A 110,310-nucleotide genomic window follows, 5' to 3' on the forward strand; every position below is an offset into this window, starting at 1 on the left:
CCTATGAAATTTACGATAAATTACTTTTGTAAAGTGGGTAAATGCTTAACCTGACCCAAGCCAAGACACAGAGCTATAATTTAATCAGATTTCCAAAATACTACAGGGGAGCCACAATGAATGGTACTAAATGTTCAGCTGTTCATAAGAGTGACTTAGATGAAACAACAGTCCTTTTTCAATCTATCCAAACCGAAAGGTGGCAAGATAAAGTATAATATTGGGTAATTTGAAATTATTCAATCTGGTACAGAGAATGGGCTTAAAATGAAGGAATTTAATGCAAATATTAACCTAATTATTATAAATTAATTTGCTAACAACCAATGTCAAATAAGCATGTTAAATTGCTAATACCATAATACCACCATCAGCAATTAGTATTAAAAACCTCAGACATTCATTAAAAACGGGCAACTCGGCATTGCTAACCTCTCCCAGTAGTTCAACACGGAGGTCTTTGACAGTGATGTTCCCATCCATCTGTTCCTCCCTCTCCAGGAGCAACATAAACAAACGTCCCTCCATATCGCCCAACAGGTACCGAGAACCATTGGGATCCACGCGATTATGACAAACAATTGTGCTTTGCTGACAATAAAGGAGAGAAAATATATTTGCATTCAAAGGTAAACCTTCTTTAAGAAACTAGGTTTGTTAGCAGCAATGCATGTCCAGTTATAATTGAACAGCTTTTAATTAAAGGGAAATACCAAGAGCTATGACACTGTTTTATTTATATAAAGATTATTCTACATTCAGATTGTTTCATTTCAAATTTCCAGAAACTGCAGGGATTTTTTTTGCTTTGAGTTAATTATGCACAATCCTTCTTCTGGCAGTTCAACTTTGCCACAATGAAAATTCAGCCAAAAACTCTGTCCGCTTTCCTTATGAATTATTTTTAAATGAAAACGGGAAACAGAATGGATAAGATAAATTAAGCCATGGTAAAAATTTCAAATAATCCAAACACATTACAAACGATGTTTTTCAAGGTCTTCAATTACTTCACAAGAATTTCTATAATCCCTTCCGATGTTTCCTACCTTGATAGCAGGCGGTGCAATTGCCAGGTATTTGTCTCCATTGTGGTACGTGATGGATTCTTGGCCTATGATTAATGCTCCTCCAAATGGTTCTGGAACTGAACAAAATGACTGAATAATTTATAAATATTCGCAAGGCACAGGAACAAAATCCATATTTCTCTCAAAATGGTGCTTGGGTATCTTATCCATCTATCCCAAGCAGCAGCATGGGCCTTAATTTCATATACATTTGAAAGGCAGTACATCCTCCGTCTGGCACTGAGGTGTCAACTGAAATTTATGTGCTCAATTCTCTGACGTGAGACATGAACCCAATCACTGATTCCAAGCCCAGAGTGTTAACAATTGAGTCAAAGCCACTTTAGATTACAAGAGATGCCAATGACTTTGAAATTGAAAACACCTTCTGGTTTAATAAGCCTTTGGATCAGAAGGATTTCATGTTCAATTCCAATGATTTTGTTTGACAATGGCAATGGACCTGGCAAAAATAGAGCTGCTTTACATCCAGCTGAAGAGGGGAAATTGTCAAGCAGGATCACCATTCCTAAGTAATTAGTGACAACTATGAGAAAGCATGGGGGCATAAAATTTAGTTTAAATTTTAAAATAGGCTAATATCACTTGTGAATAGCTAGCCTATGAATACAATTTGTTGAGGTCACAATATGACAAATTACCACTTACTTCAGGCAACTAATGGCTGCCAGCACTTTGGAAATAAAGAAATGCGTCATCACCTTTATGCAAGCAGTCCGAAAGGCAAGAATGTGAACTAACCATTTCTGATTTTGTGCAGGAAACATTAATTCAGACCACACATCCTGCAGTTGTTTCCAATTGATTTTTCTTTAAGAGATATCACTCATTTACATAAACTCCAGGAAATCAGTGGCTGAAATGAACAACTCATCACTGTCTTTTTTTAAAAAGTGGCAATATCAACCTGCAATGACCATTGATGCTTCAGCTTCCACATTTTCTTGCTTCCAAGGTCCCTTGTTGAATTCTTTTTCTCTCAAAGATACTTCATAGGTCTTTACATGACGGCCCTGGGGATCCTAAGAAGGAAAGAAAACAACGTGGAAGACATATAATGCATTGAGCATGAGGTCAACTGGTCATCACACACTGATGTTCCATTAATTTATAAAAATATGTAGGGAGGAATCTCGGGAAATCAAACACACTACAGTGCGGGGTACCAGTGGGATCAAATGGATGAGCATGATGTTCATCTTTTTGTGAAGCATAATGGGATACTGGACCAATCAATGAACATTCAATGAAACGAACTTGATGAAAGTATCAAGCTTCTACATGAAACATTGAATGTCGCTCAAGATGAATGTCAGTCACAGTGCAAGGAAATGCCACATCTCAACCCAAGGACAGCACCCCTTACAGGACATACAAGGCAGTTCTTCCATCTAAACATCAGTGTGTGAATGCCAGCCAGAATTAAATTATGAGCAGTTTTGTGCTATGTGGCCTTCCGGATTATCTCAGAGTTTGTAGTTGGAGTTATGAGGAACCTGTTAACATTCACCATCATTTCATTGGGAAAGAGCTATCGCAGGAATATGAACTTTCACAATTAACCACGGGAATCCAGAAATTGTAGTCATTGTGATTCCCTGCTGCCTAGCAGAATGCGTACTTTTGAAGCCTATCTCAACATAATTTTCAAAAATTCACGTTCTGGCAAAAATATTTACAGCACATTTACAATCATATTTATAGTGGGCCAGAAGGAGGGTCCTGACCCAAATGCAGGATTCCCACAGATGCTGTCCGACCCACTGAATTCCTCCAACACTTTGTGTTTTGCTCAAGAATATGTACAAACTATTTTGACAATAGTTTTTCTTTGAGGTGAAAATTAGATTTTAATGTGCACTAATATCTCTGGCCCTTACAAACCCTTTTTAAATACTTAAAATTCCAATTACCTTAGATGTTTAGAAATATTAATTAGTTATTATTTTTTACACAAATATTTCAGTTACATGAATCTTTTACAGTCTAATCTTTATTTCACACTGTACAAAATATTTAACAAACTGATTGAAAATCATGCTTTTTACTTCCCGATTTGCTGTCTGTGAGAAGTATTTGGCTGCTTAGCCAGCTTAATGACAGACTGAAAAACTAGAGACTCGATAAAAATGACTTGGTGGAAAGGTTTAGGTTTATGTTCATTATTATCACGTGTACCGACGTACAGTGAGGAGAGACACAGAATGCTAGAGTAACTCAGCGGGACAGGCAGCATCTCTGGAGCGAAGGAATGGGTGACGTTTCGGGTCGAGACCCTTCTTCAGACTGATGTCAATCATGTACATTGAAGAGCTTGGTTTTGCAGGTTATCCAATCAAATCAGATAACTGTACAAAGAGAAATCTACCAGGGATATGTAAATTCCTCGTGGACAATTTTCTTCAAGGTCAGTAACTTTGTACAATTGGCACAACAAAATAATTTCTATTACCCATTTTTCTGCCTTGAAAAAAATTCTTTGTTACAGCTTTCCTATATCATTAACCTAAAAAATACTCACTGCACTCCAGTTGCATTAGTCTTCATTTCTGGAATAAAAGTAAAAGGCCCATCCAACTTTCTGAATCACTATGTCACCTCAAAACTCTGATTTCTTACCTGATAGACGAAGCAAATGGTTGGGACCTGACTGCCATACAGAAACTTCACATCAATTACATGAAGTTCTTCTAGACGAATATTAAATGCCTTCAACTCTTTGTTGTCTCTGTCTAATGGGATCACCTTGAAGAGCCCATCATATAGTCTGAGACCTATCATGCGACATTCAGGGTCCACAATACCGATTATTCCAGTCTCAGAAGGGCGCCCAATACGATCCTGAAAGGGATATCAAAGGGATGTTAATATCATTTGCAGAATGAAATCCAAGTGTTAAATTGTGTACAGGAAGATAAAAGTGGATTGTTAAAACATCTAGTTTAGATGGTACAATAAATTCTGATTAAAAAGTCATCAACTAGAAATGTCACATATTTCTACGTGCTGTGACTGTGTTGAATAGAAATTAGTTTTACCTGTACATTTCCATGGGCCCTTGTGATGATATCAATGGTTTCTCCATTCTGTTTATATTCCAGAATGCAGGCATTGTATTTTGCAGTCAGAATGAAAAGCAGGTCCTTACCTTCTCCCTGTTTGAAGAAAAATAGAAAATAGTTTATCTATTATATATTTTCTTCATTAACCAATGCACTACAAGTATATTCTTCATGTCGTGGCATGAAGGGAGCAGAAAATTTGCTCAGATACCATTACGTTTTATGGAGTGAGCACCAAGAAATATGCAACAGGAAGAAACTATTCACTTGAAAAATTGAAAATATAACTGACTCCATTCATTTATTAGTTTATTAAGGGCCTGAAGATATACCGATTGGTAAATCAGAGATCCCAAGGCGCGATCTCAGTTGTCCCAAGTTTGTTGACTTCATTTGCGATATCAATGAAACAGTGAAAGCAACGTCATCAATAAAAACTGGTAGAGATGCGAGAGGGAACGAAAAATCAGCTGCCATTGCCTCTCCTGTTCACCATCTGATATCTCCAGTAAGAGAATGCATTTTACCATCAGTTTTGGGCCATACAGTAACGATATCTTGGTCGGTATACACAAATTGGACCTAAGGGTTTGTTTCCATGCTTTATAACTATGACTCTATATCAGGTACCAACATTTACTATTAAACAATCATGATTTAGGAATTGAAACAGGCACTTTGAGACTGTTCCAACATGTAATAAAATCTCAATTCTGCATTCCATCTTCCCATTGCAACCTTACATGCACTTGCTCACCTATAATCTACTTTTACATTGTAAATGGTCAAAATCTTTGCCTTCAATGAGTTGTATGGGAGAGTTGGAAAGATTCACAGCACTCTGAAAAAAAATTGTGCTTCACATTGCCTTCATTGGATGACCAACTAAATGTAAAATATCTAGATTCTCCCACAAGAGAACGCACCATCAAGAAGGACTTTATGTTTCTTTCAAGTAACTCTCACTCTTTCGTACTCCAGCACATACAAGCCTACCCTGTTCAACCAGTATTACAGTTACCAGTCTAGGAAATCTTCTGTGATCTGTTTCTAATGCATTAATACCCATAGTATAAGCAAATTTAACTAACAATATTTTAGTGTCTTCATTCCAAGTCACCTATGTAAACTGTAAAAGGTTGAGGCATCAGCACGCTCATTGCATCTCAATGGATAGGAAAGGTTGAGACGGATATGGGCCAAACACAGGCAAATGGGACTAGCTCTGGGAAACACCTTAAGTCACATGGACTAGTTGGGCCGAAGGGCCTATTGTAAAACTCCCTGACTCTATTCATGTCAAGACATTCAAATACGTCTCAAATTAAGCAACATATAAGAGGTGCCCTGCACTTTCATGAAGTGAGGATGGAAGAGGAAAGAATCAATATATAATTTAGAAAGAAAATACACCATACTCATCAGCAAATTACTGCTGATGTCTAATACATCATTGCACGTCATACCTTTGGTCGGAAGAGCTCCATTACAGCTATCTTGCTGTACATGCCTACTTCTTTAACAGGGCGTAAACCTTCTGGAGTCACCACATAAATCTCCAACCTTGTGTTCTTGGCAATCAGCAGGTTTAAATCATCTGCTGAGGTGAAATGACCTGTCGCAGAAAAAAAATACATTTAGACCATTTTTGGTTCAACGTAGGTCTGCACCCTCTGAACCTAATGACAGTGGGACTTCTGGAACTGTTGAAATTCATTGAGCAAAAGGTACAACATCAATAATAGGGAGATCCAGGAATTCTGACGAAGCATTCATCATCCATTTGTATTTAATTCTTCCAAACTAAAAATGGTTCGTTCAAGATGTATTTCACATCTAAAGAAAATTTTCTTTTTTTTTAATTTGGAGGAATGGGAAAAAGTATAGGAGGCCAAGAATTGTGTTTAAGGAAACTAGCATTTCACGTGAAAAAAATTCAAGAATCATCCAATTGGAAATAAATAACTAAAGAGCAACCACATAAATTAACTGAAGATAGCTTTAATAAACTCAAGTTATTAAATTCAAACTATGATGGAAATCTAAATAAATGCAGTCATACTGGCCACTCGTATGTACAAAGCGCTGAATGGAATCAATAGTTGAGTTTTGTTTCGAGATGCAACATGGCCTGTCAGCCCACTGAGTCCACGCTGACCATCGATCCATGTTATCCCACGTTCTCATTTAATTTCTACACATTAGGAGCAACTTTACAAAGACCAAATAATCTACAAACCTGCACATCTTTGGGCTGTGGGAGGAAACCAGAGTATCCAGAGGAAACCCACGTGGTCACATGAAGAATGTGCAAACTCTACACAGACCGCACCGGAGGACAGGATTAAACCTGGGTCCTTTAGTTCAGTTTAGAGATGCAGCACGGAAACGAGCCCTTTGGTCCATCGGGTCTACGCCGACCAACAATCACCCATACACTAGTTCGTTATCCCAGCTTCACATCTTGCATAATAGGGTTATTTACAGGTTAAAGCCAATGACTTTGGAATGTGGAGGAAACCGAGCACCCGGAGAAAACCCATGCAGTCACAGGAAGAATGTGCAAACTCTAGACAGCACACATAGTAAGGATTGTACCCAGGTCTCTGGCACTGTAAGATTGCAACTGTATCTTTATACCACTGTGCAACTATACTTATTTTCAGAAGTGTAAATAACCACTGGAGGAATAGGTAAAAGCTTAGTCTTCAAAAAAAGCTTTAAAATGTCAAGGATCCAATTCTCAGCTCTACTCAATGACATTTCCAAGTACCATACCCTGAATGTCATGAGACACAACAATTTAACAGCCATCCAACATTTAATAAAAATAACTGAACTAAATCTATGCAAGCTCACTGATTATTCCCATTCTCCCACTTATTTTCACTATGACCGTTTCTCCCAACAAAGCTGTCCAATAACATTGGCGTTAATGCTAAGACTAATGTCATCCAGACTTGACTATTCCATCCCTCACTGGTGGCACCTATATTATAGCCACTGCAAACTTGAGGTCATCCACAATCCATTGCCCAATAGTAATTACATTGCTGCAACTACATTAACCCTTGGTTAGAACATAGCAAATATAGAAAAATAGGTGCAGGAGAAGGCCATTCGGCCCTTCGAGCCAGCACTGCCATTCAATATGATCATGGCTGATCATCTAAAATCAGTACCCCATTCCTACTTTTTCCCCATCTACCCCTTGATTCCTTTAGCCCGAAGAGCTAACTCTAACTCTCTCTTGAAAACATCCAGTGAATTGGCCTCCACTGTCTTCTGTTGCAGAGAATTCCACAGATTCACAACTCTCTGGCTGAAAAAGTTTTTCCTCATCTCAGTCCTAAATGGCCTACGCCTTATTCCTAAACTGTGATCCCTGGTTCTGGATTCCCCCAACATCGGAAACATTTTTCCTGCATCTAGCCTATCCAATGCTTTAAGAATTTTATGTTTCTATAAGATCCCCTCTCATCCTAAATTCCAGGGAATACAAGCCCAGGCGACCCATTCTTTCATCATATGTCAGTCCCGCCATCCTGGAAATTAACCTGGTGAACCCACGCTGCACTCCCTCAATAGTAATAATGTCCTTCCTCAAATTAGAAGATCAAATTGCACTCCAAGTTCGGTCTCACCTGGGCCTGTACAACTGCAGTAGGACCTTCTTGCTCCTAAACTCAAATCTTCTAGCAATGCAGGCCAACATGCCATTAGTTTTCTTCACTGCCTGTTGTACCTGCATGCATACTTTCAGTAACTGATATACAAGCACACCCAGGTCTCGTTGCACCTCCCCTTTTCCTAATCTGACACCATTCAAATAATAATCTGCCTTCCTGTTCCTGCCACCAAAGTGGATAACCTCACATTTATCCACATTATACTGCATCTGCCCACTCACCCAACCTATCCAAGTCACCCTGCAGCTTCGTAGCATTCTCCTCGCAGCTCTTACTGCCACCCAGCTTTGTGTCATCCGCAAACTTGGAGATCTTACATTTAATTCACTCGTCCAAATTTTTGGTCAATGACCAATGGTCAATAACACATTGACCAAACATGCCTTAACATGTGCTTACTTTAGGGTGCCAAACTTTGTCTGCGATTATAAACAACATGTGACATGTTGTCATAAAAGCAAAATATTGCTGGGAATCTAAAAGCCTAAGAATGTTAAAACTATTCATGTCAGAAATGTATAGAAAGCAATGGAATCAACAACTGAAGTGATGGCCTCTTATCAGAACTTAAAAATATTTGAGCTATGAAGATGTCAAGAGAGTTGAAGAAGAAAGAACAAGAGGAAAGGTTCACAAGTATATTTGCAAAAACATAACTGGGAAAGAGAATGGATTGTGATGTTCAAAGAATGGTCCAGAAATTTGCGCTTTGTATAGTCAGCCTTCGGACAGTGTACTCATCAAATGTAATTATGTGATTCGTGTCTCTAAGCAGCCAAATTACCTAAAAGTATACTTAATTTAATAGGTGCAATTTTGATACTGATGGGGGTGACATACAGAGTAAACAGAGCTCGTGACGCGGAAGAGAGGTTGATGATGTCCGTGACTTCCCCTATAAAGTGCATCGCTTACACTCGCATTTCCAAGAACCTATGTTATTCAGCAATCATTCCAATCGAGAACCAACTGTGTTAGAAGAGTAACTTCAATCGCATTAAAAGATTCAAACTACTGAGTTCGGAAGAAAACGAACACGCCCAAGTCAAGGTAAGATCATAACACTCAAACATTAATATTCAAATTACTTTTCTTTTCTTAACACGCCCGGGTTATCTCTCTAATGAACGCTTCTAAAGGAATCTTCTCATTTTCTACTCCCCTTCGCTTTCAGATGCCGACCTGCGCCAGCTTCTTGTGTGCATCCTTCGTCCTGTGCATGGTCATCTCTCATTCCTTTGGGCTTGTTCTACCCGTGAGTTTTGTTTTTGTAGATTTCTGGTTTCCGTTTAGAGTGTCCTTTATTTCAGTGAATTTAGCCAGGGCTAAATTGAACATAGGGCTGCTAATTTACGAGTTTCTCCCGATAATGCCCAAGATTATTGAGAAAACACTAGAAGTCTGTAAGACAGGAATGTCTAATGTACAATTGTTTGAAATATTATACTGTGGGAACAAAAAAAAATGTAGTGCTGACATCGTGAAATGACACCAGAAAGTGTTCCAAGTCCTTGGCAGATTATTCAACATTTCATCATAATGATACTTTATTAGCCAAGTATGTTTTGCAGCATTCGAGGAATTTGATTTGCCATACAAGTCATACCAATAAAAAGCAACAAAACACACAAAATATATTTTAACATAAACATTCACCACAGTGACTCCTCCACATTCCTCGCTGTGATGGAAGGCGAAAAATAAGTTCAATCTCTTCCCTTCTTTGTTCTCCCGCGGTCGGGGGCCTCCAGCCTTCCGTTGACGGGATCCGGTAGCCAGCAGTCGGGCCCACCAAGTCGGGACGGTCAAGCTCCCCCATCGGGGGATCTACCAGTGCAGTGAGTCAGCTAGTTGTTTCTCAGCAATTTGTCCAATTAACTACAGGTAAAGTTAAGCTGTTGGATGGAAATGCTCATAGCAAATTTAGAACATTTAGAAATGTAGAACTTTGTACAGTATAGAAGCAGGCCACATTAAACGAATCTCCTTTGCCTGCATGTAATCCATATCCCTTCATATCCATGTGCCTATCCAAGATCCCTTTAAATGCCACTATCATATCTGCTTCCATCACCATCCTTTAACAACATGTTCCAGGCACCTGTCACTCTCTGTAAAAACATTTGCCCTACACATCTCTTTTAGATTTTTCCTCTCACACCTTAAAGCTATGCATATTTCCTATGTTTAAGAAAGGGGGACTGGAACCAGCTAGAATTCAGCCTTAGAAAGTTCTGTGTTGGATTCCACTTTCAGTCCTTTAAAACATTAGCTTTTGTGTTTTGAGTGGTTGGTGTTTAATTTTAGAAATAGATTTGTGTTATTATTTGGGGGGACTGAAGATCACTGTAAAGATAATATTTAAATATTTCTCCAACAGACAAAAGTGAAAGGGGGTTGGACACTAAACAGTGCAGGATACCTACTAGGACCAGGTGAGTATGCTGTGCAAATAGTTCAAACTCTAAACATCATTTAGTACCTATTTGAAAAATGTCAGCCTTTGTGCCCACTCCTGAGTCATAATGTACTGTCAATGAAACATCTTAGTAATTTAACAAACTGTGGTATTTTTACTTTGGAACGTGAAAAGAAATTCTTGTTAATTCTTGTAAACCTCTTTGATTTTCTTCTGCTGCTGACTCTCAAATGCAGGCTTTATAATATTGGAAACATCCAAATATACAATACCATAATTAAATTACCAAACTGGTTCTGGATCTTTGATCCAGAGACAATTATTCAAATCCCAACCTGCGAGTTGAGAAAATTAAATTCAAATATATCTGCGATTAATGCTGTAGTCTCGGAAACTGTAACAATGAAATTACATGAATTGTCTTTCACTAAATCATATCATATCATATCATATATATACAGTCGGAAACAGGCCTTTTCGGCCCTCCAAGTCCGTGCCGCCCAGCGATCCCCGCACATTAACACTATCCTACACCCACTAGGGACAATTTTTACATTTACCCAGCCAATTAACCTACATACCTGTACGTCTTTGGAGTGTGGGAGGAAACCGAAGATCTCGGAGAAAACCCACGCAGGTCACGGGGAGAACGTACAAACTCCTTACAGTGCAGCACCCGTAGTCAGGATCGAACCTGAGTCTCCGGCGCTGCATTCGCTGTAAAGCAGCAACTCTACCGCTGCGCTACCGTGCAGGGAAATCTGCCATCCTCATGGCGGGCTAATTATTGGAATCAACTCTGATGACAATGTAAACTTTCATTTGGAAATGCATGTTAATCAAGGATCATTAACATTAGTTTGGAAGGATATGCATGAATAATTGATAACAAAGAGTGTAGATGACAGCAATGTATTTGATATGATTGATCTGCATGGATTTTAGCAAGTCTTTTGACAAGGTGACATTTAGCAAGCTGGTCAAAAACAAATTCAGGAAAGCAGGAAGCAAAGGTCTGTGGATATTGATGGATACTTTAGTGTCTGAAGGGCTGTTCAATGGGGTTTCTGAATATCCAGTCCCTTACTGTTTATAGTATGCACTTTAATATTTTGAATCAAATGTGAGGAGCATGATAAAGAAGTTCATAGATGCTAAAAAATATTGGTCATGGAGTTTACAAGAGAGGAGGAAAGCTTTTGGCTATGGACACAGTCTAATCATTTAGGTGGCAAAGTGCAAATGACATCTATTCTGGAGAAGTGGATCATAATGCATTTGGGATAGTGCAACATGACAAGGGAATGCTCACTAATTAGGAGCATACTGGGAAGTGTTGAGGAACCAAGAATTTTGGAGTGTATACCTACAGATCCTTAAAGTTTGCACAGCTAAACAGCACTGTGGGATATTTTCCTGTTACCTGAGGCATAAACTATAAGAACAAAGAGATTCTGCGAGAATTGTAATCAACAACAGTTTGGCTGCAGCTTATTTTTGGTCACCATGTTACCAGGAAGATACCATTGCAGTGCAGAGGGTGTATAGCAGATTTACTAGTATGTTGCCTGGACTGAAATAAATAGGGGGAACTTAATTGAACTGTGTAAAATTATTAGAGGTCTGGAGGGAGTGAGTGAATTGTAAGGACCTATTTTACTTGACAGAAAGATCACAAACCAGGGTACAAATTCACAGGACAGAATTATAGAAATTATATGGCACAGTAGTCAGTCATCCAGTTCATTGTAACTGTGCCTCTCAAAGAACAACCTGATCCCAGCTTCAAAGCCCTTGATAGCTCTTTTCAAGAATACATCCAAGTACTTTTTAAATCTGACAATTTTTTAAATTCTACTGCTTTTTCAGGCAGTGTTCCAAAGTCGTAGTCATACAGCGTGGAAACAGGCACAACTTGCCCATACCGACCAACATGTCCCATCTACACTAGTTGCGCCTGCCTGCATTTGGCCCATATCCCTCTAAACCTATCCTATCCATATACCTGTCCAAATGTTTTTAAATGTTGAGATAGCACCTGTCTCAATTCCCTCCTCCAGCAGCTCGTTCCATATACCTACCAGCTTTTGTGTAAAAAAAGTTGCCCCTCAAATTCCTATTAAATCTTTCCCTTCTCCCCTTGAACATATATCCTCAGGTTCTTGATTCCACTGCTTATACCCAAGTAAAAGACTGTGCAATTACTTTATCTATTCCTCTCAAGATCTTATACACCTCTATAAAATCACTCTTCATCATCCTGCCTTCCAAGGAATAAAAGTGCTAGGCTGCCTCAATCTATCCCTACAGCTCAGGCCCTTGAGTCCTGGCATCATTCTTGTAAACATTGGAAATGTCATATCCCATGTATTCAATACCTTATTAAATTGTTCTTCAGAATAAATCAACAGGAAACTAAACTCCTTTCTTCAAATTTAACACCAACGGTGTTGTCTTGTTGAATATATTTTCCCCATGACAATCTCCTGTGCCATATATTTGCTATGATTCTGTCTCAAAGACGAGAACCTTTTAAAGACTTCCATCTTTAGGCACAGAGACCAAAACCATGCGAACAACTCCAAATGAGATTTGGATTCTAAATACCCTTGGCATGAAGATTAACCTACTATTTGGTTTCCTGCTTCCTTGGTGTCTCCACATGTTTGTTTTCTGAACCAACACATCAACATCTACTATTAATCACTATTTTCAAAGTATTTAATAAGTTCTGTCTACAACATGCAAAATCTTCCATTTTCTTGTGTTATATTCAAATTACCCACATTGTCTTCTCCTCAGAGCTCACATGCCGACCCACCTTTATACCATCAACATTAAGTTAACTAAATCATTAACAATCAAGGACTGATTGTTAATTAACAATCTGTCACGCTAAAATCACTAATTTATTCATATTGTATTCTGTCCTTCAACCAAAGTTGTTTCCATGCTAAAATATCACACCTGACTATGTAAGGGCATTTTTTAATGCAACATCCTTTTGTGGTACCTTAAACAAAAACAGAAATGATGGAAGAACTCGGACAGTCCAGCGGCATTCTGAGCTTCCTGTTGCAGTTTTGATTTCTTAGACATGCTGGCAGCTGTTTCATGAGTCTAGGACCTTGAACCCACACTTGAGCAGAGCTCAACCTACAGGTCTATTTCTGCTTCAGCAAATGGAGGCTGTACTGAACCACTTCACAACATAGGCTTAATGGCCACATACATATACCTTTCCTATGATTAAATATCTGGATTAAATATCAGTGCCAAGCAAATACCCAGTTATATTTGGCAATTGGATTTAGAATAAAATCTACTTGCACAACACACAAAGTTCTGAGCTACACAAGTATTTTTAGACAACATCCTCTTAGAAAGAAAGCAGAAAAAATATGGGGAAAAAAGTCTTCATGTGTTTCATTATCCAATGCATCCTAGATAATGATTTATATGGAACAACGAGCCATAATTATTATTATTTTGATGTGGCTTACTAATAACTTGGAGATGAAACACCATAATTATTTTTTTAATTCAATAGCAATAGAAATTTAGAGTTTTGAATTTTATTTATATATTTTGTGGTTCCAGAGATCATCATAAGATCATAAGTGATAGGAGCAGAATTAGGCCATTTGGCCCATCAAGTCTACTGTGCCATTCAATCATGGCTGATATATCTCTCCCTCCTAACCCCATCCTCCTGCCTTTTCCCCATAACCTCTGACACCCGTACTAATCAAGAGTCTATCTATCACTGCCTTAAATATATCCACTAACGGCCTTCTGTGGCAAAGAATTCCACATTCACCATCCTCTGACTAAAGAAACTCTTCCTCATCTCCTTCCTAGAAGAACTTCCTTTAATTCTGAGGCTATGACTTCTAGTCCTAGACTCTCCCACTAGTGGAAACATCCTCCCCACATCCACTCTAGCCAAGACTTTTACTATTCTGTACATTTCAATGAGGTCCCCCCTCATTCTTCATAACTCCAGAGAGTACAGGCCCAGTCTGTCAAACGCTCATCATATGTTAACCATATATTAAGAGGTATATTTTTAATTAATATAAGTTCTCTGTTTCACCTGATAACCCTGCTGCTCATAGATGCCTTGGATGATTACCAATTTACGAATGAAAAGCACGGCCTTGCTGGAAAACGTGATCTGCAACTTGAAAATGATATCAAACCTGGTAAGAAACTATTTCTCCTAACTAGACACAAAATGCTGGAGTAACTAAGCGGGTCTGGGTTAATACATGGTCGTAGAATTGGAGGGCAGGAGGAATCATAGAGGGGGAGCAGTGAGAGAGCATGTTGCTAAACTCTTGTCGAAGAGAAGAGGAGAATTTCTTCAAAGTAAACATACCTTGACGAGAATTCGCAGTGGAGCGGCAAGATGTGTTGGGAAAAAAACTGCAGATGCTGGTTTAAATCGAAGGTAGACAATCTGGGTTAAAACGTGGTCGTAGAGTTAGAGGGCAGGAGGAATCACAGAGGGGGAGCAGTGAGAGATCATGTTGCTAAATTCTTGATGAAGAGAGGAGGAGAACTTCTTCAAAGTAGACATACCTTGAAGAGAATAAACCAGCATCTGCAGTTTTTTTCCAACACATCTTGCCACTCCACTGCGAATTCTCCTCAAGGTATGTCTACTTTGAAGAAGTTCTCCTCTCTTTGATGAGAGTTTAGCAACATGCTCTCTCACTGCTCCCCCTCTGTGATTCCTCCTGGCCTCCAACTCTACAACCACGTTTTAACTCAGATCCGCTGAGTTACTCCAGCATTTTACGTCTACCTTCGATTTAAACCAGCATCTGCAGTTTTTTTTCCTATTTCTCCTAACTAATTGATTCAAACTACCAGTTTAATTTTCTTTTGTACTAGGTGATAATGGAATAAATAGTAGCAAGTAAATTGTATACATATAAACGACTAAAATTCTTAAACAAAATCTGTGTTTTCTATATTTTAACAATGTCTAATATTTTTATTAAATAAATTGAAATTAATATATCATTTCAATTTACAAATATAGATGTTTTCATCAGTCTCCATGTAAAAGGTTAGGTTGGATTAAGTGACTGATACATCTGATCATTAATGAATGTATTATGGATTAATGAGCTGATAATCAAAACTGATACATCAATACTAACAATTAAAAATGTAAAATTGGATATTGGGGGATTATCAGCATTGCAACTGGCTCATTATTCTAACCTAGGACCATTTGTTGTGAAGGAATATGCTACATATCTGGAGTACCATGTGCACTTTTAACCCCCATATTTATTGGTTAGCCTTGGAATCAGCACAGCATGAATTCAATAGATTGGTTTCTTGGAAAAGGAAATTGTCCTTTAAGGGAGGGTGGATAAAATTGACCTGTATTTGCTCACTGAGAAAAATGAGTTCTTTCTGAGATTTACAACATTATGAGACTGATTAACAGGATGAGACTGATTAACAGGATGAAATATTATGAGACTGATTAACTGAGAGGCTATTTATTAGTGGTTTAAGACAGAGGTCAGAAGTCGCTCGACTCAAGGTTTGTTAACCGTTGAAATTCTCTCATGAGACCTTACATTGCTCTGAGGTTGAGTGTATTCAAGGCTGAGATTGGTAGCCTTTAGCAAAGTAATGCAATCTAGGAATTATGGAGAAAAGTGGATGAGAGGATCTTACTCTTACTCGAAGGTCACATGTTCTATTCGGACTTTGATTTCTTATGTCACATTCCATTCCTCATTTTGAATATAAAATTATAAAAATACATTTAAGACTAAACAAATCTTTACAAATATTTTCCAGGTAACTTGCTACAAACCCTCACCGATGAAAGCATTGCACGTATTGCCATAGAATTTCTCATGTACCTGCACTTAAAAGGTGAGAATATTTAACACTGGAAACATGTTTAACAGGAAAATATAGAGCAAAAATCAGGAGATGTAATTAATATGTCAAGGTTTCATTGATTGATGGAAGTTTGTGAATGGTGTACTTTGATACTTCTTATTCAGATTAGGTGTCACGGTACTGCAAACTAGTTGACCTCATGGGTGATACTTACAGATTCCTGTACAGATTAAAAGGCAATTACTAGTTATATTTTCTCAAATACGTATTTCTGTATTTTTCATCTGGTAAATGAATGATATTGAATTACATTAAAAAATAAGTGGAATTTATTTTAAAAAACACTAAATTGTCACCAAATGACATCAATGGTGTCATCAATCAAGCATTTTTACTCACATGCTTACTGATTAACAATATGGGTTTTAAAGAAATCGAGAAATGTATTTCAATGTACTTTTTTTTTAAATGGAGGTCTGATACAGTTAACCAATCACGATATTTTATTAAACGAAAAGCCTGAATCTGATTCAAAGTGATAAGAGAAAAATATAGTTCTAGTCTGTTGTTTTAATTCTTTGTGAAATTAATTAGATTACACTCAAACCAGTTGCTTTCGGTAGAGGTCAATAGTTTTTTTTAAATCCCAGTTCAACTGCAAGTGATAATGATTTGTTAATCTCACTCAAAAAACAGACATTTTTAGATGATGCTAAAAATATTTTTTTAATATTAAAAAGAATAAAGTGAGCATTACTCGGGAAACAATTTAAACTATCACACATTCTCAGTAGAAATAATGCAAATACTGTGTGCTGTAAATACAAAATGTTCACTTTTTCTGTGATAAACATCTCAGTTAAGTAGAAATGCAGCGAATTGTGGATGCAGCCCAGACCATCACACAAACCAACCTCCCTTCCATTGACTTCATTTATACCTCACGCTGCCTTGGGCAAGGCCAGCAGCATAATCAATGACGAGTCGCACCCTGACCACTCCCGATTTTCCCCTCTCCTATCAGGCAAAAGATATAGAAGTATGAAACGCACACCTCCAGATTCAGGGACAGTTTCTTCCCAGCTGTTATCAGGCAAATGAATCATCCTACCACAACCAGAGAGTAGTCCTGAACTGCTCTCTACCTCATTGGTGACCCTCAGACTGTCCTTGATCGGATTTTGCCGGCTTTACCTTGCACTAAACGTTATTCCCTTATCATGTATCTATACTGTAAATGGTTCGATTGTAATCATGTATTGTCTTTCCGCTGACTGGATAGCATGCAATAAAAGCTTTTCACTGTACCTCGCTCGGTACACGTGATAATAAAGTAAACTGCACTGAAAAATTTAGCGCATGCATCTGAAGAAAGATTTGTGACCCTTGCGGGGGACTGCAATAAACACAGAGTCATAACATTTGTCCATTGTATAATCTTGACCTAATGAACACTCTTATTTGTTTCAGAAATCGGTGGTCTTGACAACTTGCAATCATTATTACCATCTGAGGTTGGACAGTCATAACCTATAGAACAGACTTTCTGGAACATGACAACATGGGATATGCAACTGCAACTTCCATGATGGTGAACAAATTAAATCGTCGCACTAAGATACATTGCAATTAGATGGTTGAAAATATTACTTTATATTAATTTTGTTGACTTTTATTGAGATTAATACTTTGTGAGATTCTTTGTTTCCTCACTGAGGAAAATGCGTAGACCATTAAAATTTGCAGCTGCAATTATTTCAAAGCTTGGAATTTTTTCACTGACATAAGATTTTCTTTGTAACATTACCTAAGTAACTACTGGGAGTCTGCCAGAATTATTGATTCAAGAATGTCCCACCAGCCTCATGAAGAAGCCAATTAGCTCTTTTTTATATCTTGAAACGTCAACATTCTGAAACATGACACAACGAAATACAACTAATTTACACTCCTATGCAAAACTACAGTAGTCAAATTTTTAATGTAATAGTCACTAACATGGGAAGCAGAGTGAAACTTAGACAACATTTATTCAAGTTTTTCATATAAGACATTTCTGTCTTTTGCCCAGGAAAAGAGTAGGCGTTTTCAAGAGTCAAGATTCAAGAGTGTTTTATTGTCATATGTCCCAGATAGAACAACGGAATTCTTACATGCAGCAGCACAACGGAATATGTAAACAAGTACACGATAAACAATATAACAAGATAAAAAAAGTTCAGTGTGTGTCTATATACACATACTCACAAATACACATATATATAAATCATATATACTCACATGCACATATATATACACACAAAAAACAAAGGTGCAATAAAAATCTTTGTAGTTCAGAGCTTATTTGAGATTGTAGTGTTTAATAGCCGAATGGCTGTATTTTCTTTAGTACTTTTGATGTTAAACAGTTGAAACTTTATTCAGATTTTTAAGACCCGCAGTGATTGAATCTAGACCATACTGGAATATACCAGACTAACAAGGCATATACCAGGGACAATGAAAAGCGGGAGATCCATATGAAAATAAGTAACAAGCATATAAAAGGAACCAATGAAGCATATCTATTTTCTGCTGGTGTTTTCATTGCGTGGAACAAAGGGAACAGTAGGCAACTGAATAATCAAGAAAAACGTCAATTGATTTCTCAGCTAATCACTTGGTACAAAATAGAAGGCAATGGTTTATAACTAACGGGCATTGGAACTAGTGCACCCAGGCCACAGGCAAGCACTTTAAAGCTCTCTTGGAATGCTTTTTGTAACACACTTCTTAAAAGTAAAAGAGCAATGCTGTCCCTCTTCAGCAGCATTTTGAAGAAGATGTGCTGGAATAAAAACAAATGAAATATAATTTTATATTAAACAATATTAATGCATCCACATTTTATATTCTCCAGTGCTGTCTGTGTGAAGCAAGCACATTCTCCCTGAGAGAGCATGGGTTTCCTCCATGGATTCTAGATTTCTCCAACATCCAGGCATGGGTTGGTAGGTCAATTGGCTGATTGGGATCGCCACCAGCCGCGGTATACTGGCCAAGGTGAAGTGAAGCAGGCTATGTTTGAGGCACCTTTTCTAGCCCCTTCCTCCAAGGAGGTGAGCAGAGCGTATCCTAAAGAGGGCTGCTCAGACACCCGGTGGGCTGCCGAACTCCACTGCTGCTTCGGTCCAGTAGAGAGCGACCCTATGCCCTGGGCCTCCTGTGTGCAGGTTTGTGACTACAGCTTCCAGTGTAGCCTGCTGCTTCGCCACTCTCCCATCGCCACAGGACTTGAGGTTGCACGGTATGGGATTGAAGTCATGACTTGCGCTTGACTTGGATTTAAGTGAGGGGGAGGTTGTGCAGATCGTCGGCCTCACTCTCTCATCCTGGCCTATCGGGTTCCAGCAGCAAGCATAGTCGGGACGGCTGGGGACAGGTCAGGATGCAGTGGATGGTCAGAAGTGTCCTACGTATCTCACTCTGCCCTGTTTGCGCTCCACGACGCTTTGCTGGGATCGTCTTTCTGCCCGTTGAACCTTTTGGTGGTTTCCTCCGCGCAATCCGCCAAACCCAGGCTTCACATACTAGGTAGACAAGCCCTAAAGCCGCTGGAACCAACGACTTGCCGACTGTACATGTGGCATGCACACAAGACAGTGGAGACATCGTGGGGGCGGGGTCGTCCAACTCCCGTACAAGTCCCATTTAGGAATTGCCCACTGCCCAGAGTTAGGGGCTAGTGGAATCAAGGGATATGGGGAGAAGGCAGGCACGGGGTATTGATTGGGGACGATCAGCCATGATCACAATGAATGGCGGTGCTGGCTCGAAGGGCCGAATTGCCTCCTCCTGCACCTATTTTCTATGGTTCTATGTTTCTATATGTTGTTCCTTGTATGCAGGTTACTGTAAAAACCTCGAATGAGTTGCTGGGAATGCGGGGAGAATAAAATGGGATTGATGGAGAACTGATAGTTTCTAGTTCATGGTTGGAGGTCACAACATGAGTTCCTACTTCAAGGAACTTGGAGGTCACAAGAAGAGGTTCTACTTCAAAGAGGTTGGATGTCCCAACAGGAGTTCCTACTTCAAGAAGCTTGGAAGTCACAAGATTAGGTTCTACTTCACGGAATTCGGATGTCACAACAGAAGTCCATACTTCAAGGAAGTCACAAAGCGTAGGTTCAAAGAGGTTGGATGTCACGACTGGAGTCCCTACTTCAAGGAGCTTGTAGGTCACAAGATGAGGTTCTACTTCAAGAAGATTGGAGGCAACAAGATGAGGTCCTATTTCAAGGAGGCTGGTGGATCACACCAGAAGTTCCTACTTCAAGGAGGTTGGAGGTGCCATCACGGACCAACTTTGACGTTTGAGATCGTGCCCACATGGTGTCAGAGTCAGAGATGACGCACTGGAGGGAGCGACCTAAGGATGGCCAGGACCCTGGCGGCAATCAGGCAGGCACATGGAAACCAGGGAACGGGTCAAATAACAGCACACAACGCCAATAGTGGTAAAACTGGAATTATTTTACATTACCTCAAGCAGCTCACATGAACGGTCGTGAGGGAGCTCGAAATTTGTCCGTTAGCGGCGCGCGCGCCGCCGTTTCCCGCCAAAAACGAGTTTAAACCATACGCCGGGGCGTCAGGTCACAATCCCGCACAACCGCACAACTTCGTGAAGCGAAAGTAATGTCAGGTAAATTTATTTATTAGAGATTTTTTATGAGGAAGGGATGCCATCCACTAGCACCCCAATGGGTGCCAGCCGCCAGCACCTCAATGGATACCAGCCGTTAGCACCCCAATAGATACCAGCCGCTAGCTCCCCGATGGGTGCCAACCACTAGCATCCAATGGATGCCAGCCACAAGCACCCCGATGGGTGCCAGCCGCTTACACCCCGATGGATTCGTGCCAATAGCGCCAAATAGATTCCAGCCACCAGCGCCCATCGGAAGCCTGCTGCCAGCATTTCAAATTCAAACTGTCTGAGGTTCAGTTTTATGCTTGCTGCGTTTTCCTGGCATCAGGCACACATCGAAATTATTATCTAAAATAACAGAAAATGCTGGAGATCCCCAGCATGACCTGCAGTATCCGTGATATCAAGCTCCAACACCCAGTTTCAGTATTTGGTCTTTTCAATGTAAGAAAATAAAACATGCCGGGGACATTGAAAGAATTGTCATTTAGTTCTTCAATAACACACTGGTGTGAACAAAAATGTGCACTGTTCATTATATTCTGAAACGGAGATAAACTGAGTGATGCCGATAATATTTTCACTGTTCACCTTTCGTAAAATAAAGCATTTAATAAATCATGCTGATCTCACATTAAAATGTTCTATCTTCCGAGAGGTGTGTTTGTCTCCATGCCACCAAATATCAAATTGACTGTGGAAATCACTGACACTAAAAAAAGTACCCATATAAATAAAATATAAATAAAATATGAGTCATTTTTATATTTCATTTAATGAGAATTCATTGCATTTGAGGCAGAGAACTAAATGCCAGGACTAAATTGTTACCAAGTTTGAAGCTGCGGTGCTTCTAACTTTCATCACATGGTGGCAGTAGAAACGTGAAAATATAGATTATGTGAAACTGAGTGCGGAAATAATTACCCTGGAACTGGTAGGTAGGGCTAATCTGGGACTTTCTTCAGGTATTTAAAAAAAGGTATGTCATGGTACACCTACAGCCAGGGTTTGTCCCTACCCCCCGAATCCACTGGTGCATAACAGAGATTGTGGGCCATGTCCCGTCCGTGGATTTATTCACTATATCCAGCTTTCAACACTGATATCTTGTTCAAAGATCCTATTATCTTTGATCTTGTTTCACCAAGCCATCTCTTGATTAGCGAAGCCCTACACAGCATAGGACCGCTTGTTAAAACTCCAAGTTCTAACCCCAGCAACTAACTAGTCAAGCCAACCCTTAAACTTACGATTTATTGAAATTGTCAAAAAATATTGTCTACTGATGACAATTACATACGTGGAAAAATATTAGTTATTAAAATTATTACCAATAAAAACTAAATTTAAAAAATAGTTCAAATACAAGCACCACTAATCACTTAAAACGATTACAGTTAATTTTTATTTAATCAGCATTTTCGCTGCAACATCATGTTTAGTTTAGAGATAGAGCACGGAAGAAGGCCCTTCCGCACACCGAGTCCGCGCCCACCAGCGATCCCCGCATATTAACACGATCATACACATACTAAGGACAATTTACACTTATACCAGATATACAAACCCGCCAATTAACCTACAAACTTGTAAGTCTTTGGAGTGTGGGAGGATACCGAAGATCCCTCGCGGTCAATTGTACTCGTGCTGATTGCACTCGTAGTCGGTGTCGAACCCTCAATCTGCTTATTTTCTCTTTTACACTATCCGATGTAATCATTAATGATATGATTTACCTGGATAGCACACAAAATAAAGTTTTCCACTGTACAGTACATGGCATCAATAAACCAACACCAACTCAATTAATCCAAAGATGTAAATCACCTAAAATGTGTCCATCTCTCCGAAACATTCACCCCCATTAAATGAATTGAGTCAATTAACATGCATCAAGTTTTTACCTGGTGCGGAATCAAAGAGCAGAATATTTACCCCAGTTGGAACAAAATTAGTCCAGCACGGGATTTGATTTGCTAAGGGCTTTCAGCCCATTTAAACTCTTTGTGAACAGGACTGGGATCAAAGCAGAGAAAGTGTTTCACACAGCAGTCAAGCAACAGCCTGATATAGTCATAGTCATTCCCATATCTATTAAACAATGAATCATTGTCCTCCATCATGCATGCCTTGTCTCACCAGCATGACAGATGCTTGAGCGGTGTGGTACATTTATATAAAAATATGATGATCCTGGGATTCCACAAAATTAACTGAGGACCTTATGATATTTCATGGCAGGTGAAGCAGGGCAATTAAATAACTTGCTAATTATCACTTAGCACCTTCCTTATGTTAAACATAGCATCGAAGAAGCATTCAGAGTGGAAAGAACAAAGAATGTATTCTATGTTAGGATTTTCATTTATATCGGCAAGAGTGGCTCAAGAGCACGACTACTAAATGAGATGAACAAATTTACCAGACAGAATCTGCAACAGGAGTGAGTGAGCCAAGAGAAAGGACATGCATATCCATCAATCCTACAGAATTATCTGTCGGAAACGGTTTTGGTGGAAATAATTTCTACACAGTCCATATGAAGACAAGTCACATATTTACACTGAACAAATCTTTGCTGTGTTATGTACCACTATCATCATGAGAACGGGACAGACTTAGAAGAGATCTAGTGACACAAAACTGGATGTCATGAAACATTGTATGCCATTAGCAGCAGCAGAATGCTATCACTAATATGTAAACTCATGGGAGTGAGTACAGGGCTTGCCAGAAGATGCATCAGGTATCTTAAAGTAGCAATGAAATCATACATTTACAGTCTAGTAATCCCATAACGAGATTAAAATAAAATTAGAATTAAAATCTCTGCAATCCTGTCACACCTAAGAAATTGGTATAGACTATGCAACCAACAATATACCTTGAGCACTAAAGCTTTTGTGCCTCAGAACTTTATCCAAGTTGATCAGATGCAGTATAAACACAGGTATCCATCTGTAAATGTGAGCATTTATTATGTATGCCTTGTCCACGAAATACAGGACAAATCCAATTAGTCTAATCACTGCTGTACCATTCTACTCCAAATCATCAATTAGAATGATCATGTTTTTAGAATGTTACTGGCAATCTGCCAGTTTACAAACATGTTCTCTTAATATCAACTGGTGTGCAATGAAACTTTTTCGTATTTATATTCTTTATATCAACATCAAGCATTCAATAAGCTTCAATAAGTTCTATTACATATTGCCAATCATCAGATTTTTCTCTCCCCGTTTTTCAGGTCGGGTGTGGAAGTCATTGACATTTGTCATTGCTCTGCCTGGTGTTGGTGTCTGCATGTTGAATTGTTTTCTAAGGAAATCAGGCAATCCTCCAGAATTTATGCCTTATGCTCATCTCCGGATCCGCACCAAGGTATGTCAAGGAAAGATATTTAAGAAATATGTATGAAAGTTATTTTGAAAGTATATTCCACTTTAGCAGAATAAAAGTATAATAGTCTGTTGAATTTCAAAATTTACATCAATAATGGAAATAAATGATTAAAAGTTCTTGCCGATTTGAGGCTGAACAATCTTCTGATTCCATACAGCAGCTATCATAATGTATAGTCTTTCTAGAAGGAATATATTGCCCAGTCTCTGCCCAAATTCTGGCCTGCATTTAGTTAACAGATCTTTTTAATCTTGAGAGGGCAGATGATAAAACATTTCTATAATGAATCTCCATTAACACTGACATTATTAAGAATCAATATGAAATAATTTGAAGGTATTAAAATCAAGATTAGTATTCAACAGGTATCACATACAGTACTAAGTTTAGTACTGCAGTACTATGTTTATTCTGTTACCCAACAGTACTAAGTTTATTTTGTTCATTGTTTTCTTTTGGAAGAATAACAAAATGTAACCACCTTATTCTCATGAAGGATACTGTAGGTTGTACAATGTTGAATTGGACTGCTGCACCATATACAGTTATTTTTAGCGTTCAGTTGAAAAATGCATGCCTTTATCCAACAACCCCAGCTGCAAATTGTGATTATGTGTTGAGATAAAATGAGTTTAGCCAAGTCAAAAATGCAGGCAAGTGCATTGTCTCTTGAACTAAAATGTATATTTCCAAGATGTGTTAGTTTTGATCACACCAGGTTAAGGGTCTCAGCATTAATAAATAGAGCACATTCAATTTTTTAGTTATCACATCTTAAACCAATGCCAGGTCAAATACAGCACAACTGGATAGAGTAAAGCTTCTGTTAGTTTTTTAAAGCTTCACCATTTGCAGCATGCAAGTTTGCTCAAGTGACCAAATTATTACTGACACAACCAGTGTGTAAAAGAACCACCAACAGATAATATATGCAAAGATTGAACAGAATTTTAACTCACTAAATTGACAGTTTCCTTGTATTTTCTCAGCCTTCCTGTTTTTGAAACTTGGGCTATAAACTACCTTTTGGAATTCCCTGATTAGTACTTTTGGTTAAGCAACACAATTTAATAATTTAATCAATGGTATTGTTTCCCTTTTAATGTAACTCCCTCAAGTCTAGCCAATTATATATTTCTAATTTTAATTGCTCCACCATGACCAGCTCAGCTTTCTGTTGCCAACGAACGAAACATCTCCTGAATCTCATTCCTCCTGTAGAAATATTCTATAAAACATGTTTATTTGAACTATGCTATCAAAGTTGTAATCAACATTCCTTCTCTGATCATTACCAAAAAAAATTTGGTTAATTCTTTAATTAGCATTAATTTGGGGTCTGGTTAGTGCTGGGAAGCTAATTTATTTATTTAGTTATGTCACAACAGACATTCAATTTAATGTATATTTGTTAAACAATTTAAAGCTGTGAAAATAAATCAATGACAGTTTGAAACTCTTCCATATCCTATTCTACCATCTCAAATTAAAATGAAATGATCAATTTTGTACTAGATTAAAAGCTACAATGTGTTTAGGGATTAGAGATGTGTTTAGGGATTGTGTCATACCAATTTCACGCAGGATCCTTGCAGTTAGATTTGCTTTTGTAGCATTTTGTGAACTATACTTTCTCAATACATAGTGGTACTAATTTAACAATATTTCTTGTTTTCAGCCTTTTCCTTGGGGCGATGGAGATCATACACTTTTTCACAATTCGCATATGAATCCGTTACCCTCTGGCTATGAAAAATAATGTTTTATTAATTACTGGAAATTACAGCCCCAATATAATTTGTAACGGTATATAATAAATGTCTACGATTGTAATCCATGTTTAATGTTGATAATAAAAGGTTGTACATAATCTAGACATTTGGTATAAACTGCCTTTGTATTTCCCAAATAAAATCTCAGTAACAAGTGAATTAGGAAATCTGATCAAAGAAATTGCTCCTGCAATTAAACATTTTTTTATGTGTCAGATAAAAAATAATTTAAAAAATGTGCAGTTACTTTGATTTGTGACTGCAAACATTTAAAAATAACCACCATGTTATTTAATAATATATAGAATAGGCTGTGGACTATAAACTGTAACTCAAGGGCGGCACGGTAGCGCAGCGGTAGAGTTGCTGCTTTACAGCGAATGCAGCGCCGGAGACTCAGGTTCGATCCTGACTACGGGTGCTGCACTGTAAGGAGTTTGTACGTTCTCCCCGTGACCTGCGTGGGTTTTCTCCGAGATCTTCGGTTTCCTCCCACACTCCAAAGACGTACAGGTATGTAGGTTAATTGGCTGGGTAAATGTAAAAATTGTCCCTAGTGGGTGTAGGATAGTGTTAATGTACGGGGATCACTGGGCGGCACGGACTTGGAGGGCCGAAAAGGCCTGTTTCCGGCTGTATATATATGATATGATATGATATGATAATGCCACATTATAACTGTATCTGGATCTTGTATTGAACTAAATGGATCTATTACTACCATGTGTACAATGCACTGAGATGATGGGTCATTGGTGATTGCCTCGAAGATGTTAGATCCATCAAAGATCCATCCCATGACAGTTATTCCAGAGGAACACAAGAATTACAGAAATCAGATTACATTATCAAGCTAGACACAAAATGCTGGAGTAACTCAGCGGGTCAGGCAGCATCGCGGGAGAAAAGGAATGGGTGACGTTTTGGGTCGAGACCCTTCTTCAGACTGATGTCAGGAGAGGAGGCGGGACAAAGATAGAATGTAGTCGGAGACAGGAAGACTAGTGGGAGAACTGGGAATGGGGGGGGGGGGAGAGAGAGGGAAAGCAGGGACTATCTGAAGTTAGAGAAGTCAATGTTCATACCGCTGGGGTGTAAATTACCCAAGCGAAATATGAGGTGCTGTTCCTCCAATTTGCGCTGGACCTCACTCTGACAATGGAGGAGGCCCAGGGCAGAAAGGTCAGATTGGGAATGGGAGGGGGAGTTGAAGTGCTGAGCCATCGGGAGATCAAGTAGAATAAGATGGACTGAGTGAAGGTGTTCCGCAAAACGATCGCCGAGCCTGTGCTTGATCTCCTTACCAAGCTCATTGGTCTTTTATACTCAAGTAGAACATGATTTCTACTTCATTCTTTGTTAAAGCAGTGATATAAATAACTTCCCCAATTACCAATGTTGGTCCTTAAAATTACATTCTAACGAAAATAATTTAAAACGAGTTCAAGCTGGAATAAGCACCCTCTGAAAAACTTTATCGTTAATTAGAATAATTATTACAAATAACGCTAAAGAAACATTTGTTTCTTTAATATGAGCTAGGTTTCCAAATACACAAGTAAAAAAAACTGCTGGAGGAATTCAGTAGGTCAGGCAGCATCTGAAAATGCGTGTGTTTGGAGATTTCCTCCTCCTTCAGGAAATGGCATGTCTCCCCCCTCCCCGCATGGGTGATTGTACCCTGAACTGCTTCTTCATTTCCTGCAAGTCTGCTCTCATCCCCCGGCTCGACTGAATAGTAAAATTCCCTTCTTCCCTTGCACCCCACCAGCCTTCGCATTCTTCATTTTCGGCAGCTACAATGCTATCCTACTGCATCTTCCCCACCTCATCCCTTTCTGCTTTTTGCAGGTTCCACACTCTCCCTGACTCCTTGGTTCACTTATTCCCCCCCACCAATATCTGCCACCTCCAGGGCACTTTCCCCAGCAACCATAGGAGGTGCAACAGCTATCCCCAAACCATCTCCCTAACCTCCATTCAGGGACCATGCCTTTCATTCTCCCATTTGATTCTAAATACCAACCCACCCCTCCTCACTTGCATCCAACCCTTACCCCCAATCTCTTTATCAACCAGTTATCAATCCTCCACTCTTTCAGTTCAGCAGAAGAGTCTCATTCAACATTGTCAACAGATGCTGCCCGACCCGCAGATGCTCCTGCGGTTTGTTTTAGCTCCAGATTCCAGTATCTGCAGAATTTTTTTTCCTCAATACATAACACCAGCTCTTAAAATAACTCGAATAGAGAATATGTTTTACATAACAGAGTTCTAAGTTTGCAGATGAGAAAACTTAAGTCCTTATTCTAATCTCCCCAAATCGAAACATTTTGCACAAACTCATGCAACCCAACCCCCCTTTATAGTCACCTCATTGCATGCATGTTTCCTTGCAACTTTCATCCCATTTCAATTATATTTGAACCTTTTTGTACTTCACCCTTCAATCAGCTTGCTGGGCATAGATTAAAAGAACACACTTTGAAACAAAAATTTATTGATGAAAATAACAAAATTCATTAATAGGTTCAAGCACAGTGCACATTTGTTCATTATTTATAAAGCAGTTTTATTTGCAGCCTACAAAAGGACACACTTTTCTGTTAAATAGCACAATGGGAATAATTAAGATTTTCTTCTGAATAATATGAAAGGAGCTCAAAATCAAAGGTAATAGCCAATCAACACGATAAAATGCACTTTCTGCACACCATCTTCACAGCGATTACCTCGGGGTTTTGGGCCTAGGTTCACAATGAACTCTAGAATCACTCGAGATTGAGAGTAACTACCAGATCATCTTTCTGTTCAATGTATGAGGTTTTTTACAAACTAAAATATCAGCCCACAAATCAGGATATGCTCTGGTTATTACTACCACCTCAATGTGAGTTGAATAGGTGGTGGATTTGTACTCACAATTCTAGTGTTTTAAAATAAATTAAATTCCAAAGCAGGCGATAGAATTCAGCCTCTTGGTTTACAAGAGTGAAGACATTCAAGTGAAGACGCAACAAAAATGCTTCTTGGTTGAGGGGAGATCATCAAAGCTGAAAATGTTAAAAATTTGCTTTTGAAGGGTCTCAATCCACCTGCTCATTTTTATTGACAAATCGGCCAAGTATCTCCAGCATTTTGATTTTAACTTAAATATTCAATTTTTTTAAAACATAAAATATGTCAGGATGTTTTTAAGAAAGGGTATACCATGTAACTGAATTGTTGGTAATCCAATCACCATTCTTTCCCTGCATACAAATGGCAGGGCTCAAAATAACACTCACAATCGGAATCAATGCAATGCGAATTTCTTTCTCATTATTACTACGTGTAATTTATTTGCATTAAGCAGCTAAGGATTGTTTCTTTACTTATATGGTCACTGTTACTTTGAGGCAATCGCAGCCTGCTTATTTCCATTAGCAGTTGAAGCCTAAATAGGCTGTTGTACGGTAGAAATTACCCCTGTTAATTCTAGCTACTTTGAACCCTGCAATTATGTTGTAATTTAATGCATAATACTTGGACTCGGCTTGATGCTTCTTAATCATGTTAATATTAACAAGAGTAATATCCATGGCATTTGTTTGATCATGGACCAAATAATGCGTATGCATTTTGTTGAATTTTCCAACAGCTGCCTCATGTCCCCCAATTATTTTCAAAGTATGGCAAGCCAATGTGAGCAAGGTTCAGCTCCGAATTCTGGTGTTGTTAGGCAAACAACTTAATTTATCATTTTTATGTATTATGTTGTTGGTTAATGCAAGGGGAATGGAATTGATTTTAAACATTCATCATCAACACCAATGTGAAGGTAGTAACACAAGTTAAATCAAAAATCAAGGTATTTCAATGCTGTCCTCAATGTGCCGTAATCTTAATTTCAGGAAAATTCCCAACACTCCACACCACTACTTAAGTGAGATTATCAGCTCGGTAACAAAGAATGCTCAGCACAGAATTCTCATGGTTCAACAATACCAGTTTAGAGTCAAATTCAATTAGTTGCTGCCAAAAGAGGAGGAAGTTTTCAATGCAAACTGGCCCTAGACTAAAATTGAGCACACTCCAAAATAATTAATTGGCTTTACTGCCTTTCTCCAAGTAGTATAATATACCATATTCATTTTACTATGAGGGATGACAGTTGGAGAAAAAAATATTACACGCCTTCTGTAGATAACTTTAGATTTAATTTTTGCTTTGTGTTATGCCTGACATTAAGGGATTTTTGTCGGTTTCCCTGGAGTTCCTATCCATATGAACAATAATGCCCTAACAGCAGCTCAGGACAGAGTGATAAAATACAGTTATGAGTGAAGAAACTTTATGTCCCAGACATTATTGGTTCATATCACAAATGCTCTGTAGCTTTTTAATTGTTTACTAAGGTTCACTGCAACCTTCCAATAATACCAGCATTATTGCTGATAAACAACACATCTTCAATGTTCAGCTAATGTATTCTGGTTAACTCTTCAACAATTTTTATCAGATCATCTACAGTTGCTTCTCTTTTCATCCCACTTCCGTCATCAATCTAGAAAAAAGAAACGCAACACATAAGACTGAAGATAGCCAAATAACCAAAGAATAAAATGTTTGAGCAATTATCGAAAGATGTTGCCTATGAAGGGAGGACCTAGGGCATCAGAAGTGGGGGAAAATAAAAATATTCAGAAGTATTGCTTTGAGAGTCAAAGGACAATAATATAGTATCTTTTTCAAAATGGTCAGTGGATACTGCAAATTATTTCCATAAAATCAAAATCTTATTCTAATTTTGATCAAAGCCTAAATTCACTGTAACTAGACTACAAGTCACTAATTTGGATTACAAATTTTAGATCACTTTCTGACTATAAATGATTGCCTTTGGTCACAGCTTATGATTGAAGTGATTTTAATGACCAATGCATTGTTCTCAAAAAATTCTTAAATGCTATTTCAATGTTTATATGAATAAATGTTTATCTTCACATACTTACTGCCAACATGTTTCTATTACATCAACGTGTTTCTATTACATAAGCACATCAATGCCTCTACTTCCGGAGATTCAGTATGTCAGAGAGGATTCTCTTGAACCTCTACAGGTGTAGAGAGCATATTGACTGGTTACATCACGGCCTGGTTCGGCAACTTGAACGCCCAGGAGCGAAAAAGACTGCAAAAAGTTTTGAACACTGACCAGTCGGTCACCGGCTCTGATCTCCCCACCATTGAAGGGATTTATCGGAATCGTTGCCTCAAAAAGGCAGCCAGCATCATCAGAGACCCACACATTCATTTCACTGCTGCCATCAGAAGGTACAGGAGCCTGAAAACTGCAACGTCCAGGTTCAGGAACAGCTTCTTTCCTACAGCCATCAGGCTATTAAACACTACAACCTCAAATAAGCTCTGAACTACAATAGACTATTATTGCACTACTATTGTTTGTTTTTTGTGTACGTGTGTATATATATATATATATATATATATATATATATATATGTATGTACTTGTATATGTGTATATATACACACACTGAACTTTTTTTCTCTTTTATTATATTGTTTACAGTGTACTATGTTTACCTATTATGTTGTGCAGCAGCAAGTAAGAATTTCATTGTTCTATCTGGGACATATGACAATAAAACACTCTTGACTCTCGTCTTATAAATTGTTACTTTAAAATCAGCAAGCTGATACGAAACATGTTCTATTTTTACAATTTATTTCACTTTGCATACTTTAATTGCTTGTACCACTCAATTGAATCTGGCATATCCAGTACACATTTTCCTGCATTGAAAAATGTCCTGGGATAATCTTGTTACATCCAGAAAAGGTGCAATGAAATAACCTGTATGCGTTTTACTGCATTTGCTGTGCAGCTATGATAACTTTTAGTGGCCTCTTGGCTCACAAAGACCAAAGCTTCAGTTCCACGGCTGGTCCTCATGTGAATCAGGCCGTCATTGTTCATTTATAATTCTGTTTTACATTTGTTTTTGTGTATGCATCAATTGAGTCTAGTCATTTTCTTTTTTCTTCAAGATAAGATTAAACCACTGTCCTAAATCATTACAATGAGAAAAGGCTTTCCTGTAGTTTTGGAGGTTGATTGTGCAAGCTTTTGTCATATTGTCTTAAGAAGGAATTTTTAGTGGCTAGGGTTACATTTGTTTGTGTGCTTCTTGGTATTGCCAAGAACTTCAGTAACTTGTCAGTTTCTTTGTTGAACTAAATTAAGGCGCATGTTGCAATCAAAAGCGCTTGAACAATTGGTTGGGCAGAAAGCCACACTGTAAGAAAGAGGACTGCGCCTCCTTTTCAAGAGCAGCCAGCTCTTGTACGGTCGGTACCAAAGCATCAACATGACCCTTATACGTGCCACCTGCCGTTGCTCTTTTCTGTCCATAAACTACTTTGCCATCAAATTCATCCACTGGAATTTTTAGGTCAGGCTCAACTTGCGAGACAATGACGTTCAAGTGCTCTTCAATTTCAGTCAACAACTGCATTTCATTGTACCATATGGTACACAGACTTTGGACTGTACATTCTGAGCCTTCACCCCCAGCACCGTCAACAGTGACAGGTTGTGTTGTCTCAGGACTGTTCAACATTTTTCTAAATGCTATTGATTTAATTTAAATAATCAAAAAAATAGTTTTGAAAATTTAAGGACATTAAACTTTTGCTAATTAACTATTAACATACAGTGAAATTAAGTGAAAAATATGGTTAGATGGGGAATGCCAGATATGTCATACAAACCTTAACTGGCCTCTCAGCTCAGTAAGTTACAGAGTGCCCCTGGACAGAAGGATAAATCTGGGCTGGAACAAGATATTCCTTTAAGTATGTTCTGCACTTCCACGTCCCAGTTTCCTGGTGCAGTAGCCTGCAGCATGCTCACACCTGTATTACACCCAGCCAGTGGCTCCATGGAATTGTCAGCTATCAGCACAATCTGGTAAAATGTCATTGCTCCTTTCAATCCTATCCCTCTGGAAATGAGGGTTAATATTTGCTATTTTAATTATCTTATTAAACAACATTCCCACACAACATATTTACAGTTACACAGCCACACATTACCTGCAAGCCTGCTGCCACCTCCTGCATTTTAGGTCGGCTCAGATCCAAGAAGCTCTCTATAAGGTCTCCATCTATGAATCCTGCAGCAGGTTCAGTCTTCCTTTCAGAGTGAAATGATCTCCAAGTAGAGAGAAGTCAAGGAAGAAACTTTTTAACAATGGTTTGTTAGCAGAAAATGGCAAAAAAATGAAAACTCAAGGAACTGCAAATGCTGGTGTACAAAAAAAGATGAAGTGCTGAAGTTACTCAGTGGGTCAGGCAGTATCTCTGGAGAACATGGATAGGTGCTGAACCTGCACCACACAGAACAAGAAACCTATCCTTCCTCTTTTCAACATTTCCCTCAGGCCTGATAGCTCCCAGTTGCCAATTTTACAACGATTCTAAGAATGCTTTTCACTGTACCTCGGTACACATGACAATAAACTAAACTACACAAACCATTGAACTGTTCTTGAAGCAGTTTTAGTTTTAATGGAAGTTCTCATAGAACACACATTTTATCATATATTCACAAGCTGACTGCACTGTAATGAATCCAAGATTAACATCATCTTAAAAGAATTACTGTGGAGAAAAAAATCAACTTTATTCTCCAGCTCTGTTTAAAAGGTCTGACAAAATAGATTCGCAGTGAGAATGCATTTGGAAAAACATTTTAAATGATATTTATGGTTTACCAAATTTTTGAATGAAAATTTCCAGTTTAGGTTTTTGATCAGACAGATATATCTATAGTTAATAATGTTATAATAATTTCATTTGGCATTTTACAAGACAATTACAAAATAGTTATATCAAACTATCAAATGTTGGTTAAACTTGGAGTACCTCAGAGTTCCGGTTCTTATAAAAAGGATATAGAAGCAAAGGAGGGGATGCAGAGACATTTAAGATGATACCAAAATTGTGAGTGTACACAAATGAGGAAAGGTGAATAAATTGGGTATATTTTCTCTTGAAAGGGTAGAGGTGTTAAAATTATGAACAATAAAACTTTTTATTTAAATTTTCCACTTTTGGGAAACAACAAAATTCACAGCCATCAATTCAAGAAATTCAATAGGAAACACAAAATAAAAGTTTACTTAATTCCGAAGAGTGGTGAAATATAGATCTAACCAGCATACGGAGAGGTTGGAGTGAATAGTTTTGATGCATTTAAGGAGAGGCTGACGTAGTACGAGGAAGAGGGGAATAAGGAGGTTAAATTGATAGATTAAGTGTGAAAAAATAAGAGGCTCAAGTGAAAAATAACCACCAACAGAGACTGATTGGACATGGTCTGTTGATGTGATGTACATCCTATGTAATTCACATGTATTTGAATTCATGGAAAAGATATAATGAATGTTCAATCTTGCCCACGCTTTTGATAACTTTATTCAGTCGATTCTGGACTTCGAAAAGGAAGTTATACCAGCTCTCAGACAATGAAGTAACCAAACCTGTAAAATAATTATCAGTGAAATGTCTAAATGTGAAATAATAACATTTTTCAAAAATGTGAATTATCATCACTTACAATGTTTTTTTTATAGGAAGCACGAGTTACAGCACCAACCCAGCTGAGACTGATGTGACTTCAGTTGCCAAATTCTAAAACTACCTTTAAACAAATCCACCTCCCATTCCTTACCTATCTTTTTGATCGTCTTTGGTCATCTGCTCAAATATCTTCTTATGGTTCTGCTTATAATTTGTTTTCCCTATATTTTACCTCCACCTCCATACTAAGGATGTCTTGCACCATCTGTTTTTTGTTTAAATCCCTTATGATCTTTCTTAAAAGATAAAATATTTGTCCCTTTTACCTACTTTATTCAATAGTCACGATTCTTACAAATTTTACCTAAATAAACTTGCAAAGCGGGCTGCCAGTTACTTCTCCGATATTGTTTAGATCTGAATTTTAAATGAATCACTACATAAATTGTTCAGTGCAGGAAAGTGAAATAATATCAATATTTTACAATTTTATTTGCACCAGTTCTTAACTATTATAAAACACACTAGATTGACACTGGAAACAAAGGCATAAATCCCGTGTACTGTCCTTCCTAAAACCATAAGGAAACCCTATTTTTAGGTGTACTGGACAGAAATAAAAGTGAGTACAGATGCTGGAAATCATGAACAAAAAGACACACTGCTGGAGTTATCAGTTCCAGGAAGGTCAGGTAGCATTTGTGGAGGGAAATAGACAGGGAATGTTTTGTATCTTCAGGTCGCACAGAGAAACTTTGTTTGTCCAATTCCCTCCTCAGATATTGCTTGACTCAAGAGTTCCTCCAGCTCTTTGGTTTTTGCTTATAAAACCCTATTACAGTTCTAATCCCTATTCATTAGTGATGAAATAATCTATTTTTTCTCCTAATGGAAAAAAAATGCTCTCACTGATTTATGACTGATTATAATCTATTTTCCTATGTATTTATTCACAAAATGCTGGAGTAACTCAGCAGGTCAGGCAGCATCACAGGAGAGAAGGAATGGGTGATGTTTCGGGTCGAGACCCTTCTTGAGACTGAATATTTTCTTATTATATGATTATCTATTTTCCTACACTTGTAGCTAGAAGTAGGAATATGTATGTGTGAACAAATGGCAAGAAACAAAAGTAGGAACTAAATATGTGGATAGAGAAATTTGTAGAATGTACAATGGTAGAGCAATTAAAAAAACACAGTATTTGCAAAAGTACATTATTCTGCCATAGATTGCGTTGTGGCTCCATCCACCAACAACTGTCCAGATAAGCTGATTCAGTACACGCTATGGATGGAATTGTCAACTTCTTAGTCCACATTTTATGAGGAGGCCAGTTGCTTCTGAATCATCAGAGAAGCTTTAAGAATAAACATGCTACGGTAGATTTTGTTGTACTAGATCACCTTCAACTTTCCTGTGCAGACTTACCAATCATGCCATTGACTGTACCAAACAGCACTGAACCCAGTGTAGGTGTTGACGTCTCACCAAGATTCTGCATTACAAGTGACCCGTGGCAAAACACATTGACAAACTCGCCGAGGTGGAATAGTCCCACTTCTTGAAGGTGTTGTCTTTCCTCATCTGTAGTAGCTGCACTGAAAACAAAAAAACACATACATGTGCAATACATGCTCTTCTCATTTCATAGCCAGAGAATGGGTAAAGCTCACAGCAGACCTAGCACATAGCCTGCACCTCTACAGTGCTCCCCACAAAAATCTCAAAACACTATAAATAATTTAGAAAATATTCACTGAATATTTTGTTTTAAGAAGAAAACAAAGAAATCCCCAATTTAATTACGTGCAGTGATCAGTGTGGCTGAAAAAAACATAGGAGGCAATCATAGCAAATGTTACTGTGAAATCCAAACATGGAGCCAGTGGAGCTTTGTTTTAGGAAGGCAAAACTATACCAGGAATGTGGACTATGGTATATCCGCAAAAATTCAAAATGAGCTACTATTTAAAGATGGTTCTGTTGGGAAGATCAAATAGAAAAGGGTTATAAAAATTGAAGCGAAAAAATTGTGCCTGTATTTGGGTGGGGGGGGTGCGTGAGGAATGGCGATGTTTGGAATGGGATGATTTATTTTAGAAACCCAAAAGCTATGGAGGAAACAGGAAATTCATCTTGAAATTGAGCTATGTACCAAATTTTAAAACATAGATTTAGTATTATTTGGGGTAGTAGTGTGGTGGGTGGAACAAAAAGATGGGAGGAGGAAGGAGATATAAAAATTGATATTATTTCACAAAATAAACTTTTAAATGGCACTAATGATTTATCAATATCTTGGTGCACACGTACTGATGGCAGGCATGATGTTGAAAAATACACAGACAATACAAAACAAAAAAGGCATCAAAAAATTAGAATGACACAAAATAATTAAAATGACCAATGTACTTAATAATTAAGAACAGAAATTATAATTTTCCTTTACTGAAAGTAAATGTTTTGACATGCCAGTGAATTTGGTTTAAAAGATAACTATCAAGGTTATAGTCTAGGAGATGATTATAAACAATGAAACATTCCAAGCATTTTCTTCCAAGCATTGCCGTATTTTAAAGACCAAGCTGGTTGTATTTTACCAGTGCTTCAAGTTGCCTGCTGCAGTTAGTCCAAATCTCACCAAATTCCGAACTCTACCCCAACTGATTCTATTTCTATGCCATAAATGCTGAGTTAAATTGCTTGGATATTGTTTGCAATCCTGATGCAGTACAACCTGTCTGTTTTTTACATCCCACCTGGCCCAGAAACAGTGCCAGTCTCAGAAATCTAAAGTTCACCCACCCTGCTCCACTTTCTTTCCAACCATACATTGTTCTGTTCTCCTATTTCTGAACTTATAATCCTATTTTCTTGCTCTCTAAAATTTGCCTGCAGAATCCTCGTCAAATGCTAGTGACATGAACGAACAACCTCTGGCTCTTCACCTCTCCCTTCAGGATTCCCTGCAGGGCTTCAGTGGCATTCTCTACCCTGGAAGCAGGGAGGTAACATACCAATCTTGTGTTAGATCAACAGCCACCAAAATAACTGTAGCCATATCTTTGGATTCAACTATCACTACTGGGGCCACATGGTCCTCATACTTACTCCACCGTTCAACATGGTCAATGCTAATTTGCCCCAGACAACATTTCCTCTTTTGCTCCAGTTCCATATTGTGCAATTCTCCAATCTGTCCAAAAATTAGTTACCATGTTTCCAGTAATCTCACCTCCACAACCCTTCAAGCAGTGCTCAGCCTCCTGGTACTGTCATAGTCAGATAGAGTTAGATAGAGCTCTAGGGGCTAGTGGAATCAAGGGATATGGGGAGAAGGCAGGCACAGGTTATTGATTGTGGACGATCAGCCATGATCACAATGAATGGCGGTGCTGGCTCAAAGGGCTGAATGGCCTCCTCCTGCACCTATGTTTCTCTAGTGAACTCCAGCTCCATGGCAGCTCCAACATCCAGACTTCAAGGTATCAGATGTAAAAATTTGCCCCTATGTCTGAAAGTCTCCATGGCTTCTCACAAGGCACATGGCGTACATACTGCATGCAGGTGAACTACCCTACCATGACTCATCGCTACAGATAACTTATAATTCCCTCTACTTGGAGGGTCATTTGTATCTCTCACCCCAAATCAGATTTCAGAGCACATATGCCATACAATGGATGAAAGATTACATAAGAGTGGAATGACTTTTACACAATTGCTCACCTGTCTTTCTGACATACAAATAAATTGAAAGAATTTTCTGCGCCCAAGAAATTATCATCATCCAGTATCTCCACAGCACTCATCCAATTAGGGTTGAAGTCTCTGGCAATCTTATGTAAAGAAATAAAGAAACCGGATTAATTTTCAAGTTTCCATTTCATTACCAAGCTAGGTAGCAGCACTGTCTGTACCATTGATTAGACATTAAACTTTGAGACTGTCCATTGGGTCCCAATCCCTGAAGGCATGCAGGTCGTCCCTGGGTTACATAAAGGTTCCATTCCTGAGAACTATCCATAAGCCAATTTTTCCATAAGTCAGAACAATTTCAATGAGGGTCAATTAAGATGAACATTTATTTACTGGTCTCACTGCATAGTTAAAATTGTAAAGAATCAAGATTTCCGCCATCTAATGTCAGCATTGATGACTTTAAAGTATCAGTGATGTTACATTTTTCGATAAAGTATTTTACAAGTGTCAACAAAAGAGATTGTCTTGAAGACGGCTCCTTCTTCAAAGTACGCATATCTTAAGGAAATTTCACAGTGGAGCAATGCCGCTATCTCATAGTTCCAGTGACCTGGTTTAAATCCTGACCTCCAGTGCTGCCCATGTGGAATTTGCACTTTTCCTGTGACTGTGTAGATATCCCCCCCAGAAGCTCCAGGTACCTCCTACATCCCAAAGATCTGCTGGGTGATAGGTTTATTGTTCACTGTAAAATTACTCCTTGTGTGGGTAGGTAACCGAATCAGTGGAGTTGATGGGCACGTGGGAGCAAATAGGTTAAAGGGAAAATGCGATCAATAAGATTGCTGAAAGTCAGCATAGACTCGATGATCTGAATGGCTCCCTATGATTAAAGCTTGGTCACAGAATGCTGTACCTTTAAGGCTTAGCCCATCAACCAGACCAGCTGAAATGGGAACAAGTAAACCAAGCACACTTTGGACTGGATGTAATAGAAAGTTGCATCCGGTCAATGTTAAGATCACTTGATAGCTTATCTGAAGGCTGCCAATGAAAGCAAGCACTAGTTAGCAGTGGTTGAGATGCGTAAACACCATGGCTATTTGGGATCTATTTAGTCTGAAGCACATCAGCTTGAAAGCTATGAGTTAACATAAGCAACTAATCAATTGTTCTAGTAATAGTAAATGTCAATAAAGGGAGCTTTTCCTCAGGCAGTGAAAATCATGTAAATCTCATCTCATTCTCACAACAACAACAAATAGCAGCATAAATATCTTTCTATTGCAATATATACAGGGGTGGGGGAGCTGATTAATTAAACATTCCCTTCCTCCAAATAAAGGCTAAATTACATCAAAATGAATCTTACATTTCATTTTGGCAGGATTCAAATTCTAATTAATAAATCTGCCAGTGGTGATAACAAGCAGTGGAGATTTATCAGATGATAAATTAGAGACATCATCATGTGCACCTGTACCAATATGTTAACCACATTTTAGCAAATAAACAGTCAAAATGGATGAGCTCCACTACAAAATCTTCACAGCCTTTTCATTGCTTCCTGGGTGGCTGTCTTAGAAGACAGTAGAGTCTGGAATGAGGAGGCTGCACACGCTAATTGTCAAACATCTGTTTCAGCAACACCAAAGCTTCCCAAGTCCCATCTGCTAGCTAAAAATCAACATCAAAGCACGCATTAAAGATACTCATGGAGAATTTTCTCGAATGCTAATGTCATATACTGGCAGAACATTTTCCATTATGTCCAGTTTTAGTTTGAAATAGAACAGACCAGACCTGGTACAATTGGATTCTCAGAAGCAACGGATTTAAAAAAAATAAAATTTACATTGAGCTACACAAATCTGATGATCTAGTTTTTGGCTCTTGTTTGGGGTCCAAATCAAGGTAAAAGTTAGAATGTCATGACTGTCCCTACCTCCAGGTTAAGAAATGGAGAAAAAATAACCTCCACTCAAAGTTTGGTGTGAATATTAAATCTCAGGGTATATACTCAGTTGCAAGAACATAACAAATTGGATGAAGAATGAATCATATATGCTGCTCTAGCCTATTTTGCTATTGAAAAGATCACAAATGAAGATTTATATTACTTCCATTGTTTTCTGTTTTCCACATGCCTCAATTCCCTTAGTAGCCAAAATTAATTGATCTCAATCTTGAATACATTTAGTGAATGAGCATCAACAGACTTGAGAAACAGAATTGCAAACTTTCACCTTGGGCGATAATTTTTTTCTTCATCTTCATCCTGAGTGGCTAACCTCTTATTCCGACCTCTCACCTCATATTCCCCAATCAGGAGAATTGGCTTGTAATCATACATTCAATCAAATTTTAAACTCTACTGCATTCGCTCCCTTCCAAATCTCTGAAAATACAGACAATTCTACTCAAATCTCTCCATATGGGATAGGCCGTATCCCGAGATTACATGTCATGATGGTCTGCAACCCTGCTAGGGTAAAGTACGTTCTCCTTCTGCAAAGAAGTCCAAAGCAAGACAGTTGTGCTTTTTTATTAAATGGACGAACATTGACAAAAACAACATTTTAAACCCTGCACACTAGAAGACAAAATGGTTGGGTCTTTCAGAGCAGCAGAAAACTTAAAATAGTAATGAAAAGTGTGATACAAATTCCACTTGTACCTCTTCAAAATTGCCTTCCATTGGTTTATATGCAAGCAGCAGCACTGAGCGCATCAAATCTCCCACAAGGATAAAATCTCCCTTCGTTTTCAAGTAAAGGGCCATGATATTATTGTAGTGGTTACACTCAGTGCGTAGCTCTTTCTCAGCAGTCCATTCATATAATCGCACCTACAATGAAAACGTTTTGCTTCATGAGATGTGACGAAATAACAATAGGTATGCTTTACAAAATGCCATACAAATGTGACACGCTTAAAGCCTAATATTTAATGGATTCAAATATTATTTATATTCTCATACTGGAAGAATTAATTGTTGACAAAAACTGCACAATTTCAGAGATGGTGGGATCAGAGTATGAAAACAAGTGAAACCGAGCCTTCTAAATCTGCTTCTTCCATTCCAGAGGAGGAAGCAGAAAAAAATTAAATACTCACATGCCAACTCAAGATTGAGGTGCATCTATAAATGCAACTATAGATTCAATGAGGGGTTATGTGCACCAACAGGATGTGTCAATTTTTAAAATGCACAGTGGAAAACAATCTTGTTGCAATTTTCACATAAATAATAACCTGCATCACAGAAAATTTTACATTGACTGTTAGACTAGTGTAAAAAGAAAAAAATCTCACCATCTCAGAAAAGGTTATAAAGTCTTACATACATTTACATACCGTGCTATTGATGCTTGCCAGCAACTTGCCATTGAACTCCACCATGGAATACACAGCACCTTTTACTTCTTTTTCTGCTACTGTTTGAAGTTTACCTGTTGAATATATCAATTAAAGAGAGTACCATTTCTTGTGGATTAAAAACTGAATCAATAGCAAATGTGGAGAGCCTAAACTGAACCAATAAATGAGTGATGCAGAGTACAACACAATCTAACTGTATCAAAAGAAAGTGCTGGAGTGGATGACGTTTCAGGTCAGGACCCTTATCCATTTTCTCCAGAGATGCTGCCTGATCTGCTGAGTTACTCCAGCATTTTGTGTCCTTTTGTATAAACCAGCATCTGCACTTCCTTGTTTCTACAACTAACTCTATCAAAGTCTGAGTCTGAAGAAGAGTTCCAACTCAAAACATCACTTTTCCATGTTGTGCAGGGATGCAGCCTCACCGATTGAGTTACTCCAGCATTTTGTGTCTCAACTGTATCAACCCTTGTGACCTGATCTTTTTAACTGCACTGGAGCAATGTGAAGGCAGAAATAGTGTATGAAATCTAATACTAGGCTTGGAACAGGGAAACCAAAGAACCAAACGTGGACTGTATCTGGATTCATTCCTAAATCTGCAGAGTTAAAAACATGGGACAGCACTGCTCATTAATAAACAGAAATAACTTTATCTGTTAACAGTGCTCAGGAAAATATATAGGAAGTTGTCGTTGATAATTCATTGCCACAGCACAGATCAAATTTGAATTCAGTAACCTCAATAACACGAGATGATAACCTATGGATTGGTACTGTTCAATGTTGGTGCCGGAGGGGCTGTGGGGTCCCCAAAAGAGACCGATGTCACAGTTTACTGGGATGGGGGTGAGGTGACCTGGGATACTGGCCAAGTTAAGTGGATTATTCAAAAATTAGTTGACATTAAACGTAAGATGAACATTTAACGTACCATCGGAATATTGGAACACAATAATTCGTCCTTGTTTTGGTTCTGCTTCTTCAGGATAAACCATTGCCGTGCCCACAACAAAGTAAGTATTGGGATCTTTACTCAATTTGCAGGACACAATACTTAGTGCATACTCATTTTGAAGAAACTGGTGAGCATGAAGAACTGAAAGCAGCAGAAAAGGCCATTGTTAAAATCATAGGGCATCCAAAATGCAATCCAAGTAAGTATACGTTCATAAAAAAATTAAGGAGACTCATAAAAGCTTTTAGTTTCAGCAAAGGTACATCCCGTGCTACAACTGGCATTATTTCTGCTCCGGAGAGAAAATAAAAACGAGTCACTGGTCTTGCCCCTTTTAACTACTCCAATGATTTAATGAAAAGTCTGCTACTTGTGCTAATCGTCATTGTCACCCGATTCATTTATACCTTCCACGATGGGCAAGTGGTTTGATGTCGGCCGAGATTTCCTGGAATCAATTGCTTTTAGACATGTTACCTTTTAAAGAAGAGGACACAAAAAACCCCAACAATTCTCGAACAATGTGCTGGAGGTTCATCTTTCCATAGATGCTGCCAGACCTGCTCCAGATGCTAGCTCCAGATTTGTTTGTTGCTCCAGATGCTAGCATCTGCAGGCTCTCGTGTCTGTCAACACTTCTCATTTTCTTTCGTCCTAAACCTCAAATTATACCTATGATAGTGCATTGCTTCTACCGTTTAGTATTTATGGCCTGATGGATGATAAAATGCAAGATATATTGTATCTATACATCCACCACCAATTTTCCTGCATCTGGCACTGTTGTACCTTTATAATCCGCATAAAATTATAAGAACGCACTTGAAAATGTGACGTCTAGGTCGGGTGAGGAGGCCGATCTCGACCTTGTCGTAATTTTTGTGCCGATCGGCAGTTCGAAATTGCCCCCCATGGTCAGGACTCTGGAATTTTAGCCCAGCTAGAGCAGGCAGATCCATTCCCATTAGCTGACTTTGCTGGCCAATATCTCGTCCCTCCCCCCCCAAGGTCGTGACCTCTGTTGTTCCGGCAAAACGGATAATACGGCAAGGTTCTGGAACTGAGGGTGCCAGAAAATCAGTGGGGGTCCTGTAGCAGAAATTTGAATACAAAATAAAAATGTGCTGAAGCCATTTTTTTTTTGCTTCCAAACAGCTAAAATTTTAAAGATTATCCTAAGCAATGGAGCACCAGACACGAGAATATCAGCTTTCTTGTACTTTTTAACCTCCTATTTATTCTCAGTTCAAATGATCAAAGCCATCAAATTGTGGATACCTCTGATTAATGTTTTTTTCTTGAGAAGAGTACAGCACAGTGCAACATAAATCATTAAACATCACATATAATTAGATCTGTTAAAAACAAATATAGACAATAAATAATTGAGAACAAGGCACTAAATTATTTGGCTACTGCTTGTAAACAACTTTGGAAAAACAAAACAGTGCAACACTTGTAATGGTTAAAATGGAAACGTACAGAGGATTGCCGAGACCATAGAAACACCAGACAAATAGCAGATTATAAGTGAGAGGTACTGTTACCTTCAAATGTATGCTGATCTATGATTAGTAAATTGTGCACTTCCACTTCATCCCCAAATGAGCTCTCATGCTGCGAAGTACTACTTGGGAAAAGTTTACTGGAGCTGACACTGGTGGAGAGAGCCTTAAAATGGAATGCAGAGAATATGCAAGTAAATCATGACTGAAGTAGCAATATATAGGCATTTTCAGGTAAGATTTTCTATTGTTATCATACCAATGCATTTCAGTTCATATTTTTGAATAATCCTATTATTACTGCTCTGGGTTCTTTGTGACTTGCCCATCCAGATCCTGGATACTCATCTTTCCTGATCCCAGTTTACTCTGTCTAGGCAATTGTTTCCTTTCAAACCGTGCCTCTCTTTCCACAAAAAAACTTGCCCTGAACATAACATCATCGTGAAATAATTTATCCTACAATTGTATATAAAACATAGAATTTCACTGTATCTAGGTACATGTGACAATAAAGTGTTATTGAACCATTATAGCTTCCGACATTCTTCCAACTCTGTACAAACCGAAGCAGACATCATTAGTATTCCCAATAATCCAGAGCCAAACACATATTGAATGCCGTTAGGGCGGCACGGTGGCACAGCGTTAGAATTGCTGCCAGACAGCGCCAGAGACCCGAGTTCCATCCTGACTATGGGTGCTGTCTGTACAGAGCTTGTACGTTCTCCCCATGACCTGCATGGGTTTTCCCTGGGATCTCCGATTTCCTCCCACACTCCAAAGACATACAGGTTAATTGGCTTTGGCAAGGATTGTAAATTGTCCCTGGTGTGTAAGATCGTGCTGGTGTACAGGGTGATCGCTAGGCAGTGCGGACTCGGTGGGCCGAAGGGCCTGTTTCCGCTCTGTATCACGAAACTAAACTAAAACCGCAATCATTTACTTCACACCCACACCCACACCCATCTTTCCCCTATTACTACACATCCCAAACTAAACTGGATAAAACTATAGCTGTCAGTTAATCAATGATTAATGTGTTTATTTTTAAAACATATTAAATGTGTATCTTCAGACTTTAATTCTCCAATGCCCTCCCAACTTGCACCATCATCCAAACTTAGCTGCATATATCCTTTACTGAACCAAACCTCATTCATTGTTCTATGCCACATAATTTACTGCAACTCCCGAAACATCCCTCCGTTCCCAACCCATTAAAGTCAAAATCTCTTAGACCAGATGAAAAAAAATCCCCAAATTGGCTCAGTTTCTACAACTATCCCTTTTATGTTCCCATTCATCTTCTGATCCATTGATTGAAGCTAAGAAGTAGAAATGGGTCATTCAGCACTCCAGTCCCATTCTAAACACTAGTTCTACGTTATCCCTCTTCCCCACTCCCTATACACTAGGGGCAATTTACAAAGGCCAATTAACCTACAAGACGTGGACTCTGTGGGCTGAAGGGCCTGTTTCCATGCTGTATCTCTAAACTAAACTAAACCATTGATTCTTTGCAACTTCTTTGCCTGATCAGCAACTACTCAGTTCCGTTAATCATTCAAGAATCGATTAATCTCATCCTTGAATATACTTAGTGACCAAACAAGGGGATTCCAAAAATTTACAAACTCACTTTGTAAAGAAATGTATATCTTCATTGTCAACGGCACAGAGGATAGCAACAAATATTCATAGTGGGGAAATCCAAGATACAAAATCAAATTCCATTAAATCTTCCTCGGGTACAAAACCCTACTTCCCCAGACTGCTTGTGTACATTCCACAGGGTCATAGAGTTGTACAGCACGAAAACAGGCTTGTCGGCCCTCTTTGTCCATCCCACTTGTTTGCATTTGGCCCATAGTCTTCTAAATCCTTCCGATCCGCATCTCTGTCCAAATGTATTTTAAAAGTCACCTTTCTTTGGCACATGGATTCCAATCTGGTTAAAACATTTGCTCTCTCCAGAGATGCTGCCCGACATGTTGAGTGATTCCTGCATTTCTGCTTTTTCCTTCAGATTTGCAGCATCTGAGGTTTTTTGACTTTCATGCCTTGACATCTTTCCTCTTGTACAAAACCAAAAGTGGCCAAAATACTCCAGCTGGTTTCTGAATATCATGCACCCTTCCCTGCAGATAGTATGACAGGTTTGGGACACAGCTTTGCACCTCTGCTCTGCAATAGCACTGAAAGCCATCACAAGTACCTCTGGTTAATACCAGAGTGGGATCATTCCTTCAGGACAGGTAAAGTGAAGCTACTGAGCGATCTCAGTGCAGCCATTGTGTACATGCTCAATCGTTCCTCACATTAAATGGCTCCCCCCCCCCAAAGAACGAGGTTCATGATCCTGTGCCTCAAGACATTGTACCACGCTGACTGTCACTCTGTTCTACTGAGAAGGTGATGCACCATTGGATATTAAAGTGAGGTGAATGTAAATACCTTGACCAACATCTTAATCAACATCACCGGTCATTACCACCTAGCTTTTATTTGTGAAATCTTGCTGTACACAAATTGTCTTACATGCTCAGCATGCAAGACTTTCAGTTACTGTAGCTCCTTATTTTAGAAACTCCTCTGCATACACATGAGTTCTCTACCTCCTTTCGAATTTATAAAGTTCAAGTGTATGGCGAAGCCCATATTCACATCATCTAACCCTCTCACAAAGGCTCTGATGTCTGCTCTTTTTTTGTCTCCATGCCGCACCTTGCGATTTTTCTACAGGGTAAAAATTAAACAGCATGAAACTGAAAAAAAAAGGACATTGGTGTCTAAAAATTAAAAAAACACAATTACTTACCTGGGTGCTGGCACTTGGTCTCAGGACAGAGGTGCCTCCACTGGGGTCTAATACTTCCACTCTACTGCTTACCAGACCAAAGCACTGTGATGCCTCTTGGTAACAGATTCTCCTGCACAAAAAGAGGAGGTAAAATAAAGCACAGAAGTAAAATAAATCAAATCTTAAGGAACCCAATATCATAATTATTAACTGACCATCTTGGACTAAGATACTACATTAATTAACAACATTGCTTCAATAACACTGCAGCAAGTTCACTGAACAAAATATCGTGCAATATTATGCCATTTTCATTGACATTTTCTGTTGATGTCCTTTATTAGCTTCTATGTATCTTTCCCCCATTACGCTCACTGCACCCTGTTATAAATGGAGTTCCCTTTTTAGTCAAAGGAATAATCGATGGACTGAATTTTTAATCTTCTCAGCACAGGTGCCATAAAACTCCCTAAATAAGTAGTAAAAAGGTAACCTTATTAAACAAAGCCATTAGTTGAACCAACATATTGTTGAAGCAGTGCAGAGCGAGTTAAAACCCGACTTAGGTTTTCACTCAGAGGGGGGTAGGTACGTGGAATGAGCTGCCAGAGAACGTAGTTGAGCAGGTAGGATAACACCATTTAAAAGAGGCAAGGATCAGAGTTTCCAGAGATCAACAGCATGGTGACAGGCCCTATGGCCCGCCACGTTTCCACTGACTATAAAGCACCTATGTATGCTAATTTTATGTTATTCCCCCAAATTCCTATCAAATCTACACCGATTCTACCGATCCCCTACACTACCAAAGTTAATTTACAGCTGTCAATTGACATACGAACCAGCTTGTCTTTGGGATGTGGAAGAAAACCAGAGCATCCAGGGAAACCCGCCTCAGAGAAAACTTGCAATCTCCACATATCAAGCCTCAAAGGTCAGGACTGAATTTGGGATCACTGGAGCTGTGAGGCAGCAGATCAACAAGGTGTGGTGAGGGGGGGTGTCTGATGCTGGGGAAGGCAGGGAGGTAGGGGCTTGGGAAGTGAAAGGATGCCGCCATCTGACAATGCTTTGAAAAAAGTGGAAGGGGTTGGTGGATTATGACCCAACATTATAAGTGGAGACCAGTCTGTAGGACAACGTAAAAGGCCTGGCCACCTGTGGCCCAATGTACATACCTCAAGATATTCATTTGCCCGGTTTCTATTTTTAAATTTAAAAACGTACTCCATCCTTTTATTGTTAGAATACACCATTAATAAGTTTAAAAAATAAAGCATGTTAATCATACACAATTAACTGCCAGACCCCAGTTTAACCAATTAAGTTCAGGATCCCTAGAGGCCTTAGTTAAACAAAAATATTTCAACTTCATGGAGCTTCAAGTATCCCAGCACTTGACTCCCTGATGAACTCAAGTTGGAGCAGTAAGCCCAAAAATAGACATAGTCACAGAGCATGGAAACAGGCCATTCATCTTAACTTGCCCATGCTGACCAAGATGCCCATCTACACGAGCCCACCTGCCTGCGTTTGACTCATACCCCTCTAAACCTTTTCTATCCATTTACCTATCCCAATGCTTTTTAAATGTTGTTATAGTACCTGCCTTAACTACCTCCACTGGCAGCTTGTTCCATATACCCACCACCCTCTGTGTGAAAAAGTTGACCCTCAGGCTCCAATTAAATCTTTTCACTCTCACCTTAAACCTAAAAGCATATTTTTAGACAAATGGGCACCACTGACATTTTATTTAAAAAATACAAGAACAGTCCTAGTTAAAATCAAAATATTTTTATTCATGGAAATCCTATTTTGTAAAGTCTCACTAGTTTTAAAACTTTGACTCAGACGAAAATTGCTTCATCTTGTAAAGATCATCACCCTTAATAGCACTTTGACACCTGCCAATTCTCTACCCTCTTTCTCATTTCATCATGCCGCCAAGTGGCATTTGACTAGTACAATTCCACAGGAAGCAATTGCCTATCAATTGCAATTTAATAATTCTTCCAAACATTACAAGGCAATTTGCACCCTGTGGACACATTAACAAGCTACTTTAGCATTGTGACGAAGGCAACCCACCTTTCTTCTAAGCCACCAGATAATCAATAGCAAATAGCAAGAAGTTTCATCTCCTGAGGCTGAGGCCAACTAGAGTTTTCCAAAGTACAGTGCATTCAGAAAGTATTCAGACCCCTTCACTTTTTCCACATTTTGTTACGTTACAGCCTTATTTAAAAATGGATTAAATTCATTTTTTTAAATCATCAATCTACACACAATACCCCAGAATGAAGAAGCGAAAACAGGTGTTTAGAAATTTTTGCAAAATAATTTAAAAGAAATAACTGAAATATCACATTTACATAAGTATTCAGACCCTTTGCTTTGACACTCAAAATTGAGCTTAGGTTCATCCTATTTCCATTGATTATCCTTGAGATGTTTCTACAACTTGATTGGAGTCCACCAGCGGTAAATTAAATTGATTGGACATGATTTGGAAAGGCACACACCTGTCTATATAAGGTCCTACAGTTGGCAGTGCATGTCAAAGTAAAAACCAAGCCATGAAGACGAAGGAATTGTTCGCAGACCATCGAGAGAGGATTGTGTCGAGACACAGATCTGGGGAAGGGTATAAAATAATTTCTGCAGCATTGCAGGTCCCGAAGAGCACAGTGGCCTCTGTCATTCTTAAATGGAAGAACTTTGGAACCACCAGGACTCTTCATAGAGCTGGCCGCCCGGCCAAACTGAGCAATCGGAGAAGGGCCTTGGGGAGGTGACCAAGTGACTTGGGGATGGTCACTCTGACAGAGCTCCAGAGTTCCTCTGTGAAGATGGGAGAACCTTCCAGAAGGACAACTATATCTGCAGCACTCCACCAATCAGGCCTTTATGGTAGAATGGCCAGACGGAAGCCACTCCTCAGTAAAAGGCACATGACAGCCCACTTGAAGTTTGCCAAAAAGCACCTAAAGGACTCCCAGACCATGAGAAACAAGATTCTCTGGTCTGATGAAACCAAGATTGCCAATACCATACCTACGATGAAGCATGGTGGTGGCAGCATCATGCTGTGGGGGTGTTTTTTAGCAGCAGGAACTGGGAGACTGGTCAGGATCGAGGGAAAGATGAACGGAGCAAACTACAGAGAGATCCTTGATGAAAACCTGCTCCAGATGTTCTGGACCTGAGACTGAGACTTGTCCTTCCAACAGGACAATGACCCTAAGCACACAGCCAAGACAACGCAGGAGTGGCTTTGTGACAAGTCTGTGAATGTCCTTGAGTGGCCCAGCCAGAGCCCGGACTTGAACCCGATCGATCATCTCTGGAGGGACCTAAAAATAGCTGTGTATCGACGCTCCCCATCCAACCTGACAGAGCTTGAGAGGATCTGCAGAGAAGAATGGGAGAAATTACCCAAATACAGGTATGCCAAGCTTGTAGCGTCACACCCAAGAAGACTTGAGGCTGTAATCGCTGCCAAAGGTGCCTCAACAAAGTACTGAGTAAAGGGTCTGAATACTTATGTAAATATGATATTTGAGTTATTTCTTTTTAGTTACTTTGGAAAAATTTCGAAACATCTTTTTTTGCTTTTTTATTATGGGGTATTGTGTGTAGATTGATGATAAACACAAAAAAAAAAATCAATTTTAAAATAAGGCTGTAACGTAACAAAATGTGGAAAAAGTGAAGGGGTCTGAATACTTTCTGAATGCACTGTAACTGCTGAAATAGAAATGGCGCTTGATTTTAAAGTGAAAACTTTTTAAGTACTAAAAGTCTGAAGACTTATTGAATAAGCACTGAACAGTGTATTTGTATATGCAGCATAGGCAAGAGTAAGCATTAGTTTTGACTGCTAGCACAGAAACACAACATGGAAAATGGATGTGAATGGATCGGATGAACAGGTTTGTTTTCCCAGAATGAACAGCAGCCCCCAATAAGTTGTATTTACATATTTTTAAATCTTGTTAAATATTTTGTTAGAGTGCACTTGAATTTTATTTTGACTTGTACAAAGATGTGCTCATTTGCTCCTGTGTAAAATGCAGGATCTCTAAAATCTTAACTCGGCACTTATAGTCGTTGCTTCAAAGCAAGCTGATTCAAAGCATGCTACAGTTAAAAACTAATCCTCAACCTAACTAGCTTTAAAGCAAAAATGATTAGAGCTGTTCCCTGTTATCTTCTCCATATAATAGAACAGCCAAGTGATCCGAGGCAACACTGGACACACAATCAACATCTTAAAACTCTTTTTGCTTCCGATCACGTGCAGTTGATAGCGAACACTTACTTTGGAGACTCGTTAAGTGGCACAGTCCGGATGTGTAATTTCTGAATCTCATCAATGGTTCCTATAGTTAAAGTGCTGTTGTTGGCCAAAGCCAAACTATAAGAACAAGAGAAAATTAAATATGGAGCACAGCAGTGAAAACACCCAGGATACAAACAGCTAGAATACAGAAATTTTATCACTCAGAAGCAGTTTTAAACAGATTTTCCAAAGTATTTCCCAGAACTTTTGTAATACGAAACCTTATGCATGATCTGTTTTCAGAATGTAAAATATGGAGATAGAATTCTTAAGAGGCAGTGGAAACATTCAATTGCAACATCTATCTATCTATCTATCTATCTATCTATCTATCTATCTATCTATCTATATCTATCTATCTATCTATCTATCTATATCTATCTATCTATATCTATATCTATCTATCTATCTATACTACTGAGTTTTAGTAGTATACTAGAAAAGAGGGCCCGTTGGGCCCGTCCCCACACCCCCCATTCTCACTCCCCCAGCCCCACTCTTACTCTCCAAGTGTGCCCGTTGGGCCCGGAAAAGAGGGCCCGTTGGGCCCGTCCCCACACCCCCCATTCTCTCCTCCCCCAGCCCCACTCTTACTCTCCAAGTGTGCCCGTTGGGCCCGTCCTCCTGATCTGTGTATGTCAAGTGACCACTATAGCCTTCATTCTTTTTTTTTTTCCCTAATCAGATGTTTGTTTGTTTTTTCCTAATCAGATGTGCAGTACTTTGGTCAACGTGGGTTGTTTTTAAATGTGCTATACAAATAAAACTGACTTGACTTGACTTGACTTGCAATAACAAAAAAGACTTCTTGGAAGCTTTTCGAAACAATGTAGCCGTCACAAGCTGAAAACTAAATCCTTGCTGAAAACTAAATCCTTTTCTGGAAACTTTTGGAAACAAATGTAGCCCCTTGAAGAAAAGGGTTAGAAATGAAAAATTTAAACTTTAATATCTCTCTAGCTTTAAAAAGGTAGCTTCAATTTGAACGAAAGTACTTACAATAGTTGCCCAGGTTAATGGTGAATACGGCGGTACAAAAATCGTAGCGCTTTGGTGTACCGTCTAGGAGGAGTAGGGTTTGTAAGTAATCTTCCGTACATACACATATACATACATACATACGGAATGTTGGACCGCAGAGTTTTAGTATTATATATAGATAGATAGACTAAAACTCAGATCTTGTGTTATATATATATATAACACTGATGTCGGCTGAATACGGCAATTCCGGCAAAACGGTGAACCGTAGCGCCACGATTTTTGTACCGCCTTAATCAGCATGCGGTTCGCTGCTGGAAAATGATATTTTTATTTAATTCGGACGCATATTTTTTAAGTTACAGAGGTTTAAAAGTGCTGCCCCCCCTGATTTATCGAAGTTTTGACAGAAGGGGGGCGCTGCGGTGCGGATTGTGATGTCACAATGCCCCTGTGAGATGGACTCGAGCTGACCCCCCTTCCCCCCCCCAGCGGTATTCAGCGTGTGACGTCACAATGCCCCTGTGCTACATTGTTGCGAAGAGCTGTCAAGTCAAGTCCATTTTATTTGTATAGCACATTTAAAAACAACCCACGTTGACCAAAGTGCTGTACATCTGATTAGGTACTAAGGAAAAAATGAAACATACAGTGGCACGCAAACAGTTCACAGCGCCTCCTCAATGAGCCTCAAACGCTAGGGAGTAGAAATAGGTTTTGAGCCTGGACTTAAAGGAGTCGATGGAGGGGGCAGTTCTGATGGGGAGAGGGATGCTCTTTCCACCCTCCCCCTCTCTCCCTCCCCCCTCCCCCCTTTCCCCCCTCCCCCCCTTTCCGCCCTCCCCTTCCACCCTCCCCTCCCCTCCCCCTCCCTCCCCCTTCCCTCCCCCCACTCCCCTTCCCCCTCCCCTCCTCCCTCCACACCTCCCTCCTCCCCCCCTCCCCCTTCCCTCCCTCCCCTTCTCCCGGTTACAATGTAAACCCTACGAGGACGGGCACAATGGGGAAAGAGGGGTACTGGGAAAAGGGGAGGTCCCCCTCCCTCCGCCCTTCCCCTCCCCCCTCCCTCCCCCTCCCCCTCTCTCCCTCCCCCTCTCTCCCTCCCCCCTTCCCCCCCTCCCCTTCCCCCCCTCCCCTCCCCTACCCCCTCCCTCCCCCTCCCCTCCTCCCTCCACACCTCTCTCTCTCCCCCTTCCCTCCCTCCCCTCCTCCCGGTTACAATGGAAACCCTACGAGGACGGGCCCAACGGGCACACTTGAGATGGGTGCTACAGTGAGAAGCACTATGTGACCGCGAATGTTTCAAAACAAGCACTTAAAAAGCACTTATCTCTTTTTAAAGTATATTTTTTTATTGCAAGTCACTTAACATACACAGATCAGCATTGGGCCCATATGCTCGTGGGCCACCGGGGCAAGTGTTTCGAAAAAAGCACTGAGAGTGTGTATGGGGAGAGAGAGAATGGGGGGGGGGTCTGTGAATGGGGACTGGGGACAACAGGGGTCGTTGCGGAGGGGGCTTGGTGGTGGGGGAAAGAGGGGTACTGGGAAAAGGGGAGGTCCCCACTTCCCCCATCAACCCCTTCCTCCCCCCTCCTTCCCACCTCCATCCCCACTCCCTCCCCCCCTCCCTCCCCCCTCAATCCCAACCTCCATCACCACTCAGCCCCTAACTCCCCCCCTCCCTCCTTCCCTCCATCCCACCCTCCCCCACTCCCTCCCCCCTCCCTCCACCATTCCATCCCTCTCCCCCTCCCCCCTCCTTCCACCATCCCTCCACCCCTCCCGGTTACAATGGAAACCCTACAGGGACGGGCCCAACGGGGAAAGAGGGGTACTGGGAAAAGGGGAGATCCCCCTCCCTCCCCCCTTCCCCCTCCCCCCTACCCCCCCTCCCCTCTCCCCCTCCCTCCCCCTACCCCTTCACTCCCCCCTTCCCCCCTCCCCTCCCTCCCCCCTCCTCCCTCCCTCCCCCTTCCCTCCCTCCCTCCCCTCCTCCCGGTTACAATGGAAACCCTACGAGGACGGGCCCAACGGGGAAAGAGGGGTACTGGGAAAAGGGGAGATCCCCCTCCCTCCCTCCCCCCTCACTCCCCCTTACCTCCCCCCTACCCCCCTCCCTCCCCTCTCCCTCCCTCCTCCCCCCTTCCCCCCCTCCCCTCCCCCTCCCCTCCCCTCCTCCCTCCACACCTCCCTCCTCCCTCCCTCCCCCTCCCCTCCCTCCCCTCCTCCCGGTTACAATGGAAACCCTACGAGCACAGGCCCAATGGGGAAAGAGGGGTACTGGGAAAAGGGGAGGTCCCCCTCCCTCCCCCCTCACTCCCTTCTCCCTCCCCCCTCCCTCCCCCTCCCCTTCCCCCCTCCCTCCCCTTCCCCCCTCCCCTCCCTCCCCCTCCCCCCTACCCCCTTCCCTCCCCTCTCCCTCCCTCCCTTCCCCCCTCCCCTCCCCCCCTCCCTCCCCCTCCCCTCCCCCCTCCACACCTCCCTACTCCCTCCCTCCCCCTTCCCTACCCCCACTCCCCTCCCGGTTACAATGGAAACCCTACGAGGACGGGCCCAACGGGCACACTTGTTCTAGTATAATACTAAAACTCTGTGTTCGTATGTATGTGTGTATGTACGGAAGATTCCGAAGTTTAACTTACAAACCCTACTCCTCCAAGACGGTACACCAAAGCGCTACGATTGGGCAACTATTGTAAGTACTTTCGTTCAAATTGAAGCTACCTTTTTAAAGCTAGAGAGATATTAAAGTTTAAATTTTCATTTCTAACCCTTTTCTTGAAAGGGCTTCAGCGCGTGATACATTTGTTTCCAAAAGTTTCCAGAAAAGGATTTAGTTTTCAGCTTGTGACGGCTACATTGTTTCGAAAACCTTCCAAGAAGTCTTTTTTGTTATTGCAAGTCAAGTCAAGTCAAGTCAAGTCAGTTTTATTTGTATAGCACATTTAAAAACAACCCACGTTGACCAAAGTGCTGCACATCTGATTAGGAAAAAAACAAAAACATCTGATTAGGGGGAAAAAAAAAAAAAAGGCTATAGTGGTCACTTGACATACACAGATCAGGAGGACGGGCCCAACGGGCACACTTGGAGAGTAAGAGTGGGGCTGGGGGAGGAGAGAATGGGGGGTGTGGGGACGGGCCCAACGGGCCCTCTTTTCTAGTATATAATACTAAAACTCTGCGTTCGTATGTATGTGTGTATGTACGGAAGATTCCGAAGTTTAACTTACAAACCCGACTCCTCCAAGACGGTACACCAAAGCGCTGGGCAACTATTGTAAGTACTTTCGTTCAAATTGAAGCTACCTTTTTAAAGCTAGAGAGATATTAAAGTTTAAATTTTCATTTCTAACCCTTTTCTTGAAGGGGCTTCAGCGCGTGATGGCTACATTTGTTTCCAAAAGTTTCCAGAAAAGGATTTAGTTTTCAGCTTGTGACGGCTACATTGTTTCGAAAAGCTTCCAAGAAGTCTTTTTTGTTATTGCAAGTCAAGTCAAGTCAAGTCAAGTCAGTTTTATTTGTATAGCACATTTAAAAACAACCCACGTTGACCAAAGTGCTGCACATCTGATTAGGAAAAAAAACAAAAACATCTGATTAGGAAAAAAAAAAAAAAAAGAAGGCTATAGTGGTCACTTGACATACACAGATCAGGAGGACGGGCCCAACGGGCACACTTGGAGAGTAAGAGTGGGGCTGGGGAGGAGAGAATGGGGGGTGTGGGGACGGGCCCAACGGGCCCTCTTTTCTAGTCTATCTATCTATCTATCTATCTATCTATCTATCTATCTATCTATCTATCTATCTATCTATCTATCTATCTATCTATCTATCTATCTATCTATCTATCTATCTATCTATATACTATTAAAACTCAGATCTTGAATATGTATATATATATTCCACTGATGTCGGCTGAATACGGCAATTCCGGCAAAACGGTGAACCGTAGCGCCACGATTTTTGTACCGCCTTAATCAGCATGCGGTTCGCTGCTGGAAAATGATATTTTTATTTAATTCGGAAGCATATTTTTTAAGTTACAGAGGTTTAAAAGTGCTGCCCCCCCCTGATTTATCGAAGTTTTGACAGAAGGGGGGCGCTGCGGTGCGGATTGTGATGTCACAATGCCCCTGTGAGATGAACTCGAGCTGACCCCCCTTCCCCCCCCAGCGGTATTCAGCGTGTGACGTCACAATGCCCCTGTGCTACATTGTTGCGAAGAGCTGTCAAGTCAAGTCCATTTTATTTGTATAGCACATTTAAAAACAACCCACGTTGACCAAAGTGCTGTACATCTGATTAGGTACTAAGGAAAAAATGAAATATACAGTGGCACGCAAACAGTTCACAGCGCCTCCTCAATGAGCCTCAAACGCTAGGGAGTAGAATAGGTTTTGAGCCTGGACTTAAAGGAGTCGATGGAGGGGCAGTTCTGATGGGGAGAGGGATGCTCTTTCCACCCTCCCCCTCTCTCCCTCCCCCCTCCCCCCTTTCCCCCCTCCCCCCCTTTCCGCCCTCCCCTTCCCTCCTCCCTCCTCCCTCCCTCCCCCTTCCCTCCCTCCCCTCCTCCGGTTACAATGGAATCCCTACGAGGACGGCCCAACGGGAAAGTGGGGTACTGGGAAAAGGGGAGAGCCCCCTCCCTCCCCCTTCCCCTCCCTCCCCCTCCCCCTACCCCCCCTCCCCTCTCCCCCACCCTCCCCACCCCCTCCCCCTACCCCCTCACTCCCCCTTCCCCCCTCCCCTCCCCCCCTCCCTCCCCCTCCCCACCTCCCTCCTCCCTCCCTCCCCTTCCCTCCCTCCCCTCCTCCCGGTTACAATGGAAACCCTACGAGGACGGGCCCAATGGGGAAAGAGGGGTACTGGGTAAAGGGAGGTCCCCCTCCTCCCCCCTTCCCCGCTCCCCTCCCCCTCCCTCCCCTACCCCCCTCCCTCCCTCCCCTCTCCCTCCCCCTACCCCATCCCCTCCCCCTCCTTCCCATCTCCCTCCACACCTCCCTCCTCCCTCCACACCTCCCTCCTCCCTCCCTCCCCCTTCCCTCCCTCCTGTCCTCCCGGTTACAATGGAAACCCTACGAGGACAGGCCCAACGGGGAAAGAGGGGAACTGGGAAAAGGGGAGGTCCCCCTCCTTCCCCCCTTCCCCCCTCCCCTCCCCTCCCAAACAGTTCACAGTACCTCCTCAATTAGCCTCAAAAGATAGGGAGTAGAAATAGGTTTTGAGCCTGGACTTAAAGGAGTCGATGGAGGAGGCAGTTCTGATGGGGAGAGGATGCTCTTTCAAACCTTCCCCTCTCTCCCTCCCCCTCCCCCCCCTCCCCCCTTTCCGCCCTCCCCTTCCCCCCCTCCCTCCCACCTCCCTCCTCCCTCCCTCCCTCCCTCCCTCCCCTCCTCCCGGTTACAATGGAAACCCTACAAGGACGGGCACAACGGGAAAGAGGGGTACTGGGAAAAGGGGAGGTCCTCCTCCCTCCCCCCCTTCCCTCTCCCCTTCCCCCTCCCCTTCCCCCCTCCCCTCCCTCCTCCCCCCTCCCTCCCCCCTACCCCCTCCCTCCCCTCTCCCTCCCCCCTCCCTCCCCCCTCCCATCCCACAACGGGTAAAGAGGGGTACTGGGAAAACAGGTGTCCCCCTCCCCCCTCCCTCCCCGCCTCCCGGTTACAATGGAAACCCTACGAGGACGGGCCCAACGGGCCCACTTGGTCTAGTATACTACTAAAACTCAGATGTTGTGTATATATATATATATAACACTGATGTCGGCTGAATACGGCAATTCCGGCAAAACGGTGAACCGTAGCGCCACGATTTTTGTACCGCCTTAATCAGCATGCGGTTCGCTGCTGGAAAATGATATTTTTATTTAATTCGGACGCATATTTTTTAAGTTACAGAGGTTTAAAAGTGCTGCCCCCCTGATTTATCGAAGTTTTGACAGAAGGGGGGCGCTGCGGTGCGGATTGTGATGTCACAATGCCCCTGTGAGATGGACTCGAGCTGATCCCCCTTCCCCCCCACCCCAGCGGTATTCAGCGTGTGACGTCACAATGCCCCTGTGCTACATTGTTGCGAAGAGCTGTCAAGTCAAGTCCATTTTATTTGTACAGCACATTTAAAAACAACCCACGTTGACCAAAGTGCTGTACATCTGATTAGGTACTAAGGAAAAAAATGAAACATACAGTAGCACGCAAACAGTTCACAGCGCCTCCTCAATGAGCCTCAAACGCTAGGGAGTAGAAATAGGTTTTGAGCATGGACTTAAAGGAGTCGATGGAGGGGGCAGTTCTGATGGGGAGAGGGATGCTCTTTCCACCCTCCCCCTCTCTCCCTCCCCCCTCCCCCCTTTCCCCCTCCCCCCCTTTCCGCCCTCCCCTTCCCCCCCTCCCTCCCCTCCTCCCTCCTCCCTCCCTCCCCCTTCCCTCCCTCCCCTCCTCCCGGTTACAATGGAATCCCTACGAGGACGGGCCCAACGGGGAAAGAGGGGTACTGAGAAAAGGGGAGAGCCCCCTCCCTTCCCCTCCCCCCTACCCCCCTCCCCTCTCCCCCTCCCTCCCCCTCCCCCCTCACTCCCCCCTTCCCCCCTCCCCTCCCCCCCTCCCTCCCCCCTCCTCCCTCCCTCCCCCTTCCCTCCCTCCCCTCCTCCCGGTTACAATGGAAACCCTACGAGGACGGGCCCAACGGGGAAAGAGGGGTACTGGGTAAAGGGGAGGTCCCCCTCCTCCCCCTTCCCCTCCCCCTCCCTCCCCCTACCCCCCTCCCTCCCTCCCCTCTCCCTCCCCCTACCCCCTCCCCTCCCCCCTCCTCCCCATCTCCCTCCACACCTCCCTCCTCCCTCCACACCTCCCTCCTCCCTCCCTCCCCCTTCCCTCCCTCCCGTCCTCCCGGTTACAATGGAAACCCTACGAGGACAGGCCCAACGGGGAAAGAGGGGAACTGGGAAAAGGGGAGGTCCCCCTCCTTCCCCCCTTCCCCCCTCCCCTCCCCTCCCAAACAGTTCACAGTACCTCCTCAATTAGCCTCAAAAGCTAGGGAGTAGAAATAGGTTTTGAGCCTGGACTTAAAGGAGTCGATGGAGGAGGCAGTTCTGATGGGGAGAGGGATGCTCTTTCAACCCTCCCCCCTACCCCCCTCCCCCCTTTCCGCCCTCCCCTTCCCCCCCTCCCTCCCCTCCTCCCTCCTCCCTCCCTCGCTCCCCTCCTCCCGGTTACAATGGAAAACCCTACAAGGACGGGCACAACGGGGAAAGAGGGGTACTGGGAAAAGGGGAGGTCCTCCTCCCTCCACCCCTTCCCTCTCCCCTTCCCCCCTCCCCCTTCCCCCTCCCCTCCCTCCCTCCCCCCTCCCTCCCCCCTACCCCCTCCCTCCCCTCTCCCTCCCCCCTCCCCTCCCCCCTCCCATCCCACAACGGGTAAAGAGGGAGGAGGTCGATGGAGGGGGCAGTTCTGACGGGGAGAGGGATGCTCTTTCCACCCTCCCCCTCTCTCCCTCCCCCCTCCCCCCTTTCCCCCCTCCCCCCCTTTCCGCCCTCCCCTTCCCGTCCTCCCTCCTCCCTCCCTCCCCCTTCCCTCCCTCCCCTCCTCCCGGTTACAATGGAATCCCTACGAGGACGGGCCCAACGGGGAAAGTGGGGTACTGGGAAAAGGGGAGATCCCCCTCCCTCCCCCCTTCCCCCTCCCTCCCCCCTCCCCCCTACCCCCCTCCCCCCTACCCCCCTCCCCTCTCCCCCTCCCTCCCCCCTCCCTCCCCCTACCCCCTCACTCCCCCCTTCCCCCTCCCCTCCCCCCTCCCTCCCCCTCCCCACCTCCCTCCTCCCTCCCTCCCCCTTCCCTCCCTCCCCTCCTCCCGGTTACAATGGAAACCCTACGAGGACGGGCCCAATGGGGAAAGAGGGGTACTGGGTAAAGGGGAGGTCCCCCTCCTCCCCCCTTCCCCCTCCCCTCCCCCTCCCTCCCCCTACCCCCCTCTCTCCCTCCCCTCTCCCTCCCCCTACCCCATCCCCTCCCCCCTCCTTCCCCATCTCCCTCCACACCTCCCTCCTCCCTCCACACCTCCCTCCTCCCTCCCTCCCCCTTCCCTCCCTCCCGTCCTCCCGGTTACAATGGAAACCCTACGAGGACAGGCCCAACGGGGAAAGAGGGGAACTGGGAAAAGGGGAGGTCCCCCTCCTTCCCCCCTTCCCCCCTCCCCTCCCAAACAGTTCACAGTACCTCCTCAATTAGCCTCAAAAGCTAGGGAGTAGAAATAGGTTTTGAGCCTGGACTTAAAGGAGTCGATGGAGGAGGCAGTTCTGATGGGGAGAGGGATGCTCTTTCAAACCTTCCCCTCTCTCCCTCCCCCCTCCCCCCTTTCCGCCCTCCCCTTCCCCCCCTCCCTCCCCTCCTCCCTCCTCCCGGTTACAATGGAAACCCTACAAGGACGGGCACAACGGGGAAAGAGGGGTATTGGGAAAAGGGGAGGTCCTCCTCCCTCCCCCCCTTCCCTCTCCCCTTCCCCCCTCCCCCTCCCCCTTCCCCCCTCCCCTCCCTCCCTCCCTCCCCCCTACCCCCTCCCTCCCCTCTCCCTCCCCCCTCCCCTCCCCCCACCCATCCCACAACGGGTAAAGAGGGGTACTGGGAAAACAGGTGGTCCCCCTCCCCCCCTCCCTCCCCGCCTCTCGGTTACAATGGAAACCCTAAGAGGACGGGCCCAACGGGCCCACTTGGTCTAGTATACTATTAAAACTCAGATGTTGTATCTATATATATATATTCCACTGATGTCGGCTGAATACGGCAATTCCGGCAAAACGGTGAACCGTAGCGCCACGATTTTTGTACCGCCTTAATCAGCATGCGGTTCGCTTCTGGAAAATGATATTTTTATTTAATTCGGACGCATATTTTTTAAGTTACAGAGGTTTAAAAGTGCTGCCCCCCCTGATTTATCGAAGTTTTGACAGAAGGGGGGCGCTGCGGTGCGGATTGTGATGTCACAATGCCCCTGTGAGATGAACTCGAGCTGACCCCCCTTCCCCCCCCAGCGGTATTCAGCGTGTGACGTCACAATGCCCCTGTGCTACATTGTTGCGAAGAGCTGTCAAGTCAAGTCCATTTTATTTGTATGGCACATTTAAAAACAACCCACGTTGACCAAAGTGCTGTACATCTGATTAGGTACTAAGGAAAAAAATGAAACATACAGTGGCACGCAAACAGTTCACAGCGCCTCCTCAATGAGCCTCAAACGCTAGGGAGTAGAAATAGGTTTTGAGCATGGACTTAAAGGAGTCGATGGAGGGGGCAGTTCTGATGGGGAGAGGGATGCTCTTTCCACCCTCCCCCTCTCTCCCTCCCCCCTCCCGCCCCCTCCCCCCTACCCTCTCCCCCTCCCTCCCCCCTACCCTCTCCCCCTCCCTCCCCCCTCCCTCCCCCTACCCCTCACTCCCCCCTTCCCCCCTCCCCTCCCCCCCTCCCTCCCCCTCCCCACCTCCCTCCTCCCTCCCTCCCCCTTCCCTCCCTCCCCTCCTCCCGGTTACAATGGAAACCCTACGAGGACGGGCCCAATGGGGAAAGAGGGGTACTGGGTAAAGCGGAGGTCCCCCTCCTCCCCCCTTCCCCCTCCCCTCCCCCTCCCTCCCCTTACCCCCCTCCCTCCCTCCCCTCTCCCTCCCCCATCCCCTCCCCCCTCCTTCCCCATCTCCCTCCACACCTCCCTCCTCCCTCCACACCTCCCTCCTCCCTCCCTCCCCCTTCCCTCCCTCCCGTCCTCCGGTTACAATGGAAACCCTACGAGGACAGGCCCAACGGGGAAAGAGGGGAACTGGGAAAAGGGGAGGTCCCCCTCCTTCCCCCCTCCCCTCCCCTCCCAAACAGTTCACAGTACCTCCTCAATTAGCCTCAAAAGCTAGGGAGTAGAAATAGGTTTTGAGCCTGGACTTAAAGGAGTCGATGGAGGAGGCAGTTCTGATGGGGAGAGGGATGCTCTTTCAAACCTTCCCCTCTCTCCCTCCCCCCTCCCCTCCTCCCCCCTTTCCGCCCTCCCCTTCCCCCCCTCCCTCCCCTCCCTCCCTCCTCCCTCCTCCCTCCCTCCCTCCCTCCCCTCCTCCCGGTTACAATGGAAACCCTACAAGGATGGGCACAACGGGGAAAGAGGGGTACTGGGAAAAGGGGAGGTCCTCCTCCCTCCCCCCCTTCCCTCTCCCCTTCCCCCTCCCCTCCCTCCCTCCCCCCTACCCCCTCCCTCCCCTCTCCCTCCCCCCTCCCCTCTCCCCTCCCATCCCACAACGGGTAAAGAGGGGTACTGGAAAACAGGTGGTCCCCCTCCCCCCTCCCTCCCCGCCTCCCGGTTACAATGGAAACCCTACGAGGACGGGCCCAACGGGCCCACTTGGTCTAGTATACTACTAAAACTCTGATCTTGTAGCTTTATATATATATTCCACTGATGTCGGATGAATACGGCAATTCCGGCAAAACGGTGAACCGTAGCGCCACGATTTTTGTACCGCCTTAATCAGCATGCGTTACGCTGCTGGAAAATGATATTGTTATTTAATTCGGTGCCCCCCCTGATTTATCGAAGTTTTGACAGAAGGGGGGCGCTGCGGTGCGGATTTATTCTTCATTGTGATGTCACAATGCCCCTGTGAGATGAACTCGAGCTGACCCCCCTCCCCCCCCCCAGCGGTATTCAGCGTGTGACGTCACAATGCCCCTGTGCTACATTGTTGCGAAGAGCTGTCAAGTCAAGTCAATTTTATTTGTATAGCACATTTAAAAACAACCCAACGGGAAAGAGGGGTACTGGGAAAAGGGGAGAGCCCCCTCCCTCCCCCCTTCCCCCTCCCATCCCCCCTCCCCCCTCCTCCCCCCCTACCCCCCCTCCCCTCTCCCCCTCCCTCCCCCCCTCCCTCCCCCCTCCCTCCCCCCTCCCTACCCCCTCACTCCCCCCTCCCCCCCTCCCCTCCCCCTCCCCTCCTCCCTCCACACCTCCCTCCTCCCTCCCTCCCCCTTCCCTCCCTCCCCTCCTCACGGTTACAATGGAAACCCTACGAGGACGGGCCCAACGGGGAAAGAGGGGTACTGGGAAAAGGGGAGGTCCCCCTCCCCCTTCCCCCCTCCCTCCCACCTCCCTCAACAAAGAATGCTGTTTATTTTAAAGTAAAATAGACCCCTCTCCTCTCTCCCCCCCTTTCCTCTCCTCTCTCCCCTCTCCTCTCCCCCCTCTCCTCTCCCCCCTCTCCTCTCCCCCCTCTCCTCTCCCCCCTCTCCTCTCCCCCCCTCCTCCTCTCCCCCCCTCCTCCTCTCCCCCTCCCTCCTCCCCCCCCTCCCTCCTCCCCTCCTCCTCTCCCCCCCTCCTGCTCTCCCCCCCCCTCCCCCCCCTTCCCCCCTACCCCTCCCCTCCCCCCCTTCCCCCCTACCCCTCCCCTCCCCCCCTCCTCTCCCCCCCCTCCTCTCCCCAAAGCGGAAGTGTAGTCGCCGTCGCCTCTCCCGCTGTTTGATTTCATTTATAACAAAGACATTTATTTAAAATTAGGAATGTGATTTTCATTAAGTTTGATTTTATTTATTTAAAAAAAGCTGCTGCTCTATAGATAAGTTTATTTCCTTTTCAACAAAGAACGCTGTTTATTTTAAAGTAAAAACGCGGTTTTTTTCATTGGGTTTCACCCTCCCTGTTAGCGCCCGATTGGTTGGGTCTTTACGTGGGGTACAGTGATTGGCTCCACCATCCCTGTTAGCACCCGATTGGCTGGGTCTCTACGTGGGGTGCAGTGATTGGCTCCACCCTCCCTGTTAGCGCCCGATTGGCTGGGTCTCTACGTGGGGTGCAGTGATTGGCTCCACCCTCCCTGTTAGCGCCCGATTGGCTGGGTCTCTACGTGGGGTGCAGTGATTGGCTCCAACCTCACACTCGATGTGGGTGGAGCAGTTGATTTGAACTGACACCAACTGCCGTAACCAACAGTCCACCGTGCTGCTGGTTGAGGACAGGCTCCAGCATCGCTCAGGAGGGCAGTTTAATCCAAATACAGAAAGAATATTTATAGATAAGTTTCTTATCATTTCCAACAGAAAAATTACTTTTATTTTAAACGGTACGAGATTTCCATTGCATTTAATTTTATTTTAAAAAAAAGATAAAAGACAGAGATTTCATAGATAAGTTTACTTTCTTTTTTAACAAAAGAACATTTATTTCACATAAGTTTAATTTCATTTATAACAAAGACATAAGCTGCTGCTCTATAGACAAGTTTAATTTCTTTTTCAACAAAGGATGCTGTTTATTTTAAAGTAAAATAGGCCCCTCTCCTCTCTCCCCCCTCTCCTCTCCTCTCTCCCCCCCTCTCCTCTCCTCTCTCCCCCCCCTCTCCTCTCCTCTCTCCCCCCCCTCTCCTCTCCTCTCTCCTCTCCTCTCTCCCCCCCTCTCCTCTCCCCCCTCTCCTCTCCCCTCCCTCCCCCCTCCCTCCCCCCCCCCCCACCCCCCTCCCCTCTCCCCCTCCCTCCCCCCTCCCTCCCCCTCACCCCTACCCCCTCACTCCCCCCTCCCCTCCCTCTCCCTCCCCTCCTCCCTCCACACCTCCCTCCCTCCCCCTTCCCTCCCTCCCCTCCTCCCGGTTACAATGGAAACCCTACGAGGACGGGCCCAACGGGGAAAGAGGAGTACTGGGAAAAGGGGAGGTCCCCCTCCCTCCCCCCTCCCTCCCCCCTTCCCCCTCCCCTCCCCCCTCTCCCTCCCCATCCCTCCCCCCTACCCCCCTCCCTCCCCTCCCCTCCTCCCTCCACACCTCCCTCCTCCCTCCCTCCCCCTTCCCGCCCTCCCCTCCTCCCGGTTACAATGGAAACCCTACGAGGACGGGCCCAACGGGGAAAGAGGGGTACTGGGAAAAGGGGAGGTCCCCATCCCTCCCTCCCCCCTACCCACCTCCCTCCCCTCTCCCTCCCCCCCTTCCCTCCTCCCTTCCCCCATCCCCTCCCCCCTCCCATCCCCCCCTCTCCCCCCTCCCTCCCCCTACCCCCCTCCCTCCCCCCCTCCCCCAACCCTCCCCCTTTCCTCCCCTCCCGGTTACAATGGAAACCCTACGAGGACGGGCCCAACGGGGAAAGAGGGGTACTGGGAAAATGGGAGGCCACCTCCCTCCCCCTTCCCTCCACCTCCCCCCCTTCCCCCTTCACCCCTCCCCTCCCCCCCTTCCCTCCCCTCCTCCCTCCACACCTCCCTCCCTCCCCCCACCCTCCCCGCCTCCCGGTTACAATGGAAACCCTACGAGGACGGGCCCAACGGGGAAAGAGGGGTACTGGGAAAACGGGTGGTCCCCCTCCCTCCCCTCTCCCTCCCCCCCTTCCCCCCTTCCCCCTCCCCCCTCCACTCCTCCCTTCCCTCCCCCCCACTCCCCTCCCGGTTACAGTGGAAACCCTACGAGGACGGGCACAACGGGGAAAGAGGGGTACTGGGAAAAGGGGAGGTCCCCCTCCCTCCCCCTTCCCCATCCCCTCCCCCCTCCCTCCCCCCTCCCTCCCCCCCCTACTCCCCTCCCTCCCCTCTCCCTTCCCCCTCCCCCTCCCCTCCTCCCTCCACACCTCCCTCCTCCCTCCCTCCCCCTTCCCTCCCTCCCCTCCTCCCGGTTACAATGTAAACCCTACGAGGACGGGCCCAACGGTGAAAGAGGGGTACTGGGAAAAGGGGAGTTCCCCCTCCCTCCGCCCTTCCCCTCCCTCCCCTTCCCCCCTCTCCCTTCCCCCCCCTCCGCCCCCCTCCCCTCCCCCCTCCCCTCCCTCCCTCCCCCTCCGCTCCTCCCTCCACACCTCCCTCCTCCCTCCCTCCCCCTTCCCTCCCTCCCCTCCCGGTTACAATGGAAACCCTACGAGGACGTGCCCAACGGGGAAAGAGGGGTACTGGGAAAAGGGGAGGTCCCCCTCCCTCCCCCTTCCACCCTCCGTCCCTCCCCCCTTCCCCCCACCCCTCCCCCTCTCCCTCCCCCCGCCCTCCACCTCCCCCTCCCCCCCTCCCTCCCCCTCCCCTCCTCCCTCCACACCTCCCTCCTCCCTCCCTCCCCCCTCCCTCCCTGCCTCACGGTTACAATGGAAACCCTACGAGGACGGGCCCAACGGGGAAAGGGGTGTGCTGGGGAAAGGGGGGAGGGTAGAGTAAGAGTGTATCTGGGGGAGAGAGAATGAGGGGGTCTGAGAATGGGGACTGGGGAGGGGGACAACAGGGGGCTTGGTGGTTTGGGAAAGAAGAGTACTGGGAAAAGGGGAGGTCCCCCTCCCTCCCCACTCTTCTCCCTCCCTCATCCCTCCCTCCCTCCCGTCCCAGCAGCGCTGACTGCCGGGAGGTGTAGTCGCCGTCGCCTCTCCCGCTGTTTGATTTCATTTATAACAAAGACATTTATTTAAAATGAGGAATGTGATTTTATTTATTTTAAAAAAGCTGATGCTCTATAGATAAGTTTATTTCCTTTTCAACAAAGAACGCTGTTTATTTTAAAGTAAAATAGACCCTCCCCCCCACCCCCCTCCCTCCCCTCTCCCTCCCCATCCCCCTTCCCCCTCCCTCCCCCCTCCCTCCCCGCCTCCCGGTTACAATGGAAACCCTACGAGGACGGGCCCAACGGGCCCACTTTGTCTAGTCTATATACTACTAAAACTCAGATCTTGTGTTATATATATATATAACACTGATGTCGGCTGAATACGGCAATTCCGGCAAAACGGTGAACCGTAGCGCCACGATTTTTGTACCGCCTTAATCAGCATGCGGTTCGCTGCTGGAAAATGATATTTTTATTTAATTCGGACGCATATTTTTTAAGTTACAGAGGTTTAAAAGTGCTGCCCCCCCTGATTTATCGAAGTTTTGACAGAAGGGGGGCGCTGCGGTGCGGATTGTGATGTCACAATGCCCCTGTGAGATGGACTCGAGCTGACCCCCCTTCCCCCCCCCAGCGGTATTCAGCGTGTGACGTCACAATGCCCCTGTGCTACATTGTTGCGAAGAGCTGTCAAGTCAAGTCCATTTTATTTGTATAGCACATTTAAAAACAACCCACGTTGACCAAAGTGCTGTACATCTGATTAGGTACTAAGGAAAAAATGAAACATACAGTGGCACGCAAACAGTTCACAGCGCCTCCTCAATGAGCCTCAAACGCTAGGGAGTAGAAATAGGTTTTGAGCCTGGACTTAAAGGAGTCGATGGAGGGGGCAGTTCTGATGGGGAGAGGGATGCTCTTTCCACCCTCCCCCTCTCTCCCTCCCCCCTCCCCCCTTTCCCCCCTCCCCCCCTTTCCGCCCTCCCCTTCCACCCTCCCCTCCCCTCCCCCCTCCCTCCCCCTTCCCTCCCCCCACTCCCCTTCCCCCTTCCCCCTCCCCTCCTCCCTCCACACCTCCCTCCTCCCCCCTCCCCCTTCCCTCCCTCCCCTTCTCCCGGTTACAATGTAAACCCTACGAGGACGGGCACAATGGGGAAAGAGGGGTACTGGGAAAAGGGGAGGTCCCCCTCCCTCCGCCCTTCCCCTCCCCCCTCCCTCCCCCTCCCCCTCTCTCCCTCCCCCTCCCCCTCTCTCCCTCCCCCCTTCCCCCCCTCCCCTTCCCCCCCTCCCCTCCCCTACCCCCTCCCTCCCCCTCCCCTCCTCCCCTCCCCTACCCCCTCCCTCCCCCTCCCCTCCTCCCTCCACACCTCTCTCTCTCCCCCTTCCCTCCCTCCCCTCCTCCCGGTTACAATGGAAACCCTACGAGGACGGGCCCAACGGGCACACTTGAGATGGGTGCTACAGTGAGAAGCACTATGTGACCGCGAATGTTTCAAAACAAGCACTTAAAAAGCACTTATCTCTTTTTAAAGTATATTTTTTTATTGCAAGTCACTTAACATACACAGATCAGCATTGGGCCCATATGCTCGTGGGCCACCGGGGCAAGTGTTTCGAAAAAAGCACAGAGAGTGTGTATGGGGAGAGAGAGAATGGGGGGGGGGTCTGTGAATGGGGACTGGGGACAACAGGGGTCGTTGCGGAGGGGGCTTGGTGGTGGGGGAAAGAGGGGTACTGGGAAAAGGGGAGGTCCCACTTCCCCCATCAACCCCTTCCTCCCCCCTCCTTCCCACCTCCATCCCCACTCCCTCCCCCCCTCCCTCCCCCCTCAATCCCAACCTCCATCACCACTCAGCCCCTAACTCCCCCCCTCCCTCCTTCCCTCCATCCCACCCTCCCCCACTCCCTCCCCCCTCCCTCCACCATTCCATCCCTCTCCCCCTCCCCCCTCCTTCCACCATCCCTCCACCCCTCCCGGTTACAATGGAAACCCTACAGGGACGGGCCCAACGGGGAAAGAGGGGTACTGGGAAAAGGGGAGATCCCCCTCCCTCCCCCCTTCCCCCTCCCCCCTACCCCCCCTCCCCTCTCCCCCTCCCTCCCCCTACCCCTTCACTCCCCCCTTCCCCCCTCCCCTCCCTCCCCCCTCCTCCCTCCCTCCCCCTTCCCTCCCTCCCTCCCCTCCTCCCGGTTACAATGGAAACCCTACGAGGACGGGCCCAACGGGGAAAGAGGGGTACTGGGAAAAGGGGAGATCCCCCTCCCTCCCTCCCCCCTCACTCCCCCTTACCTCCCCCCTAACCCCCTCCCTCCCTCCTCCCCCCTTCCCCCCCTCCCCTCCCCCTCCCCTCCCCTCCTCCCTCCACACCTCCCTCCCTCCCCCTCCCCTCCCTCCCCTCCTCCCGGTTACAATGGAAACCCTACGAGCACGGGCCCAATGGGGAAAGAGGGGTACTGGGAAAAGGGGAGGTCCCCCTCCCTCCCCCCTCACTCCCTTCTCCCTCCCCCCTCCCTCCCCTTCCCCCCTCCCCTCCCTCCCCCTCCCCCCTACCCCCTTCCCTCTCCCTCCCTCCCTTCCCCCCTCCCCTCCCCCCCTCCCTCCCCCTCCCCTCCCCCCTCCACACCTCCCTACTCCCTCCCTCCCCCTTCCCTACCCCCACTCCCCTCCCGGTTACAATGGAAACCCTACGAGGACGGGCCCAACGGGCACACTTGTTCTAGTATACTATTAAAACTCAGATCTTGAATATATATATATATATTCCACTGATGTCGGCTGAATACGGCAATTCCGGCAAAACGGTGAACCGTAGCGCCACGATTTTTGTACCGCCTTAATCAGCATGCGGTTCGCTGCTGGAAAATGATATTTTTATTTAATTCGGACGCATATTTTTTAAGTTACAGAGGTTTAAAAGTGCTGCCCCCCCTGATTTATCGATGTTTTGACAGAAGGGGGGCGCTGCGGTGCGGATTGTGATGTCACAATGCCCCTGTGAGATGAACTCGAGCTGACCCCCCCTTCCCCCCCAGCGGTATTCAGCGTGTGACGTCACAATGCCCCTGTGCTACATTGTTGCGAAGAGCTGTCAAGTCAAGTCCATTTTATTTGTATAGCACATTTAAAAACAACCCACGTTGACCAAAGTGCTGTACATCTGATTAGGTACTAAGGAAAAAAATGAAACATACAGTGGCACGCAAACAGTTCACAGCGCCTCCTCAATGAGCCTCAAACGCTAGGGAGTAGAAATAGGTTTTGAGCCTGGACTTAAAGGAGTCGATGGAGGGGGCAGTTCTGATGGGGAGAGGGATGCTCTTTCCACCCTCCCCCTCTCTCCCTCCCCCCTCCCCCCTTTCCCCCCTCCCCCCCTTTCCGCCCTCCCCTTCCCGTCCTCCCTCCTCCCTCCCTCCCCTTCCCTCCCTCCCCTCCTCCCGGTTACAATGGAATCCCTACGAGGACGGGCCCAACGGGGAAAGTGGGGTACTGGGAAAAGGGGAGATCCCCCTCCCTCCCCCCTTCCCCCTCCCTCCCCCCTCCCTCCCCTCTCCCCCTCCCTTCCCCCTCCCTCCCCCTACCCCCTCACTCCCCCCTTCCCCCCTCCCCTCCCCCCCTCCCTCCCCCTCCCCACCTCCCTCCTCCCTCCCTCCCCCTTCCCTCCCTCCCCTCCTCCCGGTTACAATGGAAACCCTACGAGGACGGGCCCAATGGGGAAAGAGGAGTACTGGGTAAAGGGGAGGTCCCCCTCCTCCCCCCTTCCCCCCTCCCCTCCCCCTCCCTCCCCCTACCCCCCTCCCTCCCTCCCCTCTCCTCCCCCTACCCCATCCCCACCCCCCTCCTTCCCCATCTCCCTCCACACCTCCCTCCTCCCTCCACACCTCCCTCCTCCCTCCCTCCCCCTTCCCTCCCTCCCGTCCTCCCGGTTACAATGGAAACCCTACGAGGACAGGCCCAACGGGGAAAGAGGGGAACTGGGAAAAGGGGAGGTCCCCCTCCTTCCCCCCTTCCCCCCTCCCCTCCCCTCCCAAACAGTTCACAGTACCTCCTCAATTAGCCTCAAAAGCTAGGGAGTAGAAATAGGTTTTGAGCCTGGACTTAAAGGAGTCGATGGAGGAGGCAGTTCTGATGGGGAGAGGGATGCTCTTTCAAACCTTCCCCTCCCTCCCCCCTCCCCCCCTCCCCCCTTTCCGCCCTCCCCTTCCCCCCCTCCTCCCTCCTCCCTCCCTCCCTCCCTCCCCTCCTCCCGGTTACAATGGAAACCCTACAAGGACGGGCACAACGGGGAAAGAGGGGTACTGGGAAAAGGGGAGGTCCTCCTCCCTCCCCCCCTTCCCTCTCCCCTTCCCCCCTCCCCCTTCCCCCCTCCCCTCCCTCCCTCCCCCCTCCCTCCCCCTTACCCCCTCCCTCCCCTCTCCCTCCCCCCTCCCCTCCCCCCTCCCATCCCACAACGGGTAAAGAGGGGTACTGGGAAAACAGGTGGTCCCCCTCCCCCCTCCCTCCCCGCCTCCCGGTTACAATGGAAACCCTACGAGGACGGCCCAACGGGCCCACTTGGTCTAGTATACTATTAAAACTCAGATCTTGTAGGTTTGTATCAGGATTTGTGTATATATCAGTGATTCCGGCAAAACGGTAAACCGTGGCGCCACGGTTTTTGCACCGCCTTGATCACCAACCTCCCGGCTGACCGGCCGCGATATTTTCATTTAATTTGTTCGTATGTTTTTAAAGTTACAGAGGTTTTAAAGCGCTGCCCCCCCCCATATTGAAGTTTCTATAGAGGGCGCTGCGGTGCGGATTTAGTCTTCAGCGTGTGATGTCACAATGGACAACCAGCTGCTATTGGGTGTCTGCTCTTTACAAATTTACATCTTTTTATTTTTAACCTTTTTTTTCAAAGGTCTTCAGCTTGTGACGTCACAATGCTTGTGCTACATTGTAGTGAAAGGAAACTGATTGTTTTTTAAAGTTGTGTTTTTTATTGCAAGTCATTTAACATACACAGATCAGCATGGGGCCCCTATGCTCGTGGGCCACCGGGCAAGTGTTTCGAAAAAAGAAAGGGGAGGTCCCCCTTCCCCCCTCAACCCCTCCCTCCCCCCTTCCCCCCTCCCCTCCCCCCTCCCTCCAACTCCCCCCTTCCCACCGGGGCAAGTGTTTCGAAAAAAGAAAGGGGAGGTCCCCCTTCCCCCCTCAACCCCTCACTTCCCCCCTCCCCTCCCCCCTCCCTCCCCCCTCCCTCCAAATCCCCCCTTCCCCCCTCCCCTCCCACCCCTTCCCCCCTCCCCTCCCACCCCTTCCCCCCTCCCCTCCCACCCCTTCCCCCCTCCCCTCCTACCCCTTCCCCCCTCTCCTCCCCCCCTCTATCCCCCTCCCTCCCTCCCTCCCTCCCTCCCCGCCTCCCAGTTACAATGGAAACCCTACGGGGACGGGCCCAACGGGCACACTCGTGCTAGTTCAGAATAAAACTGAATAATGGTTTTGGAAAAAAGATTACAGGGCTTTCGGGAAGAAATTTAGGGATATGGAGAACCTGCAAAAACGGGTTTCGTTTAAATACAGCGCGGAAACAGGCTCTTCGGCCCATCAAGTCCGTGCTGACCAGCGCACATTAACACTTTCCTACACACACCAGGGACAATTTACAATTATACCAAGCCAATTAGCTACAAACCTGTACGTCATTGGAGTGTGGGAGGAAACCAGAGCTTCCCGGTGAAAGCCCACACAGGTCATGGAGGGAATATACAAACTCCATACAGACAAGCATCCATGTCAGGATCAAACCTGGGTCTGGCGCTGTAAGGCAGCAACTCTACTGTTGCGCCAGCATGCAAAATTCAGAAAATCTCTTCCTAACAGCATGCAAGATCACATTAACTGAATGCAAAGCAGTGATCCAAAATAGTGATTATTTGCCACATTCTGCATACAATCAAGTTGAGCAGTAATGTATTGGCCAAACAACAATAGTTACATAAACCCCTGTCCCACTTAGGCGATGTTGTAGGTGACTACAGGCGACTAGGCTGTCGCCACATGGTCGCCGGGGTGTTGCCTGTATGGTCGTGAGTAGTCTCCTCAGTCGCCCAAAGAGTCGTAGTGTCTTTCTGGTCGCCGCTGGTTTTTCAGAAAGTTGACATTTTTTCAGCGACAGTGGCTTTGACGCCAATGAGCGTAGCTTGACGTCTCCTGATGTAGGTGGTGTCGTAGGTTGTCGCCAGGTGACGTAGGTTATCGCCGGTGTTGACTTCAGTGAATTCCATTGATGTATGAAGATATTGTATTTCAGAGTAGTGTCTCATGGTATCACTTTCAAATATTTTAATTTCATATTTTGATCAATAAAACAAACACAAACATTGTACTGCATTGAAAATTAAACTATTTTGGGAGGATGTGGGTGGCCCTGAAAAAGGACTTTTCTTGTGGTCTGTTGTGGGCTCTCTTCCTGGAGTGGTGGACCTGTTTGTGGTGTGGGCCGTTTGCTGCTGGTCTTCAGATCATGTCGTTCTGCCATGGTACACTGTCTAGTTCGGAGTTGTAGTAAGTGCAGAGATGGTCTCTCTGGTCCTTGGCTCTCTTGTTGGGGGTCTTTCCTGGCAATATCTCCAGTCCCACCATCAGTGCAGCCTGTCCTCCAGTTCTCCATGAGCCTGGTGTGATGTTGCCTGTCTGGTTGTCCACTCGGTCACCCTCCACCATGGCTGCTGCTGCTGCACTTCTGGTACGGATCAGGTTGTGGAGGACACATGCTGTGTAGACAATGGTCTCCACATTCTTGGGCTCCTGCTCCATCGAGGTCAACAAGCATCTGGATCTGCTGGAGAGGATGCCTCATCTTCTTGCTGGAGCTCAGTCATCAGGTTGTCATACTGGCCCAACCTGGGTCTCTTCAGGGACAAGGGCTTCAACCACACAGACCTCTTGTTGGACTTCTTCTTCCCCATTCTTCTTGTCCTTCTGTCTTGCTGATCTTTAAGCATGAGGTCCGCTGCAAGCAGCAGGGCTTCTTCTTCTTGTGAGAGCAATGCCCTCAGATGTTGCTCCATGGTAGTCATGATGCAGAATGATTGGAAACCCTACCCTACATCCCCCTTTTATAGGGAAACTGGGTGATTCCATTGTTTTGGTGGCCAAAATGACGTGAATTGTCTTCAGTTGTGGCCAACTGGGTCGTAACTTGTTGCGGGTGGACATAGGTTGACTTCGGTTGTCGTAGGTGTCATTGTAGGTGCGGTCGTAGGTGGACGTCCTAAGTCGTGATGATTGGGTCGCCGGTTGTTGGTAGCTTGCCGCAGCTTGACGTCGACTAAGTGGTAGGTTGTTCTAGCTTGTCGTAGACATTGTCGTAGGGGGGTCCGGACGCCGGTTTTTCGGCGAACTGCTACGACCATGACAGTCGCTGGTAGTCGCCCAAAAAATCGCCTAAGTGGGGGCCCTTTACTCTATTTTCAAAAACTGTTACCAATAAACTTTTAAAATATATCACAACTAACCTATCAGGGTATCCCTCGGAGTTCAGAGGACACATGTAGTTTACTTCCTTGAGATTAACATTTGAAAAGACCAGCTTGTGATTGCTGCTATAAATGACAGTAGGACGATCAGAACAAGCAAAGACATTTGTGGTGGACAAAGATCTGAATGTTCGCAGCACCGTTGGCTGAGTCCCCAGTGTGACTTTCTTACGATCACTGAGCAAACCTAATTTTAAAAAATGAAAAGAATGTGTGATCAAAGCTGCTTGACCATGTCTCCACCACTTTCAGCAGACGTCAATGGAAATAAATAGAAGTTACAAACCAATACAACTTTTCTATTTATAAACACAAGACAGAAATAATATTTAACGTTACTCAAGCTCTATTGAGGTAATTCAATTGTAATTAAAAATTAGTTTTAAGTTCATTTGTTTTAATAGATAGTGATACAGTGTGGAAACAGGGTCTTCGGCCCAACTAGCCCACAACCAGCCAACATGTCCCAGCTACACTAGTCCCCACCTGCCAGCATTTGGTCCATATCCCCCCCCAAACCTGTCCTATCCATGTGCCTGTCTAACATCTTCTTAAATGTTGGGATAGTCCCTGCCTCAACTACCTCCTCTGGCAGCTTGTTCCATACATCTGCCACCCTTTGTGTGAAAAAGTTACCCCTTAGATTCCTATTAAATCTTTTCCCATTCACCTTAAACCTATGTCATCTGGTTCCCGATTCACCTACTCTGGGCAAGAGACTCTGTGCGTCTACCCCATCTATTCCTCTCATGATCTTATACACTTCTATAAGAACATCCCTCATCCTCCTGCGCTCCAAGGAATAGAGTCCCGGCCTACTCAACCTCTGCCTATAGTTCAGACCCTCTAATCCTGGCAACATCCTCGTAAGTCTTCTCTGTACCCTTTCCACCTTGACAACATCTTTCCTATAACACGGTGCCCAGAACTGAACACAATACTCGAAATGTGGCCTTACCAACCTCTTATACAACTGCAGCATGACCTCCCAACTTCTATACTGAATACCCTGGCTGATGAAGGCCAATGTGCCAAATGTCTTTTTGACCACCTGATCTACCTGCGACTCCACCTTCAGGGACTTCATTCACCCACTTCTTCCTTGGAGAACTGCTCTCTGCTCCAATGGGGCCCCTCCACAAACTTCTTTCAAATTTTCTTTAGGACACTCTTTCAAATTTATTTTCACCAACTTTTTCACACAATAGATGGTGGGTGTATGGAATGAGCTGCCAAAGAAGGTAGTTGAGGCAGGTACTCTCACAACGTTTCTCAGAAACAATTAGACAGGTACATGGATGAGACAGGTTTAGAGGGATATGGGCCAAACGCAGGTGGGACATGTCGGTCAGTGAGGACAAGTTGGGCTAAAGGGCCTGTTTCCACACTGTATGACTCTATTTGGTGCCAAGGCTCTTCTATGACTCAGTGACACCAACCATTAAGCTATAGCTTCAAAGATAAACTATAACCTTTCTCCTGATAGATAACTCAGATCATGGAGCCATACAGCGTGGAAACAGGCCCTTCAGCCCAACTTGCCCATGCTGACCAAGACGCCCCATGTACACTATTCACCTGCCTGCATTTGACCCATATTCCTCTAAACCTTTCCTATCCATGTACCTGTCCAAATGTCTTTTACCTGTTGTATTGGATCTGTCTCAACTACCCCCTCTGGCACCTCGTTCCATATACCCACCTTCATCTGCAACAACATTTGCTCATGCAAAGAGCTATTAATATACCTGTTTCTATTTCAAGTCCAAAGTAAAAGAGTGCGCCATCACCCAGAGCACACAACAGGTAGTGGCTGCCTTCAAAGGTTGTCATTAAAATTGATCGTGGAATGATCTCTGCAAAATAAAACAGAAAGAATAGAAAATGTAGAAAGAATTTGCTTTTTTTTTTAAACTGTAAATTTATGAAGGTACAATTTGTTTATTTCTGTTTATTATTGGCTATTCTACATAGAACCAATGGAGTTTCTCAATTTAAGTGTCGATAATTTTCAGGGCTCCTATAATTTCTCAGATGCTTTTCACCGCTGAATTCCCCACAAAGTCCAGTAAAGGAGCAGAATTGCTGATACTTCCAAGCATTTATAAAAGGTTATCTGTTTTTGGATCTTAAACTAATTCACTTGAATGGGAAGTGTAGGCCTGTGATGAAAAAGAGGAAGGAAAAGTTATACTTCTGTACTTTCATGAATTTGTTTTAATTTTTTGTGCCTTTAGATGAACTTGCTTGTTCATAAATTTAATCTTTCAAAAAATCTTGTAAATATCGTTTCATTTGTAATAAAACTGGCTAAAACTGGCAGCTTTGCCAGATAACAAATCTTGGGACAGATGAATGATTTTCAGGGGCATTTCATCGCCAGGACATTTTCTGGGCGGCCTGCTCTGTATCGTGTCCCTATCGTGTCCTGAGATGCACAGCCTCTGCAAAGATTCTTTCTATTCGACTTCAGGGTGAGTGTGATTCGCATTCCAGAATCTGAGGATCAGGAATGGGGAAATGTGCATTGGGAGATGCCAAAGCAAAAACTGCCCTGCTGACATTAAACCGCGCTATAAAAACGAAACCAGATCATTGGGTCCCTCGAAAATCTGTTGTTTGCCAATTACCAGTCTTTCATTTTGCAACAGTAACATTTTGTGCAGAGATGAAGTAAAAGAATTAAGATTATTCAGAAATTTGACTCAGAAAAGCTGTCACCTGTATATTTCTCTCACCTTTAAGGAAAGGTCAAAACAAAGGAGAAAGATCTATTTTGATTTCTTCTCAAAATAAGAAATCTACAATAAAGATTCTCGATAAACTAACGCATAATAATGTTTTTTCACATCGAGTATACATTTACATTGCAAACAATCGAAAACAGGTATCTATGAGGAATAATGACAATCATCTGAGGTTTAATGTGTTTAAAATGTTATTAACAGATAACATCTTATCATATCATATACCATATCATATACATACAGCCGGAAACAGGCCTTTTCGGCCCTCCAAGTCCGTGCCGCCCAGCGATCCCCGTACATTAACATTATCCTATACCCACTAGGGACAGTCAGCCCCCAGCACAACGACGCCCCCGCTAACAATTCCCCGCGCACCTTGTGCGCTCGAGCTGCAGTACTTCAAAGTACGCCGCCTTCGGCGGGGACATCGCGAACCAAAGGAGCAGGCAGCCATGGTCACCGCCAGCACAACCACGGCGCCGCTAACAATTCCCCGCGCACCTTGTGCGCTCGAGCTGCAGTACTTTAAAGTACGCCGCCTTCGGCGGGGACATCGTGAACCAAAGGAGCAGGCAGCCATGGTCACCGCCAGCACAACCACGGCGCCGCTAACAATTCCCCGCGCACCTTGTGCGCTCGAGCTGCAGTACTTTAAAGTACGCCGCCTTCGGCGGGGACATCGTGAACCAAAGGAGCAGGCAGCCATGGTCACCGCCAGCACAACGACGAGCCCACTAACAATTCCCCACGCTCCTTGTGCGCTCGAGCTGCAGTACTTTAAAGTATGACGCCTTCGGCGGGGACATCACGAACCAAACCAGCCGGCAGGCTTCGTCACCCAGCACACCGACGACCAGTAACAATTCCCCCGCGCACAACTCCGGCGCCCGTGCCAAAGCGCCTCAGCTGGCCGGTCCCCCGCCCTTAGTGATTGTTTAGCATGAAATTGCACTTGAATTGCAATATAAAAAAGTCAAATCCCCAGTCTTTTTCTTAAACAAAACTTTTTTTATAACATTAAAGCTGCAAAGAATTAATTGAGTACACTGCTGTTTTACTGGCACTATTAAACAATAACTGCATATAAATATTTTGAATAGTCTAATGGAAAATGTTTTGCCTTCATAATCTTTAATGATATAAATGTACATATCAGAGGAGAAACAGACATTTGGCCTCTCAAATATGCTGCCACATAAAAGATTACGGCTGATGTGACCAAAATTTCAATTCCACATTCCCACCTATCTGAGGAATCCTTTCACCCCATTACTTGTTGAGGATTTATTTAACCAAGTCTTCAATTTATTTAAAAGACTCTTCCTCAAAAGATAGTGAAAACAATAGTTCAAGACTCATGATCCTCAGAGGATGATTCTCTCTTAAATGGATGACTCCTCACATTTAAACTCCCAAGTTTTGGATTCTCTCTTAAGAAGAAACAGCCACCCTCCCGAGACTCATTTGTATCTTATATATTTCAATCATGCCCCTCTCATGTTTCTAACACTTATGCACGGTGAGGTGTTTAGGATAAGATATTCCGAGGAAGAGGAGTCAGAACTGGACCTAGGAAGGGATATGGAATCCAGTCGAGCAAGAAACCAGAGGAAGGAAAGTCTGATTAGGAGGATTGTGAAACAGGCTGTTGATGTACACGTTTGAGGAACAGGTGAGGACAAGGGAGGTAGGGAGTGGAGAAATAATTGTAAGCTAGTGTGGAGGCTAGGCAGCAACATGACAATGGCGGCGCAGTAGCGCAGCAGTAGAGTTTCTGCCTTACAGAGCCAGAGATCCGATGCGGACTACAGGTGCTGTCTATACGGAGTTTGTAGGTTCACCCTTTGGTTTTCTCAAGGCTTCCTCCCACATTCCAAAGACGTACAGGTTTGTAGGTTAATTGGCATCTGTAAATTGTCCCTAGCGTGTAGGATAGAACTAGTGAATGGGTGATCATTGGTCGGTGCGGACTCGGTGGGCCGAAGGGACTATTTCCACACTGTATCTAAAAAAAACCTAAATGACACAAAACAAACACAATTAGGGCTATTTCTTCCACAATAAGCTCTTTAATCCATGCCCCTGGTATGCAAAGACACTTTACAATGACTATCCAAAAGAACAAATGTGTAGAAAAGAATCACTTATCAATTCTCCATGTTAAAGGCATGATGCTGAAAATCCCCAGTGAAGTCAGCACCTCCTTCTCCCCACAGCTTAAAGAAAATGAATTTCATGCATCCAAAAGGAATCATGCAAAAATTGTGATCTAAAGAAAGTACTCAAGTAATGTGTTTTAAAAATTAAATGTTAATTTTGCTTTGTAACAATTGCAAATAATTGACAAGCCTCTTTTGAAGATTAATACTGTTTCTTGATTACTTCATTGTAAAAGGAATTCTAATTATTTTTCAGCACTAGTGACAAAAAGGCAAGTTGTGTAGGAAAATAACTGCAGATGCTGGTACAAATCAAAGGTATCACAAAATGCTGGAGTAACTCAGCGGGTCAGGCAGCATCTCAGGAGAGAAGGAATGGTGATGTTTCGGGTCGAGACCCTTCTTCAGACGAGGTAGTGAGAAAAAGGCAGTGTTTCAGATACAAGTTCTTAAATAAAAGCCATTAAACCCTCAATATCCCAACATTGCCTCACTCTTACCTCCTCCAAGCATCTCCTTATGCAGGATTTCAAACGATGGTAGTTTGAGGATCTGGGCTGAAATATCTGTCCAAAGACCCACAGAGCACAAGGGTGATGTACTACTTCCCTCAGTCAATGGAGTGATGTCCAAGCAAGCCACTTCATGTTCCATTTCTATAAAACTGGTGGAATTTGAAAAAGATAGTCAAATTCAATGACTGTTTCTAAACACTGCTCAGAAATCTTTATGTAACAAAATAAAATATTATTAGGCTGCTATTTTCTCTCCATATATTTAAGGTATTTTTTCAGGCTATGAATTTCACTCACAGGTCTGGTGTTCATTTCCTTCTGTCAAAGTTTACCTATTTTCTCTTGGTTCACAAGTTAATAAGTCATAGGAGCAGAATTAGGCCGGGCCCATTGAATCTACTCTGCCATTCAATCATGGCTGACCTATCTTTCCCTCTCAACCCCATCTACACCGATCAGCTAAAACATTATGACCACTGACAGGTGAAGTGAATAACATTGGTTATCTTGTTACAATGGCACCTGTCAAGGGGTGGGATATATTAGGCAGCAAGTGAACAGTCAGTTCTTGAAGTTGTTGTGTTGGATGCAGGAGAAACGGGCAGGAGTAAAGACCTGAGTGACTTTGACAAGGACCAAATTGTTATGGCCAGACGACTGGGTTAGAGCATCTCTGAAACGGCAAGGCTTCTGGGTGCTCCAGGTCAGCAGTGGTGAGTACCTACCGACAGTGGTCTGAGGAGGGACAAGCCGGCGACAGGGTGTTGGGCACCCAAGGCTCATCAATGCGCGAGGGCAACGAAGGCTATCCCGTCTGGTCCAAACCTGCTGTGGGAAGATGACAAGCCGGTGGAGGGAATGTGATGCTCTGGGCAATGTTCTGCTGGGTAACCTTGGGTCTGGTCATTCATGTGGACGTCAATTTGACGCGTGTCACCTGCCTAAAAATCATTGCAGACCAGGTACACCCCTTCATGGCAATGGTATTCCCTTTCAGCAGGATAATGTGCCCTGCCACACTGTACACATTGTTCAGGAATGGTTTGAGGAACATGATGAAGTGTTCACGGTGTTGCCCTGGCCTCCATATTCTCCAGATCTCCATACGATTGAGCATCTGTGGGATGTGCTGGATTGACAAGTCCGATCCACGGCGGCTCCACCTCGCAACTTACAGGACTTGAAGGATCTGCTGTTAATGTTTTGGTGCCAGATACCACAGGACACCTTCAAGGGTCTTGTAGAGTCCATGTCTCGGCGGGTCGGCGCTGTTTTGGCGGCACACGGAGGACCAACCGCATATTAGGCAGGTGGTCATAATGTTTTGGCTGATCGGTATAAGATTACTTGCTATGTTAAAAAGATTGGGGTACAACTTTGAAAGTAAGAAAAAAAAACACATTTTCCTCACATACATAACACTGAGCTTGGAAGATTAATGAATATAACTTTGTTCACACTTGTCTTGAACAGTGTTAAATCCCACCCATAGGTTTAAAAGGTGTTACAACCACTGATCCAAACACATCCTGCCAAATTGATTACAAAACTTTTCCTCTGTGATGCTGCATATTTATTTTTACTATCTACTTGATTTCTAATGCAAGGACATCAAACAAAAAAATTAACAATTTTCTACCACAATTCCTATTTCCTGATTTTATTTTAAATTTTAACTCAAAATTCTGACATCCACATTAATTTGATTATGGTTCATCTGGACTAAATAAAACAGAGGGGTAATGTATTTAGTGAATACAGATGGAATTGCGATACCATCTTTCAATGCAAGCTCAGGATCTGCTCATTTTAGAATGATGGAATGAATGTTTATAGCAAATGATCTAAAAAGTTTTCTCATGCATAATTTAATCAGAGTTCTCTCTCTTCAGAAAATTAAAAATTAAATGTCATTCCAAACCATAACCAAAGAATTCAATGCAATAATAACTAATTTATAAGAGTACTCCAAAACAAAATTTGATATTAAGCAACTTAAGATGATATTAGATGATCAAAACCATGGTGAAAGGCAGTCATACAGCACAGACACAGGACCTCAGCCCAAATTGTCCATGCCGACCAAAATGTGCCATTTGCCTGCATTTGCCAGATTGCTCAAAATCTTTCCTGTCCACATACATACCCAAATGCCTTTTAAACGGTGTTATTGTACCTGCCTCAACTACTCTTTCTGGCAGCTTGTACCATATACACATCACCCTCTGTGTGAAAAAATTGCCCCTCAGATTCCTATTAAATCATCCCTCTCTTTCCTTAAAACTATACATTTTATTTCTTGATTCCACTATCCTAGGAGAAATACTCTGTACGTTCACCCTATCTATTTCCGTCATGATTTTATACACCTCTGTCAGATCACCAACAGCCTGCTGCGTTTCAATAAATAAAGTCCGAGCCTGCACAACTTCACCCAATAGCTCAGGCCTTCAACTTTTGATAACATCCTCGTAGATCTTCTCTGCACTCTTTCCTGCTTAATGGCATTGTTCCTATAGCAGGGCGACCAAAATGGAACACGATAACCTAAGTGGGCCCCATCAGCGTCTTGTACAACTATAACCTAACGTCCCAACTTCTACATTCGATTCCTTGACTAATAAAGACCAACATGTCAAAAGCCTTCTCCACCATATCTACCTGTGACACCACTTTCAAGGAACTATGTACTCGCCTAAATCCCTATGCTCTACAACATTCCCCAGGTCCCTATCGTTCACTGTTAGGGCACTGGCCTGGTATGACTTCTCAAAATGTATCACCTCATACTTATCTGGATGAAACTCCATTTGCCACTCCTCAGCTTACTTGCCCAGCTGATCAAGATCATGCTGCAATTCTAGATAACCATCTTCACTGTGATACTACTTATTTTAGTGTCTTCTGGAAACATACTAATCGAGTGGTAGTCAAAGGGTTAAAGAATCAGGGGTGGAATGGGCAAGACGGGAAAGATTTATTTTCAAAAGAAATGGAAAAATTGAGGCATTCTTCAATAGAAGTAGATCTAAAAGCTTAAGGTTGCTAGAATTTAAGCATTTACAACAAACATTTTGAATGATCAGTTCTTTTAAGGTAGGCAAGTAAGCAGGAATGCAGTTGAATAGTTAACAAAGACATCTTGAAGTTTTCAGAAGTATTACAAAAGTTAAACCTTTATAGCATCTCACTGAATGAATATGTGGGTCATCTCAGGATATTAAGGTTGTAGGCAGGGTTTTGGTTCAGTTTCAAACAAATGCACGAGAGGGTCAAAATCACTGAGGAACAGAGAATGTAACAAAGACAAAGGACAACATCTTTGTTATTTCACCAGAGAGAATTTCTAGTCATATTCATTGTCAGTCAAATTGTCCAATAAATTAGAGACCATAGAGGGTGAAGGGGAGAATTTGCTAGGTATTATCAGTGTAAAGGAATTGCATGCAAATATAAAATAGAAGGGAATGAAGAATAGGCACTTGGAAATCCTGAAAGAATTTTCTCCACCATGCTGATAGGTGATTTGGCTGCCGTAAATTAGTCCCTAGTGCAGGTACGTGGCAAAAGAATCAAAGAGGATTTAAAGGCCCTGTGATGGAAAAACAAAGGTAGAGGAAAATAACAAGAGGAAATTGCTCTGGTGGGAGCCCACGTCAGCCTAATGGGCCAAGTGGCTGCTTCCTGTGCCAAAGTTAGTTAGTTCTCGTTAGAAATGGATATGCACAAATGGAAGGAGCCAATGCAATCACATCTAGTTGGATGATGATGAAGAGCTAGAGTAGGAGGATGTTGTTGTTAATTTTGTAAAAAGTACCATGTACCTGCAATGAGGAAATCATTAACAATTCTCAGCTAATTTGAGGACCAGCATCAGGCAAGCAGGAGTGCAGTTTTGTGTTGAAAATTAGTATATGGAAGAGGTGATAATTAGTGAGGAAATGGCAGTGACGAACATAATATGAAATTGGAATATTTCAAATAGATATTAAAGATCTGATGATCTTAGAATCAGATTACAAAAAAAACTATCATACTTTCCTGCCATGCTTTCATTCAATAAAATATTAAAGGGCACTCTGCAAAATATTATGGGACTCCTCAAGATCATGAAATGTGCCTAAATCAAGGCAAGTTCTTTTACATGGGCGTGAACCAAAATTGCTCCTGCGCTAAATGGCAGAGAAATTTCAGAGTGGCTTGAGTGAGAAGAAGTCAATGATTATGATTGTCTAGGATTCATTACCTGATTTGTTTGAGCTCTTTGGGATGGATTTCCAGGTAATACAATACACGACCCACTGCCACTACTACCTGGCTGTTATTGCAGGATGCCACACTGACATTCTTTCCATTTGGTTCCTTCCACTCGCTAACCAGAGACTTGGGCTCTTGGCTGACCAGTCTCACTGAACCAGATGTTATCTGAAGAACAAAACAGTCATCAGCACTTAGAATGCATTACAACATGTTACAACTGATACTTGGGTTCTACATGGGGAAAACAAGCTAATTATCCATTCTCAAGCAAGAAATACTATTATAATATAAGAATTTTTAGCAAGCAGCCTATTAAAAAGTGTGTAGACATTAACAACTTAGTTGTGTGATATTTGCATAATATGGCATTTTAACTTTACAACCTTGCAATGACCAAATAGTGAATCCCATAGCATAGGTTTGTACATGTCAACTACTGATTCCCATTTATATTAGGTGACTGGTAGTAATTACAAATTTTATTTAATTTTCAGTGTTGTCGAAATGGATGTCTCATCAGATTTTCATTTGGGAAAATACCAGATCAATAATGAGCACACCATTATATGTATGAAAATAACTGCAGATGCTGGTACAAATCGAAGGTATCACAAAATGCTGGAGTAACTCAGCAGGTCAGGCAGCATCTAGGAGAGAGGGAATGGGTGACGTTTCTCACCATTATATGTTTCAGGTTGAATCTAATATTCCCCAAAATAATCAGAAACATTAACAAATATTTAGAAATCTTGGTAAAGGATGACCTAAACAAATTAATAAAGATGATAGAAATATATTAAACAAGTACAAAAAATATAAGAGGAACGGAAATAAGTTCTAAAAGCCTGTAGTGAGAACACTGAAGCAAGAGCAGAAAAGTAGATGAAGATTCTTAGAGGCAAGGACACAGGTGGGAAATACGGAAATAGCTGAGATATTAAAACAAATATTTGATCCCCTCAGCATATGAAAGATTTTTATTGTAACTGTGTGAATAGAGAATAATGAATTGGATGAGAAAGTGGAAATTAAGTTAATCAATGTTGGTCACATTTTGGGGAAAAACCAATGCAGCAGCCAGCTCTCAGATCATACAGGTGCAGTTTTCTAAGTTGTTTCCTTTTAGTTAAAAACAGATAGCATCACATACAAATCATTTTAATCAATCTAACACAACAACATTAACAATAAATATGGTATTTATATAGAAGGGAAGTTAAGGAATTGGCCATTGTGCAATATATTCACATATAAATTCACATATATTCACATATATTCCTATTCACATATAAAGCCCTAAATGGACATTTCCCCCCCCCACATCAAAAATCTTCTAACCCACCTCTCTAACTCCAGGTCCCTCAGGTCGGCCGACTTGGGGCTACTCACTATCCCGCGGTCTAGGCTTAAGCTCAGGGGTGACCGCGCTTTTGCGGTTGCAGCTCCTAGACTGTGGAACAGCATCCCTCTCCCCATCAGAACTGCCCCCTCCATCGACTCCTTTAAGTCCAGGCTCAAAGCCTATTTCTACTCCCTAGCGTTTGAGGCCCATTGAGGAGGCGCTGTGAACTGTTTTGTATGTGCTGTTATGTTTGTGTGCTACTGTATGTTTCATTTTTTCCTTAGCACCTAATCAGATGTACAGCACTTTGGTCAATGTGGGTTGTTTTTAAATGTGCTATATAAATAAAATTGACTTGACTTGACTTGACTATATTCTGATCACAGAACACCTTTAGACACAAAATTAGAAATTGGGACTCCCACAAGGTCATGAAATACGATTTCAATGTTTAAATGTATTTGTTTATTATGTACCAACAAAAATAAGAAAGTCAATGATACTGTCGTTTCCTTAATGCAACTCATACTACCTACAAATATTCAGTAGGGCCTAGATTTCAAGATATTAAGATAAAACGTTTACACTTCAAAAGTAATGTATCTGAAGTCTCTCTCACCTGAATGAGCTGCTGATGGGCAACATTCCCACAGTAAAATGTCTGTTGGTCATCAACAAAGCCAGGCATTTCAGTTTCCTCCACCTCCTCCCCATTAAGCATCAGCACACTGCAAAGACAAAACAGTAATTAATAAAATACAAGCATTGTCATATCACACCACCTCCCTCAGCAATGGTGATCCTCCTTTTGGCTACCATGCTCTTCCAGGATTTCTGGGTAGAGATTTTATAAACAGAGTTCACTATGCTGGAACATCATTATCCTGGAACTATGATGGCGCAGACCATTTAGCACACATCCATAGAGATAAATACATTGGGGCCTATTTTCCTCACTCCATGTAACCATGCATATTATTTTGCTTTGACTGCCAATCCAATTTCCTTTTGAGACACCTGACAGTTTCCACCACAGGAAACACATTCCAGATCATAATCACTGTAAGAAAATGGTCTTCTTCGTTACCCCAAAAGGGTAAGGGCCGTGGACATTGTCTACATGGTTTTCAAATGATAGGTTCAGATGGCTAGAATGCATGGGATCCAGGGTGATATAACAAATTGGATACAGAATTGATTTAATGGTATGAGGCAGACGGTGTAGTGGAAAGTTGCTTTTCAGATTGGAGGTTTCAACCACTGGTACACCATAGAAATTTGTGCTGGGTCTTTTATTATTCTTCATATATTTTGATAGTTTGGAAGAGAATGAAGGTGGGTACGATTTGTAAGTTTACAGATGGTGCCAAAATTGGTGGCAGAGTAAACAGTGAAGAAAATTGTCCAATGTTACAATGGGATCTAGATCAACTTGGAAAGTGAGCACAGGAATGCCAAATGGAATTTAACTCAGACAAGTATGAAGTGATTGATTTTGAGAAGTTAAAACAAGGCAGGATCCTGGGAAATTTTATTAAACAGTGAGACCTTGAGATACAAGTACATCGCTACTTGAAAATGGACAATATGCTTGCCTTCATCAGCTGAGGCACTGAATGCAAAAGTTAGGATATCATGTTACAGGCATACTAATTGTGGATTAGACAACACTTGGAGTGTTGCCTGTGATTCATCATGCTACAGGAAGGATGTGATTAAGGTAAAGAGGGTGCAGAAAAGATTCAGAAATTAGTCTACCATCTGAATGTGTAAGTGCCTTGGAAACTAAATTTATAGAAAGCATAGAATAGGTGCAGGAGTGGGTCATTCTGCCCTTCAAGCCAGCACAGCCATTCAATATGATCATGGCTGATTATCTAAAATCAGTACCCCTTTCCTGCTTTTTCCCCATATCCCTTGATTCCTTTAGTCCTAAGAGCTAAATCTAACTCTCTTGAGAGCAAGCTTAAATCTCTTCATGAGAAAAAATGGCCTCAAACATCCATCAAAATGAAGATGTGAATTCTGACCGACTTAAATGTTATATTTATATGGTGACACAGCGGTAGAGTTGCTGCCTTGCAGTACCAGAGACCCAAATTCGATCCTGACTTTGGGTGCCATCTGTATGGAGTTTGTACGTTCCCCCTGTGACTGCATTGGGTTTCTCCGTGTGCTCCGATTGCCTCCCACATTCCAAAGATGTGCAGGTTTGTAGTTTAATTGGCTTCTGTAAATTGCCCCTGGTGTGTAGGATGCAAAACTGAGATTACATACAACTTGTGTACGGGTAATCGTCGGTTGCCCAAAGGACCGGTTTCCACACTGTATCATTAAGAACTAAAAAAAAATTGTTGGCATATAATATATTTTTAATCTAAAGTTTTATGCAAGTATTTCCTTTTCCATAAATGCTTTACAAAAATTATTGAAAGAGACTTGCATAATATTAGGAACCATGACCAGAAGTATAAATGATGTGAGCTTCAGTTTCTGATTCTTAAAATTCTATAGATTATTTCACCAGTTTCATTTTTTATTGTTTCATGGTGAGATAAATAAACCCCTTTCTGCTTCATTTTGGGTAGCTGTGCATTGTGGTGGTACTTGCCAGCCAAAACCAAAGACCAACTAAATTGTTCTACACCATGCTTAGTTGTTCAATATTATTGAATGTTTCCCAATGGTACTGTTCTTGAATTCTAATTTTAATTAATTACTGAATTTCCCTTTATAATATGTTTGGCATCTTTGCTATACAGAATATAATTTTTTCATAAATCGTAACTGTTCCACATCAGTGTTGCCATAAGTGTAAATTCTGGAAATATTTATATCTTGCTCACATGATGGAGGTTCTATTGATTCAAGTTGAGCTGGTAATCTGAAGGCATAAAATTAATTGTCTTGAATGGAGCATCTTGGTCAACATGGAAGATTTGTGCTGAGGGACCCGTTTCCGTGCTGTACGAGTCTGACTATATTCTAGCTCTAGTGCTATCAATGCTGTAGCATGTCTGAAATATGTTTGTCTCCTGCAGGCACATTAAAGCGAAGACAGCAGCAGCAAAAGCAACAGCAGGCAATGCAACAGTCACTCCAGAGACCCAGAGAAAATTATCAGATGGGCCAAAGGAGACGCTAAACTGAAGCACTTTCCCTGGATCTTCCTAGTGCCTACAGCAGGAAATTTCACTCGAAAGAAAACCTGTTCCTGTCATTGTCTCAAATCTGATAGAAAGTTTTTAGGTTCTAATATTAGAGGGAATTGGATTACTTATGATGGATGCAGCCTCCAATTTAAAATGGAGGAAATTAAATTCTCAGTGTCCCTTCTAATCCAGTCTTAATGATCAGATCATGTTTTGGATTTTTTCAAATCATGCTTGGAATGATATTTTGTTGATGAGACATCAAAGTTACACAAGATTATTCTGCACTTGGCCGTTGCACAGTCCTGCGGTGAAAGGTAATTGCTATTATTGCTGCCAATTTCAAACTTTTATGTATGAAGAACAAGGATGGACCCGTTGGGACCAAAGATCTCCTGCATTGGTGTAGCACCCTCCCCTACCCCCCCCCCCCCATCCCCCCTCAACTCCCCTTTTCCCCCCCTCACCCACTCCACCCCCCCCTCAATCCCCCTTATCCCCCTCCCTGTCCACTCTTAGAGGCTCTCCGGCACCCCCCCCCCCCCACTCAATCCCCCCCTCCTTCTCGCACTCCATCCCCCCTCCTCCCTCCCCAGATTTTAAGTATTAGTATTATATCATTATTACACTGGAGTGTGTGTGTGTGTGTGTGTGTGTGTGTGTGTGTGTGTGTGTGTGTGTGTGTGTGTGTGTGTGTGTGCGCATGTGCGTGTGGCGCTGTCCGCTGGGACTTGTAGTCCGGTGATGGTCCATGGAGCTCTGGGACCGGGCGGGAGCGGGGAACTACACCTTCCAATGAGAGGAGGCGCGCACAAGATGGTGGAGCAGGAGGAGGAGGACAAGAAGGAGAGCGGCTGCCATTGTTGTTGAATTCGTCGACGACGCCGTCGGTTGAAGCGCGCACTGGAGGAGACGCGGGAGGAGGAGGATAAGGAGAACCGCCACCATTGTCGTTGGAGCCGCCGACGACACCGTCGTTTGAAGAGGGTGCTGGAGGAGACGGAGGGGAACGATATCGCCGGTTGAAGTGAGCGCTGGAGGAGACGGAGGCCGTCGGTTGAAGCGGGCGTTGGAGGAGACGGAGGGGAACGATGAGAAGACGGGGACGATGACCATCTTCCTCCTGCTCGGAGTCTCCCCTGGGACCGTGGGAGGGGGGAGAGGAAAGGGGAAAGGGAGCCACTGACCCCGGCCCCTTGCGGTCAGCAGCAGGAGAACAGCAGGAGAGCGGCTTGCCGGCGGTCATCTTCTTTCGCCTTCTCTCTGACGCCACGCTGCACCACGGGAGGAAGGTCAACCCTTCCCCAATTGCGCAAGCGCGGAACCCCTTATTGGCACTCCCGTCACTCAGGTGGGTCCCGCCCCCGGTGGCCATCTTGGGCAACCCCCCCCCCCCCATTGGCCGCCACTCCCATCACTCGGGCGGGTCCCATTGTGACGTAGAACGCGGCTGATGGGCAGAGCAGGTGGAAAAGGGGTTTATTAAAGTTTAAAAAGATGATTTTTAAAGTTTAAAAAGTGAAAATCTTTTAAAATATAACAACCATTTGAACCGCAGGACAATGGTGAGTAAGGTGGTGATAAAATTGTTGCGCTATCATGTATTTGGCTGTATTTCGGGAACAGACAAATATGCAATGAAATATATATACGTACACACACACAAAATGAGAGTTGTAGAAATATATAGATAACAGCAATTTAAAAACTTTTGATAAATTAACAGATCGTTTTTCCAAACATTAGCCTGTACTACTCACATAAACACATACATCTTCCTGAAGATGTATGCCAGAAACTTGTTGTAAGCTTAGCTGTAATGCATACATTTCTGCTATTTAAAATAACTAATAATTGTTGTTTAATTGCCATACTCAGGATAATGTAGGACATGAATAAAGACCACTCTCTTGATAGCAGTTGTAAGACAGTAAAAAATAATGAAATTTGGCTTTAAATTTACAATCTATATTGCCTCCATTATGTCATCTGATACCAGGGAAGTACAACTCGATGTCCAGGTATAGAATGAATGCTCTGGATTAGGGATGTAATAGTCGTAATTCATGTGTTTAATAAATTATGATTAAGTGGTGTAAATGTTTGACAATATTTGATTTAATTTTAGGGACTAAATCAGCTAGCGTGGTCTGAATTTTGCAGAAAATTGGTGCAAATTTGCCTGAATAACATTTTCAGCTTTTGCTTTATGAAGCGTGGAAAGAATTGTGACAAATCATTTTTATATTTTGGAATTTGTGTTAAAACTTGGAATTATATATTTTTTAAATGCATACTTCTGTGAATTCTGATCATTACAAGGGCAACCACGGAATAGCAGGTGCTCCTATTTTACAAAGAGCAGTAGCTCTTTACAGGAAGTTTAAATATTTCTATTTATGAAAAATTGAAACTGCTGAACTGCAAATTATAAGTTCAACAAAAAGTGTTTATTTGGACATATTCAAAAAATAATTGGATGTCTGGCAGGCAGGCCAAACTCTAAAATAACATGATTTATTTTCTTTTAAATAGTAAAAACGTACAGTAGTCAGGAACCTTTTCCAACTACAACTTTTTGTACATGAGTTAGAAAATAATTTTGTATTGGAACCCCAACAATGAATGTGCGATTCTGCTGAATTTGTAATTGACTGTATGTACAAAAGTTATAACAATAGTCTTCAAACATAATATGCCACAGAAATATTCAACATGATTATTTCATCCTCTTGGGCTGAAAATAAAAATCACTTTTTGAATTAACTATTGCCATATATATTCAACTATTTTACAATGCTAAAACATGAAAGCACACTCAATGTCCAAAGAAAGAAAATACAGCATAAATGTTAATTAAACTTCTTACCGTGTTTGTCCAACAAATGAAAGCACCAACATATCATCAGTGTCACGAGTGGAATCAGAACGCAATGGCCATAAACCTGAGATGGGACAAAACCCGGTCAGGGAAAGACATTTTAAATTGTGATGTTATACATCTCATTCAAATCGCAAAGACATCACGATCAATCAGGACAAACCAACTTGCACCAACTTGATTTGTATGAGTGTCAAGGGTTATGGGGAGAAGGCAGGTGAATGGGGTTCGGAGAAAGAGATAGATCAGCCAAGAGTGAATGACAGAGTAGACTTGGGCCGAATGGCCTAATTCTGCTCCTATCCCTTATGACCCTATGACCCAATGACCAATTACATCCACAGCAAAACCCTTCAACAGGACTTGTTAATCTGCTTTTTGATATTATAGGTAGACCAGATTGGGTATCTGATCTGCAGGATAAAACTTCAAATAACGTCGCAATGCATGATCCCCAACCTAATTTTAAAAAGTTATGCAAAACAAAGCAGGCATAAATTCACTTTTCCTGATTTTCTCTCCATCTTTCAAGTAACTCAATCTAGTTGTTACACACTTCCAGTGTCTCCGGTGCCGAACAATTTTGCCTGTGCGAGTCTAGTGACAGTTTTACAACTGGTTGTACACACCATAACAAAGTTTAAGCGATCCAACTTTGTGCTTATACATGCCAAATCTTGAAAAAAAAATTCTATTAAGGCCTTTCTGCCATTTGATCATCAAAATCCCTGCCAGTGTCCAAGGGTGAATGTTCTATGCATTGCAATATTGTTTTGTTTAAGTATAGGATAAAGTTGTAATATTTATAAACCATTCACAAAACAGGAGTCCAGCATCAGGAAAACTGTATGATATTTAATCTGAACTTTTCAAATGTTATGGTCGACATACCCTTAATACCAGGAAGATCGATGCTTGCATGTTCATGGATCCCAATTCCATTTCGGATTATTCTTAATGAACCTTCCTTAAATGCTCCCGAACAAGTAACTAGCTGCAATAACAGAGAAAGATCATATAATCAGTCGTAAGCTCACAGCACTGCAAAACCCAGCACCGCTGCTGCTGTATGAACCAACAGACAGTAGTAACATCTTGGTTCAGGTGCATTCACATTGGGTGAACTTTGAAATCAAGATTTTGTTACTCTCGTTACCATTGAACAAATCCTTAAAGAGCAACATTTTAAAACAGAAATATTTTAGAAAATAATTTGTCTTTTTGACTCTTTCTGCAGTGCAACCCCATTGGTATTCCTCCATCATCCAGGCATCTTGAAGGGGCTTAGAATTCTACTAGAGCCTAGTCAAAGTGTTGAGCAGTTACTTGACCAGAAAACTTTCACTCGCAATCAAAAACATACTTTCACCTAATGTCCAGCCACATGAATACTTGAACAAGTCTCAAGTGATTATCTTTCAAAAATATAGATACATTTATTTTTCTGTGATCAGCAATTTGTTCTCACTTTATATTCTAAAAACAAGTTTTCCTCAACAATTTAGCACTTTATCTCCCTAACCAGGGATGATAAAGTTAATTATAATTGTTTTCTTAGCTTATCTAAATACTACCCTTTCCCAGTTGAGATCAGTTAGTTCACTGATATTTCATGATAATACATTCAATCTTTAACTACGGAATCGAAATTCATTACAAAATATTGAGTTGTATACTTGTTGCATTACATCACCATTAGTTCCAGCTTACTTTCTTACCACCAGGCTCAGGAACAGCTTCTTCTTCCCTTCGTGGCTTTTAAGTGTCTTTTAAATGCTGTTTTAGTACCTGCCTCAACTAGCCCCTCTGATAGCTTGTTCAATATACCCACCACCCTCTGTGAAAATATTGCTCCTCAGGTTCCAATTAAATCTTGTCCCTCACACCTAAAACATATGTCCTCTAGTTCCTGATTCCCCTACTCTGGGTAAAAGATTGTGCATTCACCTTATCTGTTCTCACGATTTCATACAAGATTACCCCTCAGCCTCCTACGCTCCAAGGAATAAAATCTTATACTTGGTACACTGACTGATGAAGGTCAATGTACCAAAAGCCTTCTTTACCACCCTTTCTACCTGTGATAATTTTACAATCTAACTCATTGGACTTTTCTCTGAAACTGTTATGCTACAATGATGAGAAACTATATTCTGCACTCTGGTATTTTTCTCTTTGCCTACCTGTTGTACTTGTGTTTGGCTTGATTGTATTCATGGATAATATTATCTAGTTTGATTGTATAGCACACAAACTATGTGCTATAGTTTGGTATACATGACAATAATAAACTTTAACCAAAATGAGCAAAATAAAAACCCTAATATACTCCTTAGAAAAGCTACTCACTCTTTGGCCAACAAGAGTAACCAAACCAGCAGTTTCATCATATGAAAAGACCAATCTTAAGTATATCCGATTAACAACTATACCATATCCCACCCCCATATTTAAAAATCACATTTTGGGATGTCAGAGTCACTGGCAAGATTGGCTTTTTCGCCCATCCATAGCTGTCTTCAAGAACACAGTGGCAAGCCAACGTTTTGAATCATTGCATGTTCTGGTAAAGATACAATGCTGTATTGGAGAGAGTTACAGGATTCAGGCACTAGAAAAGATAGTGTGCAACTTGAAGGAAAACCTGTAAGTGGTTGTGTGCCCATACACCAGCTGCTCTGGCCCTTCTTTGTGGTGACCAGGGAGATACTGTTGAAGTAACATGCGCAGGTAACGGCATAGTATTTTCTGTATGCCATACAAAGCACCTACTGTATTGGCAGTGGAGGTAATGAATGCCGAGCATGCTAGAGGGGGTGCTACACAAGTCAGCTGCTTTGTTCTGAATAGCACTGAGCTTCTTGAATTCTTTAGGAGCTACACTCATCCCGGAAATAGATATCCCATTGCATTCCTGGTTTGTGCCTTGGAAAGGCTTCAGATCCAAGTCACTCACTGCAGAATACCCAGTCCACCACTTGCACAAAACACTTTTAAGTTGCTGGTCAGTGGTAACCACCAGGATGGTGAAGATGGGATCTTAGGGATAATGTCAGTGAATGTCATGGGCATGGAGTTGGATTTTCCCTTAGCCTCAAGTCTGAAAAATGGATATAATTATATCCTCTACATTAACACACACTTCGTCTGGATGCCATCAAGTAAAACAGTATTATTGGAAATAGTAAATGATAATCAACAGAAGATTAGCCATCTCTTCTTCATATCATAAAGGTCATTTTATAGTCTGATGGATTATGGCAAAGAATTGAGGGGAGAAACCTTTCATCTTACCTGGCCCTGACCTTGTCTTTCCAGATCTACGACACACATGTCCACGATTGGACCTAAATTAGTGAAAGTTTCCATACCAGCAACATAAGACCCCTGCTCATTGCTGTCCACATTTAGCTGCAACAAAAACATAACAGATTTTATTTTTTTTAATTGTGTTAATATGTTCTGTCATCTTCAAACTATGTTCAATACATTCATCTGCGGTAATTTAAACTGCACTTGCAGTTGTATTCCTGATATCCACAAATAAAAAGATGAAGCAAATAAGAGACCAATTTAAAAAAACAAAAAGATTTATGATGCTTCCCACATGGCCTAAGACAATGATTTTTCCACAAGGCAACTTAAACAAATGTGGGTCCCTTGAAGGCAGACACGGGTGAAATTATTATGGGTGACAAGGAAATGGCAGAAGAGTTGAACAGGTACTTTGGATCAGTCTTCACAAAGGAAGACACAAACAATCTCCCAGATGTACTAGAGGACAGAGGATCTAGGGGGATAGAGGAACTGAAAGAAATTTGCATTAGGCGAGAAATAGTATTGGGTAGACTGATGGGACTGAAGGTTGATAAATCCCCAGGGCCTGATGGTCTGCATCCCAGGGTACTCAGGGAGGGAGCTCTAGAAATAGTGGACGCATTGGTGATCATTTTCCAATGTTCAATAGATTCAGGATCAGTTCCTGTGGACTGGAGGATAGCTAATGTTATCCCACTTTTCAAGAAAGGAGTGAGAGAGAAAACGGGGAATTACAGACCAGTTAGCCTGACATCGGTGGAGGGGAAGATGCTGGAGTCAATTATTGAAGAGGTAATAACGGTGCATTTGGATAGCTGTAAGTCCAAGTCAGCATGGATTTTTGAAAGGGAAATCATGCTTGACTAATCTTCTGGAATTTTTTGAGGATGTGACAAGTAAAATGGATGAAGGGGAGCCAGTAGATGTAGTGTATCTAGACTTTCAGAAAGCCTTTGATAAGGTCCCACACGGGAGATTGGTGAGTAAAATTAGAGCACATGGTATTGGGGGTAGGGTGTTGACATGGATAGAAAATTGGTTGGCAGACAGGAAGCAAAAAGTAGGAGTAAACGGGTCCTTTTCAGAATGGCAGGCAGTAGCGAGTGGAGTGCCGCAAGGCTTGGTGGCAGTGTGAACTGTGAAGAGGATGTTAGGAGGTTGCAGGGTGACCTGGACAGGTTGAGTGAGTGGGCAGATGCGTGGCAGATGAAGTATAATATAGATAAATGTGAGGTTATCCACTTCGTGGGCAAAAACAAGGAGGCAGATTATTATCTCAATGGTGTTAGGTTAGGTAAGGGGGAGGAGCAGCGAGACCTGGGTGTCCTTGTACACCAGTCACTGAAAGTTGGCATGCACGTATAGCAGGCAGTGAAGAAAGCCTTCATAACGAGAGGATTTCAGTATGGGTGTAAAGAGGTTCTTCCGCAGTTGTATAGGGCCCTGGTAAAACCACATCTGGAGTATTGTGTACAGTTTTGGTCTCCTAATTTGAGGAAGGACATCCTTGTAATTGAGGCAGTGCAGCGTAGGTTCACGAGATTGATCCCTGGGATGGCGGGACTGTCATATGAGGAAAGATTGAAAAGACTAGGCTTGTATTCACTGGAGTTTAGAAGGATGAGAGGGGATCTTATAGAAACATATAAAATTATAAAAGGACTGGACAAGCTAGATGCAGGAAAAATGTTCCCATGATGGGAGAGTCCAGAACCAGGGGCCACCAGGTTCAGGGTCTTAGAATAAAGGGGAGGCCATTTAAAACTGAGGTGAGAAGGAACCTTTTTACCCAGAGAGTTGTGAATTTGTGGAATTCTCTGCCACAGAGGGCAGTCGAAGCCAAATCACTGGATGGATTTAAGAGGGAGTTTGGTAGAGCTCTAGGGGCTAATGGAATCAAGGGATATGGGGAGAAGGCAGGCACGGGTTATTGATTGTGGACGATCAGCCATGATCACAATGAATGCCGGTGCTGGCTCGGAGGGCTGAATGGCCTCCTCCTGCACCTATTTTCAATGTTTTTATGTAACACTTGAAAGGCAATGCACAGAATCTTCTTGTCCTCCTGAAATCAAGTAAGAAACATCCTCCAACGCTAATAATTCTCTACTAATATTTTCCTCATTATTACACCCCCAATGTCGGCTTTCCCACGAGCAAGTACCAAAAGGCCAAAATCAGAGTATTCACAAGGCAAATGTTACAATCAGATGACCAGCCATCTGAGGTTAAAACCTTACATATCTAGCATTATAGTCCAGGGCACCAATATTTATAAGAGGACAGAAGTGAAAATAATACTAATCATACATAAAGACTTGCAAAGAACTTGCGGCTGGAAAAATAAACAAATGTATTACACTACATTTAAGTAGACTCACAAATTGAACTACACATAATGTTGACTAATAATGCTGCTAGCAATTATTTTTTTCCCCTTCTCCTTCCCATGTCATCCAGGCATCTTCCAATGTAACTTCTGCACCAGAGGTGGGGAGATATAAAATTAGCAACTTTCAATTCACCTTGGATACTGGACCACAAATTCATTAGAATCGGAAAGCAACGGAATACCACGGGTCTGAAGAAGGGTCTCGACCCGAAACGTCACCCATTCCTTCTCTCCCGAGATGCTGCCTGACCTGCTGAGTTACTCCAGCATTTTGTGAATAAATCGATTTGTACCAGCATCTGCAGTTATTTTTTTATACTACTGGAATACCACAGTAACTGGTTCAGTAGCACAAGCCAAGTTAAAGATGTAACTTGTGTAAATTACTTCCAACAGCAGTAGGCAAAGTGTGTCATAGAGTCATAGTCATAGAGTCATACAGTGTGGAAACAGGCCCTGTGGCCCAATTTGCCCACACCAGCCAAAAGTCCTAGCTATACTAGTCCCACCTGCCCGCAATGGAGTCAGTGTCAATGTGTCAATGTGTTTAAAGTACTCACCTTAACAAGCTGTGAATCTCCAAGACGAGACCCAACAAATACGACCCCATTGTCCAAGTACGTCAAACATTCTGCGATCGATGTCTATGAAGGACAAATAGGATATAGAACATTATTATGATTTTCATATCATACAATAAACTATATTATTAATTACACAAATTCAAATACCACTTCTGAGAGCAGAAAGATGAAAGGTTCTGAAAACTACAGCATCAATAAATTTACTGGTTGGAGTGAAGATGGATTCACTGTAACTTTACTTCAAAAATAAAAAATAAATTCCATAACCACATTGCAACTAAACAATTAGCATGATAAAAAGAGTACCAATTTCCTATGAAATTTACGATAAATTACTTTTGTAAAGTGGGTAAATGCTTAACCTGACCCAAGCCAAGACACAGAGCTATAATTTAATCAGATTTCCAAAATACTACAGGGGAGCCACAATGAATGGTACTAAATGTTCAGCTGTTCATAAGAGTGACTTAGATGAAACAACAGTCCTTTTTCAATCTATCCAAACCGAAAGGTGGCAAGATAAAGTATAATATTGGGTAATTTGAAATTATTCAATCTGGTACAGAGAATGGGCTTAAAATGAAGGAATTTAATGCAAATATTAACCTAATTATTATAAATTAATTTGCTAACAACCAATGTCAAATAAGCATGTTAAATTGCTAATACCATAATACCACCATCAGCAATTAGTATTAAAAACCTCAGACATTCATTAAAAACGGGCAACTCGGCATTGCTAACCTCTCCCAGTAGTTCAACACGGAGGTCTTTGACAGTGATGTTCCCATCCATCTGTTCCTCCCTCTCCAGGAGCAACATAAACAAACGTCCCTCCATATCGCCCAACAGGTACCGAGAACCATTGGGATCCACGCGATTATGACAAACAATTGTGCTTTGCTGACAATAAAGGAGAGAAAATATATTTGCATTCAAAGGTAAACCTTCTTTAAGAAACTAGGTTTGTTAGCAGCAATGCATGTCCAGTTATAATTGAACAGCTTTTAATTAAAGGGAAATACCGAGAGCTATGACACTGTTTTATTTATATAAAGATTATTCTACATTCAGATTGTTTCATTTCAAATTTCCAGAAACTGCAGGGATTTTTTTTGCTTTGAGTTAATTATGCACAATCCTTCTTCTGGCAGTTCAACTTTGCCACAATGAAAATTCAGCCAAAAACTCTGTCCGCTTTCCTTATGAATTATTTTTAAATGAAAACGGGAAACAGAATGGATAAGATAAATTAAGCCATGGTAAAAATTTCAAATAATCCAAACACATTACAAACGATGTTTTTCAAGGTCTTCAATTACTTCACAAGAATTTCTATAATCCCTTCCGATGTTTCCTACCTTGATAGCAGGCGGTGCAATTGCCAGGTATTTGTCTCCATTGTGGTACGTGATGGATTCTTGGCCTATGATTAATGCTCCTCCAAATGGTTCTGGAACTGAACAAAATGACTGAATAATTTATAAATATTCGCAAGGCACAGGAACAAAATCCATATTTCTCTCAAAATGGTGCTTGGGTATCTTATCCATCTATCCCAAGCAGCAGCATGGGCCTTAATTTCATATACATTTGAAAGGCAGTACATCCTCCGTCTGGCACTGAGGTGTCAACTGAAATTTATGTGCTCAATTCTCTGACGTGAGACATGAACCCAATCACTGATTCCAAGCCCAGAGTGTTAACAATTGAGTCAAAGCCACTTTAGATTACAAGAGATGCCAATGACTTTGAAATTGAAAACACCTTCTGGTTTAATAAGCCTTTGGATCAGAAGGATTTCATGTTCAATTCCAATGATTTTGTTTGACAATGGCAATGGACCTGGCAAAAATAGAGCTGCTTTACATCCAGCTGAAGAGGGGAAATTGTCAAGCAGGATCACCATTCCTAAGTAATTAGTGACAACTATGAGAAAGCATGGGGGCATAAAATTTAGTTTAAATTTTAAAATAGGCTAATATCACTTGTGAATAGCTAGCCTATGAATACAATTTGTTGAGGTCACAATATGACAAATTACCACTTACTTCAGGCAACTAATGGCTGCCAGCACTTTGGAAATAAAGAAATGCGTCATCACCTTTATGCAAGCAGTCCGAAAGGCAAGAATGTGAACTAACCATTTCTGATTTTGTGCAGGAAACATTAATTCAGACCACACATCCTGCAGTTGTTTCCAATTGATTTTTCTTTAAGAGATATCACTCATTTACATAAACTCCAGGAAATCAGTGGCTGAAATGAACAACTCATCACTGTCTTTTTTTAAAAAGTGGCAATATCAACCTGCAATGACCATTGATGCTTCAGCTTCCACATTTTCTTGCTTCCAAGGTCCCTTGTTGAATTCTTTTTCTCTCAAAGATACTTCATAGGTCTTTACATGACGGCCCTGGGGATCCTAAGAAGGAAAGAAAACAACGTGGAAGACATATAATGCATTGAGCATGAGGTCAACTGGTCATCACACACTGATGTTCCATTAATTTATAAAAATATGTAGGGAGGAATCTCGGGAAATCAAACACACTACAGTGCGGGGTACCAGTGGGATCAAATGGATGAGCATGATGTTCATCTTTTTGTGAAGCATAATGGGATACTGGACCAATCAATGAACATTCAATGAAACGAACTTGATGAAAGTATCAAGCTTCTACATGAAACATTGAATGTCGCTCAAGATGAATGTCAGTCACAGTGCAAGGAAATGCCACATCTCAACCCAAGGACAGCACCCCTTACAGGACATACAAGGCAGTTCTTCCATCTAAACATCAGTGTGTGAATGCCAGCCAGAATTAAATTATGAGCAGTTTTGTGCTATGGGGCCTTCCGGATTATCTCAGAGTTTGTAGTTGGAGTTATGAGGAACCTGTTAACATTCACCATCATTTCATTGGGAAAGAGCTATCGCAGGAATATGAACTTTCACAATTAACCACGGGAATCCAGAAATTGTAGTCATTGTGATTCCCTGCTGCCTAGCAGAATGCGTACTTTTGAAGCCTATCTCAACATAATTTTCAAAAATTCACGTTCTGGCAAAAATATTTACAGCACATTTACAATCATATTTATAGTGGGCCAGAAGGAGGGTCCTGACCCAAATGCAGGATTCCCACAGATGCTGTCCGACCCACTGAATTCCTCCAACACTTTGTGTTTTGCTCAAGAATATGTACAAACTATTTTGACAATAGTTTTTCTTTGAGGTGAAAATTAGATTTTAATGTGCACTAATATCTCTGGCCCTTACAAACCCTTTTTAAATACTTAAAATTCCAATTACCTTAGATGTTTAGAAATATTAATTAGTTATTATTTTTTACACAAATATTTCAGTTACATGAATCTTTTACAGTCTAATCTTTATTTCACACTGTACAAAATATTTAACAAACTGATTGAAAATCATGCTTTTTACTTCCCGATTTGCTGTCTGTGAGAAGTATTTGGCTGCTTAGCCAGCTTAATGACAGACTGAAAAACTAGAGACTCGATAAAAATGACTTGGTGGAAAGGTTTAGGTTTATGTTCATTATTATCACGTGTACCGACGTACAGTGAGGAGAGACACAGAATGCTAGAGTAACTCAGCGGGACAGGCAGCATCTCTGGAGCGAAGGAATGGGTGACGTTTCGGGTCGAGACCCTTCTTCAGACTGATGTCAATCATGTACATTGAAGAGCTTGGTTTTGCAGGTTATCCAATCAAATCAGATAACTGTACAAAGAGAAATCTACCAGGGATATGTAAATTCCTCGTGGACAATTTTCTTCAAGGTCAGTAACTTTGTACAATTGGCACAACAAAATAATTTCTATTACCCATTTTTCTGCCTTGAAAAAAATTCTTTGTTACAGCTTTCCTATATCATTAACCTAAAAAATACTCACTGCACTCCAGTTGCATTAGTCTTCATTTCTGGAATAAAAGTAAAAGGCCCATCCAACTTTCTGAATCACTATGTCACCTCAAAACTCTGATTTCTTACCTGATAGACGAAGCAAATGGTTGGGACCTGACTGCCATACAGAAACTTCACATCAATTACATGAAGTTCTTCTAGACGAATATTAAATGCCTTCAACTCTTTGTTGTCTCTGTCTAATGGGATCACCTTGAAGAGCCCATCATATAGTCTGAGACCTATCATGCGACATTCAGGGTCCACAATACCGATTATTCCAGTCTCAGAAGGGCGCCCAATACGATCCTGAAAGGGATATCAAAGGGATGTTAATATCATTTGCAGAATGAAATCCAAGTGTTAAATTGTGTACAGGAAGATAAAAGTGGATTGTTAAAACATCTAGTTTAGATGGTACAATAAATTCTGATTAAAAAGTCATCAACTAGAAATGTCACATATTTCTATGTGCTGTGACTGTGTTGAATAGAAATTAGTTTTACCTGTACATTTCCATGGGCCCTTGTGATGATATCAATGGTTTCTCCATTCTGTTTATATTCCAGAATGCAGGCATTGTATTTTGCAGTCAGAATGAAAAGCAGGTCCTTACCTTCTCCCTGTTTGAAGAAAAATAGAAAATAGTTTATCTATTATATATTTTCTTCATTAACCAATGCACTACAAGTATATTCTTCATGTCGTGGCATGAAGGGAGCAGAAAATTTGCTCAGATACCATTACGTTTTATGGAGTGAGCACCAAGAAATATGCAACAGGAAGAAACTATTCACTTGAAAAATTGAAAATATAACTGACTCCATTCATTTATTAGTTTATTAAGGGCCTGAAGATATACCGATTGGTAAATCAGAGATCCCAAGGCGCGATCTCAGTTGTCCCAAGTTTGTTGACTTCATTTGCGATATCAATGAAACAGTGAAAGCAACGTCATCAATAAAAACTGGTAGAGATGCGAGAGGGAACGAAAAATCAGCTGCCATTGCCTCTCCTGTTCACCATCTGATATCTCCAGTAAGAGAATGCATTTTACCATCAGTTTTGGGCCATACAGTAACGATATCTTGGTCGGTATACACAAATTGGACCTAAGGGTTTGTTTCCATGCTTTATAACTATGACTCTATATCAGGTACCAACATTTACTATTAAACAATCATGATTTAGGAATTGAAACAGGCACTTTGAGACTGTTCCAACATGTAATAAAATCTCAATTCTGCATTCCATCTTCCCATTGCAACCTTACATGCACTTGCTCACCTATAATCTACTTTTACATTGTAAATGGTCAAAATCTTTGCCTTCAATGAGTTGTATGGGAGAGTTGGAAAGATTCACAGCACTCTGAAAAAAAATTGTGCTTCACATTGCCTTCATTGGATGACCAACTAAATGTAAAATATCTAGATTCTCCCACAAGAGAACGCACCATCAAGAAGGACTTTATGTTTCTTTCAAGTAACTCTCACTCTTTCGTACTCCAGCACATACAAGCCTACCCTGTTCAACCAGTATTACAGTTACCAGTCTAGGAAATCTTCTGTGATCTGTTTCTAATGCATTAATACCCATAGTATAAGCAAATTTAACTAACAATATTTTAGTGTCTTCATTCCAAGTCACCTATGTAAACTGTAAAAGGTTGAGGCATCAGCACGCTCATTGCATCTCAATGGATAGGAAAGGTTGAGACGGATATGGGCCAAACACAGGCAAATGGGACTAGCTCTGGGAAACACCTTAAGTCACATGGACTAGTTGGGCCGAAGGGCCTATTGTAAAACTCCCTGACTCTATTCATGTCAAGACATTCAAATACGTCTCAAATTAAGCAACATATAAGAGGTGCCCTGCACTTTCATGAAGTGAGGATGGAAGAGGAAAGAATCAATATATAATTTAGAAAGAAAATACACCATACTCATCAGCAAATTACTGCTGATGTCTAATACATCATTGCACGTCATACCTTTGGTCGGAAGAGCTCCATTACAGCTATCTTGCCGTACATGCCTACTTCTTTAACAGGGCGTAAACCTTCTGGAGTCACCACATAAATCTCCAACCTTGTGTTCTTGGCAATCAGCAGGTTTAAATCATCTGCTGAGGTGAAATGACCTGTCGCAGAAAAAAAATACATTTAGACCATTTTTGGTTCAACGTAGGTCTGCACCCTCTGAACCTAATGACAGTGGGACTTCTGGAACTGTTGAAATTCATTGAGCAAAAGGTACAACATCAATAATAGGGAGATCCAGGAATTCTGACGAAGCATTCATCATCCATTTGTATTTAATTCTTCCAAACTAAAAATGGTTCGTTCAAGATGTATTTCACATCTAAAGAAAATTTTCTTTTTTTTTAATTTGGAGGAATGGGAAAAAGTATAGGAGGCCAAGAATTGTGTTTAAGGAAACTAGCATTTCACGTGAAAAAAAATTCAAGAATCATCCAATTGGAAATAAATAACTAAAGAGCAACCACATAAATTAACTGAAGATAGCTTTAATAAACTCAAGTTATTAAATTCAAACTATGATGGAAATCTAAATAAATGCAGTCATACTGGCCACTCGTATGTACAAAGCGCTGAATGGAATCAATAGTTGAGTTTTGTTTCGAGATGCAACATGGCCTGTCAGCCCACTGAGTCCACGCTGACCATCGATCCATGTTATCCCACGTTCTCATTTAATTTCTACACATTAGGAGCAACTTTACAAAGACCAAATAATCTACAAACCTGCACATCTTTGGGCTGTGGGAGGAAACCAGAGTATCCAGAGGAAACCCACGTGGTCACATGAAGAATGTGCAAACTCTACACAGACCGCACCGGAGGACAGGATTAAACCTGGGTCCTTTAGTTCAGTTTAGAGATGCAGCACGGAAACGAGCCCTTTGGTCCATCGGGTCTACGCCGACCAACAATCACCCATACACTAGTTCGTTATCCCAGCTTCACATCTTGCATAATAGGGTTATTTACAGGTTAAAGCCAATGACTTTGGAATGTGGAGGAAACCGAGCACCCGGAGAAAACCCATGCAGTCACAGGAAGAATGTGCAAACTCTAGACAGCACACATAGTAAGGATTGTACCCAGGTTTCTGGCACTGTAAGATTGCAACTGTATCTTTATACCACTGTGCAACTATACTTATTTTCAGAAGTGTAAATAACCACTGGAGGAATAGGTAAAAGCTTAGTCTTCAAAAAAAGCTTTAAAATGTCAAGGCTTCCAATTCTCAGCTCTACTCAATGACATTTCCAAGTACCATACCCTGAATGTCATGAGACACAACAATTTAACAGCCATCCAACATTTAATAAAAATAACTGAACTAAATCTATGCAAGCTCACTGATTATTCCCATTCTCCCACTTATTTTCACTATGACCGTTTCTCCCAACAAAGCTGTCCAATAACATTGGCGTTAATGCTAAGACTAATGTCATCCAGACTTGACTATTCCATCCCTCACTGGTGGCACCTATATTATAGCCACTGCAAACTTGAGGTCATCCACAATCCATTGCCCAATAGTAATTACATTGCTGCAACTACATTAACCCTTGGTTAGAACATAGCAAATATAGAAAAATAGGTGCAGGAGAAGGCCATTCGGCCCTTCGAGCCAGCACTGCCATTCAATATGATCATGGCTGATCATCTAAAATCAGTACCCCATTCCTACTTTTTCCCCATCTACCCCTTGATTCCTTTAGCCCGAAGAGCTAACTCTAACTCTCTCTTGAAAACATCCAGTGAATTGGCCTCCACTGTCTTCTGTTGCAGAGAATTCCACAGATTCACAACTCTCTGGCTGAAAAAGTTTTTCCTCATCTCAGTCCTAAATGGCCTACGCCTTATTCCTAAACTGTGATCCCTGGTTCTGGATTCCCCCAACATCGGAAACATTTTTCCTGCATCTAGCCTATCCAATGCTTTAAGAATTTTATGTTTCTATAAGATCCCCTCTCATCCTAAATTCCAGGGAATACAAGCCCAGGCGACCCATTCTTTCATCATATGTCAGTCCCGCCATCCTGGAAATTAACCTGGTGAACCCACGCTGCACTCCCTCAATAGTAATAATGTCCTTCCTCAAATTAGAAGATCAAATTGCACTCCAAGTTCGGTCTCACCTGGGCCTGTACAACTGCAGTAGGACCTTCTTGCTCCTAAACTCAAATCTTCTAGCAATGCAGGCCAACATGCCATTAGTTTTCTTCACTGCCTGTTGTACCTGCATGCATACTTTCAGTAACTGATATACAAGCACACCCAGGTCTCGTTGCACCTCCCCTTTTCCTAATCTGACACCATTCAAATAATAATCTGCCTTCCTGTTCCTGCCACCAAAGTGGATAACCTCACATTTATCCACATTATACTGCATCTGCCCACTCACCCAACCTATCCAAGTCACCCTGCAGCTTCGTAGCATTCTCCTCGCAGCTCTTACTGCCACCCAGCTTTGTGTCATCCGCAAACTTGGAGATCTTACATTTAATTCACTCGTCCAAATTTTTGGTCAATGACCAATGGTCAATAACACATTGACCAAACATGCCTTAACATGTGCTTACTTTAGGGTGCCAAACTTTGTCTGCGATTATAAACAACATGTGACATGTTGTCATAAAAGCAAAATATTGCTGGGAATCTAAAAGCCTAAGAATGTTAAAACTATTCATGTCAGAAATGTATAGAAAGCAATGGAATCAACAACTGAAGTGATGGCCTCTTATCAGAACTTAAAAATATTTGAGCTATGAAGATGTCAAGAGAGTTGAAGAAGAAAGAACAAGAGGAAAGGTTCACAAGTATATTTGCAAAAACATAACTGGGAAAGAGAATGGATTGTGATGTTCAAAGAATGGTCCAGAAATGTGCAAATATTGAAACAAAATTTCTGAACTCAGAATGGGCCAGAGGTTGCAATGTGCCTTATCCTGAGGGAATGTGCTGTTTCTTCAGGTTACATCGAGTTTCATTGACACACTTGGGAAGCCAAGGAAGAGATCAGAATATCAAAGTGGCAAGACGTTTGGTGCCAAAATGAACACTTCCTTTTTCTCCACTATGAAACAACTTTAGTATGGTTGCCTGAATGATCAACCAAATTGGTTCCACTTTCCACAATTCAGCTCACACTCCTTTTCTAACTTCACATAACCACAAATAATTACCTTTCCAAACTCATTGTTGGGTTCAACAACTTCAGATAATGCTCTGGTTTCCATTTATCTTTATCTGGAACCACCTACATTACCTATCCTAATCCAACATTCTTTTTTCTTGCACTGTCTCAGTTATGTCACTCCATCTATCTCAGCCTTCATTCAAAAACAGCGCTGCCAATTTTCTTTTTGTTTCCTCTGCAAATTTAAACTTACCACATCTCTAACTTTTCAGTTTTAATCAAAGGTCAACAATACAATTCATTAAACACAAGGGATTGCAGATGCTGGTATACAAAAAAAATGGCACATTGTGCTGGTATAACGCAGTAAGTCAGGCAGTACCTCTGGAGCACATGGATAGGTGATGTTTCGGGTCAGGATCTGAACTTGCATTTCTCTGAAGATCTGTCCTGGACCCAGCGCATTAATCGTAAAGAAACCCCATCAACACCGCTACTTCCTTAGAAGATTTGGTATGTCGTTGAACACTCTCTTGAACTTTTACAGGAATACAAGTAGAGACCATATTGACTGGTTGTGCCATCCTATTTGGCAATTCGAACGCCCAGGAATGAAGATTACAAAAAGTGATGAACACTGCCCAGTCTATCACGGGTACTGACCTGCTCAACATTAAAGAGATCTTATTGGGGGCACTGCCACAAAAGAGCAGCCACCATCACACTCAGCTACACTCTCAGTTCACTCAGTTCATTGGGAAGAAGATAGAGGAGTCTGAAAACTATTAACGTCCAGGTTCAGGCACAGCTTCTTCCCAACAATCATTCAAGGCTACTGATCACTACAAATTCCTACTGTCTCGGGTGCACGAGAGGCATTTGGCTTTGTTTTGTTTTGCACTATTTCGTTTTTTAATATATTAAACATTTTCTGTTTATTATGTTATCTATCGAGTACTGCGTTTACAACCTGTTGTGCTGCTGCATGTAGGAATTTCATTGTTCCGTTATGGCACATTTCACAATTAAACACTCTTGACCCTGCAGATATTACTCTCTCCAAACCCTGCCTGGACCATTATTGTTTGTTGTTAACTGTTCCAACTCTACAAATACTTTGATTCATATTTAGAAACTACTCAGTTTATTCAATTTGCTTTCAAATCCAAGAAGCCAGTATCTACTATGAAAGATAGATAGATCTTTTCACTTTTACTTGGAGAAAATTTTAATCATCACTGTTCTGGATGTTATTATGTTTTATCCAACAAGTAGTTATTTAAACAAACATTTATTTAAAAACAAAATAATACATAGACTGACTCTCCTGCCACCTGGGACTGTAGTGTCTATTTACTTCACATTAGTTTTATTTGCAATTAAAAGATAATTTCCTAAATATCAAGTAATGAGTGAATTAACAGTTTGAATTGTGCATTTCCTGACTGCTCAGTATGTTGCTGCGATGTCTCCCTCTGAGTTGTGTGAGATGTTTTGACTAGGCCCTATTTGAGGCCTGATCCTGCCACCCCAAACCCACCATTCCTCGCACCCCTTGTTTCTTTACCGGGCAGACGAAAGGAGTAAAACCGAGGCCCGAGTTTACTCTCACATTGACGATATTTACCGGTAATGCAGGCATTCACCGCAGTCGGTTTCTGCGCTGTCACAACATAATTGTAAGACATGGTGGCGGCCGTTCTGAAGCGATGGCAGCTTCGCAGCCGAACGCGCTCGATCGCGCTGCCCCCACAGGCTCCTCCGGTTTCGCTCCCCAGCCGCCCTCGTCACGTGCCGAGGGCTGCAACGGCGGCGGCCTCGCTGGCTTGCGGTCGCCATCTTTGTTCGGGGCAAAACAGATCAATGCCGACTGACGCCAATGATCGAGGGTTATTGCTGGATTGTGTCCGAAACACGGGTCCGGTATTTCAATCGGAGGGAAATTATTATGAAGGAATTAATAACTGAACACCTTGAGAAGAATGATAGGATTGAACGGAGCCAAGATGGATTTATGACAGGGCGATATAATCATCTGCATCTTGACGAAGTGACAGGTGACATAAATAAGGAACCAAAGCAGGATGCACTGACATACTTAGATTTTTCGGAAGACTTTCGATAAAGTCCACAGATGGGGTTAATCAACAGGGTTAGACATACGTGGAATTGGGGTAATGTACTGGCATTTATTGAGAACTCATTAACAGATTCAGAAGAATTTATTGTCATAAATAACTTACTTAATCAAAATAACCTTTATTGTCATCCAAAAAAACAAGTCTTTTGGACGAAATTCCGTTACCCACAGTCCAACAATAAGAGCAATAAAAATAAGCAATAACACACACAATCACAAACCCAACATTATTGAGTAATGAGGAAGGGTTAGTTATTGAGTAATGAGGAAGGGTTAGTTGGCAGTCTTGTTGTGCGGAGGCCCCTTGGGCAAGAGTGATCATAATATGGTGGAGTTCTTCATTAGGATGGAGAGTGACGAAGTCAATACAGAAACAAGTGTTCTGAACTTAAAGAAAGGTAACTTTGAGGGTATGAGGCGTGAATTATCCAAGATAGACTGGCAATTGATGCTGAAAGGGTTGACGGTGGACATGCAATGGAAGGCATTTAAAGGTCGCATGGATGAACTACAACAAGTGTTCATCCCAGTTTGGCAAAAGAACAAACCAGGAAAGGTAGTGCATCCGTGGCTAACAAGGGAAATCAAGGATAGTATTAAAACAAAAGATGAAGCATACAGATTAGCCAGAAAAAGTAGCATACCAGAGGACTGGGAGAAATTCAGAGTCCAGCAGAGGAGGACAAAGGGCTTAATTAGGAAAGGGAAAATAGATTATGAGGGAAAACTGGAAAGGAACATAAAAACTGACTGCAAAAGCTTTTATAGATATGTGAAGAGAAAAAGATTAGTTAAGACAAATGTAGGTCCCTTGCAGTCGGAAACAGGTGAATTGATCATAGGGAACAAGGAGATGGCAGACCAATTGAACAAATACTTTGGTTCTGTCTTCACTAAGGAAGACATAAACCGTCTGCCGGAAATAGCGGGGGACCGGGGGTCTAATGAGATGGAGGAACTGAGGGAAATCCAGGTTAGTCGGGAAGTGGTGTTAGGTAAATTAAATGGATTAAAGGCAGATAAATCCCCAGGGCCAGATAGGCTGCATCCCAGAGTGCTTAAGGAAGTAGCCTCAGAAATAGTGGATGCATTAGTGATAATTTTTCAAAACTCTTTAGATTCTGGAGTAGTTCCTGAGGATTGGAGGGTAGCTAATGTAACCCCACTTTTTAAAAAGGGAGGGAGAGAGAAAACGGGGAATTATAGACCAGTTAGCCTAACATCGGTAGTGGGGAAAATGCTAGAGTCAGTTATTAAAGATGTGATAGCATCACATTTGGAAAGTGGTGAAATCATCGGACAAAGTCAGCATGGATTTACAAAAGGCAAATCATGTCTGACGAATCTTATAGAATTTTTCGAGGATGTAACTAGTAGACTGGATAAGGGAGAACCAGTCGATGTGTTATATCTGGACTTTCAGAAGGCCTTCGACAAGGTCCCACATAGGAGATTGGTGTACAAACTTAAAGCACACGGTATTGAGGGTTCAGTGTTGAGGTGGATAGAAAATTAGTTGGCGGACAGGAAGCAAAGAGTAGGAATAAACGGGTCCTTTTCGGAATGGCAGGCAGTGACTAGTGGGGTACCGCAAGGCTCAGTGCTGGGACC

The 110,310-nt window shown here is 43.0% G+C and overlaps 3 protein-coding genes across 3 annotated transcripts in view; 1 reads left to right on the top strand and 2 right to left on the bottom strand.

Moving 5' to 3' along the window:
- Positions 1-5,790, bottom strand: part of LOC144602158 (DNA damage-binding protein 1-like) — a 27,130-nt gene extending 21,340 nt beyond the window's left edge. Inside the window, exons 1-6 of the mRNA XM_078414894.1 lie at positions 5,620-5,790; positions 4,130-4,246; positions 3,711-3,932; positions 1,999-2,113; positions 1,050-1,147; positions 392-591 (exon numbers count right to left, since the gene is read on the bottom strand). Coding sequence (XP_078271020.1) covers positions 392-591; positions 1,050-1,147; positions 1,999-2,113; positions 3,711-3,932; positions 4,130-4,246; positions 5,620-5,790 — 923 coding nt within the window. The remainder of the gene's footprint in view (positions 1-391; positions 592-1,049; positions 1,148-1,998; positions 2,114-3,710; positions 3,933-4,129; positions 4,247-5,619) is intronic.
- A 2,864-nt stretch (positions 5,791-8,654) lies between these two features.
- On the top strand, positions 8,655-17,865 carry LOC144602288 (galanin peptides-like). The gene is made up of 6 exons (XM_078415202.1): positions 8,655-8,892; positions 9,017-9,097; positions 10,223-10,277; positions 14,380-14,466; positions 16,091-16,168; positions 17,609-17,865. Exons 2-6 carry the CDS (start codon positions 9,017-9,019, stop codon positions 17,665-17,667), a joined length of 360 nt encoding a protein of 119 aa, XP_078271328.1. The 5' UTR covers positions 8,655-8,892; the 3' UTR covers positions 17,668-17,865.
- An 11,929-nt stretch (positions 17,866-29,794) lies between these two features.
- On the bottom strand, positions 29,795-108,330 carry ddb1 (damage-specific DNA binding protein 1). Its single transcript, XM_078415203.1, has 27 exons — positions 108,187-108,330; positions 103,379-103,527; positions 101,889-102,005; positions 101,470-101,691; positions 99,758-99,872; positions 98,809-98,906; positions 98,192-98,350; positions 97,424-97,507; positions 94,448-94,564; positions 92,045-92,147; positions 91,142-91,217; positions 85,740-85,848; positions 83,765-83,943; positions 79,504-79,667; positions 75,846-75,953; positions 74,077-74,284; positions 51,273-51,368; positions 46,967-47,078; positions 44,188-44,311; positions 42,617-42,781; positions 41,659-41,753; positions 40,979-41,149; positions 38,329-38,438; positions 36,028-36,197; positions 34,454-34,556; positions 33,109-33,232; positions 29,795-30,557 (listed from the first exon to the last, which is right to left on the bottom strand). The coding sequence occupies exons 1-27, from the start codon at positions 108,245-108,247 to the stop codon at positions 30,474-30,476; spliced, it is 3,423 nt and encodes a 1,140-aa protein (XP_078271329.1). The 5' UTR covers positions 108,248-108,330; the 3' UTR covers positions 29,795-30,473.
- Between the last annotated feature and the right edge of the window lie 1,980 nt (positions 108,331-110,310).

The sequence above is a fragment of the Rhinoraja longicauda genome, chromosome 18, assembly GCF_053455715.1.
Source record: "Rhinoraja longicauda isolate Sanriku21f chromosome 18, sRhiLon1.1, whole genome shotgun sequence".
Lineage (NCBI taxonomy): Eukaryota > Metazoa > Chordata > Chondrichthyes > Rajiformes > Arhynchobatidae > Rhinoraja > Rhinoraja longicauda.

Excerpts from the sequence above, each read along its gene's own strand:
- LOC144602288 (XM_078415202.1), top strand. The coding sequence starts at position 9,017 with ATGCCGACCTGCGCCAGCTTCTTGTGTGCATCCTTCGTCCTGTGCATG. Across the intron at positions 9,098-10,222 it reads CCTTTGGGCTTGTTCTACCC|ACAAAAGTGAAAGGGGGTTG; the intron begins GTGAGTTTTGTT and ends TTTCTCCAACAG. Across the intron at positions 10,278-14,379 it reads AGGATACCTACTAGGACCAG|ATGCCTTGGATGATTACCAA; the intron begins GTGAGTATGCTG and ends TGCTGCTCATAG.
- ddb1 (XM_078415203.1), bottom strand. The coding sequence starts at position 108,247 with ATGTCTTACAATTATGTTGTGACAGCGCAGAAACCGACTGCGGTGAAT. Across the intron at positions 103,528-108,186 it reads GGTGAATGCCTGCATTACCG|GTCATTTCACCTCAGCAGAT; the intron begins GTAAATATCGTC and ends TTTCTGCGACAG. Across the intron at positions 83,944-85,739 it reads CCCATCAGCAGCTCATTCAG|ATAACATCTGGTTCAGTGAG; the intron begins GTGAGAGAGACT and ends TTTGTTCTTCAG.